Raw genomic sequence first — 144179 nt, 5'->3', positions numbered from 1 at the left:
CGACTTCGGCGGAAGTCGTGACAGTATGGATGGTATAAATACAAAATTGTCCTCATCAATCTACACAGAATACCCCAAAATAACAAAGTGAAAACAGTTTTTTATTTAATCTATTTTAGAATAAGGCTGTAAAGTAACAAAATACGGAAAAAGTCAAGGGGTCTGAGTACTTTCCAAATACACTGTAAATCAGATGATGCTGGGCTTGTTCATATGTTGGTCAAGTGTCCTAAATTGGAATCAAATTGGAAAATAATATTCTCTCTACTTCAAGGAGCATACAAATGCAGCCTCTATCTTGCTGAGAATGAACTTCCCAGAAAATACACCAAACGCTTCCATGCTCATGTCACTAACTCTCATTGCTAAAAGGGTCATTTCAAGGCATTGGAAAGAAGAGCATTTTCCCTCATTTGAAGAATGGCTCAAACTGTCAATGACCACTGTCAAATTTGAAGAAATGACTGCAAATGTAAATGGGAATCTAAAGGAATATGAAAAGAATTGTCCAAGTTTGAAGTTGTCTTGGAGTAAACTGAACCAGGGGAAAATGTTATCTATAATATCTAATTAATACTAATCACATTGATACAAAATTATTTATACAAAATCAATATAACAATCAGTAATATGTACATTTACTGTAATACAAATAATGTACCTAATGAGAAATTGCTGGCAATTTTATCATGACTCTAACTCTACCATTTCATGATATTAATTAACTATTTATTTCTTGTTCTTTAAAGTTTTTTGCAGCCCTCCCGTATATGCAACATTTGTATTTACATTTTTTTGTCAACTTGGGAGAGAGATCAATGTTTTCATGTGTTTACATGTGGTCTTTTGTTTATTGTTGTTTGGTTACTGTGATATGTTGTATGTGCTGTAAAGATATTATGAATAAAAAAAAACACTAAAATGTGCAGTATGCCAAAGATGTCTCAAGTTTTCAGAGAGTGTGCAGTTGGCATGCTGACAGCTGGAATGTCACCAGAGCTGTTGCCAGAGAATTGAATGTTCATTTATCTACCATAAACCGACTTCAACGTCGTTTTAGAGAATGTGGCAGTACGTCCAACCGGCCTCACAACCGCAGACTATGTGTAACCACGCCAGGACCTCCACATCCGGCTTCTTCACCTGCTGGATCATCTGAGACCAGCCACCTGGACAGCAGATGAAACTGTGGGTTTGCACGACAGAAGAATTGTCAGAAAACTGTCAGAAACCATCTCAGGGAAGCTCATCTGCGTGCTCGACGTCCTCACCAGGGTCTTCACCTGACTGCAGGTCGGCGTCGCAACCTACTTCAGTGGGCAAATGCTCAACTTTGATTGATGAATACTGGTTTCATATGTACCGTGGAGATGGCTGACAGCGTGTATGGCGTTGTGTGGGTGAGCGGTTTGCTGATGTCAATGTTGTGAACAGAGTGTCCAATGGTGGCTGTGGAATTATGGTATGGGCAGGCATAAGCTATGAACAATGAAAACAATAGCATTTTATCGATGACAAATTGAATGCACAGAGATACCGTGACGAGATCCTGAGACCCATTGTCGTGCCATTCATCCGCCGCCATCACCTCATGTTTAAGCATGATAATGCACGGGCCCCATGTCGCAAGGATCTGTACACAATTCCTTGAAGCTGAAAATTGCCCAGCCTGCATACTCACCAGATATCTCACCCATTGAGCATGTTTGGGATGCTCTGGATCGACATGTACGACAGCATGTTTCAGTTCCCACCAATATCTAGCTACTTCGCAAAGCCATTAAAGAGGAGTGGGACAACATTCCACAGGCCACAATCACCAGCCTGATCAACTCTATGCAAAGGGGATGTGTCACGCTGCATGAGGCAAATGGTGGTCACACCAGATACTGACTGGTTTTCTGATCCACGTTCCTACCTTTTTATTAAGGTATCTGTGACCAACAGATGCATATCTGTTTTCCCAGTCATGTGAAATCCATAGATTAGGGCCAATTGAACGAAGTAGTAGCCTCCCGGGTGGCGCAGTGGTCTAGGGCACTGCATCGCAGTGCTAGCTGCGCCACCAGAGTCTCTGGGTTCGCTCCCAGGCTGGGCTGGGTTCGCGCCCAGGCTCTGTCGCAGCCGGCCGCAACCGGGAGGTCCGTGGGGCGACGCACAATTGGCATAGCGTCGTCCGGGTTAGGGAGGGTTTGGCCGGTAGGGATATCCTTGTCTCAGTATGTAAAAAAAAAAAAAATGTAATAAAATGTATGCACTCTACTGTAAGTCGCTCTGGATAAGAGTGTCTGCTAAATGACTAAAATGTAAATGTAAGTACAGCGCTTTAAACCCACTGGGCACACACTGGCTGAATCAGTGTTGTTTCCACGTCATTTAAATGAATTTACGTTGAACCAACGTGGAATAGACGTTGAATTGATGTCTGTGCCCAAGTGAAACAGTCCTTCCTGTTATTCTCTGTGTCCTCCCGGCTCCCTACCCAGAATGCTCTTATCTCTGCTCGTCGACAGTAGAGTACGTGTGTCAGTGTCTGCCTCCACAGAGAGAAAACCACAGCGTTATCTCATGTGGCTATTTACCTTTTCGCCAGGGACGTCTGTTTAGAAGTCGGTGTTGAATGACTCCCTTGGCGTAAGATGGCGGAACAAGAGGTGCTCAGTGCTGCCTGAAACCCAAGCCTCTCACTGATGCCCTATTAGAACTCTGGGAACATCGTGCGCCGCGTTAAGTCAACTTGGCTGCGTCCGAGCGCAAATATTTACGGAGCGCTGCATGGAATCGGTACTGCTGGCAGGGGCTCACACAAGCCTCCAAACCTCCAAAGAGACATTTGGGAACGCTGGGGGATGAATTTGGAGAATGTGCAGGACGTGGGTGTTTCTATGTCTCTGAGTCTTTCCACAGCCTAGACCTCTTTATTAAGATGGACTTGACTGATCAGGGAATGTGAAGGGGAATTTTGAGAGTAAAGTGTACATATTCGCTCTGTTGATTTACAGTAAACCGACGGCTGTATTTGACAGCTGTACGGGGTGTTGTGATAATTATCAGTTACAGCCTTCCTGGATTCTTTCTGAGTCATATTAAATCTGTCAGTCATTGTTGTACTGTAGTGCGGTAACCATAGCAACTCTATACTCATGTGAATAGGGAATCGCCTTTCTTTGTTTCTTTTGTGTGACAGTCTTGTAATATGTTCCTCACACCCATAAAGCTGCACATTCCCCTTCACATTCCCTGATCAGTCAAGTCCAGTGTTGCCTTACAACCTGGAATTAAAATATATTTTAATTCCAATGATGCTTAAAGGGAAACTTCACCGCTTGACACTATTTGGGGTGTTTTTCCAGTCTCCCTACATAATTATGAGCGATGAGAGATGTTTAAGGCATAATTGTGCACCATAGCGGTATTTTATATTTTTCTCACCGGAAAATTCCAGCCAATGACGTCATTGGTTGATTGAGCCTGCTGTCTGATCTAACAATGTATGGAGTCATGTTTTGGTACAAATTATTGTGGCCTTTGTGTTTTGCCGATTGCACGATCACAGTAGCAGTGAGTAGATATGGTTGTCCTTGTTCACTAAAGCCATTGGACCATTGTCTCAACGATGTTCCTATCTGCCACGACATTACAGGATATCTAGGTTGACTCATTTTCCCTGGCTCTAACCAGAATAGAAAGAGGAGTGGGAGGCCCCGGTGCACAACTGAGAAGGAGGACAAGTACATAAGAGTGTCTAGTTTGAGAAACAGACATCTCACAAGTCCTCAACTGGCATTAAATAGTACCCGCAAAACACCAGTCCCAATGTCAACAGTAAAGAGCCGAGTCCTGGATGCTGGCCTTCTAGGCAGAGTTGCAAAGAAAAAGCCATATCTCAGACTGGCCAATAAAAATAAAATATTAAGATGGGTTAAAGAACACAGACACTGGACAGAGGAACTCTAACTAGAAGGCCAGCATCCCAGAGTCTCCTCTTCACTGTTGACGTTGAGACTGGTGTTTTGCGGGTACTATTTAATGAAGCTGCCAGTTGAGGACTTGTGCGCCATCTGTTTCTCAAACTAGACACTCTAATGTACTTGTCCTCTTGCTCAGTTGTGCACTGGGGCCTCCCACTCCTCTTTCTATTCTGGTTACAGCCAGTTTGCACTGTTCTGTGAAGGGAGTAGTACACAGCGTTGTACGAGATCTTCAGCTTCTTGGCAATTTCTCTCATGGAATAGCTTTCATTTCTCATAACAAGAATAGACTGACGAGTTTCAGAAGAAAGTTCTTTGTTTCTGGCCATTTTGAGCCTGTAATCGAACCCACAAATGCTGATGCTCCAGAAACTCAACTAGTCTAAAGAAGGCCAGTTTTATTGCTTCTTTAATCAGAACAACAGTTTTCAGCTGTGCTAACATAATTGAAAAAGGGTTTTCTAATGATCAATTAGTCTAAAATGATAAACTTGGACTAGCTAACACAACATGCCATTGGAACACAGAAATTATGGTTGCTGATAAAGGGCCTCTGTATGCCCATGTAGATATTCCATAGAAAAATCTGCCGTTTCCAATTACAAGTCATTTACAACATTAACAATGTCTACACTGTATTTCTGATCAATTTGATGTTATTTTAATGGACAAAAAATGTGCTTTTCTTTCAAAAACAAGGACATTTCTAAGTGACACCAAACTTTTGAACGGTATTGTATATATACACTACATTACCAAAAGTATGTGGACACTTGCTGGTCGTACATCTGAAAATCATGGGCATTAACATGGAGTTGGTTCCCCCTTTGCTGCTATAACAGCCTCCACTCTTCTGAGAAGGCTTTCCACTAGATGTTGGAACATTGCTGCGGGGACTTGCTTCAAGTCAGCCACAAGAGCATTAGTGACGTCGGGCACTGATGTTGGGCGATTAGGCCTGGCTCGCAGTCGGGGTTCCAATTTATTCCAAAGGTGTTCGATGAGGTTGAGGTCAGGGATCTGTGGAGGCCAGTTAAGTTCTTCCACCCCGATCTTGACAAACCATTTCTGTATGGACCTTGCTTTGTGCATGGGGCATTGTCATGCTGAAACAGAAACAGGCCTTCCCCAAACTGTTGCCACAAAGTTGGAAGCACAGAATCGTCTAGAATGTAATTGTATGGTGTAGCATTAAGGTTTCCCTTCACTGGAACTAAGGAGCCTGAACCATGAAAAACAGTCCCAGACCATTATTCCTCCTCCACCAAAATGTACAGTTGGCGCTATTCATTCAGGCAGGTAGCGTTCTCCTGGCATCCGCCAATCACAGATTCGTCCGTCGAACTGACAGATAGTGAAGCGTAATTCATCACTCCAGAGAATGCGTTTCCACTACTCTAGAGTCTTATGGTGGCAAGCTTTACACCACTCCAGCCAATGCTTCACTTCGCGCATGGTGATCTTAGGCTTGTGTGCGGCTGCTCTGCCATGGAAAGCCATTTCATGAAGCTCCCGACAAACACTTCCTGTGCTGACGTTGCTTCCAGAGGCAGTTTGGAACTCGGTGATGAGTGTTGCAACCGAGGACAGACAATTGTTACTCGCTACACGCTTCAGCACTTGCGGTCCCGTTCTGTGAGCCATTCTGCTGTCAATGTTTGTCTATGGATATGCAAGGCTGTGTGCCTGATTTTGTACACCTGTTAGCAACGGGTGTGGCTGAAATAGCCAAATCCACTAATTTGAAGGGGTTTCCACATAGTTTTGTATATATAGTGTGTATGAAGTGGGTTAAACAGTATGTAAGCAGTATTAAAGTGACCAGTGTCCCATGTCTATGTACATAGGGCAGCAGCCTCTAAGGTGCAGGGTTGACAAACCGGGTGGTAGCTGGCTAGTGACAGTGATTAAAGTTCAGGGCAGGGTATTGAGCTTTCATCCAATAGGTCTACAGGATCTGTACTACTAAAGCTGGTGTCAAGGTCATCAGCGTCATCATCATTATCATCATCATCATCATCATCATCATCATCATCATCATCATCATCATCATCATCATCAGCAGCAGCAGCAGCAGCAGTAGCAGGATTAGTCTGTAGGACATACACAAGTCAGTGATTAGCCAACACTTTACCACTTTTTGTCCCCATCAATACACACTAAAACACGGTACTATACCCACCCATCCACCTCTTGTCAATAGATCATGCATTCCAACCTTCAGACACCAGTCAGTCATCATCACCATCCCCTCCTTAATAATAGCTCTGCTTTTCTCCTATTTAGACTTCAAGCCTTGCATGAACAATCAACTAAGCCTCCATAATACAGAGAAAACTACAGTAGAATTTGTAGCCTACTTATAAACACACCAACTACGACAACAAAACACGGACCGTGTTTATTCTTAGCACAGTACATTTATTTGCTCATCATGGAGTCATGGAAAGACTTAGCAAAGGTGACTTACACTAGGTCCTGGTGCTGAGCTCGATGTTGTTGCCACTGCAGATGTTGATGGGATCGGACTCTGTAAATAGAACACGTAGGCCAGTCACGTTACCCTCTGCGGTAGTTAATTAGCTAGCTAACGGTTAGATATGGTCCAGTAGACTGTAGCTAACGTGACCTAATGTAAGCTTGCAAAGTTAGAACATCACATCGTCAGATAGCAGCTGGCTAATTACACAAATTTGCTTTGGAATTTCTAACCAGCGTATTTTGACCCTTACAAAAAAAAGGATTGCCGTTTTGGAACTGCAGTAAAAGTGCACTAACTGCAGTCGACTGTGGTATTTTGTAATTGCAGAATAATTGCAGTGTACTACATTTGAACTGCAGTTATACCGGCACTCTAACTGCAGTTATATTGCAAAATTACTGCCGTAAATAAAAGGTGTCATTTTGGACGCAGTATTTGCAGCATAATGCAGTTATACTGCACTCTAACCCCAGTTATACTGCACTGTAACTGCAGTTATACTATTCCCTGCGCCGATGACGTGGATGTCGATTAAGGCAGCCCCCCGCACCTCACTGATTCAGAGAACAAATTTAGATCGCTAGCTAGTTAGCTAGCTAGATAAGTTAGCCCCGTTACCTCTGCTCAACTTCTAAGTAAGGTAACCGATGAAATGTTACCCCAGCAGCCTGTGTTTTTTTTTTTTTGCACATCCAAGTGAACTCTAAAAAAGCCTAAAAGTTCACTCCTCTTTGTATTCACATTGCCCTTGCCTTTGAATGAGGACTCAACTCTTTTGCCAGTTCACTTCACCTCTTTTGTGGCCCGAGTCTTCTTTGCATTCACATTGCTATGTTTAGAAAGGAACCAAGATATTTTTCCAACGTTCACTCGATGCACTCTGGGTTTGTGCAGGACAAGCTAGTCCATCAGAACGTGTTATCAGACAGCTGGATATACCTACTTACATTTTGGAAGCTAATCGATTGCATTTAGTTAAAAGATGAGACATAATAATAAATAATAAACAGCAGAAGAAAGAAAGAAAGAAATAGCAGAAGAATAACTGCAAATTAAATAATACGGTAATTGAAAATTGTACACCCAATGCCCCTTTAAACGCTAGTATTGATTCACCAAATATGTCGTCTTCTCACACTATTTAAACTCCACAATCGAATAAACAGGGTGAACCTGTTAGCCTATATTGCAAGCAAATAATCTGCACATCGTGTCAGTACAAAACTCCTTACATATTTTGTCATGTCTGTGCATCCTTAACAATTGCTTATCTATATCCAAAAACAGCACAAGTTTTTTCCCCCGCGAACCTGCACATCATCATCTTCTCTCTTTTGCGGAACCACTATGAAGGGTTATGACAGGAGAAACGGTGTTGCAGTAGTCTAGTGTGTTCACATTGCCCTAAAAAAAAGGGAACCGGGCCGCGGAATTCAAGCGAGTACGAATGGTTTGAGCTGCAAACTATGAAAAGCCATCTATGAAAAGCTCACGTTTTCCTCTATGACGCTCACAAGCTACACAAGAGCCGTTCGAATGTAAGGGGTTCGTCTACATAGAAGATCATAGGAAATCCAAGGAGATAGTGTCTGTAACACTATAATAAGCTTACATTGTTGCTGTCACAAACTCCACACAGTTGTCACTGATTAGTTGGATATTCATTTCCCACTCAGCAAACCATTTCTGTACTTACAGCAGTCATATAAATCCTTTTTGTCAGCTTTTTGCTTCGGCTGACCTTTCTTACTGACATTTGACATTTGAATGCAACTGTTTATGTCAAATTGTTCTGTGTTCTACTTGTAGCCCTGGTCTTCCAGAGGCTAAATATGAGTGTTGGACATGCACATAAATGAAAGTCAGATAAATGATAAATGGGTTCTCGGGACTGATCGGGTTAATGGACACACAGTGAAAGAGCAGCAGTGAAATGTCCCTTTAAGACCGCATCTTCTCTCCTCCATGCTCCACCCACACACACACACACACACACACACACACACACACACACACACACACACACACACACACACACACACACACACACACACACACACACACACACACACACACACACACAACGGCTTTAGAAACATCAAACACACAAAACCTTTTTATATGCAGATGTTTTCAGGATCAATTTCACGTTCTAACGTGATACACGTTCTAACATGATAGCCTCCCCGGGTGCTATCTCTATGCACAATATGTAAATGGGGACCCATTTTAAGACACCATGTAGCCTAAGCGCTTATAGTATTGTGTTTCTTTGAGGGTTTGTTGGCTTAGGTAGCACAGTGACTGACTTTCATCCCTCAGATCCTTTGGTGGGTAGTCTAATACGATGTACTGTGGGGCCATCTGGTGGTAGATAGGAAAAATGAATTTCCACATTGGGGGCAGACTGAAAGTGTGGTAAAACTGTTATGATTATAGATCAGTGTCAGAACAGATTTTATGCTGTTTAAATGGAGTATTTGTATATGTTTTTGACTGACTGTTCATGGACTGCAGTTAGCAGCCAAATGAATGTGAAGCTGAATTACACTGTACATTATACTGTCATCTAGCTTCTATGAAGCGTGTTTATCTGAGGAGTCAGCCAAGGTCAGTTTAAGTATTAATTGAAGTGCAACACATCTTTCCATTGAGTTTTGAGTTCCATGGGGACTTTCCTGTCTCCAGTTAAATATTCCTAATGCAGGATATGACATGCCTTCTCGTGGGCATCAAGTGTGACACAGACACTCTCTCTCTCTCACACACACGCACGCACACACACACACGCACACGCACACGCACACGCACACGCACGCACATGCACGCACACACACCCGTGCTCTGACATGTGAGTAACTTGTGGAACTGTGTCACAGTATCTGGCTTGTCTCCAGTTTTCTACTAGGGTAAAGAGCAGGGCCCTGTGGACTCCCGCTACTCAGTGGACAGAACATTGAAGGCAGGCACAGTGACAACCCTCTACCCTCCCCACTACCCTAGAGGACAAAGGACCAGGCGGACACAACCCATTCCGTTCTGCACTACCTCAGCACCAGTAGACCCCCTCTGTTCTGTCCTAAGACCATAAGGAGGAACAGGGACAGCCCTTGCCTTCCCTTTCTACCCATGACCCAAAGGAAACTGCATCAACTACAGAAGACTGTAGGCAGGCAGAAAGAAAATAGACCCTCCCAACCCCGATGGACAGAACCGTCCTTTCTCACTATAGTACTACACCAAAGGACAGAAGGACCATAGGCAGGCCAGGCAGACTCAGCCCTCTCCCCACCTTTCCCCTCCCTATTTCTACCTTATAGGACCATGAGCAGACTGACAATGCCCTCTCCCAGAGGACCATATGCAGCCACAGACCGACCCATTCGCCTCCCTACTACCCCAGGCCCACCGGACAGAGGCAGAGGACCATATGCAGCCACAGACCGAGCCATTCGCCTCCCTACTACCCCAGGCCCACCGGACAGAGGCAGAGGACCATATGCAGCCACAGACCGAGCCATTCGCCTCCCTACTACCCCAGGCCCACCGGACAGAGGCAGAGGACCATATGCAGCCACAGACCGACCCATTCGCCTCCCTACTACCCCAGGCCCACCGGACAGAGGCAGAGGACCATATGCAGCCACAGACCGAGCCATTCGCCTCCCTACTACCCCAGGCCCACCGGACAGAGGCAGAGGACCATATACAGCCACAGACCGAGCCATTCACCTCCCTACTACCCCAGGCCCACCGGACAGAGGCAGAGGACCATATGCAGCCACAGACCGACCCATTCGCCTCCCTACTACCCCAGGCCCACCGGACAGAGGCAGAGGACCATATACAGCCACAGATATCCCCCAGCCCTGTGTCCCCTCCCTCCTCTCTCAGAAAGCCGGGGTGATGAGTGACGGGTCCTCCTCCAGACAGCATGTCTGGACCCACACTCCCTTGTCACAGCTCTTAGGGGCCCATGCGCCGTAAACACAGCTCACACACGAACACAGAGCCCAGTCACCATTTTATTGCTCTTTAACAGTTTTTCAAGTTTTGGCCCCTTTCAAAGAGACCAAGAGTTGACAAATTCATGAAGCCTAGTGATTTTAGTAACTAGGCCAAAGTTTGTCTATGAGTAAATTGAACATTACTGTATTGTTTTAGCCAAGTGACATGTGTTCAGTGAAAGACCATAGTAAATTACAGTAGAGGGGGGCCAAAGTGAATTGATCTTTGTTGGCGTTTAGTTAGGGATGTAGTTAAACTGTGCCTCCAACAGGTGGCAGTCACTAGCCAGGCAGTGCAACTATAGAGGCCCTCAGTGGTGAAATTAAATAAGTTCTATGTTTTCTTTTTACCTGAATCACTTTCAAACAACACTGACTAGATTTTTTTCTACCGAAAAATAGAATTAGCAATCCTATCTCTGATGAATCAATCTATTTACATGATGAATCATACACAAGTTATATACTGAGTGTACAAAACATTTCCACGACATAGACTAATCAGGTGAATCCATGTGAAAGCTATGATCCCTTATTGATGTCACCTGTTAAATCCACTTCAATCAGTGTAGATGAAGTGGAGGACAGGTTAAATAAGGAGTTTTAACCTTGAGACGAGTGAGACGTGTGTGTGTGTGTGTGTGTGTGTGTGTGTGTGTGTGTGTGTGTGTGTGTGTGTGTGTGTGTGTGTGTGTGTGTGTGTGTGTGTGTGTGTGTGTGTGTGTGTGTGTGTGTGTGTGTGTGTGTGTGCTATTCAGAGGGTGAATGGGCAAGACAAAAGATTTAAGGGCCTTTGAACAGGGTATGGTAGTAGGTGCCAGGCGGTTTGAGTGTGTCAATAACTGCAAGTCTGCTGGGTTTTTCCACACTCAACAGTTTCCTCTGTGTATCAAGACTGGTCCACCACCAAAAGGACATCCAGCCATTGGTAGAAAATGGGTCATTGCAGGCTGGTGGTGGTGATGGTGTGGGGTGTGTTTTCATGACACACATTTGGCCCCTTGATAAAAGCAGAGCAACGTTTGAATGCCACAGGATATTTGAACATCATTGCCAATCAGGTGCATCCCTTCATGGCAGCAGTGTATCCATCTGCAATTTGTTTCTGGAGGATAATGACCCATGCCACAAGGGTAGGATTATCCAGGAATGGTTCTACGAACATTACAGTGAATTCAGCTTACTGCAGTGGCTTGCCCAGTCACCAGATCTCAATCCAATTGAGCATCTGTGTGATGAGATGGAGCGAACTATTCGGAGTAGAGATCCACTACCAGCCAACTTGACACAACTCTACGAAGCATTGGAGTCAACATGGGCCAGCATCCCTTTGGAACGCTTTCGACACCTTGTTGAGTCCATGCCCTGACGAATTGAGGATGTTCTGAGAGCAAAGGGGGGTGCAACTCAATATTAGGAAGGTGTTCCCAATGTTTTGTACACTCAGTCTGCGTTCATTACTGTATAGCTTCAAACCCCATGTTCATAACGATGAGGGTACTCTGAGTGGAGGTGAAATATCTCAAACTATCTGTTGGGTTGACTGAGATGAATTCTTGCCTTGTGTTGGGCTCCCACCCGTTGGAATATATTCCACAGCTTCGATAAATCAATATTTCAGAGCCTTGTCTCGGGATGTTACATTTTATCCCAGCCTTATTCCCAGTGCAACAATCCATTACACTCCAATCCTAGATTTCCTACAGTATTCCCGGCGTTCCACAGCCATTCCCAGAATGATCACGGAGGATGGAGAGAGCACATGGCATAAGGATGATTTATAGGAATTCAACTTTTACAGTTTCTTATTCTGTAGGTGGGCCAGGGTGAGGAAGAGGGGTTGTAACCCAAGTCCTGTGAAACACAATTGGAATTAGCAGGTCTTTGTGAAATTGGCAAAGTTTTCTCTACTCACATTATTGTTTTTGTGGCTTCTTCTTTGTTTTGGATTAATCATCAAATAAAATTTCTTCAGCTGATTCAACAACATCAGTTTAACACTATCTACTGCCAGACATCATATGAAGACTTACGAATATGGAGTTAATTCTAGCAAATACTCATCTATCAACAATTATAGCACAGACGACAAGACAAATTAGAAGTCCTCACCTTATGAGAATTCCGTCATCTTCTTGCAGATGTTTGACTATTGTTCTCTGCTAGCTTTGATCAACTTCACCGGCACTTCAGTGCAGATAGCACACAGCCTTGACCGATAACCCACTACCCCACCCTATAGGTGCAGTGGCTATCGCCCCTCTTTAAAAGCCAATCTTCCCCCAGAGATGGTGGACAATAGCTGGACTACACACACTCCTTTGATTTTCCCCACAAAGCACTCCAGCGTAGTTAATTTTAGATTAGATACCCCCCCCCCACCCTCCAGCCCTCTACCTCTGACCCCATTCCAGTCGCGTGCCTGTGCGTGCCCTTAAAACAGCAGGTTTGAATTACCAGCCTGATGATGAGCAGTGCTGCAGTGCTTGTAACCTTTCCTCAGTCCGGACACTGTAGCCGAGATAAAGAGAGGTCGCCTGAACCATTGCATCAGGAGCTGAAATGGAAGACACACACACTCACACATACCACCTTCCTGAATAATCTGTAATCTCATGAGAAACCAGTGTTTAAACAAAAAGAGATACACTTAGTCAGTACTCAGACACTCCCCATCAGGATTTGACCCAATTTGTACTGTTGAGGGACTGATGTCCCCAAGTCCACAGGAAAGGTTTTGAGTCTTATTTATGGCAAGCCTAAATAAATTCAGGAGTAAAAATGTGCTTAACAAATCGCATAATAAGTTGCCTGGACTCATTCCGTGTTCAATAATAGTGGTTAACATAATTTTTTAATAACTACCCCACATACAATTATCTGTAAGGTCCCTCAATCAAGTAGTGAATTTCAAGCACAGGTTAAACCATAAAGACCAGGGAGGTTTTTCAATGCCTCGCAAAGAAGGGCACCAATTGGTAGATGTGTAAATATCCCTTTAGGCATGGTAAAGTTATTAATTAGGCCTTGGATGGTGTATTAATGCACCCAGTCACTATGAAGATACAGGCGTCCTTCCTAACCCAGTTGCTGGAGAGGAAGGAAACTTGTCAAGGATTTCACCATGAGGCGAATATTGTCTTTAAAACAGTTACAGAGTTGAACGGACATGATATGAGAAAACTAAGGATGGATCAACAACATTGTTGTTACTCTACAATACGAACCTAAATGACAGAGTGAAAAGAAGGAAGTTTGTACAGAATAAAAATATTCCAAAACATGCATCCTGTTTGCAAAAAGGCACTTAAGTAATACTGCAAAAAAGGTGGCAAAGAAATTAACTTTAAGTCCTGAATAGTCCAGTCCAGCTTCAAAAAGCTTAAAATACAATATTGTTTGTTATTGTACCATCTAACAGCGATTTAGATGGTACAATGATTCTCTACATTACAATGATTCTCTACATAAACTGATATTAGGTGAACTATTCCGCATAGTGCACCTTTAAGGCATCATGTCAACATTTACCCATCTGTACAACATGCTCGAAATTACTACGACTTTGAACGGGCCCAAATTGGTTGACACTGACAACACGTCAGTGTGCAAAATCTAGACATGAGAGATTGCTGCAAAAGAAACAAAGTGTTGTAGACAAGACACACACGTTAACACAGGAGATAGAAAGTAAGTTTTACATGCAATTTGTTTAACTTTTTTGTATACATTAATTGTGCTGGACAATTTAACACAGGTAGTTAACTAGCTAGTTAGCATTTGCCAGCTAGCTAACCTTGTGTTGGCTAGCTAATTAACTGTAGCTAGCTAGCTAACGTTTGTTTTTCTGGCGTTTTTGTTAGGCCTACCAACTAACTTTAGCTAGCTAGGATTAGCAAGCTAGTTTTCTAACCTTGACTAGCTACTTAACTACTTAGAGATGGCAAATAGTTGTGTTAGTAGTGTTAGCAAGCACTATTATTGCTAGCGGGAAAACACAACAACTAGCTAAGTAGCAGGTCTAATATATAGAAATCATTATGATGATAACTAGTATAGGGTCGTGCAAATTGTCATAGCTACATTCTTCTTTATTAATACCACAAGGTTTCAGACTACAGGATGGGGAAATGCTTACAACAAAGAAACAGATGAATACAGAGACAGAGTTGATCATTTCCATTGTTACTTGTCGTGTTAAAAAGGGAAGAAAAAGACAATCCAGAGTGCGCTCAGCTCTGGCCGTTCCTAAATTCAGAGCTTTGTCAGATTGTCCGTTGCTAAATTCAAAGTGTTTCGCTCTCGGGGGCGTTCTGAGCGCACACTGGACGCTTTGGCAGTATGAATGCTCTGAAATTGGAGTCGATTTTTAGGAATTTAGGAACGCACCCCTAGACTACTACTCAACCCCAACTATAATATTTATGTTTATGTTATTGAGTAGGTCTATATCTTTGTGCAATCTTGTAATTTTCAAAGAAATGTAAGGTCTTGTAACATGTTGCAATAAAGTTGACTAATGGAGAAGCTCACCTTTTGTTTGTAGGTATTTTGACTTGGTAATGAGTACCCGGTAATTATATAGAAATTGCTCATAAGTAACTTTAAAGTTACACTTAACTCTACACAGGTAAATCCTGTGTTACAACTAGCGACAATGCATTTGTACGTATGCAGATATTATATGTACTCTTGTCATGTACTAGTGTGTTTATTTTCTCACTTTTATGGTGCTTCCAGAAAGTTTGCAATTAGGGCCAGGTTGTCAGGATGGGTAATGTACTATGTAAGTACACATCAATCACAAGTAAGTATTGACTAGCGTAATCCCATTTAACACCTAGTAATTACATTGTACTTACACAGTTTTTACATGTACTCTGTGGTGTACTTGTGTGTTTATCCTCCCACTTGAGGATAACACCCACTTTCTTACATTGTTAGCCCAGAAAATCTCAAGTGTTATTATATACAGCTGGGAACAACTATTGGATATAAAAAGCGACGTCAATTTACCAACATTATGACCAGGAATATGACTTTCCTGAAGCAGAACCTTTGTTCGGACCTGCACCCTGGACATGGGATCTTATCCCAGAGGCCGACCCAAAACAACGTGGTCGCCGCAGGAGAGGCAGACGGAGCGGCCTACTGGTCAGACTCAGAAGGCGAGCACACCATCCACCACTTCCGAGCATATTACTCGCCAATGTCTAATCTCTAGACAACAAGGTGGACGAAATTAGGGCACGAGTTGCCAACAAGAGATTCATCAGAGATTGTAACATTCTCTGTTTCACAGAAACATGGCTCACTCGGGGTACAGCCACCTGGTTTCTTCACGCATCGCGCAAACAGAAACAAACATCTCTCTGGTAAGAAGAAGGACGGGGGTGTATGCCTTATTAGGTACTGCAGTGCATCTCCTCATGGACTGCACCAGATTTGCCAGTTCTTGCTTTGAGATGTTACCCCACTCTTCCACCAAGGCACGTTCAAGTTCCCGGACATTTCTGGGGGAATGGCCCTAGCCCTCACCCTCCGATCCAACAAGTCCCAGACATGCTCAATGGGATTGAGATCCGGACTCGTTGCTGGCCATGGCAGAACACTGACATTCCTGTCTTGCAGGAAATCACGCACAGAATGAGCAGTATGGCTGGTGGCATTGTCATGCTGGAGGGTCATGTCAGGATGAGCCTGCAGGAAGGGTATCACATGAGGGAGGAGGATGTCTCCCCTGTAAGGCACAGCGTTGAGATTGCGTGCAATGACAACAAGCTCAGTCCGATGATGCTGTGACACACCGCCCCAGACCATGACGGACTCTCCACCTCCAAATCGATCCCGCTCCAGAGTACAGGCCTTGGTGTAACGCTCATTCCTTCGACAATAAACGCGAATCCGACCATCACCCTTGGTGAGACAAAACCGCAACTCGTCAGTGAAGAGCACTTTTTGCCAGTACTGTCTGGTCCAGCGACGGTGGGTTTGTGCCCATAGGCGACGTTGTTGACGGTGATGTCTGATGAGGTACTGCCTTACAACAGGCCTACAAGCCCTCAGTCCAGCCTCTGTCCGCAATAGGCTGAGAGTCTGAGCACTGATGGAGGGATTGTGCGTTCCTGGTGTAACTCGGGCAGTTGTTGTTGCCGTCCTGTACCTGTCCTGCAGGTGTGATGTTTGGATGTTCTGATCCTGTGCAGGTGTTGTTACACGTGGTCTGCCACTGTGAGGACGATCGTCTGTCCGCCCTCTCTTCCTGTAGCGCTGTCTTAGGCGTCTCACAGTACGGGTTTGCAATTTATTGGTGTTTTTCAGAGTCAGTAGAAAGGCCTCTTTAGTGTCCTAAGTTTTCATAACTGTGACCTTATTGCCTACCGTCTGTAAGCTGTTAGTGTCTTAATGACCGTTACACAGGTGCATGTTCATGAATTATTTATGGTTCATTGAACAAGCATGGGAAATAGTGTTTAAACCCTTTACAATGAAGATCTGTGAAGTTATTTGGATTCTGAAGGGTCCTGAAAAAGGGATATTTCTTTTTTTGCTGAGTTTACCTGCCCTCCAGGACACCTACTGCACCCGATGTCACAGGAAGGTCAAAAAGATCATCAAGGACAACAACCACTCGAGTCACGGCCTGTTCACCCCGTTATGATCCAGATGGTGAGGTCAGTACAGGTGCATCAAAGCTGGGACCGAGAGACTGAAAAACAGCTTCTATCTCAAGGCCAAAAGACTGTTAAACAGCCATCACTAAACACAGAGTTGCTGCTGCCAACATACAGACTCAAATCTCTGGCCAATGTAATAAATGGATTTAATAAAGTTATCACTCGTCACTTTAAATAACACCACTTTAATAATGTCTACATATCCTACATTACTCATCTCATATGTATATACTGTATTCTATACCATCTACTGCATCTTGCCTATGCCGCACGGCCATCGCTCTTCCATATATTTATATGTACCTATTCTTGTTCATCCCTTTACATTTGTGTGTATGAGGTAGTCATCGTGAAGTTGTTAGATTACTTGTTAGATATCACTGCACTGTCGGAACTAGAAGCACAAGCATTTCGCTACACTCGCATTAACATCTGCTAACCACGTGTATGTGACCAATAACATGTGATTTGATTTGATTTGACTTGACTTCATTTGACTTGAGGATGACACCCGTATGGTAGACCCCAGACACTGAGGTTGACCTACATCTTATCTGTTTCTCTAAATTCAACCAAGTTTACCCAGATGGTACATTTTTTGGGGGGCAAGTGCTGGTAACAACATTGAGAGGAAATTTTGAAGTGTGCCTTCACAGGAAGATAATTAGAGCCCATGTAATCTCGGAACACCCAGCATATCTGTCCACAACAGATTACAACCTTGTGATAGTTATTCCTGAACCAGATGCAGCTGAGTAAGAAATAAAACACTATATTGGTGAATTTAGTGGAAACTTGCCCATCTGTAAAAAGCATGGTGACAAGCACTTGTTGTTACACCTCTGTAATTACAGACTGCAATTACCACCAGCTACATGTTATTACAGTGTAACTATGAGTTGTTACAATGAACTACAATGCTTGTTACAGTGTTATTATACATGTAACTACACTGTGATAAGGACCCCTTAAAATGAAGTGTTAGATAAAAATGTATATATGCCTTCATTTAAAACAAATTTAGTCTCTTAGCTTTTATTTGACACCCAATTTGAAATGCTCCAATGAACTTCACATGTTGGTGCTCATGGGTCCTTTGACATGGAAATGACCCAAACTCAAAATATCTAACATGCAAAATATGATTATTCAAAGCCCTCAGCCTCAAACCTGAATCCCTTGACGTAGATTTTTAGAACTACCCTCATCCCTAGTTGAGCCTCAAGCTTGAGTATCAAGCTCTGTACAATCTAAAATACGACCATCCCATTTGTTTTTCTACAAATCAAATCAACAACAACCCCTCAATTTTCGAGGATACACCTAACAGCACAGCACATTACAATGAGGAGACGAGGAAAGATAGACGCTTAATAAATAGAGAGGAATGTATTCTGGGTGTATGTTGTCAGAGCAGAGACCAGAGAGGCATTCCTTCACATAGGGGTTAACAACAGACCAAACAAAGTCTTCTACAGTCAACCATCCTTTATCAGGCGCTCTCCGCGGCATTCTTTACATGTGTTGCCACATAAATGGAACCCTGCAGGCTTCAAGTTGTGGCAGAGCCCCTGCGTGATGAACCGGTGAACCCCTCTATCTGCCTGCATATTCCTGTCAATTGGCTGAGTGGGAGCTAAGTCCTTAGTTTAGCATGGCCATAAAGGGCTGGTGTGGATAGTATAGGTCTCCCCTCGGCTAGCTGCGCTAGTGAAAGGCATAATTAGAGAGGATGGTGATAACTGCAGCTATGGGGCAATGGGAGAATGGGAGAGAGTCATGAGGCTGTACAGCTGAGCTAACGGTGTTACTTTATGGATAAAGTGCTACTGATGGCTGTGTGTACATTCACACATACAAACCTACTTATGTGGATTAGTCATATACACACAATACTCACTTCTACACATAAACACACATACAGCTAGTGCATATTTCTACCCTCAAGGCACAGCTGCCCTGAAAGCAAGGTTGAGCAAGGACAAGTCCAGTCTTCATATTGTACATGCAGGCCCACTGGGTCCATCCACTCACACATGTTTTTAAACACAAATAGCTACACTGCACACCGCACACATACTAAACACAGGAATAAATTACCAAGGAGATAGTGGACCTTAATTTTCCCTAAAAATTCTCTCTGGATTTGAGCTCAAAGGGGGACCATACATAACCCAACGATAGTGTTTGGTAATATGCTCAAAAGGCTCTTGTGCATTGTTGAGAGGGCTCAATGTGAGTACGGAGGTGAACATGGATGAGATGGTTGCTGCCTCAGTTCAACTGCCAATGCTGAGAGAAAGGTTGTTGACGTTTATTTCCAGCTGAAAGCTGAATTCAGAGTGTAAATTAAGACAATGATTGATGTGGCTTCATTCAGGCATATTCATTCACTCACCTCTCAAAGGCTGTTTATAAATCACTTAAAGGGAAAGGAAACCTTTCATTTCCTTACCAAATGATCATCAATTTCCATCCAAGTCTAACCAAAACACGGTGGTGTCATTAGGAACTCTTTTCAACACTGCCAGGCTGAGCGAAAAAAAAAAAATGTAACTACCAAACGTCCATAAATAACAAATAACACCTAACGTTTCTTGTTCTTCAAGTCTGGAACCCATTTTTTTGCGTTTTCAGATAACAACTTGAGTAGCACTTTAATGTAGTAACACAATGACTCCATTCATTAACTGGGCCTGAAATACCATTTCCCAGCAGATATCATCTTTCCACCTGCATGCAGGACGTCGAGTCGAGTCACAGCAATAATACGCATTTCATTTTTTGGGCAGCTTTCATCCATAATTTTTTATTTATTTTTTATTTTATTTCACCTTTATTTAACCAGGTAGGCTAGTTGAAAACAAGTTCTCATTTGCAACTGCGACCTGGCCAAGATAAAGCATAGCAGTGTGAACAGACAACAACACAGAAATGGCTCAGGTATGTATATTTAAGGTGGGACAAAAAATACAATAGTCAAATGAAGCAGCAGTTGGTCTGAATCACGAAATTGAGGTCAGATTTATTAAGTCGCTCGAGGGACCTTCCGTCGGTTTTCAGATGAATCGAGTTCTTCATACCTGATTATTTATATATATATATATATATAGACACACTCCGTGCAAACCATCGCAATTAGTGAGAAAATATTTCGTAAAATGTCGATAATTGATCGTTTTCATGACTCCTCCTCATATTAGAGACGTCAAAAAGACAGTTGTGTGCAGAGCGAAGCCAACCCAAACACGCCATTACCCAGGCGGACCCATGGCACTGTCTGATGGCCTCGGCTCAGAGCGTGTCCAAAGAATTGACCCTAATACACTGCAGCTGCGAAGGCCAATGCATAATTACAGATAAACGAAGACATCATATATCCTGGATTTCCTGGACAGTGATACCCGAGGTCTGTTAGCATAAAGTCCCACCTTAATTGGTATAAATTGCTAATTGAGATGTGTTTGGAAAAGGGATGACGCCCACAGTTGCCCAGTACAGTATTGCCTGTGAGTTTTGCAATAACCAAGGAGCAATGTGAACAATCCCATGGGCGTCATTCAAACTGATGAGGAACTGGAGGAGGAATGGCACGTCTGGGTGATAAAAGGCATTAAATCCGGACTGTATCAATATTTAGAATTCTTTCACACGCGAGTCGGGATTACATTGGTTGGGCCTTGCATCCGGTTGTTCCAACTTCCAACCTTTTTGGAAAAGGTTTCATGTGCTGGTTTACTGTACATGTATGCAGCTGTCAAGGGGTTAAAAATAGAGGGTGAAAGAGAAAGGGCCGGTGCCAAAATGAAAAAGGACCTCACCCAGGCCTCTCATCCAACACCTTTCAGCAGATATGAGACACTCACAATTAATCGAGCAGTTCGTCCATAAAGGAATTAACCTTTGACAGGAAAGGCCAGCTAGGTCACCCGTCCATCCATATCTGAGGACGTTGGGAGATGACGTGTAAACCGGCCACTAGGAACAGCAGTGAGCACTGTTACCTTTAAGTATGTTTCGGGTTTTGCTAGGGCATTGTGGACTGGAATGGCAGATGGGTGTAAGCATCTGCCTCTGATTCCCAAGGTTGCAAGTTGGAATCCAAAGATAGAAAGTTGTTTTAGATATTTTAGTTTTAAGCCTATCCCAAACCTTAACCCTTACCGTAACCTTTCGGAGTGCATGTCTAACCTTAAGATTTTGGAGTTAATGGCTGAACTTAACCCTTACAAATTCAGAGTTAATGCCTAAACCTAACCTTAAACACTTTTAAATTTGACATTTGGAACAACTTTGAAATTTGACGTTTGAGAAACATGGAAGAACGTCTAATTCTGACGTGAGACTGTGAGAGCTAGTTGAGTAAGGCGGTGTGTGTCTAATCTCGACACACCTCTGTGACACCAGGCTTCAAAGTGGGACTCTTCAACAGTATGGGTGAGCACTCTCTGGTCTATCCCTTCGTCATTCGATGTATCTTATCCAACACACACACTCGCGCACAAGCATCAAAACACACACTCTCACACACATGCATACGTGCACAAAGGCACACACACACACACACACACACACACACACACACACACACACACACACACACACACACACACACACACACACACACACACACACACACACACACACACACACACACACACACACACACGCACACATGCACACATGCACATTGCCAATCTACAGTACAGGCATGCACACACACAATCTAGTGGCTCCTAAATGAGCTATCTTTTAGCTTACACAGCACAGCACATTCTAACAAAAAAAAGGTGCTATATAGAACCTAAAAGTGTTCTTCGGCTGTCCCCATAGGATAACAATTTGAAGAAACCCTTTTTGCTTCCAGGTAGAACCCTTTTGGGTTCCATGTAGAGCCCTTTCTACATAGGGTTCTACATGGAACCCAAAAGGGTTCTGCCTGGAACCAGAAAGTGTTCTCCTATGGGGACAGCTGAAGAACCCTTTTGGAACCTTTTTCTCTAAATGTACATTGCACTGCAGATGCTGTACTTTGACATAAACATTTTCTCTATAAACATGAATCCACCTAAAAGATGACCTCACGCAGTGATCAAACTGGATGATACTGTACAACAGCCAGAAGAGCTGTATATAGAGCCACTAACATTGTGTATCCTTACCAAACCAAAGCGCCAAATAGTTGGCTGGGGCATCACTGGGTCACAGTTCAGTGTTTCCAGGAAGAAGTTGGATTTCAGTGGGGTGTTTATCTAGTTGTAGAGGGTGAAAGGAAAGCTGTGGTGATATCACAAGTGGGTGTTAGCCACAATGCTAATGCAGGCTAATACACACACAGGCCTAAAGCAGCCTTAGAAAGCCTTCCATGTGATCCTCTGGCAAAAATATTGCCATCGACACAACACAGTGGTACCTATAACAATAAATCCATTACTATAGAATTTCAACATGTCATTTAGATTATATATTAAATGTACAGGTAACTGCCAAAATAAAATGATCACCAAAACAAAGTGTTTTACTAGGGCAGAGTGCCACCTCAAGCCGCCAGAACAGCTTCAATGCACCTTGGCATAGAGTCTGAAATGCTATTGGAGGGTCGCAACACCATTATTCTGTGAGAAATTCCCTCATTTAGTGTTTTGCTGATGGTGGTGGAAAACGCTGTCTCAGGCGTCGCTCCAGAATCTCCCATAAGTGTTTAATTGGGTTGAGATCTTGTGACTAAGACACAGACACACCATTTAAACCCCCTATGCTCCTTCGAGACCCATCTTTCAAAGTCAATGAAATTTCTTCTACTAGCCATGGTAGCAAAAATAATGGGCAACTGGGCATTTTTATACATGGCCTGAAGCATGATGGGATCTTTTATTTGCTTAATTAAATCAGGAACCACACCTGTGTGGAAGCACGTGCTTTCAAAATACTTCATATCCCTCATTTACTCAAGTGTTTCCTTCATTTTGTCAGTTACCTGTTTGTCAACGTAAATAACTAATGTCTTCGGCGTCATCAACTCCTCTATCTAAAAAGTGAAGAGAGAGAGAGAGATGTTAGTGTTTGTGAAGCAGCTGGGGCTTCAGTACTCATCCTAATGTCTTTGAGTCAACAACTGCTATCCTACGTTGCCAAATGGGGAGAGAGCAGAGTGGCCAACAAGAAAAATAAGGCTCATTTATTAAGGCTCCTTTGGCCCCTCCTCAACATGTACACATACACATAAATGCACGAATGTGCGGACACACGCACACATACAAATTACAGCCCCCACGCTCTGCTACTGAGAATAAACGTTGGTGCCCAACTCTCCTATGAGCTCAGCCTCTCTGTCTCCTTAATCTGCTGGGGCTTACAGAAACAATCACAATACTGGTTTATAGGAACATCTTGTTGACATTCTCTCAACCAGATACATAAACTGACATGCTCTGCCAATGTAACTGACTCCCGAGCAGCGATGCTGTTTGTTTGTTAGCGACGGTGGTGGTGCTGTTTTGACGTGAGAAGAAAAGGAGCTGCAGTACCCATGACCATTTATAGTAGAGAAATGATACAGTACACACACAGTATGATTTTTGTAATGAACATTTGAACGTAATTCGATCAAAATGAGGAGTGGGGTAATATTTCTGTCAATAGAATAGTTTTGTGTTTTATTTCTCCTGATCACCATTTCGTGGAGAACCACCTGGTGAACACGCTTCCTTTCGTTTCTTTCGTTTCTTGCATGATGGAGGCCTCAGGGGCAGAGTTACTGTCTTGACGGGTCTTTTTCTCATTCTCCTGTACATTATCACTACTGCCCACCTCTCCCCTACGGCTCTGCTCCTCCATCTTGCCATTCCTCCTATTCTCCTCTCTCACTTTTTCCTCTACCTTCCCCCCACTCCGTCCCTCTCCCTCTCCTCTGGCATGCTATCCTCTTCATCCTCACTCCGTTTATATCGCTTCTCAGTTCTGCCCTCACTCGAATCCCGCTTTCTTTCTCCTTCCTCATCTCCTCCCTCTCTCTCCGTACTGCCTGAGTGAGCTTCGCTTCTGTAGTCAGGCTCAGCTCCATCAGCACCTTCTCCTCCATCTTCCTTTTCTCTATCCCCATATTTTTCTTCTCCAGACTGTCGTGCATTTCTTTCTCCATCATCTTCTGGAACACCTCAACCTGTCTCTTTATTTCTCTCTGCATCTCCTCCTCCTCTTCCTCAATGGATTTCTCTCTATCCTCCCGACACTTCCTGTATTAGTGCAGCTCTTTTGCTACTTCTGCCACCTCCCTCTTTTCTGCTTCCAATGTTCCTCCTTTGCTCACGTTGCTCACTTTGCTTTCTCTCTCCTCCATCCTTGTCTGATTTCCTGCCGACTCCTTTCTCAACTCCTCTCTCATCTGTCGCTTCCATACCTCCTCCTCTCGCATTCTCTCTGCTCCATTACTCCACATCTTCTCCTTGTCTTTCATCTCATCTGTCCGTTCTCCCTAATTGGACTCCATCCTTCTCTTCTCCTGCTGTGTCCAATCCAGTTGGAAGTCTTTGATTTTGATCTCAATCTCTTTTCTGTTGGACTCGTTTAACCAGTTCCTCTCTTCCATCTGAAATATCCTCATCCTTTCATCCACATACATCCTCCACTCCTCCATCTTATCCAAATCCAACATCTCCACTCTGGCCTACAAGATCGAGATTGGTAATTTTCCATTACTTAGTGACAGTATCAAATCCATATAGGTCCCTAATCCGGTAAAAATTGCCACTATACTTACTATCCAGCCACCCTAGTCATAGACTGTTCTCTCTGCTACCGCACGGCAAGTGGTACCGGAGCGCCAAGTCTAGGTCCAAGAGGCTTCTAAAAGCTTCTACCCCCAAGCCATAAGACTCCTGAACCGCTATTCAAATGGCTACCCAGACTATTTGCATTGTACGCTGCTGCTACTCTCTGTTTATTATCTATGCATAGTCACTTGAATAATTCTACCTACATGTACATATTACCTCAATCACCTCGACACCGGTGCCCCCGCGCATTGCTTCTGTACCAGTACCCCCTGTATATAGCCCCGATATTGTTATTTACTGCTGCTCTTTAATTATTTGTTATTCTTATCTCTTACTTTTCTAGGGATTTTCTTAAAACTGCATTGTTGGTTAAGGGCTTGTAAGTAAGCATTTCACTGTACGGTCTACAACTGTTTATTCGGCGCATGTGTCACGCCCTGACCTTTTGAGAGCCTTTTTATATGTCTCTATTTGGTTTGGTCAGGATGGGATTTGGGGTGGGAATTCTATGTTCTTTATTTCTATGATTTGGGATTCTATGTTTTGGCCGGGTATGGTTCTCAATCAGGGACAGCTGTCTATCGTTGTCTCTGATTGGGAATCATACTTAGGCAGCCTGTTTTGCCACTTGTTGTGGGATGTTGTTTTTGTTAGCTCTGGTGAGTCTTGAAGACGTTACGTTCGTTGTTCTTTTTTTGTTTTGTTTGGTGTTCGGTTCTTTTAATAAAGAAGCATGAACACGTACCACGCTGCACCTTGGTCTTCTTCCGACGAGCGTGACAGCATGTGACAAAGAAAATTTGATATGAAATTAGATTTTTTTTATCAGTCACTCTTATCTACTTGGCTTCATTTGCTTCTGGGGAATCAGCCAAGTATCCGGTTTCTGGTAAGACCCAAATGCAGACTGTGTTGAATTACCAACGTTTATTACAGCAGCATTGGCAGGCAAACGACAGGTCAAGCCAGGCAGGGGTTGATAATCCAGAGTAGGGGCAAAGGTACAGGACGGCAGGCGGGCTCTGGAAACAGGAGACAAAGGGCTGTGAGACATGGGTTTACATCTAGATACAGAGGACGAACAGCAGAGGGGGGTGTAGCAGGAACAGGGGGGAAAGGTCTCGGCTTCCGGGGGTGTAGCCGCGGGGCTATAGCGGCGTGCCAGCGCATCCGGCTTAACATCCTTAGGTACCGGTCGGTTGCGGAAGCGAAGTGGCACGGGCCTTACTGAACACCTCCTTGAGGTCCTGGTACTCTGCGGGAATGGCGCAGAGGTTTGGTGCAATTTCCAAGCCCACAGGAAGACGTCCCGGGGCAGGCAGAGCTGATTTCAGGCAATGAGCATGGCAGAACGGGCTCCAGCCCACGATGGCACCAGTAGACCAGTCAATCGAGGGATTGTGCCGCTGGAGCCAAGAGAATCCCAATACCACAGGAACCTGCAGAGACTCAATTAGCAGGAATTGGATTGTCTCGCTTTGGTTCCCAGACACTCGTAGGTTGATGGGGGTGGTATGGTGGGTGACCCGGCCTATAGAGCGCCTGTCAAGCACTCTAACATTCATGGGAATGGAAAGGGGTTGAGCAGGGATGCCCAACTCGGACGCCAGGGAAAACGTCCATAAGACTCATATTGGCTCGGAGTCGATGAGTATCAGGAGAGACTTGGACTGGTCGCCCCACAGCAGGGTGGCATGGAGAGGGGGGCAAGTAGGGGGAAAAGCAACATTATACTCACCAGAGTACTCATTCCTACAAATGAGCTAGGTCTCTTGAAGGGACAGGTAGACACATAATTACTGGCAGTACCGCAATACAGACAACTCTTGGTGTTAAGTCTACGTATGCGTTCTGCTGGAGACAGCCGAGCCATACCGAGCTGCATCGGCTCGTGAAGAGGTAAATCGGCAAACTTCGGAGGCTCTTGGAGGAACTCGGGTAAACTCGTATCCTCTCGGGGGCGTAGACACCGGGGACTTCCGGAGTTCATCAGATGCAAGGTGGGATCCTTGAAAGAGCGATTGGGACCTCTTCTCCCTCCTAACGTTCCCGTAGCCCATCGATCTGGATGGTCAAAGCGTTGAGGGAGTCGAGATCCGTTGGTTGTTCCCGGGCTGCAAGCGTGTCCTTTACTTCCTCCGATAATCCGTGCAGAATGTGTCGAACAGCGCTTCCGGGTTCCCGGCACCCTCCGCTGCTAGCATGCGGAAATCCACCGCATAGTCTGCCACACTGAGGGAGTCCTGCCCAAGCTGGAGTAACTTCCGGTCAGCCTCTCTCCCGGACACCGGAGCCTCAGACTTTTCTCACCTCCGCCACGAATACCTCCAGACAGAGGCAGACGGTGGATAGTTGCTCCCACACCGCTGTGGCCCAAGCGAGTGCCCTACCGGACATCAGAGTAATAATATACGCTGTCTTTGAGCGGTCCGAGGGTAATGAAGAAGGCTGCAGCTTGACAACGAGGGAGCACTGGGAGAGAAAGCCCCGGCAGGTTCTGGAATCTCCATCATAGCGCTCCGGGGGAGGTAAGCGGGGTTCCCGGGAATCCCGGGGTGATGATGCCGCTACCAGCCGGGTTACTGAGGGGCTGGGAGGTTACCATTGTGGTAGGCTGCCTACGGAATTGCTCCCGCAATGCGTCCAATGCTAGGTTGTGATGTTTGGCCACGTCCTGAAACCATTCCATCAGACCGCGAAGCCTGCTGGGTCAGTTATGGCCAGTTCTTACTATCAGGTTTCATGTAAGATCCAAATGCAGACTGTGTTGAAGTAACAATGTTTATTACAGCAACAGTGGCAGGCAAACGACAGGTCAAGGCAGGCAGGGGTTGATAATCCAGAGTAAGGGCAAAGGTACAGGACGGCAGGCAGGCTCAGGGTCAGGTGCAGGCAGAGTAGTCAGGACAGGCAAGGGTCAAAGCCAGGAGGGCGAGAGAAAGAGAGACTAGGGAAAAGCAAGAGCTGAAACAAAGCCCTGGTTGACTTGACAAACAAGACAAACTGGCAACAGACAAACAGAGAACACAGGTATAAGTACCCAGGGGATAATGGGGACGATGGGCGACACCTGCAGGGGGGTGTAGACAAGCACAAGGACAGGTGAAACAGATCAGGGCATTGTCACGGATCCCCCGGGACTGATGCTCATTCTGTTCACCAGTTTCGGAGGTCTACGTCACCGGCTTTCTAGGCTTCACTGAACGGGATTCATTATCATCAACCCCGGACTGTCTTGTCTGATTACACACACCTGGTTCCCATTTCCCCTGATTAGTATGTTATATATGTGCCCTCTGTTCCCTCTGTCCTTGTCAGTTAATGTCCCCATGTCCGTTGTTTACGACTTCTGCCACCTCCCTCTTTTCTGCAGCCCAGTGTTTTTGTATACGTGTTTGTTTGGGGTGTATTAAAAACCCCGATTGTGTATTCCTGCGCCTCTCTCCAAAATCCTTCCTACCAGTGTGACAGGCGTGACACCAAGTGTAGCAAGCAAATGCATTCTACCTCTGTGAAAGAACTCTAAAGGATTTGAATTACAACCATATATTTAGCATGTAGTATTAGATTTAGCATTCTATTTCCGTTCAAATATAAATACAGTATTTCCATTGCTCAGCCTGACTTACTATTCTTGGCTTACTTGGCGTACGTTCCGTACTTCACTAAATAACCACACACACACACACACCTGGCTGTGCTGTTCCATTTCTCTCTCACACCCTCACAGCTGGTAATCTTGTTGTCAGGGTTATTATTAGGGCTGTGGCCCTTGGCTAGCCTTTTTATATATTGGTGCTGCTTTCACCAGCCCCATCCTCCCTATTGCTCTTTATCTGTTTGCCCTTAACCTTTTCCCCCATGGCTCCGTTGGCCAATGTCACGCTACTGGAGTATAAAGAACGTTAATAAAAGTTTGAATCTAAGGCCTCATAGATCTAGGTCACCAATGTGCTAATCGCGGCATGATATTGCACTATGACTGTTATTTTACAGATCTATTACATGTACCTGAAAGGTTTATTTTATCTCTTTAGATATTCATGTTGGAGTACAGACAGTCCTACATCAATGATTCTTCTGCATGTGGCAATCACTAGTTATTTGTGGCATGAAGAGGAAAATGCCAGTGTGCAAGAAAATGCCAGTGTGCACAGCATGGAAGATATGTGATACTACATCCATAAGGTTAAACTGGGTTATTGGTTGGACCTGGTGCCTAAACACAACCAACTACATGAAATACATGAATGATACAGTAACCAAATAACCAGTGGAGGGAGTTTAAAATACATGTTCAATGAAAGCTGAAACACAACCTCCACAAGTCTTAGATTTTCACCTCTCTCTGTCAACCGTATTCTTAACCTTCCACTTGTATTCTTAAGTCCTTTATACAGATAGATTTCAACTTGCGCAATACTAACCAAGCATGCCAATTTCCCACTAATGAATATGGATTCATAATGCAAGACCTGGAATCTGAGATGTGGAAGGCTTTCCTTTTGTTTGCCACATATTTCAGTTTGGGCTCTTTCCAATCACTTATTATGAGGATAGTCCGTCATTGTAAAAACACATTTGTTCTTAATTGATTTGCCTATAGTTAAATAAATGTTGAATAAAAAAAATGAACTAAAAAAAAATGACCATGTTCTCAATTCAATGGTCAAATGCCATTTTGGGGATCAGCCAACAAAGTAGAAGCCTAAATTTTTGACAGCCTCGATAAAGATAAGTAATAATGACTGTATAAAATATATAATTCAAATACTGAGCTATATTGTATGCTCAAATAAATGGGGAAATTATATTATTAAATACTAATAAAATAGCTCAGAGAAAGAATTTTGTTTTAACAAGTAATATTTACAAGTCAAAAATAATTTCGAACCCCACTGTATGTCTCCACGTCAGGCCCCTCCTGGGCGAGCTAGATGACGAATTCCTCCGAAGGTACACGTAGGGTTTGAGTCGGCCATTTAGACCCTTTTAGATAGCGCTGACAGTTTGTTCTGACCTGGATTTATGTCTATTTAGTGTTGTAATCCCCTCAAGAGCACTTTAATACTGTAATCAAGAACATATCACTGTGGCGGGAAGGATGGGGGTAAAAATACGGTTGATTTATCATCTCCTGTGATGTCCCTTATGTGGCATTGCCAAAGAAAGTGTCAGCTTATTCTCAGAGTCTGTCGACCCACCTACCTGTCACGCCGCCTGCGGAGTTCAGTACATGTCATATGGGGACCTCGGTGGAGCCACTCTGTCATACAGTCAGGTGTGGCTCTTGCCTTCACCCATTGTCCTCCTCTTCAGTGCTAACGGGGAAAGTGGCAGTGACAGACGAACCCGGACTCTGGTCCAGAGGAGCTCATCGTTCTGGGCCGTTCTCCATGTGTTGAGAGCTAACTTGGCAACGGGCTCACAGCATATGAAGGTGCTTAGCGCAAGACCTCTCCCACTCTCCCTCACCATGGCAGGACAGGAAGAAAAAAAGAGCTAGCATGTTAAGAGCATCAGGAGTTGGATGAAGTGTTGAAAGGCTGGCGAGTGTCCAACGGAGTATGAAATGCTCAATATGGTGTGATGTTATAGACAAGCTATAGATGATATACAAGTTTTCGTTTGGCGCACATCCGCTGTTCATTATATTCAAATTGGGCAATAGTATCTCTTTGGCATGAAAAAGTATATCTGACAAGAAATAGTATCTCTGGCACGATCGCATCTTCTGAAAGACTTGTCTTGTGCTGCGTGGTTGGATAATTAATTATTTAAATTAAGATATGGACCTAGATCAGTAAACCACACGCTTCTGCACAATGTTTCATAAAATATAATATTTTCAACAGCTTGTGATGGATTCACAAAATGTTCTTGGTTCATATTGTTTGCAACAGTGTTTTATTTGTACACAAACTTGGCACAGAGTGAGCTTCAACATTACCTTCAACCTTCTCAATACTGGCCCCTTGCTTCACGAACCATGGACCTTCAGTAGCATTTTTGACATTCCAGGAGAATTGGAGTGTTGCCTTCACATCAAATATAACTATGTGTTTTTAAACCCAACTCAAGCTTGGAAGTGATAAACAGAAAAAACTTTGTAGTAACGACCTTTCAACCCTTTTATGAACATTGTATTTTGGGAGACATTCCGTGTGGCTCCAAAGGCCATAACTCAGTTTCAGCAAAACAACTTCCATTGCTACTCAAAAACAAACAAGGAAGTTGGAGGTTTGAGATTACCCCTTGTTGCAGTTATTGTATCAACTGTTTTCAGAACATTGACACCCCCAGACGGTTGTGTGGTTAGCAAAAACAAAATGGCTGCCATGTTCCATTATGGTAAGTCATGTTCCATGGCAACAATGTCTTTGAGTAAAAGTTTCAATACACCGTTTACATTTCCTTCAAAGACACCACAACACCACCTTTACACCCAGGAGAAGACCATTGCCGACATGGAGACATATGTTTGTGATGGTAACACACACGACCAGATTCTGGTTTTGGCTGACTATGAAATCCTTGCTGTTCACTTTATTTATCATAATACTGCTAATGCTGTATTTTTTTTGCCTGCCCACAACCTGAGGTTTGGCATGCCAAAGCCTTCCACAAGAAAAAAAAAAAACGAAAACATTGTCCACAAAATCACACTCAGTCTCTGGCTGCAATTCTAAAATTTTCCTCTCAATCATCTTATTTCCATCGGAAACCGATTGATATGTTTTACATCAAGTTTGCTGGCTTCTAATCATATCTTTGATAAGGAAGTCTGACAAAGTCACGAGAAAGTATACAGTGAATTGAAATGATCTGTTTGGAATTTGTTTAATAACTTTCTTATTACTACAACTCACCTCCATCGTCAGTATTCACAAATCCACATAACCATATGCTGGCTACTGCTTTACTACTTCACCTAAAAAGGATCTTGAATTTGACTTCACATGGGAATAGAATGCCTGTTGTAACATGCTACTGAATATATTATTGATGCATAGCTGTCTTAATTTATACGGTCATTATAACAGACTGATTACAACAACCCAGGGTAATTACTCATAAAGGGCGTATTAGAGTTGGAATCCACACTTCTGGCTTTGTCAAATGTTTTCCATGTTAAGTACACACGGGCTTCACTCAGTACAGAGCGTCGGGTGGCTGTCACTCAGACACGGTTGAACGAGCAGAGAATGTGCGCTAGCCGTGCCCGCCGTCTGCCCATCTGTGAAAACGGGGAAACGACACTGCATGACCGGTCCCCAGTTCTGTAAACTGTTAAAATACTAGGATCAACAAACAGAACCACCACAGTCAGCAAGCTGGTCAAACCCTGGGTCAGAAAGGTTGCACACCATGTGCTGGTCCTTTCGGCTCTCCTTTATGGAGTTTAGTTCTCGTTTTTTTCCCTACGAGCTAATAGTGACTTCAGTGCATGACAAGTACATAGACATACACTCAAAGAACCAGTGAAGCCCTTACACTTCTATCCTGAGGCACAGAGAGAGAGGGAGCTCCATTGATTGTGTTTATCGTTGGCCTCCTGACCCATACAACAAAGTGACGTGATGTAAACCATTGGACCAATTCTGGTTTTATTTGATGTGACAGTCTCACAGTAAACATATACTTAGCGGGACCAAGCTTATTCTTGTCCTCCACTTTCCACCCTAAAGACTTGACATGAAATTGATTAGTGCAAATTAGCAACCATGTAAACGGAAATTACATAGATTGAAGTCAATAATAAATGTGCTTTTGATGGTGAAATTAGTGGATTCATTTTTAGTCAGCATGTGAAGAATCTAACACTCCGAAATTGCCTTTTTCCATGTACTAAAGTTGCTTCACATCGTCAAGCAAAGTGTGGCGGAGGATAGTGGGTCTGGTTTGTACCACGGTCAGTGTTCCTGACAGGTGATCCCCCTCCTATCAAAAGGAGGATAACTTGCTGTTGGCTGAAGACACGTCGAGCTGACTGTTTTATTATTATGGAGCTTATGGCCCTACATCAGAAAAGTGTTTAAGGTCCTCGCTAAACTCTGTCACCTCATTGTGTTGCAGATCAGTGAGGCACGCGTCGCCAACCATGACACAATGATCCTTTACAGACCCTTTCCACATTCGGGGACTAAGAGAAAGCAGCTCTGACTTCCCTATGTGGAAATACTGGACTTGTGGTACACTTGGGCGCAATGTCGGCCATCTTCTTCTCATCATTTTTAGTTGGGGTCCATAAATGTCTCCCATAATCAGAAAGTCTTGTCAACCTCAGGGAGTGCTGCTGTCAGCAGTGTGTTACAGCATTTATTTATATTGCTTTGACATTACACAACCCGCACACAATCTTAAAGAAGCCTAAACTTAACCTCGCAACAAGAGATAAAAATAATGACTTTGGCTTCTTGGCAAAGAGCTTTAGGAGTACATGTAGATATGTGGTCATACCGTATCTAGGCTTTTTTTTTTCTTCATGATGGTCTTATCATAGAATAAGCTCATGCCATATCTCTCCTAAATGCATTTGAAAACATCACAGTTTGGCATAGTCCCATGCTTGGCAGAGGTTCTCAGACTATCAGTGTTGTACTATCAGAGCTTCAATAGGTGGTCACCACTTCACATGCGTACAGGAAGATAATTCGGTGCAAGAGAGCTTAATTTGGGTTTTGCTGAGCACAATTTATCTCAGCAATTGAATGTTGCTTTAATGTTGCTAATCTTGGGTTGCTTTTACACTTTCTGTGTGCTTTTCTGAGAAGTACATGTCCTTTTTGAGGCAGATCAGCTTTTGCTTTTACATATCCAGTTCAAGTGTGCTTCGAGCAGCTTGAGGTTCAGAGCAAGGTTTGTCTCCATTATTACACTGTGGCTTCAGATTTGTGGCTTATTTGGCAAAAACACTAGAGCTAAAAACAATTTATTTTCTGGAAACCTGGTCAGGTCTATTACTGGGCGGGTCATCGATCTGGTGAAGAGAAAGTGAAAACGAAAGCAATACAATCAAATGACTCCGAGTTAACTGCAAGAATGCACAATCGAATTGAAGAGATGTGGATGAGATGTCAAAACAGCTCTAGGAAGTGTCAATGATGGCATTGACATTGACCGGTGCACATTTGTAGGGTTACCTTTGTAGATCGGTTCAATGTTCCATCAACTGACAAAAAGCACAGTCAATGCAATGAAACTTTCAGAGATCAATGAACCTCAGATGTAACAGTACAGATGTAGAATCTCAATTTGAGCCAGTTTGCTACAGCAGGAAAATAATCCTGCAGCAACAGGAAATGTGAAATATTATGTGGATTATAATTAATGGACATTTTTGGTAGGGATTGATACATTTTAGTTAAGGCAAGTCAAATCAAATCTAGTCTCACACACACACACACACACACACACACACACACACACACACACACACACACACACACACACACACACACACACACACACACACACACACACACACACACACACACACACACACACAGGTGTAGGTGGAGTCTCCTGACAAAACAGTGTGATACTAATAATTTTCTGCAGTAGGCATCAAATATAGGCATGCCATTGAAACAATCCAACGTGCCAGCCAGTCAGCCTTTTATGGCCTACTCCACCTGTCCCCCTGTACATGGCTATCTAACTGGGTACTATTTTTATACCAGTAGCTATCTCTAATATCACACAGGAATTCGCAGGTCTGGTGCCAGTGGATGGAAAATGTCCGGGCAGGGGAAATAGGAGAGTGGAGGGCCGTAGTCTCTGCAGGTGCTTCTATGGATCTAGATCTAGATACAGGAAGCGAAATGCCAAAATAGACTATTGTGGTGAGGACATCTTGGTAGTTAATAAATGTACATGTTATGAAATAATTTTTTGAATTATGAATAAGTCATTTGTGCATCTCATAGCCAAAAGTATACCAATAGAGCCAATGGTTTCTTTATTTTGGCATGTGAGAGTGAGCGGATGTGAGCACAAGCCCAATACGTTTTCCACCTTTATTGTGTAAGCAACTAAATATTATATTATAACAACGAGTTCCACTTTACCTATATATTAAATTGCATTGTATTACCTGATATGTGCCTGTATTTTTCTCTAATTTACCACAAAAACGCTTAAAGAATCCTTCCATTAGACTATTGCTTCACTATTTCAATGTTTCTACAGTGAGCCATTCAAAAGCAGGTGGGGGTGACTCAATACTACTGAGGCTTTGTAAAGTAAGTCAACTGTAAATGGATACAGGATTCATCATACCACTGTTTGTGTCTGAAAACATGAAAGAGGCTGGCTTTAATTTTATGGGCCACATGGGACTTGGTTGCCATACATGTCAGTTGCCATTTTTTCCAGAGAGCAAATATTTACATTTCCAGTCCATAAAACATGATATAAAACAGTAGGTTGTGGTGAGCATTTATCTAGCTGGATTACAAGTTACTCCACAGGTGTGTTGGCCTTTGTTTCATACACAGGTGATTTTTTTTGTTCACCAGTGAAAATGGATTGATTTACTGCATTTTTTGTGTTTATGTAAAATTGTCTAAACGTCCCCATTTTTCTTTTTGCATGTCATTTTGTTAAACAAGACATAAGACATGTGCACAGATGTGAACTATATTATCATAAATGACGGGCTTTGTAAATTAATGTTTCGGGAAGGCTTAACTCGTGGCATTTCAAATAAAGGTTTATTGATGAACAGCAACATAAAAACTCCAGAAGATGAATATCATAGAAACATTTAATCACATGAGAAAACAAGGCTGGAACATCTTACATACAGTGTTAATAGAATGAATTATGAACGAACGTCTTCTTTGGCTTTGCTACGAGAAGTACATTATCTATCAAAGTAGAAGATGTGTTTTCATCAGAGCCAAACAGTTCTACAGCAACGTGACCTGGATAGTTGTTACATCAAGCACAAGATTCATCTGTTGTACTTGAGTCCTCATATTGTACGTTTCCTGACAATAAAATAAACTCAGCAAAAAAAAGAAATGTCCTCTCACTGTCAACTGCGTTTATTTTCAGTCAACTTAACATGTGTAAATATTTGTATGAACATAACAAGACTCAACAACCGAGACATAAACTGAACAAGTTCCACAGACATGTGACTAACAGAAATGGAATAATGTGTCCCTGAACAAAGGGGGGGTCAAAATCAAAAGTAACAGTCAGTATCTGGTGTGGCCACCAGCTGCATTAAGTACTGCAGTATATCTCCTCCTCGTGGACTGCACCAGATTTGTGAGTTCTGGCTGTGAGATGTTACCCCACTCTTCCCCCAAGGCACCTGCAAGTTCCCAGACATTTCTGGGGGTGAATGGCCCTAGCACTCACCCTCCGATCCAACAGGTCCCAGACGTGCTCAATGGGATTGAGATCCGGGCTCTTCGCTGGCCATGGCAGAATACTGACATTCCTGTCTTGCAGAAAATCACGCACAGAATGAGCAGTGTGACTGGTGGCATTGTCATGCTGGAGGGTCATGTCAGGATTAACCTGCTGGAAGGGTACCACATGAGGGAGGAGGATGTCTTCCCTGTAACGCACAGCGTTGAGATTGCCTGCAATGACAACAAGCTCAGTCCGATGATGCTGTGACACACCGCAACCAGACCATGACGGACCCTCCACCTCCAAATCGATTCCGCTCCAGAGTACAGGCCTTGGTGTAACGCTCATTCCTTCGATGATAAGCGCGAATCGGACCATCAGCTGTCCGTCCTGTCTCCCTCTCATGCCTCCTTGCAGCATGCCTAAGGCACGTTCACACAGATGGGCAGGGACCCTGGGCATCTTTCTTTTGGTGTTTTTCAGAGTCAGTAGAAAGGCCTCTTTAGTGTCCTAAGTTTTCATAACTGTGACCTTAATTGCCTACCGTCTGTAAGCTGTTAGTGTCTTAAGGACCGTTCCACAGGTGCATGTTCATTAATTGTTTATGGTTCATTGAACAAACATGGGAAACAGTGTTTAAACCCTTTACAATGAAGATCTGTGAAGTTATTTGGATTTTTACAAATTATCTTTGAAAGACAGGGTCCTGAAAAAGGGACGTTTCTTTTCTACATTGTGAACATTATTGGACTCCCATTCCCTCCATTAAAATACTACCATGGTGACAGAATCAACAAAACCCTGCTCTGTCTGGTGTTGGCTGCATCATACCTCATGATATCTGCAAACAGCCCCCCAATAGGTGATGGCTGGAGCGGATAGGCGGACAGAGAAACAGACTCTGCCCTGTTTAGGCCTTAACTGATTCTCTACTTCCCATCCTTCATGCGTTGGGAGCCAGAGAAGGGAAGTGTACTGTAAGTAAACCTGAAATGTACCCATCCCTACCCCCGTTCATCTCATGGGGTTGATGTATCATCCTGTGTGTTATGAAAACACAGGCCAGCACTGTCATGAAAACCAAGGCAAGGGTTAACTAGAAGAGGATGAACACACACATGAACTCTATCTGTGGCTAATTGCGTGTGACTTCCATGTTTCAGCACCACTTTGGTGCTTTTATATCCCAGTAAGTGAACCTGATAGGGAACTACATTTGAGTCAGGAACGGTTGAATAATGATTGAATAGACGAAAGACAAAGTACCATAGGTGAACACATTTATTACTCTCACGTGGGTGATCTCATCCACACTCACTCACTCACTCACTCTCACACACACACACACACACACACACACACACACACACACACACACACACACACACACACACACACACACACACACACACACACACACACACACACACACACACACACACCACACACACACTTTTTGACTTGATATGTGTTGTTGATTCCACAGGCAACGTGAGTCCAGAAAATAACCGTGCGATGATGTCATACTCTTTTCCCATGTTAGAACGACCAGTCCCATTACCGCAGATGAAAATACAACGTGACAAATGGCAGCATGCTGGCTGCATTCGAGATTAAGAGTGCAAACATGGCTTGCCAATGGGGAAATTAGAAGAGTAAGTAGAACGATAGCTGGGCTTGCTACGTCTGTCTGATGTACATCATCGGCCAATGCTGACGATGACAAAAAGCTTCCTGTCAGTGACTTTGGGGCACATACATCATGACTCGTGTCAAACAGTGGTCCAAGTAGCCAGCTAGATGAGTTGGGGCTAATTACTGCTGCATGGCTATCTTTTCCCCATAGTGGATCGGGTTGCAGGTTTGACAGTGTTGTGGAAGCCTGACAAACACCAGGGACAAAGTATAGTAGGCTACATAGACACTCACACAGACGAAACTCGTTGTATTGATGAAGTGGATGAGGTATTTATTCAAAGAAAATAATTGATGTTGAAGGGGCACTGAATGAAATACTACAATTAGGCGGCTACGATTAGCATTTCTTTGTTAGATTAAAAAAAAAAAGGTACAGGCAAAGTCTGTTGACATCAACTGGTTTCAGCTTTCAACAGATGTCAGTTGCACTTCGTGCATGCAGTCCACTACTACAGTAGAATCTTGGGGATGTCTTACCCAAAATGTCACCCCCATTTAATGACAGAGAGCAATAGATCTTAAATGGGACGTTAACTCAATGCAGAGGTATTGGGTGGGGTCCTCTTTACGCAGACCTAGACTGTTGGAGTGTAATTTTTTCTTCTAATCCGTCTTTATGGCCAGTGTATTTGATAGGTCTGCATTAGTTTAGGCCACTGAGCACAGACGTCAGTTCAACGTCTAGTCTCGATTTACATTTGGATAAGTTGTCAATGTGAAATCAACCAAAAATGTTGCCCTGTCATTGGATTTAGATTTAAAAGTTGGGTCAAAAAAAAACATGACATTCCCTTACGTTGATGACTTTTTGCAAATCCAATCAGTTTTCCACGTTACTTCAATGTCATCACATAGAATCTTTGGGTTAAATGACACGGAAACAATGATGATTCAACCGGTTTTTGCCCAGTGTGTGGAAATGGAAGTAAACTTTAGGGGGACATTATTTGCCTTGTTAGGGAGAATGGAGGAGTGTGATTATAATCTTCCGTAAACACTTCAGAAGGGTCTCTCCTCCCTCTGCTTGCCGAGATAACAGCATCGCAGCGTTGACCACTTGTTTAAGTACACGCCAGATGAATTAGATTACAGAAGCTAATGGCCTATAGGGGATCTAAACACGTTTGCTCTGGAAAGCCAATCAGCCTGGAAAGGCAGTGATTGTCCACACTTCAGTGAAGCACCTTGAACCTTCTCCGACCAAGCAGACGTGCAGGCACACATTGTGGAGTGTCAACTCTGTTTTTCAGATTACGGAGCTAAGGAAAGGGTAGCTAGCTGTATGACGTGACAGATATCTCTAAGTAGCGCCAAATTCCGCTTGCCTGGCAACAAGCAGCGAAGATCATGTTCTTTGTTTACGCGTTCGTTGGTGCGCAGGGTCAGGCAACCTGTTGATTGCAAATGAAAAAGCCAGGCTCGTGTTGCGTAAGGTAATTCTGTGACAAACCTGATCAAATTGATTTGTAAAGAGTCCTATGAACGCTGCAAAAGTTGAAGTATTCAGAGATATGCTTTAGTGTGCTACAGTCGGTACTTGCTCTGTATTGTGAGGGTACAGAGCACATTGCAGAATGTTGAAGGTGTTGTGTGTACAGGTGCTGTAACAAGCAAGACGTATAGTTGAATTGGCATGTTAGCATTAGCATGCAAAATGCTGTAGGCTTTCGTAACGTGTTGGTCCTGAAGATGAATGACTACTCAAACTTTTTGCTTGCTTTAGCTACAATGCTAAACTGATTAGCTGTAGGGGCAAGTACCCATGAGGTGAGAACTTTTATTTTTACTTCACTACATTCCTAAAGAAAATGATGTACTTTTTACTCCATACATTTTCCCTGACACCCAAAAGTACACGTTACAACAGGAAAATGGTCTAATTGACATACTTATCAAGAGAACATCTCTGGTCATCCATCCCTACTGCCTCTGATCTGGCAGACTCACTAAACACATGCTTAATAAGTAAATAATGTTTGAGTGTTGGAGAATGGCCCTTGCAATCTGTAATTTTTTTTTTTAAACAAGAAAATTATGCTGTCTAATTTGCTTCATATAAGGAATTTGAAATTATTTATAATTTTCCTTTTAATTTTAATTAAAATTTTAGCAATGACATTTTCTTTTGATACTGAAGTATATTTAAAACCAAATACTTTTAGACTTTTACTCCATTCTATTGTCACTTCTAGATTAGACTACTGCAATGCTCTACTTTCCAGCTACCCGGATAAAACACTAAATAAACGTCAGTTAGTGCTAAACACGGCTGCTAGAATCTTGACTACAACCAAAACATTTGATCATATTACTCCAGTGCTAGCCTCTCTACACTGGCTTCCTGTTAAGGCTAGGGCTTATTTCAAGATTTTACTGTTAACCTACAAATTCTACCTATCTTTCCAATTTGGTCCTGCCGCACATACCTACACGTACGCTATGGTCACAAGACGCAGGCCCCCTTATTGTCCCTAGAATTTCTAAGCAAACAACTGGAGGCAGGGCTTTCTCCTATAGAGCTCCATTTTTATGGAATGGTCTGCCTATCCACGTGAAAGACGCAGACTCTGTCTCGGCCTAAGTCTTTATTGAAGACTCATCTCTTTAGTAGGTCCTATGATTGAGTGTAGTCTGGCCCAGGGTTGTGAAGGTGAACGGAAAGGCTCTGGAGTAACTAACCGCCCTTGCTGTCTCTGCCTGGCCGGTTCCCCTCTCTCCACTGGGATTTTCTGCCTCTAACCCTATTACGGGGGCTGAGTCATTGGCTTACTGGTGCTCTTCCATGTCGTCCCTAGGAGGGTTGCGTCACTTGAGTGGGTTGAGTCACTGGCGTGATCTTCCTGTCCGGGTTGGCGCCCCCCTCGGGTTCGTGCCCTGGGGAGATCTTTGTGGGCTATACTCGGCCTTGTCTCAGGGTAGTAAGTTAGTGGTTTGAAGATATCCCTCTAGTGGTGTGGGGGCTGTGCTTTGGCAAAGTGGGTGGGGTTATATCCTGCCTGGCCCTGTCGTCGGACAGGGCCACAGTGTCTCCCAACCCCTCCTGTCTCAGCCTCAAGTATTTATGCTGCAATAGTTTATGTGTCGGAGGGCTAGGATCAGTCTGTTATATCTGGAGTATTTCTCCTGTCTTATCCAGTGTCCTGTGTAAATTTAAGTATGCTCTCTCTAATTCTCTCTTTCTCTCTTTTCTCTCTTCTCTCGGAGGACCTTAGCCCTAGGACCATGCCTCAGGACTACCTGGCCTAAGGACTCCTTGCTGTCCCCAGTCCACCTGGCCGTGCTGCTGCTCCAGTTTCAACTGTTCTGCCTGCGACTATGGAACCCTGACGTGCTACCTTGTCCCGGACCTCCTGTTTTGGACTCTCTCTCTCTACCGCACCTGCTGTCTCTAACTCTGAATGATTGGCTATGAAAAGCCAACTGACATTTACTCTTGAGGTGCTGACCTGTTTCACCCTCTACAACCACTGTGATTATTATTATTTGACCCTGCTGGTCATCTATGAACGTTTGAACATCTTGGCCATGTTCTGTTATAATCTCCACCCGGCACAGCCAGAAGAGGACTGACCACCCCTCAGAGCCTGGGTCCTCTCTAGGTTTCTTCCTAGGCTCCTGCCTTTCTAGGGAGTTTTTCCTTAGCGACCGTGCTTCTACACCTGCATTGCTTGCTGTTTGTGGTTTTAGGCTGGGTTTCTGTACAGCACTTTGAGATATCGGCTGATGTAAAAAGGTCTTCATGAATACATTTGATTGATACTGGGTGACTTTCACTTGAGCAATTTTCTATTAAGGTATCTTTACTTTTACTCAAGTCCAAAAAAAAATCCCAACACTGCTCATACCTTACATTCCTCCTGTGACATTGCCACATCTAGCCACCGCCAATGACGACGAGAGGGACTCATTCCTCAATTAAAAATTACAATAAAAGACTGCTTTGCGAAAATTGACAGGCAGGGACTTTCTTACCTTTCTTTAAACTTGACCTGAACTTTGCCATCTGGGGAGGATAGAAGGGGAGAACCGGCTGCTTTGACAGCGGACAGCGCCCAGTGCCGGTGTTGAGTTCGGTCTCAAGAGTGGAGGGGATAACTAGGAATGGCAGCCCGCTCGAGTTAATGGCTTGGGGGTGTCACTCTTCGAGCCGTCTCACCCTGATGACATCATCCCTCCAGACATGTGCCATGTTAGGCTGTTTAAAGAATCAGTCAATTCATCTGCTGCAGCAGGAATTAGTCCAAGGGGCTAGGAGGCAGACTAAACATGTTGGTCGGTCTGTCTGTCTGTCACTATCTCTCGTCCGGGGACATGTTATCCATGGTGCAGGCCCAACCTGTGACAAGACGCCCACTTTGTCTTGTTTCTGGTGTGTTGAGTGTGTATGTTTCTATTCTTATGTCGTTTTTAAATGCACTTCCTTGCAAGGAAATCCGTGAGAGATTGAGCCGCTTCATTTTTTGCCCCGAGGATCTTGGTAAGTGAGCTTACATTGTGAGCTCATTGTAATGTAGGCCTTGTTGAAGTACCCCTATGGATTTAGTTGCAGGTGAACAGCTCTCCTCTCTCAGCATACCACCTTGCATCTCACTGCTGGCTTGCCTCTGAAGCTAAGCAGAATCGGTCCTGGTAGGTCCCTGGATGGGAGACCAAATGCTGCTGGAAGTGTTGTTGGAGGGCCAGTAGGGGACACGCTTCCCTCTGGTCTTAAGATTGAATCCCAATGCCCCAGGGCAGTAAAGGAGACATTGCCCTGCTCAGGGTGCTGTCTTTTGGATGGGATGTTAAACGGGTGTCCTGACTCTCTGTGGTCAAAAACAATCCCATGGCACCTATTACCAGAATAGCGGTGTTAACCCCAGTTGGGTGACACACATTGATGAGGTGAGTTTCCCCCTTTTAAATTGTTTTTATTTCACCTTTATTTAACCAGGTAGGCCAGTTGAGAACAAGTTCTCATTTATAACTGCGACCTGGCCAAGATAAAGCAAAGCAGTGCGACACAAACAACAACACAGTGTTACACATGGAATAAACAAACGTACAGTCAATAACACAATAGAAATAATCTATATACAGTGTGTGCAAATGAGGTAAGATTAGGGAGGTAAGGCAATAAATAGGCCGTAGTGGCGAAGTAATTACAATTGAGCAATTAAACACTGGAGTGAAAGATGTGCAGAAGATGAATGTGCAAGTAATTCATTTACTTTACTATGTAAAGCACTCAGAGTACCTCAGTCGGTAGAAAGGCACTATATAAATCCAATCCATTATTATTATTATTATTATATACTCAAACACATAGCTACTCCCATTCACACCAAGACACACACGCATACATACACACACACACAGCTTCATCCCTAATTCTCACCTCTCAACCGTCAAGTTTGAAAAGTAAAGTCATCACGCTGAGGCGTGTTAACACAGCCATTGTGTGTATGCTTTACGGTCCCCTTAGACCACGCTGGGACTCAACTGTGGGTCTTTCAGTAGGAACTCAGAATATGACAGGTCTGCCCTGGACTCCAAACTCCAAACAGGAGAATAATACACTGCTATGACCCACGTTAGCACTTGCAATGAATGGGTATGGTCGCTGGCGCAGGTTCAGCATTGCCATGACAAACCTGGGGATTAGGGGCTAAAGCCTCTTCTATGTCCTCATAGTGTCAGCAACACAGTGGAGCTCTGAAAGGATTGCACAACCGTGTAATTAATTCAAATTTCCCTTGTTGTATACGAAGGGTGTTAAGCTATTGAAGAGGGTCTGAATACGTTGCTTAAGTCTCTATTGGGCTATAACTCTGGGTTAAATTAAACTCACTTTGTGCATTTTGTAACAGTTATCTTTCTTTCAAGAGGCTAATATGATTTACTGTTGTCATCTGGTTATATGGAGACAACGTAATCATTTTATGACAATTGAGACTTGTCTTCTACGTATAGCCATACTTTTTTTACGCAATTTGTACATTTTTCAATCTTGATATTTATAGACAATTCAGTAGTCTCAATGTAATAATTGTCTTGCATGTATAGTGTATGTTTATGTGTATTGTGTATGTGCACACGCATGGAAGAAATCAACTGACAACCAATAAACGGTGCTAATTTATTTTTCAAAAGCACAACACGAGCCCGATTCCGATTTAGAAAAGCTGTATAGCAGCAGCGGACATAATCCATGCTGTGCTTGATTGTCACAAGTTGGCCGATTATCACATTTTGTCAAAGAAAGTGTTATGTCGAAAGACCCACTTGGGACCGCATCAGTTTAAAAAAAATGGCTGTAGTCCTGTAGCTATGAAACTGCGTTTGTTTTCTCAATGTTCAATGTTTACATTTCTATGAGAATTCAGATGTGAGATTACACAACTCAATTAAGATGCTGTAAGTACGAACAGCTTGTGTGTTTCCTCCTGTAGACTTACAATTGCTGCTTGTTGTGAAAAGACACCGACTATGCCAATATGAGCTAAAAGGAGGTTGTGTCTGATATGACAATGTATTTCTGCTTCGTAATTTGATAGTACAAATGTATTGGCGTGTAGGCTCACGACTACGTGGCCGCGCACGACTCCAACATCATCAGATTTGCCGACGACACGATGTTGGTTGGCTTGATCACCGACGACTGGACCGCCTATAAGGAGAAGGTCAGTGACCTGGCAATGTGGTGCAGGAAACAGAGGGCGGGGCACACCCCCATCCACATCGAAGGGGTTGCAGTGGAGCGGGTCGAGAGCTTCAAGTTTCTCGGTGTCCACATCACTAAGGAATTATCACGGTTCACACACAGCAACACACAGTTGTGGAGAGGGCACGACAACGCCTCTTCCCCCTTAGGAGGCTGAAGAGATTCGGCGTAGGCCCTCAGATCCTCAACAAGTTCTACACCGCTTGGTATGGCAACTGTTTGGCATCCGACCACAAGACGCTAGAGAAGGTAGTGCATACGGCCCAGTACATCACTGGGGTAGAGATCCCTGCCATCCAGGACCTCTACACCAGGCGGACTCCAGCCACCCAAGTCATAAACTGTTCTCTCTGCTACCACATGACAAGCAGTACCGATACACCACGTCTGGAACAGACAGGACCCTGAACAGACCCCAAGCCATCAGACTGCTAAATAGTTAGTTAAATAGTTAAAAAATATCTACCCGGATTATCTGTATCGACCCTTTTTGCACTAACTCTTTCCTGTATGTACAGTATATAGATATTTTTTTAATATATTTTCCCTAACCCTACTACCCCTCCCCTAATTGGAGTAAACTAATAGACGACAACACTTAGGTTTCTACTTTCATACATGCTATATACATTTTACGGACACAGTATATTTTACAATAGTTATCTTTTGTTTCTTTTAAGTCCCATCCTTCAGTTACCCTCAATCCCTCCCATCTATCTCAGAACACCATCCAGTTTTGATTTCTATTTGCCATATACTTTTCAACTGTGCTGTGATGTTTCACAGAGGTTCTGAACCTTTCTATTCTCGTAGTTTCTACAGATTGTACATTTAAGATAAACCTTTTTGCTAAGAGTATTATTGTCACGTTCCTGACCTGTTTTCTGTTGTTTGGTATGTGTTTATTGGTCAGGGCGTGAGTTTTGGGTGGGCAGTCTACGTTTTCTGTTTCTATGTTGGTTTTGGGTACCTGATATGGTTCTCAATTAGAGGCAGGTGGTTTTCATCTCCTCTGATTGAGAATCATATTAAGGTAGGTGTTTTCACACTGTTTGTTTGTGGGTGGTTGTCTTCCGTGTCTGTGTCTATGCACCACACGGGACTGTTTCGGTTTGTTCGTTCGTTTGTTGTAGTCTGTACCTGTTCGTGCGTTCTTCGTGTTACATGTAAGTTCTCATAGTTCAGGTCTGTCTACGTTTTCGTTTTGTTATTTTGGTATCATTTCAAGTGTTCTTCATGTTTCGTCTTCGTCTGTAATTAAATCATTATGTATTCACACCCCGCTGCATTTTGGTCCAATCCTTGCTACTCCTCTTCGGATGAGGAGAAGGAGGAAGCCCGTTACAGAATCACCCACCAAACCCAGATCAAGCAGCGGGTTAACGGACAGCAACGACAGCAGCAGTGGGTCAAGGAGGATTGGACATGGGAAGAGATTCTGGACGGAGAAGGACCCTGGGCAGAGCCAGAGGAGTGTCGCCGTCCCAAGGCGGAGCTGGAGGCATCTAAAGCGGAGAGGCGACGATATGAGGAGGCAGCACGGAAGCCCGAAAAGCCCGCAAGTACAACCCAAAAATTTATTGGGGGGGGGCTAAGAGGTAGTGGGTCTAGGGCAGGTAGGAGACCTGCGCCCACTTCCCAGGCTAACCGTGGAGAGCGGGAGTACGGGCAGACACCGTGTTACGCAGTAGAGCGCACGGTGTCTCCTGTACGTGTGCATAGCCCGGTGCGGGTTATTCCACCTCCCCGCACTGGTAGGGCTAGATTGAGCATTGAGCCAAGTGCCATGAAGCCGGCTCTACATATCTGACCACCAGTACGTCTCCTTGGGCCGGCTTACATGGCACCAGCCTTACGCATGGTGTCCCCGGTTCGCCTACATAGCCCGGTGCGGGTTATTCCACCTCCCCGCACTGGTCAGGCGACGGGGAGCATACAACCAGGTAAGGTTGGGCAGGTTCAGTGCTCAAGGGAGCCAGTACGCCTACACGGTCCGGTATATCCGGCGCCACCTTCCCGCCCCAGCTCAGTACCACCAGTGCCTGCACCACGCACCAAGCCTCATGTGCGTCCTCAGAGCCCTGTACGCACTGTTCCTCCTCCACGCACTCTCCCTGTGGTGCGTGTCTCCAGCCCAGTGCCTCCAGTTTCGGCACCACGCATCAAGCCTCCTGTGCGTCTCCAGAGCCCTGTACGCACTGTTCCTTCTCCCCGCACTCGCCCTGAGGTGCGTGCCGTCAGCCCGGTACCTCCAGTTCCGGTACCACGCACCAGGCCTATAGTGCGTATCGAGAGTCCAGTGTGCCCTGTTCCTGCTCCCCGCACTAGCCTTGAGGTGCGTGTCTCCAGTCCGGTACCACCAGTTCCGGCACCACGCACCAGGCCTACTGTGCGCCTCCGCGGGTCAGAGTCGGCCGTCTGCCCAACGCCTTCTGCACTGCCTGTCTGCCCAGCTCCGTCTGAGCCATCCGTCTGCACAGTGCCATCTGAGCCATCTGTCTGCCCAGCGCCGTCTGAGCCATCTGTCTGCCCAGCGCCGTCTGAGCCATCCGTCTGCCCAGCGCCGTCTGAGCCATCCGTCTGCCCAGCGCCGTCTGAGCCATCCGTCTGCCCAGCGCCTTCTGAGCCATCCGTCTGCCCAGCGCCTTCTGAGCCATCCGTCTGCCCAGCGCCTTCTGAGCCATCCGTCTGCCCAGCGCCTTCTGAGCCATCCGTCTGCCCAGCGCCTTCTGAGCCATCCGTCTGCCCAGCGCCTTCTGAGCCATCCGTCTGCCCAGCGCCTTCTGAGCCCTCCGTCTGCCACGAGCCATTAGAGCCGCCCGTCTGTCCCGAGCCATTAGAGCCGTCCGTCAGTCAGGAGCCGCTAGAGCCGTCCGTCAGTCAGGAGCCGCCAGAGCCGCCAGCCAGTCAGGAGCCGCCAGCCAGTCAGGAGCCGCCAGAGCCGCCAGCCAGTCAGGAGCCGCCAGAGCCGCCAGCCAGTCAGGAGCCGCCAGAGCCGCCAGCCAGTCAGGAGCTGCCAGAGCCGCCAGCCAGTCAGGAGCTGCCAGAGCCGCCAGCCAGTCAGGAGCTGCCAGAGCCGCCAGCCAGTCAGGAGCTGCCAGATCCGCCAGCCAGTCAGGAGCTGCCAGAACCGCCAGCCAGTCAGGAGCTGCCAGAGCTGCCCTACAGTCATGAGCTGCCCTACAGTCATGAGCTGCCCTACAGTCATGAGCTGCCCTACAGTCATGAGCTGCCCTTCAGTCATGAGCTGCCCTTCAGTCATGAGCTGCCCTACAGTCATGAGCTGCCCTCCAGTCATGAGCTGCCCTCCAGTCATGAGCTGCCCTCCAGTCATGAGCTGCCCTCCAGTCATGAGCTGCCCTCCAGTCATGAGCTGCCACCCAGTCCGGAGCTGCCACTCAGTCCGGAGCTGCCATTAGTACAGAGTTGTCCCTCTGTCCTAAGCTACCTCTCTGTCCGGAGCTACCTCTCTGTCCGGAGCTACCTCTCTGTCCTGAGCTACCTCTCTGTCCTGAGCTACCTCTTTGTCCTGAGCTACCTCTTTGTCCTGAGTTGTCTCCTCTATTTTAGAGGAGCGTTGGTGAAGGTTCCTGGACCATGGTCGGGGGCGAGGGTCGCCATTCAAAGGACGCTAAGGAGGGGGACAAAGACAGTGGTGGAGTGGTGTCCTCGTCCACCGCCGGAGCCGCCACCGCGGACAGATGCCCACCCAGACCCTCCCCTTGAGTTGTAGGGGTGCGCCCGGAGTTCGCACCTTGAGGGGGGGGTTCTGTCACGTTCCTGACCTGTTTTCTGTTGTTTGGTATGTGTTTATTGGTCAGGGCGTGAGTTTTGGGTGGGCAGTCTATGTTTTCTGTTTCTATGTTGGTTTTGGGTACCTGATATGGTTCTCAATTAGAGGCAGGTGGTTTTCATCTCCTCTGATTGAGAATCATATTAAGGTAGGTGTTTTCACACTGTTTGTTTGTGGGTGGTTGTCTTCCGTGTCTGTGTCTATGCACCACACGGGACTGTTTCGGTTTGTTCGTTCGTTTGTTGTAGTCTGTACCTGTTCGTGCGTTCTTCGTGTTACATGTAAGTTCTCATAGTTCAGGTCTGTCTACGTTTTCGTTTTGTTATTTTGGTATCATTTCAAGTGTTCTTCATGTTTCGTCTTCGTCTGTAATTAAATCATTATGTATTCACAACCCGCTGCATTTTGGTCCTCCGATCCTTCTCTCCTCTCCTCGTCCGAGGAGGAGGAAGAACTAGACACCCGTTACAATTATTGTATTATTGATCAATTGACTCTGACTTTTTAAATCACCCAGCAGTGCTATTTGCAGAGTTAGCTCCAGGTAAATGTTGCAATTCTTCAGCCGTTCCTGGACCTGCGACCCAAAAACAAGCTACATATGGACAGTACCAAAACAAATGATCTAATGATTCTGTCTCTTTGCAACTTGATTCTGTTTCTGCAGAGCTGGGATGGTTGTATACCCCATATATATAACATTCTGTTGGTTGCAAGAATGTTGTATCATCATTTAAATTGAAAAACTCTTGGTTTTGTTTCTGGTGTCATTTTGTGCATCAGTTCATAAACCATGTGCCATGGAATCGGTACATTGAAAAACTCTTCCCAACTATTTTGCAATCTATATGGTACAGCTGTTCTTAAATGAAACAGGTATACTTTTTTTATTTGTCACAATTTTTTTAACCACTTTTAGTCTTTAATGCAGGGACGACAGACAAGTTCCTTACTGTTTCCCCCTTCCAATTTCCTCTTCCATTTTTGAGTGGAGCAGACATTTCCATATATTTTTTTATTTTGATCAATTATTATATTTGAGTTTAACCATAATATTGTTGTAATATTTGTTCAGTCTTTTCTGTTGGATTCAACTGAAATTGCAACCAACTTTCTATGGCTTGTTTTTAAAAATTAGCCATATTTTTGAGATTATTTCATTTTCAAATAACAGAAAGTAAGAGGTCGTAATCTGAATAAAGGAAATAAGGCCAAGTTATGGTACTCATTGTGTATTTATTCCTTGTGTTAATATTTGTTTTATTATTTATATTTTTCTCTCTCTGCGTTGTTGGGAAGGACACATAAGTAAATATTTCACTATTAGTCTACACCTGTTGTTTACGAAGCATGTGAGTAGATTTGATTAGATTAGATTTTAGATGTATGCCTACGTATGTATCAGGGTTGGGCTCAATTTAAATTGACGTCAGTCAATTCAAGAACTTAAAATTCCCCCCAAAAATGTTTTTGCTCACATAAATAGCTTATTGAGAAGTCATTGAAAATAGATGCCCTTTTTTCAATCGTTGAATTGGAATTTCAGTTTACTTCCTGAACTGACTGCCTTCAACCCTGGTATGTATACAGCAGACTGTATGATAGTATATCTTATTTGACAGCATGGCATTTAAGCTAATGTTCATGGCAGTGCAAGTAGTTTTGATTTAATACATTCAATGACTCTGCTTCGTTTGGACTTTGTAACAGACGCCAGCAAAGTACGTCAACAGTACCCAGATTTCCCAGAAATGTTTGCACATGCTTTGTGTCTTGGGTAGCCTTGGTTATTCTGGGGATTTGTTATCTTGGGTCTCCTCAATGCATTAATTCACACACCCTTCCTTTCCCACACTGTGTCCCCACTATGACAGAATACGTACACATCACACACACATCGGGGTGCTTTGGACCACAGTGAAGTGATGAGGACCTGGTCATTTGTATCTGTTGATAGCCTGCCCTGAATCCTAGGGATGTCAGGGCACTGTCCATAATAGGGACTTGACTTTTGACCCTGGCCCTTTCACCACAGTATTCCCTTGGCCTCCCTCGCTGGCTGCCGATGAAGACATTCCTCCTCTATCTACTCACTCTTGGATTTCGGTTTTCCTGAAAACACGGAGCGCTCTCCCAGATTGGAATTTTGACAGCTTTCGCAGAGTTTTGCACCATGTTGTGGCTATTTTTGGTGGGAGGAGAAAAGAACATTAGATATGATATATCACTTCATTCAATATGATAAAGTATGTAAACATCGAATTCTATTACCACCTAAATGGGATAAAACTACATTTACTAAAAAACAGGGAAATACAACCTTCGACATGTGTGATCAGCATTGTGAACGCCTGTGTTATATAGTGGATGGACAGTGAGAATCCTGTGCTGTCTGTTGTTTACCGTCGTGCAGGGGAGATGGGAACAGACTTAGTGTTTACAGGGGCAGGGCTACCACACAAACCTCAGGTCACAGAGCTTGTAAACCGATCCTCGTAGTCTGAGCACATCCTCTGTACTGGGGTCCCTTTCTGCCTTACACACACACACACACACACAGAGAGAGAGAGAGAGACTCGTCCATACACACACATTCCTCTGCAGTCTCTGTGAGGGGCAGGCTCAGAGTGTGCTGGAAGCCCGGTGCTGTTCTTTAGTGAGCCTCGCTCCAGTCGTTGAGTCACAGAGGGAAACCAGAGCAGAGACGGAGGAGGAAGAGCAGAGCAGAGACACAAGAGGAGGTCTGACGACACTATCTGTATGCACTGACACTCATATTCAATACATGTAGACATACATGCACATGCTGCGTTGACGTAGTGTAAACAAGGATCATATATATAAACATACAAGCTGTCGCGGTGCAACACGTGTATGTGGTGAGCCCTGGACGACTGACTTCTGGCTGACTTGTGACCGGACTTACAGCACTCCAGAAACCCATATCACACGCGTGTGTGTGTAAGCACACCGGCGATGCCCTCCAGACCTTCTCACAGTAGGAGGTCCAGCACAGGGATGGGCGACACATATTCTACATCGACTGGGATCCTTATAGCGCTCTGATTCTACTCCAGCCAAAGGGAATACTGGCCCAAGACTGACCGCTAAACGGAAGAAAATCCAGAATCCAACGATACAAGGACTTTACTTTTCAACCTTTCCCCCAGGCTGATATGATGTTGTGGAACACGTTTTCAGGCCACTGGCTTTCCTTGGCAGCCCTGCTGGTGGCAGTAAGCTGTGGTGGGGGGGAGCAGAGAAAAGGGGCAGATGGCAGTGCCAGCAGCACAGGACAGGGCAGCACAGGTGGCATCACGGGGAGCAGCAGTAGTAGTACTAGTAGTGAAAGTAGTAGTGGTAGTAGTAGCAGCAGTAATCGGAGGTACCACAGAGTCCAGCATGGACAGTGCACCTACACCTTTATCCTACCTGAGGGCGATGGCAGCGGAGGGAATTCATGCCGACAAGGGAAAGCCGCGACCCAGTTTAACAGCGCCAATGCGCTGCAGAGAGACGCTCCACCACTGGAACAGGACTTCGCTTCCCAGAAGATCCAACACCTGGAGCACGTCATGGAGAACTACACTCAGTGGCTGCAGAAGGTAAGTGAGAAGTGGTCACACTGTCACAACTTTAGACGAACACAGGTGTTCTTTTATGTTGACTTTCTGATTTTTTCCCTGGTGTTTCGTGACACCTTTAAAGTGACGTGTGTTTGAGAATGATGTTCTCCGGCTTTCAATTAGAGGTTTCTTGTGGTTGTCTTAATTCATGTCCTTACTGCATTGTCAGGGATACGTCCGTGTTCATATTGGCTGGAACTGTGTTCTACGAGACTTTTATTAATGGTTTAAGATCTTGGAGCGGATCTTGTATTGGTGATTGCTCATTATGACAAATGTAAAACTTGGTGAGCAAATCTCATACAGAAGCCTACGATACTGAATGAGGGTCCTATTAATCTGGTTAAAAGCCTTTGTGCGACTGTCACATACCGACAAATAACCAACATCCATATATAATTTAAATCCACAAAGCTGTTTCATTACCTAACTGTCTGTATTAACCACTGATCTATTTGTGTAAGATCAGTACTCAGTACTTCTCCGAAAATCTCCGTGCTCCCTGAGCAAATTCCAAAGACGTCCAGTTACGTTCCGCGCTGCGTCCGTCACAAAGTGGTGGTAGTATTATGTTAGTCACCCAGAGTTCTCCAGTGTGCTGTCTCTTTAATGACAGGAAACCAATAAAGACCCCTGTGAGAGTGTGAGGGAAGAATGCTCCCTCTATGTACTGCTACCCAGGACTTCTCATTAGTCCAGACTGTAGCATTAGAATACAAAGAAAACAACTTAATGGGATAATCAGGTATTTTCAAAGTACATTATATTGATTGATGGACAGGATTTACTAACAGGAAAGTCATTAAACAATATTTTTTTTATTTTATAAAAGGGGATATTTACTTGTTATTGAGAATGCATCTTCCATTTTCCCTTTTATATATTTTGCCGTGCAAAATTGTGTATCCATTTTTACTTCAACGCTCTGTATGCTTTTGAAGGGTAACCTTCAAATTGGATTCTCAACAGGCAAGGGTAGTTTTAAGATTTAAATAGAGGTTAAAGCAAATATGATGTTACAACTGGGTAAGGTAGAGTATTGCGGGAAACATAAATAATGATTTTGCAACGCAGTGCTCAGTGAACACAACTGGGAAAGCAATCAACAAATAAATATCCTTCTCATTGGGCTTGCCAAGAATTGTAGGCAAGGAAAATAAGCTGCGTACATTTCAAATTGAGTGTTGCTAATTTACCATCTATTAGGGGGTTAAGAGACAGATGCCTGTGGTGCATATGACTATGTCCAATCTGGTCTCAGAGCATTTTGTATTATTCTGAACGTAAATCGGTGAATTTAATTTAGTATGATATGTTATGTTTGGTATAGTTAACTAAGACAGATGGTTACTTAAGGCAAAAATGAAAGGAGGGTGGTTGGTAGGGGGGGATGGGTTGGTGTATAATACAAATGTCCAGCAACCCAAAGGTTGCGAGTTCGAATCTCATTACAGACAACTTTAGTATTTGAGATCATTCGCAATTTTTCAACTACTTACTATTTTTTTTAGCTACTTTGCAAGTTCTTAGCATGTTAGCTAACCCTTCACCTAAACTTAACCCTAACCTTAACCGTAACCCTAACCCTACCCTAGCTAACGCTACCTAGAATGTGTAACATATCATACGATTAGCAAATTCCAACATATTGTACGTTGTGCAAATTCGCAAGATATTGTACATTTATCAAATAAGTAGCATACAGTATCAGTCAATAGTTTGGACACACCTACTCATTCAAGGGTTTTTCTTTATTTTTACAATCTACATTGCAGAATAATAGTGAAGACATCAAAACTGTGAAATAACACATATGGAATCATGTAGTAAACAAAAATGTGTTAAACAAATCAAAAAATATTTTATATTTGAGATTCTTCAAAGTAGCCACGCTTTGCCTTGATGACAACTTTGCACACTCTTGGCATTCTCTCAACCAGCTTCATGAGGTAGTCACCTGGAATGCATTTAAATTAACAGGTGTGCCTTGTTATAAGTTATTTTGTGGAATTACTTTCCTACTTAATGCATTTGAGCCAGTCATTTGTGTTATGACAAGGTAGGGGTGATATACAGAAGATAGCCCTATCTGGTAAAAGACCAAGCCTATATTATGGCAAGAACAGCTCAAATACGCAAAGACAAACGACAGTCCATCATTACTTTAAGACATGAAGATCAGTCAATACGGAAAATTTCAAGGACTTCAAAGTTTCTTGAAGTACAGTCGCAAAAACCATCAAGCGCTATGATGAAACTGGCTCTCATGAGGACTGCCACATGAAAGGAAGACCCAGAGTTAACTCTACTGCAGAGGATAAGTTCATTAGAGTTACCAGCCTCAGAAATTGCAGCCCAAATAAATGCTTCACAGAGTTCAAGTAACAGACACAACTAAATATCAACTGTTCACAGAAGACTGTGTGAAGGAAACACGAGCAATGGCCATTAGACCGGTGGAAATCTGTCCATTGAGATGGTTTGGGATGAGTTGGACCGCAGAGTGAAGTAAAAGCAGCCAACAAGTGCTCAGCATATGTGGGAACTCCTTCAATAATTCCAGGTGAAGCTGGTTGAGAGAATGCCAAGAGTCTGCAAAGCTGTCATCAAGTCAAAGGGTGGCTACTTTGAAGAATCTCAAATATATTTTGATTTGTTGAACACTTTTTTGGTTACTACATGATTCCATATGTGTTATTTCATTCTACAATGTAGAAAATAGTCAACATAAAGAAAAACCCTTGAATGAGTAGGTATGTCCAAACTTTTGATTGAAAATCGTAACATATCATACAAAATGGTGGATGGACATCCACAAATGAATACATACCATACGAAACTTACCAACTTGGATTTACATACAGAATAATACGAAATGCTCTGAGACCAGGTTGCGCCATCACGTCCTTTTCCTCCAACAAATGAAGACCTGTTATGTATTAGATATTGCAAATAATGAATGAGTCTTTTCATGGTGAGGTGTCATGTTCTTTTGCCTATGTCTGAGTAATGATTTGGTTGTAAAGCCAGTTAGGTGTTTAAGATCACAAATACGGTTTCACTGTGACGTTAATGAATTGTGAGGTCATCACTGATACCACTTGGCAACTGAATTGCTTTTCTTAGCTTTGAGACGTGAACCCTGTCTCTGAAAAGACAGATTGTCTCTCTGAAATGAATACATGAATCAAATAAACAAACTCTAAATTTGGAAAAGCAGCTCTGCTGTACTTTTCACAATATTGTGACTTTCCAATGAGATTTGTAAGGCCAATCTATGATGAATTGCTTAAACACATAATCGTTTATTTTTGTCTGTAAAATGTTGGCACAAAGTGAACAAATCATTTCACATAATGCACAGTGGATTGGAGATTACTCTGGAGTTGTGTGATTCATTTAACAGAACGTCGTCAATACCCGTTAGCATGCTGTGCCCTCTGCTTATTAGTAATAGGTGTAGCCTTTTAAAAGCTATTTGGGAAAGCTTCTCGACAGTTTTACCGCTTTTCATCTAGCTCTGAAACGTTATCTTTTCACTCCTCAGGTTGTGAGAAATAGTGGTTCTTTATAAATGACTCAATCTTACATTCCAATGAACTGTTGATTGAGTTTGTAGTTAGGAAAGTAGCAAATATGTTATTCCTTCTTACTGTATGCTGTATTTTTTATTTGTATTATTTCACCTTTATTTAACTAGGCAAGTCAGTTAAGAACAAATTGTTATTTACAATTTCACTCTAGTAAAGCACAAAGATACGGGTAAGTACATATCAATTCCCAAATAAATGTTTGGCTTTTGCTCAGAAACAGCACATATCACTATGCATCAGTGGGTTTAAAACTGCTTTTAAACTTGAAACAAGCTGTGGGTTGTAAATGATTGGTGACCTACACTATATAAATGATGAAAAACTACTGGCATGCAAAATATTGTTCAGTGGAGAAAAATCACGTCACATATTTAGTACCACGTCTATACATTGTAAGAAAAGTATGTTGATTCAAAATACAATTGTAAGGCAACCAGCTGTAATAGGATTGTGAGTTTGCTCAACATTTGGGCATATAACTGAACGAACATACAGTGCCGTTGGAAAGTATTCAGACCCCTTGACCTTTTCCACATTTTGTTACATTACAGCCTTATTGTAAAATGGATTACAGAGTTTTTTCCCCTCATCAATCTACACACAATACTCTATAATGACAAAGCAAAAACAGGTTTTCAGAAATGTTTGCTAATTTACAAAAAAAAATATATATATGATTATATTTATATAAATATTCAGATCCTTTACTCAGTACTTTGTTGAAGCACCTTTGGGTATGATGCTACAAGGTGGCACACCTGTATTTGGGGAGTTTCTCCCATTCTTCTCCGCAGATCCTCTCAAGCTCTGTCAGGTTGGATGGGGAGCGTTGCCGCACAGCTATTTTCAAGTCTCTCCAGAGATGTTCGATTCAAGTCCGGGCTCCCGCTGGGCCACTCAAGGACATTTAGAGACGTATCCCGAAGCCACGCCAGCGTTGTCTTGGCTGTGTGCTTAGGGTCGTTGTCCTGTTGAAAGGTGAACCTTTGCCCCAGTCTGAGGTCCTGAGCACGCTAGAGCAGGTTTTCATCAAGGATCTCTCTGTACTTTGCTCCGTTCATCTTTCCCTCGATCCTGACTAGTCTCCCAGTCCCTGCCGCTGAAAAACATCCCCACAGCATGATGCTGCCAGAGACATGCTTCACCGTAGGGATGGTGCCAGGTTTCCTCCAAACGTGACGCTTGGCATTCAGGCCAAAGAGTTCAATCTTGGATTCATCAGACCAGAATATCTTGTTTCTCATGGTCTGAGAGTCCTTTAGGTGCCTTTTGGCAAACTCCAAATGGGCTGTCATGTGCCTTTTACTGAGGAGTGGCTTACATCTGGCCACTCTACGATAAAGGCCTGATTGGTGGAGTGCTGCAGAGATGGTTGTCCTTCTGGTAGGTTCTCCTATCTCCACAGAGGAATTGTAGAGCTCTGTCGGAGTGACCATCGGGTTCTTGGTCACCTTCCTGACCAAAGCCCTTCTCCCCCGACTTTTCAGTTTGGCCGGGCGGCCAGTTCTAGGAAGAGTCTTGGTGGTTCCAAATTTCTTCCATTTAAGAATGATGGAGGCCAATGTGTTCTTGTGGACCTTCAATGCTGCAGAAAATGTTTGGTACCCTTCCCCAGATATGTGCCTTGACAGAATCCTGTCTCGGCGCTCTACGGATAATTCCTTTGACCTCATGGCTTGGCTTTTGCTCTGACATACACTGTCAAATGTGGGACCTTATATAGACAGGTGTGTGCCTTTCCAAATCATATCCAATCAATTGAATTTACCACAGGTGGACTCCAATCAAGTTGTAGAAACATCTCAAGGATGATCAACGGAAACAGGGCGCACCTGAGTTCAATTTCGAGTCTCAAAGCAAATGGTCTGAACACTTACTGTATGTAAATAAGGTATTTCTGCTTTTTATTGTTAATACTTTTTCAAAAATGTCTAAAAACCTGTTTTCACTTTGTCATTATTTGATATTGTGTGTAGATTGCTGAAGCTTTTTATTGATTTAATCAATTTTAGAAGAAGACTGTAACGTAACAAAATGTGGAAAAGGTCAAGGGGTCTGAATACTTTCCAATTGCACTGTATATTCTCATGTTGAATTGAATGTTCACTCAATTTGAGCTGAGTTTGTTGAGTAAACACACTTTAATAGATTAGCTCAAATTCTTGTCCTTTTGAAGTCTGCTCAACTCACAGAATAATGCTGATTAAGCAATTGGTTAAATTGGCTTTTTCTTTCTTTTTTTACATTGTAGGCCTACTGTCAGGCCATCCTGTGTAGAAAAGAGTCTGAGTTCAAATCCCACTGAAATTGAATCTCACTGGTCTTTTTCTTTGTTCAGTGGACTTCAACACACTATACAGCATACTATAGAAACAGTACTGAATTCTCGACTAATGAGACCGCTGGCATAACTTTTCCACAAATGTATAAATGTGAGTGTGCGAAAGCATCTGCCATCACCACTAATACCATCATGTTTCTTCCCTGACACATTTGCGTTCTCTGCAGACCTCTGACATTTTTCATCTGAAGCGGGAAAACGAAAGGGGGGAAAAAAGAAGGACAAAAAAAACATGCATCCATCTTTAATATTCGGAAAGAACAACATTCAATAATCTTGTCAACAATAAAGTTGATTGATAAGAGAAGTTACAGTAACCAGTTGACACCAACATTGGGAAGAATTAGAAGAAACGTTTTACGAGGCAACCATAAAACACACAGTGATAATTCCGCCTAATTATGGACGTGCAGGAACATCGGGATGCAGTTAACATTTTTCATTGGACAGAAGATTAAGTGTCCCAGCCACTCTATCTATCTTAATCACGTAAGCCTTGACTGCTTGTCGAGAGGAGAGCTGGCCCTAATGCTACACCAGCCACCCTGGTGAAAGAATCAACAAAGGATACCACACACACTCCCATGCATGGGCGCTTAACTGTTGGGGGTAGATGAAGCAAGCAGCTGTTTGGGAAGCGTTAGGCTGTCCCGATCATTCCGTCTGAAATTCTGCTTGGCCCAGGGAAGAGCAGGCACTGATAACATTCCTGCCCAGTCAAAGGTGGCTTCTGCTTGTCTAAATATTACTTCTCCAGCAGACCTGTAAAGAAGGGGGAATTGGATCAGATTGTCTGTGATCTTTGGGTATTTGTTGCTGGAAACTAGCCATTTAATGCATCCCCACTCCAGGCTATTGCTGCAGGGCTTGGGGAAGTGTGCCTGGTCAGTTGTAGAGGAAAGATCATTAAGGTTGCCTTTTAAAAAAACAACAACATTAAATCCTAGTTAAAATGACTTGGGGTGAGATGTGTTGTATCACTCACCTGATCACTTCCAGATGCGTTCAACGTTTGAAAGATATAAATCACCGACAGGAGAGATACACTCAAGATTCCCTTTCTACTTCCTCAATATTTAAAGGACAACTCAAGTCATTGGAACTTGGACGAAGGTCCATTTTGAGGAGCCAAAAAAAACCTTCTGCCTCTAGGGAGTGAAAGTGATAGATCTTCACACTTTGACTTTGGTGCAGACAGTAGAAAGGGTTTCAAACCAATGTTTCTTCAGAGGGAGGCATTGCCAGAATAAGCTGTTGAAGTTAAAATGAGAGACAAAATCCGTGTCCCACAGTGCTATCCCTGTGAAATTCCCATTGCTGTGCCTTTAAACTGAACACGGCCATGCTGGTTAGTGTAAATACAGGGGTTAATGGATGTACAACATGGTTAATACAGCGGAAGGCTGAATATTTCTATTCGTTATGCTATTAGAAGGCCACACAGCATGCCTAAAGAGCCAAGGAAAGACCAAGCTATTTTAGGGGTGACTTCCTCTGTATCAAAGTACATTTTTGCTGATAATGCGGGCCAAAACTAACAATCGGATGATGCATAGATTTAGTGGACATGCAACAGACTTAGAAGCGCTTCCTTCCTGTCCAGCACAAAACTTGTAAGACCACAAAAATAGCAGAATGCGTTGTTCTATTCTGCTACTGCTTCCATAAATTAATCTTTGCCTCCTTTGCACTAGCAGAGAAGGTGAAAAGAGAACAGAGCTTTCTTCTCAACATGTCAAGGGAATAAGGAAGTCCATTACGACAATGCCACAGTATTTCCACATGGATGTGAACACTGAGGACAACATGGTTAATGTTCTTGATTTTCAGGAAAGGGGCATTTAGTATGTTTGTCACAGTCAATATGGCAGCTCACTTAGTTTCAAACTCTTTTTCCAGGAATCATATTTCGTTGTGGTCATCAGCCTCGAACCTGTTAGAACTTTTGATATTGGGCAGAAAAGTCCTTAACTTTATACTACAGTTATGCAACCCGAAATTAATGGTGGAGTTAATTTCTCTGTAATGTTACCCGCGGTCTGGAGAGGCTCTCTGAGAGGCATCATGGGTACATGTGGTTAAACTTCTTGCATTCATTTTAATGAATCACTCTCTGGTGGGCGCTTTGTGCAGGATTTATCTAGCTTTAATTGCTATATTATTTTTGTATTTGGTAAGGTGTGTCAGGCTTTTGTTATATAACCCTCAAAGACATGTCACTTAGTGCTCTGCACTCATTAGTTTATGTGTTGAATGAATTGAGAATATACTGCATTATGTTTGGGTTTCCTTCTGTCCCTGATTTTTTCTTTTTTCTTCCTGGGTTTACCACAGGTATTATAAATTAAGGGCTAGGCGTCCCGTCACCTGTCGACAACTTCCGGAGAAATTGGACGGTGCGCAGTTCAAATAAATAATCATAAAAATTATGGATATTAACCATCTAGGTATATATAAGTCTCTTATATCAGTTAAAAGCTTAAATTATTGTTAATCTAACTACATTGTCTGATTTACAATAGGCTTTACAGCGAAAGCATGCCATGCGATTGTTTGAGGACGGCGCCTCACATCAAAATAATATTCAACCAGCACAGGCTTCGTAAAATCACAAATAGCGATAAAATATTCACTTACTTTTTGAAAATCTTCCTCTGATTTGCAATCCAAAGGGGCCCAGCTACAACATGCATGGTCGTTTTGTTAGATAAAATCCTTCTTTATATCCCAAAAAGTCAGTTTAGTTGGCTCCATCGATTTGAGTAATCCTGCAGAGAAAGGAATCCAAAAAGCTACTGCTAAACTTTGTTAAAACAAGTCAAAATATGTTTCTATTAAACATTTAATCCTAATTAAACTATTAGACTTCATACGGAAAGAAGTATGTTCAATAGAAAAGCAAAATAAGCAAGTGCGCGTCCTCTTCGTCGCACGTGCACAGACTGATTTCCAACTCTGACTCCCAGTACCAAAACTCAGAATTCTTCCTAGTTTGGGAAGAAACAAGCCTGAAACCTTGAACGAAGACTGTTGACATCTAATGGAAGCCATAGGAATTGCAATCTGGGAGCTGGAATTGCATATGACCCATAGCTTTCCATTGGAAGAGCATGGTCCCTCTCAAAATTCTGTTTGGTTTTTCTTTGGATTTTCTCCTACCATATCAATTGTGTTATAGTCTCATACATTATTGTAACATTTCTGCAAACTTCAATGTGTTTTCTATCCAATGGTACCAATTATATGCACATCCTGGCTTCTGGGCCTGAGTAACAGGCAGTTTACTTTGGGCACGTCAGTCAGACAGGAAGTGGAGAAAAATAAACCCTGGCTTGAAGAAGTTTTAAAGTGAGTGTGCTGCAGCATGTGACTCAGGTGATATGGATAATTTTACCATATAGGCCTAAACTGTATATCAGGAAACTAATATTTTGAAACAGTTAGTGGCATTTGACCTTGTTTTGAATAAGGGTTAAGTATGACATGCCTGTGAGAGGAATTAACATAAATAATGTTGTTTTGGGAAAGCACGTGGAAGTTGTTGTGCTTGTGATTAGAAGTAATACTGTAGCTTGCGAGCATTGCCGAATGTAGTCCATAGTTCAATGCCCTGGCAAATGCCTTTCTATGGCACGGGTGAGTGATTTTGACCCAAATAAAAGATAGTTGCCATTTTTATATTGTGGAATTGGAATACCATACAATACTATAAATGTGATTGTTCGGTCAGTGGTCAAATAAATTCTGCTATCACAGTTTACTACAACATATCATTACTGAATTTGGAATCCAGCTGTGATAAGAATGGCGTATCCCTGGTTTCTATTATTTATATATGACATAGGCTATAACTCATGTCATAGTTTTTCTGCCCTGTTAAGTTTCTGTCATCTTTCTCAGAACTTATCCATCGGGTAGCCCGTTCTGGTTCATTTCAGTCCTGTAGAATTCCACCAGGCCCTACAAGAGTCTGCCTTTATATAATTGTATACAGCTTTTTTTCTTTTTTTCATGCAGGCCTATGCTTTCTATTTCTGTTTTCTGGCATGCGGCAGAAAAGCAAGAGACCGTTGAGCCGCTGTCTCTTTGTATCTCTTTTCGGGTTCAGCCAATCTTTAAGTTCACTGTAGAGTTTCATCGTCTACAAAATCCATTGGAATTCTCTCCCATCTGACAATTATTCATCTGAGAGATAAGGCTGACTCCGAGGAGTCGGGGTAAATTCCTGAAGCATCCCCATACACTGCCATTGAGCTCTAATCCCCTTAGAGGTTGTGTCCTACAGATGTTCCATTGTGAGTGGCTGCCTTTGTCTGTCAGCACTGGGGGCCGCTTGCCAAAGTTCCAAAGGACACCATTTCACCTTATCTGAGAGTTCAGCTTCTTAAACCTCTCCATGATTACAAATCAAAACATCACAATTGGGGATGAAAGAGAGCAATGGAATAGTTTCAGTTGAAGCGGAGAGGCTTTGAATAAATGAACAGAAACAGCAGATAACTATCAAGTCATCAAAGCAGACGCCCTGTGGGAAACCGAGTGAAGAGAAGCAAGTGAAGGTGGGGAGAGAGGGAAAGAGTGTGGGAGATATTGGGCAACAGATAAACATTTTCACTCCCTCACAACCAGAGTTGGATCTGTACATGATGAACAGCCCAGTTTTCCTTCTCTCACTCTGTTCTTGTGCCGTTGTTGTCATATATTACGTCGGACTTCCATGAGAACTATTTGCAATGACCTCACTCATTTATTTATCCCATGTCTTTGGTGTGGGTGAGGCTTAGGGAAAAGTTGCTTGATGAAGAACTTGTTTGCGGTCCATATCTTATGATATATTAACATGCGGTTTGAAATGGCACAATACGGTAGGCCACTCGCAACTCCGTCCAGTGCGGTGGGTGGTTTCGTCTTACGAGTGGGACGTGTTTGGGTCCTGCTTTAACAGTTTAGAGCTGTGATTGGCGTGACACCTCATCCACACCCCTCACACACACACACACGTTATATTAACAGCTCTGGAGAACAACTTAACCTTGTAGAGCACTGTGTTTGCCTTGTCTGGGACCCAAGCCAGGCTTCTCACATTCCACACAATACCAGGGCTGTGGCTGGCAGAGTCAACTGAAGATAGTGTGCTTGCCCCATTCCCCTTTTTCTCCCCTTATCACATAATATCAGACCTCTGCTTAAAATAGGAGTCAGAGGTCAATCCGCAGTACACCCCAACTTTTTAAAGAGAAGAACTGTACTCAATGTAGTCTCAATCACCCTTATGATAGAGCCCTAGCAGGCTTTGTTGGGTCAGGATAAGACTGACCTCTTGTACTATCAAACTGTAAGTGTTTCAGGGATAAACGGATCGTTTCAGCAAGAGGTGTAACAGTAGTCGAGTGTAGGGATTCAGAAACTACCAGACTGATGCAGACCACCACCAGAGAGTCACTCAACGAGACAGCCCCAGAACACACGTCTGCAGCTGGAAAAAGAATGGAGCTCTAAGCCTGTTAAGTCATAAATGGGTGCAGATGTTTGTATGAGTGGACTTATCTGCCGGGGGGAGCTGCAGGCTGGGGTTGCGGGGGGTTAATCCTCAGCAGGTCTGGAGGGGCGGTGCTTGGATAGACTGGAGGAGCATGGGATGAGATTCAGTCTGACTAATGGTGGTCTATACTGTAGAAGGTCAGGTGGGATCTGCCTCTGTTACCACTCAGAACTCATTCACCGAGCTTGAAACATTATGCACTAAGTTCTCAAACGTCTTAACGTATCGTAGTGCATGTCATCGTGTCAATCTGCCTGATAATTTAGTTTTGTTTTACTTTATTTGACCATTTCTTTTCTTTTTTACTATTCAGGACATTTCAATAGTGTTATGTTGCAGGTGACTACTGCAAGTCACGTGTTCTCAATTTAAGAGGAATCAAAAGCATTCAAAAATAGGACTCTCAACTATTACATAATGATGTTGGAGTATTATATTCTATTTTGCTGTAACCATAGTCTAGCGCAGGGGTCTCCAATCTTTTCTAGCATGAGAGCTACTTATGTAAAATGAAAAGTAGTAAGCTACTCATTTTTTTCTAGCTTTCAAATAGCCACATTATTTTCTTCTTCTCTCCCCTGCAACTCCTCCCCAGGTCCTTACTGTACAAGAGAAAGTAGTGCACTATGTTTTCTGTCAATATACCTGGTAAAATAATGGTTAATAAACAACTCTAGCCATTAGCATCCATTTTCCCTTCGTTACACTGGTATGAGCTGAGGTCAGGGGCCCTATAAAATCTGAGATTTTTCCCCCCCAAATTATGTTTGATATTTTCCCAAATGATACTTTCTCAGTTTTATTTTCCACACTCAAAATTACAATTGTTCATACAGAAACAACGAAATTGGATGTTCTGAGTCCATGCCAATGCTTAAATCACATCAGACGACCCGTTTTTTATATAGGTCTGGAAGAAAACTAACACATTTAGATTTTTGAGTGTAATCCCCCTTTAATTGCACATCTGGCCCTTTAATTGTGCATTTAGTGAGTGAGGAATGTGCCTTCTAATGTGCAGGTCTAACGACGGTTCTGTACTGCTGCTGCTCATTTCAAGGTTTGCAAATAACAAATTAAATACTTCTGTCAGGTAAGCCTACTTCGCCGGTAACATTTCATGGATACGGTTTTGGGGAAAGTATTTCTGTCAACCAACCCACAAGACAGTTGTGACTATATGGATTGATAGACAAACCCATGCACCACAGACAGACAGGGGCAATTTTGCTGTAAATTAATTAGCAAATATTGTGTTAGCTTTGGCTTTTTAAACCAATAGTGGCTAATCAGGGGTGGGATAATGTCAAAGTTGCGTTAATTAGATAGAAGCTAGGTGCTTGCGGTGTATAATACTTGCGGGATTTGTTTATGACAGTTTGCAGAGGAACACATGAAAATGGCATGTACTTTCAGAATTGCTTGGCGAGCAAGGCTACTCAGAGTTGGGCTGAAAGATACTGGTAGCTCGCAATTGACCTGTTGGAGACCTCTGGTCTAGCGGAAAGGATCCCTACGCATCCCTTATCCTTCAGCTCAGCCTGGGGATAATGCACCTACCCTACTTGTCTTTGGGGTGCGCTGGTTTCGATCATCTAATCTCTCCCCTGCTTGTCACCATGTGTATACACACTTCTTCTGCACTTCAGTCTCAGAAAGCAAAAATAAACAGAGATCCAGCCAGATGAAAGCCCGGGGATATGGCGACATTGTGCTGCGTATCCTCTGGGTGCCTGCTGCTCTGCTCTGGGCCCTCAGAGGAGGCAGAGCTGTAAGAGACTGGAGAGGACCACGCTGGGTTATGATGATGTTACAGGGTTCAAACAGAGCTCTACTGTGCAGGTCTGGTCTGGTCTGCCTGGGGATCTTCCATATGATATGACTATGAGCTTCCACAGCTCCAAGGGTGGGGTTTTGCTCGAAGGGAACTGCATTCTCTCCACGTTGACATGTAGATTGCAGGTTAGCCAAAGGAAAGTGGGATGAATTAGTCAGTGTTATTACTTTACAAGACTTGACCTCTGAGTTGTTGGTTAGGATGTGAAACTAGCTATAACAGTGCAGAAACATTGGGATATCTTCTTAAGGTTTGTGACTTTTTTATTATTACAGACATTTTCATCTGTGAAAGAGACACACGGCCTCAGCAGTCATTAGCATCCATTTTCCCTTCGTTACACTGCTACGAGCTGAGGTCAGACCAAAGCAGTTCCATCTGGTGAGGGCTACTGTACCTCTTCCTGCTGCTTTGTTTTCATTCCACTGTTGTTCAGCATGCACCGTAACTGAGGGAAAAGGGGCTGTTCCGAGCCACTGCCTCTGCGGCCTCCATGCCATTGACCCCCTGTGCCGCCCCCCTTCCGCCCCATACTACCCCGGGGCACGATGACGACCGCTGTCAGCACAGACGCATGACATCAAAGCCCCCTGTCCAGAATCCAGACCCACACAGCTACAGATGATGCATGGTCCAGTCTCACCCACACTGTGAGATGAAGCAAAGAAGTGCCTCATAATTTAGACCTGATGTAACAGTGTGGCTCGTTGTGTGATGTATACATAGAAACGAAAGGGGGGCTCGGGTTTGACTTGGGATGTTGGGTAACCCTGGATGACTAGAGAATTTATAAACTTTCGCCTCTTTAGCGGGATGTTAGTGGGGAAGATAAACAGGACGTGACGCTGAATGTAACAATCGCTGTCATTAAATGGCCATTTATTTGATTAGACGAGGCAGCAGTTCTGATAGATGTTTAGCTGCCTCTGGTAGTGAGGGAATATAGTAGTTATTATTATGTTATGAGAAACCCCTACCATATTCACAAACGTTGAGATTGCACACATACCAAATGTATTATGGCTTTCTGGCTATCTTGAGGCAAACCAATTCCACCTATGTCTGAAATGTGCTGGAAGAGAGAGAGATGCTCCGAATGTTTGGATTTAATCACCCACCTCCCGTGGGTTGGTATTCCTTTGTGTTCTAGGGCTAGGAAGATTGAAAGGGCAGTGCCAAAGTGATTACTCAGCCATTATCGGCCACATTCCTACTTGGATTGAAACCCAGTGGAAACTTTCCCATGTTTGAGAGAATCACTAGCTCAATTCCTCGGAAAACTGCCCTGGTACTGTGGGCCCAACTCCTCCGAGCAGAGTTAAATTTGTTTGGTTGTTTGGTTCTCTTTCCGCATTCCCATGTCTTGGATGAATGCGTGTTTCCTCTCCCAAACGTCCAGATACACATAATTAATTGGGGTAATTTGAGGGCCTGCTTTGACATAAGAGAGCTCCTTGTAACTCAAGGATTTGTGAAAATATACATCCCGACACAATCACGGCTGCAAAATATTTATTTTCACTCTCGATGAATTCACATGAATGATGCTAAGTAACCTGAGCTCAACAGAAGGAAGCAAAACAGTAAAATATGGTTATTACAATGATAGCCTATAATTCAATTCTATGTTGATTAATATACATAGTGAAAATGTTAGGATGTATTAATAGACTATTACTGTTCTTAATCTAGTTTTCGGACTGGGTAAAAACACCAATTTATTCCCATTTTTGAGATTCATCAGTGTGTTGCCACTGGAATATGGTCATATAAGATAGCCAAATAATCCTTGTCTAGACCAACTCTACAAATTCATTTTCAGAGTCTTGATTGTAATAACAAACAAACCTTCCACATCACAGTACCCAAATCAAAAAGAGAAAAGTCAACATTTCAGTTGGACAAGATCCCTCCGGCTGTTCGGAGAGGGGAGCTGAAATTCAAAGCAAACACGTTCTCCGTCCCTCTTCTCATGTTTTGAGTAAGTTCATGTTTATAAGGCAGGATATCAAAAATTAATTGCTTCTTGGTTATGTTAACTTCTTCTTCTTGTGAATTTGGCTCCTATTTTTGACGTTTTACCCATCTGTCATTGCCTGGGAAGTGATAGTAGCTTGTTACCTTGGTTGCCGAGGATGTGTTTCGTTTAGTACATGATGCTGACTGTTGAAGACCTTGAATTGATGTCTGAGATTTCTATAAATAGATTGGGATAAATTATTCCAATCACATAAGAATGAATGTAAGACCATATTTCCCTAAGGGAACAGAACAAATTTGGCCGTCACACGTTCAGATTTAGTTTGACTTTTCTCAGGCTTTTTTCCCATTTATAAATGTTTCACCTTTGTCTCGGCTTTATAAACTTTAGAACCTTTAATCTGATTCAAGTTGCGCTAAATGTTACTGTCCATGTACGTGATCTATAGTTTGTGTTACTAAAACTTACTAAAACATAAATAAATAGCTTTGACTTTTTTGTATAAAGTTTGTATAAAGTATTTCACAATCTGCCCTAGAATCTGCCCTAAAATCCTTCAGTCCAATGAGAAAAATAGTCTCGTCTGATATTTTGATTTTAATAAACAGTGCTATAGTGTCTGTACTTTTCTCATGATCGTTTTGTTTAGATAATTGTACTAACGGATTTTATGTAGGATCTCTCCAGGTATTCCAAGATGCACTGGCTCCTCTGTGCTTGTCCTTCACAGAAATCATGTACAATGGTTCAGGTTCGAGTTGTTACAGAACAGTAATACGTGCCAACCTACAAGCACGCCCCATTCAACCACGGCAGGCCACCTTTCCATTCCCAGGTTCAAGCTCCACAGCTTTGGCAACAGGGCCTTCTCCAGGGTTGCTCCTAGGCTCTGGGAACTCCCTCCAGCCATCCGTTACTCTGAGACCATCACCATCTTTCAGTCCCTCCTAAAGCCCCAGCTCTCCCCAATTGTAAAGCGATTCTTATGTAGCAACAATTTGAAATTGTGTTTTTTACATTGTATAAAAGTAGAGGCTCGGAGCTAGAACAGTATATATCATACATTACAGTTGAGGAACAATGGCAAAGTAATTCTACTTTGACAGTTGTTAAACTTGTAGCCCCACTTTTGAGAAAATGGGCCTTGAATGTTTTGGTACATTTACTGGAGAGGTCTTCTTTGTCACCCATTTCAGCATCCTTCACATGCTCTTAAGCCTTAGCCCCACCCATCTCTTTAAGGATTCACATGCATGACATCAGCAGCCTGGTGGTCCAAAATAGCATAACTGGTGTATTTTAACACCAATAAACCCATCCGTTTAAAAATACATTTTGTATATGTCAATCTAGCAAACCAGGCGACTAAATAATGTTTTGGTTTGTTTCTAGCTTGTTAGCTAGCCAGTTCAAATAATGACCACATCATATAGCTGAAAACATCTTACTTTCGCTAATTTGTATTCATTATTACAGGAAAATAAACTCACAACAAGATCGTTCTTTACAAGTTAACGGCAAGCTAATTACAAAAAATAGCTAACGAAATAAAACCAGGGCATTCTACCAGAGAATTTTAGAATTTGAACACTGTCTCGTTGGCCTAACTTTAGATTCTAATTTGACTTGGTGTTGGTCATGTTGTTCTTCACATTACCGTCTCTGGTAAACACACACTACCAAATAAAAGTTTATTTGTCACATGCACAGGATACAGAAGGTGTAAACGGTACAGTGAAATTGTATCTTGCATAGTGGAATCTTTTGTTTAGAAATGTAGCAAGCTAGCTAAACAATGATCCATAATCCCAACTCATAATGTTACGACCCTGCATGAATCTGCAGATAGTTAAAAAACTAGATTCAATGTTAGCTAGCTAGCTAACATTAGGCTATAACTAGCAATGCAAATGGCTCTGAGAAACTACACAGATCATACATGTAACGTTAGCTATCGAGCCATCTAACATTAGCTAGCTAGCTAACAGAATGCTTTAACTGGCAATGAAAACGACTTTGACAAAATCAGAAACTTATAATATCTGAAAATGTAGCTAGCTAGACTCTCTTACATGGATGAATGCTTCTCCCTTTCTGTCACGGTTGCCATAGTTGCACGGCCTTAGTTTGAAGATGTAACACGGAGACAGGTGTTTTATACAACAGCCTTCTGTGTGTTCTTTTTTCGACTTCCTCCGCATATTTGCAATCAAACACCAGCATTTTTTCCATCTCATTAGCTATCATACTCTGCTTCCACTGGGCATTCCACTGATTTCAAAACTCTGTCCTCCAGAAAGTGGAGAGCAACACAGTTATTCGCGATGTCTTTCAAAAAAGCTGCGTTAGAAAGGATTACCTACACATACTGTAGCCCTTTGTTATAGACAGAAGCGTGCTACATGGCAGACCAATCCGCTCATCTCTCGGCATGTCCAGCCCATCCATTATCTCAGCCAATCACTTGAAGGTTCCGATCTTTTTCTGTGGCTAAACCAACTAGGCTTGTAATTTGAACAATTTTATTTGTATTAACATATGGCATACAAGTTTGTTGTTAAGGCACATAAAAGTTAACATGTTCCAAATGGCATTTTAATAAAACAAATAAATGTTTACGTTCAAATGCCTCTCCTGTGAAGTAGTGACGTGTGACATACTCCTAGTTTCTTGAAACAAGTTGTCAGAGCTACTAGGAGTACTGGGTGGATGGAGTCAAGCGCAGAGAGCAGGTTTAAAGAACGTGGATTTATTTTCCAATACACAGGGAAAACGATCATGCCCTAAAACACACGGGCGCATGAAAAGATGAGTCCAACAACACCGGACTAAACTGTTCCGAGAAAATAACACAATCCACTTCACAATCCAACACCAACATAACAGAAAACAAGCCCGCACAACAGCCAGCGGGCTACCTACCCTTAAATAGCCTACCCACCAAACTAAACTCAAAACAGGTGCACCCAATCAGCCCAAACTAACAGAAACAAAAAGAAAAGAATCGATGGCAGCTAGTAGGCCGGTGACGACGACCGCCGAGCGCCGCCCGAACAGGAAGAGGCACCATCCTCGGCGGGATTCGTGACAGTACCCCCCCTCTGACGCGCGGCTCCCGCAGCGCGCCGACCCCGGCCTCGAGGACGACCCGGAGGGCGAGGCGCAGGACAATCCGGGTGGCGACGGTGGAAATCAGCCAAGAGGGAAGGATCTAAAATGTCTCTCCCCGGTACCCAGCACCTCTCCTCCGGACCGTACCCCTCCCAGTCAACGAGGTACTGCAGGCCCCTCACCCGGCGTCTCGAGTCCAGAATAGCTCGTACAGCGTACGCCGGGGACCCCTCGATATCCAGAGGGGGCGGAGGGACCTCCGGTACCTCACCTTCCTGAAGGGGACCAGCTACCACCGGCCTGAGGAGAGACACATGAAACGAGGGGTTAATACGATAGTAAGAAGGGAGTTGTAATCTATAACACACCTCGTTTATCCTCCTCAGGACTTTAAATGGCCCCACACACTGCGGCCCCAGCTTCCAGCAGGGCAGGCGGAGGGGCAGGTTTCGGGTCGAGAGCCAGACCCTGTCCCCTGGTGCGAACACAGGGGCCTCACTGCGGTGGCGGTCAGCGCTCCTCTTCTGCCGCTCACTGGCCTGCCTGAGAGAGGCCTGGACTGCCCGCCAGGTCTCTCTAGAGCGCTGTACCCACTCCTCCACCGCAGGAGCTTCGGTCTGGCTCTGATGCCACGGAGCCAGGACCGGCTGGTACCCCAATACGCATTCAAATGGCGACATGTTAGTTGAGGAGTGGCGGAGTGAGTTCTGGGCCAACTCTGCCCACGGGACGTACCTTGCCCATTCTCCAGGCCGGTCCTGGCAATACGACCTCAGAAACCTACCCACTTCCTGGTTCACTCTTTCCACCTGCCCATTACTTTCGGGGTGATACCCAGAGGTAAGGCTGACCGAGACCCCCAGACGCTCCATAAACGCCCTCCATACCCGGGACGTGAACTGGGGACCTCGATCAGATACGATGTCCTCCGGCACCCCGTAGTGCCGGAAGACGTGGGTAAATAGAGCCTCCGCAGTCTGTAGGGCCGTAGGGAGACCAGGCAATGGAAGGAGACGACAGGACTTAGAAAACCGATCCACAACGACCAAAACGGTAGTGTTCCCCTGAGACGGGGGAAGATCAGTCAGGAAATCTACCGATAAATGAGACCATGGCCGTTGTGGAACCGGGAGGGGTTGTAACTTCCCTCTCGGCAGGTGCCTAGGAGCCTTACTCTGTGCGCATACCGAGCAGGAAGAGACATAGAGTCTCACGTCCTTAGCCAAGGTGGGCCACCAGTATTTCCCCCTAAGACCCCGCACTGTCCTCTCAATCCCCGGATGACCCGAAGAAGGTAGTGTATGAGCCCACCGAATCAAACGATCACGAACACCAAGCGGTACGTACCTAAGGCCAGTCGGACACTGGGATGGCACAGGTTCTACCCTTAACGCCCGCTCGATGTCCGCGTCCACCTCCCATACCACCGGGGCCACCAGACACGAGGCTGGAAGGATGGGAGTCGGATCGATGGGCCGGTCATCCGTGTCATAGAGACGAGACAGCGCGTCGGCCTTAGTGTTGAGGGAACCTGGTCGGTAAGAGATCGTAAATCTAAAACGAGTAAAGAACATGGCCCACCTAGCTTGACGCGGATTCAGTCTCTTCGCCTCTCGGATATACTCCAGATTGCGGTGGTCAGTCCAGATGAGAAAAGGGTATTTTGCCCCCTCAAGCCAGTGTCTCCACACCTTCAGGGCTTTTACCATAGCTAGTAACTCCCGGTCCCCCACATCATAGTTCCGCTCCGCCGGCTCCAGCTTCTTAGAAAAGAAAGCACAGGGACGGAACTTCGGTGGCGTGCCCGAGCGCTGTGATAGCACGGCTCCAACACCAGCCTCGGACGCATCCACCTCCACTATGAACGCTAACGAAGGGTCCGGATGCGCCAACACGGGAGCCTCAGTAAACCTTGCCTTCAACTGGTTGAAGGCTCCATCTGCCTCGGCCGACCACCGTAGACGCACCGGCCCCCCCTTCAGCAGTGAGGTAATGGGTGCCGCCACTTGGCCAAAACCCCGGATAAACCTCCGGTAGTAATTGGCAAACCCTAAAAACCGCTGCACCTCCTTTACCGTGGTTGGAGTCGGCCAATTACGCACGGCGTTAACGCGGTCACACTCCATCATCACCCCCGAGGTGGAAATGCGATAACCCAGGAAGGAAACGGCTGGTTTGGAGAACACACATTTCTCAGCCTTGACGTACAGGTCATGCTCCAGCAGTCGCCTAAGCACCCTGCGCACCAGGGAGACATGCGCGGCGCGTGTGGCAGAATAGATCAAGATGTCATCAATATATACTACCACACCCTGCCCCTGCAAGTCCCTGAGAATCTCATCTACAAAGGATTGGAAGACGGCTGGAGCATTCTTCAACCCATACGGCATGACGAGGTACTCATAGTGGCCTGATGTGGTACTAAACGCTGTTTTCCACTCGTCTCCTCCCCGAATACGCACCAGATTATACGCGCTCCTGAGGTCCAGTTTTGTGAAAAAACGCGCTCCGTGGAATGATTCCATCGCCGTAGCGATGAGAGGTAGTGGATAACTAAATCCCACTGTGATTGAATTTAGACCTCGATAATCAATGCACGGACGCAGTCCTCCCTCCTTTTTTCTCACAAAAAAGAAACTCGAGGAGGCGGGTGACATGGAGGGCCGAATGAACCCTTGTCCCAGAGCTTCCGTGACATATGTCTCCATAGCCAACGTCTCCTCCTGTGACAATGGGTACACGTGACTCCTGGGAAGTGCAGCGTTCTCCTGGAGGTTTATCACGCAATCCCACCGTCGATGAGGTGGTAATTTAGTCGCTTCTTTCTTACTAAAAGCGATAGCCAAATCGGCATATTCTGGGGGAATGCGCACAGTGGAAACCTGGTCTGGACTCTCCACCGATGTGGCACCGATGGAAACTCCCACACACCTCCCTGAACACTCATCTGACCACCCCTGAAGAGCTCCCTGTCGCCAGGAAATGAGGGGATTGTGAATGGCTAGCCAGGGAACCCCCAACACCACTGGAAACCCAGGTGAATCAATAAGGTAAAAATTGATCTGCTCCCTATGATCCCCCTGGGTTACCATGTCCAGCGGAATCGTGGCCTCCCTGACCAGCCCTGACCCTAACGGTCGGCTATCTAGGGAGTGCACGGGAAAAGGTGGGTCTATCTGCACCAGCGGAATACCCAACCTACGGGCGAGTCCGCGATCCATAAAACTCCCAGCTGCGCCTGAGTCGACTAGCGCCTTATGCTGGAGAGAGGGGAAAAACGCAGGGAAAAAAATAACCAAAAACATGTGACCAACAGGGAGCTCTGGGTGAGTCTTGTGCCTACTCACCTGGGGTGGCCGAGGAGTATTCCGCCTGCCATCCCGACTCCCAGATGGACTCCTCCAGCACCGGTCCGAAGTGTGTCCTCTCCGGCCACAGTAGGTGCAAGAAGAGCCACCTCCTCCGGTCCCCCTAGATGTAGCTCCTCCCAACTCCATCGGAGTTGGAGCGGGAGGGCTGGGAGGTGGAATGGACAGGACCCCCTCTGAACGCCCGCGGGCAGCTAGCAAGTTATCTAGTCGGATCGACATGTCGATCAGTTCATCGAGAGAGAGTGTGGTGTCCCGACAAGCTAGCTCCCGACGGACGTCCTCCCGGAGGCTACAACGGTAATGGTCTATTAAGGCCCTGTCATTCCACCCCGCACCAGCAGCCAAGGTCCGGAACTCTAAAGCGAACTCCTGGGCGCTCCTCGTCTCCTGTCTAAGGTGGAACAGACGCTCACCCGCCGCTCGGCCCTCTGGTGGGTGGTCGAACACAGCCCGAAACCGGCGGGTGAACTCCGCGTAATGGTCCCGAGCCGAGTCTGGGCTGTTCCAGACTGCGTTGGCCCAGTCCAGGGCCCTCCCCGACAAACAGGAGACAAGGAGGCTTACACTCTCCTCCCCCGAGGGAGTCGGACGCACGGTAGCCAGGTAAAGCTCAAGCTGCAGCAGAAATCCCTGGCAACCAGCCGCTGCTCCATCGTACACCCTCGGGGGGGTGAGACGCAATGTGCTGGTCCCAGCCGATGACCCTGTGGGAGTGGGTTGTGTCGTCTGCAGGGGAGCTGTAGGGGGCGTCGGGAGACCACTCCTCTCCCATCGTTCCATCCTCTCCATCATCTGGTCCATCGCTGACCCGATACGATGAAGTACAGCTGTATGATGATGGACACGCTCCTCCATAGTTGGGAGAGGGGTGGTCGCTGCTCCTGCTGACTCCATAAGGTGGTGCGGGCTTCTGTCAGAGCTACTAGGAGTACTGGGTGGATGGAGTCAAGCGCAGAGAGCAGGTTTAAAGAACGTGGATTTATTTTCCAATACACAGGGAAAACGATCATGCCCTAAAACACACGGGCGCATGAAAAGATGAGTCCAACAACACCGGACTAAACTGTTCTGAGAAAATAACACAATCCACTTCACAATCCAACACCAACATAACAGAAAACAAGCCCGCACAACAGCCAGCGGGCTACCTACCCTTAAATAGCCTACCCACCAAACTAAACTCAAAACAGGTGCACCCAATCAGCCCAAACTAACAGAAACAAAAAGAAAAGAATCGATGGCAGCTAGTAGGCCGGTGACGACGACCGCCGAGCGCCGCCCGAACAGGAAGAGGCACCATCCTCGGCGGGATTCGTGACACAAGTCATATATAAGTCCCATGTATTATTATTATTATTATTAAATATAGTGACAATTTAATAATGTGAAAGAAACTTTATTTCGATTTTTTGTTTATGCATTACATTTTTTAATGTCTGGTAAATGGACCTTGCAAATGGAAGAGAGATGTAGTGTGTTAAATCAAATTAAGAAAATTCTGAAAGTGAATTTTCCAAATTAGTTCCTGAAAATGTCAGATATTTACCTCTTTCCTTACATGATTTGGGAAGGAAATAATCTTATTAGATTAGTAAATTAAATTGGATAATCTGAATTTTCCAAAACGCATAAAAAAAATAGCAACCAATCGGATTTGGAAATCCTTATTTTCCTTACTGCACAAGAACGTAAATCAGATAGATTTTAGGGAGTTTTGAAAACAAAAGAAAACGGCAAATCTCTAGAAGTCTTCACCAGTGGGCACGATTTTCACTGTTGTGAAAAGGTTGAGCCTAGGAGCCTTTGATGGACGGAAAGAGGTGCATGGGCTCTACAGTACTTGCCAAATTACTTTGGGCACTGGTTTTATATGCAATGATTTGGTTTGGGGATGGTTGGTTTGGTTTTAGATTGTGTACACAAGACTAATTATGTCCTTGGAATAGGATAACGAAATCAACACAACAGCATCCCGACAGAAAGAGAGAGAAACACAGAGGGGAGTTGTGGGTCCTGGCAGTAGACTGGTTGGATAGAGTGTGACTCCCATGGGGCTCTGGTCAAAAGTAGTGCACTATATGGGGGGGAGACAGAGCGAGAGGCATTGCGTCGCGATTTGATAAATGCCTGGTAGCTAGCCGTGAGGGTAAAGGTTGTAGAGGTTAACTGTGAGTTCAGCCTGAGTTTCTCTCCTAATTCGTATCGTCTCAGTGTCTCACTCGCTGTCTCATAGGGACTTACAGTGTCTTCAGAAAGTATTCACACCCCTTTGACTTTTTCCACATTTTGTTGTGTTACAGTCTTTTTTTTGTCACTGGCCACCATTGTTCGGGGGACATCCAATACATCACATTACTGAGTACCATTCTCCATATGTTCTAGCGTAGAGTGGTGGCTTCATCATGTTATGGGTATGCTTTTAATCGTTTAGGACAGGGGATTTTTCAGGATAAAAAGAAACGGAATTGAGCTATGCACAGGAAAAATCCTAGTGGAAAACATGGTTCAGTCTGCTTTCCAGCAGATACTGGGAGATTAATTCACCTTTCAGCAGGACAATAACCTAAAACACAAGGCTAAATCTACACTAGAGTTGGTTAACAAGAAGATAGTGAATGTTCCTGAGTGGCCGAGTTACAGTTTTGACTTAAATCTACTTGAACATCTATGGCAAGACCTGAAAATGGTTGTCTAGCAATGATCAACAACGAATTTGACAGAGCTTGAAGAATTGTGAAAAGAATAATGGGCAAATGTTGCATAATCTAGACTTACCCAGAAAGACTCACAGCTGTAATCGCTGCCAACGGGGATTCTAACATGTATTGACTCAGGGGGTTTAACAATTATCTAATCAAGATATACAGTATAAGTGTTTTATTTTTATTAATCTTTTTTTTTTTTTTTTTTTACAAATGTTCGAATTTCTCTTCCACTTGGACATTACAGAGCAGTTTGTGTAGATCGCTGACAAAAAAATGTCAGTTAAATCTATTTTAATTCTACTTTGTAACACAACAAAATGTGGAAAACGTCTAGGAGTATGAATACTTTCTCAAGGCACTGTACTGTACGAACAACCCACTACATTTAGGCCGAAGCTGGGGCAATGAGACAGAGTTAAATATGTATGCTGTCTATTCAAAATGATATGCAACCTCAATTTACACAACCCATAAAAGTCCTGGGCATTGAGTGAATTAATACCACAGGTTTCAGAGAGCATATTAATATGGATCTATCTGCACTGGCTCCATCTTGCACTGACCCTACACACACTCACTAGACTATATATACACACCATGTTCACATTAACTCACACACACTACATTGACACTCCCACACGAAACCCACACACATTCAAATACACTACATACGCACACACACACACACACACACACACACACACACACACACACAACACGCACACGCATCCTGACAACACAAATGCAAATACATACACATTACACACGCACACTCACACACTTTTACACTCATCATCTGCTGCTGCTACTCTGTTCTTTATTTTACTCTTAGTATTAGCTGTCCTGATGCCTAGTCACTATATCCTGCCTTCATGTAATATCTACCTCATACCTTATTATTATCTATCCTGATGTCTAGTCACTTTATCCTGCCTTCATGTAATATCTACCTCATACCTTATTATTATCTATCCTGATGTCTAGTCACTTTACCCTGCCTTCATGTACATATCCACCTCAAATACCTTATTATTATCTATCCTGATGCCTAGTCACTTTACCCTGCCTTCATGTAATATCTACCTCATACCTTATTATTATCTATCCTGATGCCTAGTCACTTTACCCTGCCTTCATGTACATATCTACCTCAAATACCTTATTATTATCTATCCTGATGCCTAGTCACTTTACCCTGCCTTCATGTACATATCTACCTCAAATACCTTATTATTATCTATCCTGATGCCTAGTCACTTTACCCTGCCTTCATGTACATATCTACCTCAAATACCTTATTATTATCTATCCTGATGTCTAGTCACTTTACCCTGCCTTCATGTACATATCTACCTCAAATACCTTATTATTATCTATCCTGATGCCTAGTCTGTCACGATCGTCGTAGTGATGAGACCAAGGCGCAGCGTGATTATAATACATTCTTCCGTTTAATAATGAAGAACACGTAACAAACAATACAAAATAACAAAACGAACGTGACCGCTATAACACTGAGTGCAAACATGCAACATCAACATAGACATAGATAATCACCCACAAAATACTCAAGGAATATGGCTACCTAAATATGGTTCCCAATCAGAGACAACGATAAACAGCTGCCTCTAATTGAGAACCAATCTAGGCAACCATAGACATACAAACCCCTAAACTGGTGACAACCCCATAAACATACAAAACCCCTAGACAGGTCAAAAACATATAATCACCCATGTCACACACTGACCTAACCAAAATAATAAAGAAAACAAAGAATACTAAGGTCAGGGCGTGACATAGTCCCTTTACCCTGCCTTCATGTACATGTCTACCTCAAATACCTTATTATTATCTAACCTGATGCCTAGACACTTTACCCTGCCTTCATGTACATATCTACCTCAAATACTGTACTTAGCACATTGATCTGGTACTCCCTAGTTCCATTCTTGTGCATTTTATTTTATTCCTCTTGTGTTACTATTTTACCAGTTGTACACGGCGCATGTGACAAATAATATTTGATTCGACTTTCGCTGTCGTTTTGGCGATAAGAAGGCGTTAGCACATTTGCTGGCATCGTTCTCAAGGTGCCCTGTGTTATAGAGTGAGGTGCTAATTGACAGCAATAGCTCCTTTACCGTATCCATTAAAGGCTTTTCAGATGGTTGGGTCCCGTCAGTGGGAGAGACTACCCCAGACCACCACAGAGCCAGAGATAAGCAAGGCTACAACAGAGCACTACCAGTAAGTATTAAAACAGTCCAGGCCTACTGTCTGTCTTGTAGCGCCGCCTGCACCAGGGCTGTTTAGAAAACAAGCTCTCAAGTCTAACCGTGTCCATCCCTCCTCTTGGCTAGAAAGCCTGCAAATGTCAACTGTCGGGAAAATGGTAAACATTATAGCAATCCGTCACAATGATGTAAGGGAGTATCGGGTTATTTTGCTTCTAGGAACAGCTAGGAAGCCTCTACTACAATATCAAGAACTTTATTCTTGGTCACGTATAGCCATGGATTTTCTCTTCTTCGTATAGTCATGTATTGTCTTATGAAATAATAGTGTTCTACTTCACAACATAACCAGGACGGTGGACCGTTTCCTAAATGTTTGCCCTTTTTCAATGATAAACTGTCCCTCTGGTCTGAGCCTCATGTTCCTTGCTTTCGCGCCGTCTTTCTTTTTGTTCCACACAGCTGAAAACAGATTGTTTTATCATTAACTGGGAGCCGTAACTCATTTCTCACAGCTCATAAAGCTGCTAAATGACTAAGGCAGGCCTGTACACGCAGCTACAGTGGCTTTTGCGACCCACTTAATGCCGCAAAGGAACCTTGGATGCCGTGGCGAGGGGGTCAGCGTGTCAGGCAGTGTTGTTAGTGAAGCTACGGGCGGTCTAGACGTACCCAAGGCCCTCCAGACCAGAACTCCTTAAACCTTTATGCGTTTTTGTTAAGTAGCAGTTTGGGGAACATAAAGTTCTGTTTATGTGGCTCTCACTTAGCTAACGGCGTTTATGTAAAAGGACGGCAAGATTTAGTGGTTCTCAGAGCAAGGCTATTGTTATTGCACCTTCTGGAATGTCACAAAGAATACATCTTACTTTGTCACCTCGAAAAGCGACGGGTAAAAGAGAGTTTAATATGTGATGTGTCGTTACTTTCATGGGAAGTGGTGTTAGGCTTGAATTTCTTTCCGGTTTCAAACGGTCAAATGTTTGCGCTTCACCTTGATTATGAAGTGACAGTGTTCTTGACAAGGACACAATTTTTTTTTTACTTCTTGTAGAATAAACATAGTTGAAGACAGCAAAACATCATGTATGAACATGACAAAGATTCAGATTGTCTAGATTCGGACACGACGATGAATGGATTTTTGATAAGCCTACTGAGGCAAGAACTTGTGATGATATATTGCTCAAACTGGTCTGCAGGGGAACTAAACATTGCACATAGCAAAATAAAGAAAACAGGCTTGTAAATCTGCTCTGTTTTTCCTTATTATAGACGTACTAACATTTATAACATGTTACCGTAATATAGCATGTGTAAGCAATAAGCAATGCGTAAATCAGTCACACAACCCCTATCACCTTTATGCTCAGTGGCTCTGATAATGATACACAGTCTAGGTCAGAGGTTAAACCTGACACCATAGTTATGGCTGACCTCAACTTACTTGGACTGACCCCCAGCTGGTGGGCTGTGTGTGGAGTTTAACCAAGTGCTCCGGCTGCTGCTAAGCCAAGTTGTACTGGTCCCAAACATGGTTCCCCTGACTCGGATAATAGCCCAGATTCCTCTCTATCAAATGTGAATTTCTATTAAAGAATCAAAATGATTAATTGGCCAACAGCTATTTGTACGTTGCATTTAGATGGAGCACGGTGGGTTTCTTTGAGTAGTTTCTATTTGAATTACATTGCTGAATTTGAGTGCATTTTTAGGCTAACTTGTGTTTCTTGTCTGGTCAGATGTCAAGGAGAAATCAGACTTTGGCATTTGGCCAGCTCCGCATACATATTGTGCACTTTGACTTATTTCATCATCGCTTTCCCAATTCCCGACAAGTGTGTGGCTCTCTACTCACTTTCTACCACTGGCAATGAAAGATACTATTTGCTTTATCCTGCTTTCTAATCCTGTGCTGTTCACTGTCTGGAAAAGTTTGGTCCGTTTGCGTTGGGCGAAGAACAGCCAAATAACTTGACACCCACATTGGACTATTTTACTGCTTCCTAAGTGGTGTTTTTACATGATGGGGCGTGTTTGTGTAATCTTGTTTCTCCTTGGTACTTTCCGTTTATGACCCTCGCCAGATGGATTCGTGAGTCAAGCACATTCCCTGGGAGACTGGCCGTGAGCGACGAGCTCTGAGTTTTAAGTTTCTGAAGGGCCGCCGGTGTCACTTCCAACGTGGTCCTTCCAAGGTGACTTACGCTGGGTGCAAGCAAAGCATATCAGGCAACATTTACACAGGCTGGAATTAACGGATTGGCAAACTGATATAGAGAGTACAAGCTGCATTGAAGCATTGGGAGTACCACAGTATATCACCATTAAAGGCACAGGTCTCCAAAGATAAATACTTGATCTCTAAGTTGTGAGGTTGTCGATTCAGACTGTTTATAAACCAGTTCAATCCAGTCTAATATTGGTGTTTCTAACCGCGTGGGTTCCAGACTCTTCATGTTCCTTCCAAACTCCTTGAACGGAGGTCGGAGGTTTTGTGAGAGGTGACACTTATATCAGTACTTCACCACCAAAGGAGCTCTATTGTATCTGAAAGCGGGCCTGAAACAATGCCACGACGGGGATATTACAGCGAAACACTGATTCCAAGTGACAGAGATTTGCCGATGGCTGCCGGGTAGAACGCTGTCACAGTTGTAGAATTGAAAGGAACTGTCGATGCTCTGTCTGTGTTATTGTCTGTTCACTCTCGGGTTGATCGGAATGTTGAAATCCATCCTTTATATAGGCAAGCAATGACAGTTGAGTATTCCCCGTTTTTTGTACGTTTTTGTCAATCTTTTGAATATGTTATGCACATTAAAGTGACTTCACTCTCCCAGCTCTAATGACCTCGGGCCTTCTAACTCTACTGACGCAGGTTCAGCCAAATATGTGTATGTTCTTTAGCTTTAGGAAGAGTGTTATTGGGTCTAAACCAAATACATCTTCTCCGTTTTGTCTCTATTTTGTCCCTGCAAACCGTTTGTTTTCGACAACCGTGGGATTAGAAATATGTCGGTTTTGTGCACATTACCCTAAATACAACTGTAATGGAACACACACATAATCAACTTTTAAAGTGGCAATCTGCAGTTGAAACAATAACAAAGCGTTTTCCCCAGCCCTGTTTCATTTAAAAGCTGAGGGATAGGGCTGGACAAATGTAACCACTCGCAAATTCATATACAGAGCTATGGATGCAAGGACTGGCCATTCATGATATCAAAATTATAGTTTTAACCATGTTATGAGGCTATATAGTGTTTGTCTACATTTACTTTGTTGACAAACATTGGCGTAAAACAAGCTTTCCGGTTCTGATGGGGCATTTTATAAGTTATAATTGTCACGTCCTGACCATAGAGAGTCCTTATTTTCTATGTTAGAGTAGGTCAGGGCATGACTGGGGGGTTAGTCTAGTTTATTATTTCTATGTGGGGTTCTAGGTTTGTTTCTCAATGTTGGTGATTGTGTATGATTCCCAATTAGAGGCAGCTGGTAATCGTTGTCTCTAATTGGGGATCATATTTAAGTAGCTGTTTTTCCCACCTGTGTTTATGGGATATTGTTTTGAGTTAGTGCACGTAGCATCTCTGTGGTCACGGTTCGTTGTTAGTTTATTGTTTATTTGTTTTTTGTCTTTGCTTAGTTTCACTTTCTAATAAATGATGTGGAACTCAACATCCGCTGCGCCTTGGTCCGACATTTATTCCAACGAACGTGACAATAATCTTCAAGAATTAATGGGTACATATCATTAAAGAGTTAAAAAAATGTATATACCGTAGCAACTGCTGATTACCCCTTTAAGACTTTACAGTCTTTAAAGTTCAAACTTCCAGAGTCTTTAAAGTTTAAACTAACACTCATACACTAGCTATAATGGGCATGATGAACAACAACCCCATCATTCTTCCACTGAAATCTAACATACAGTCCTGGCATGAGCATGAAAGACTTGCCTGTCCCAGTGCCTGTGCTATCTATGATCGGACTGTGAGTCACTCAGTCATAGTGCAAGGCAGGTCCCTGGGGGCCCCACATGTAAGGCTCCTTCAACCATGTTGTCATAGGGTATCACCGGATATCATTGCTAATGTGACAATTACGAGCGATCTGTACCTTCAGAGGGATGGAAAAATGGAGTGACGTCACAAATGGTTTCTAGAAAAAATATTTTCCTTCACACTCCACTGAGTAGTGGAGCTTGACTGGTGACGTCTCCGTGTGTGCTGTTCTATTCGTTCAACAGGGTGCCTGTGCGCCAGGAACAGTTGCTGACTAAGGGCATTCAACACGAATGTTTGGTACTGGTTGACGCGTTCCTGAAAATACCCTAGTCGAGAGTGAGCTCAGAAGGGCTACTGTCAGATTGATGTTTGAATAGATTATTCATGTGACGGGCCGAACTTCACGGCGTGTGTATGAACTGATGCTGATGGTGAATTCGCGTGAACAATCTATTCAGACACTGCCTCGGCCTTGTCATCCGTTCACTTTTTCAAGATAAGGGATAAAAGAGTGCTTTCAAGATAAGCACCAGTGAGTATCGGGGCCATCTCTGTCTCTTCCTTCCTTAGCTAATGACCTACATCTGGATCCACCTATATTCTGAAGCTCGTTCTTCACTGGTGTTTTCTTTTGTTCACATTATGCGGTGGAAAGACGCAATCAACTCAGTTGATCTACTGTATGACATAGAGATGCTGATAAGAAAGCCTTTGAAATGTCCGTCTGAGGGAATATTACAACGATAACAGAACGTATGACACTTTTATCTTGATCGACGTCGAGGGTATACATTTGTCATGCACGTTCTTTCTTTTGACTATGAAGTAATTGAAGGCCGATGTGTCATTTCTTACGAGCGTCACCTGTTTTCACGCCTTGAATGTGTCCGTGTCGAACAACTCCCTTGTTCAAGTGTCGTACCGTTGTTTGTTATGAGCCGTCTCTCAACTGTCACTGTTTTCAACCGTATCTCTAATTTGTGGCGTCTGAATGATTTGTAGCGTCTCTGTTAATCCTCTGCTGCTTGTGTTGTTTCAACACACCCCAGTTACTGGCCATCTGTTATAGTCTGTTGCAACCTCTGCGTCTCATCCATCCTCTCGTAAATGATCTCTATACGTTGGGTGTTTCAGATTGAGAACTACATCAAGGAGAGCATGAAGACAGAGATGGCCCAGCTGCAGCAGAGTGCCGTTCACAACCACACGGCCGCCATGTTGGAGATGGGCACCAACCTCCTATCCAAGACGGCCGAGCAGACGCGCAAGCTAACGGATGTGGAGACGCAGGTAATATATCCCCCCCCCCCAACCTTATCGCACTCCCGTTGGGATCCATCTCACGCACCATTGACTCAGCTATTCCACCCCAAAAGGCAACGGGGGAGCTGGCCAAAGAAAATATGGATGACATAAATAGCTACGCTCTCTTTATGTGATACAGTAAGCATACTGTATGTATGTTTAAGTTTTCAACGTCTCTTGGTATCTGGGGTAGCTTTAGAAGGAAGAGAACAAGAGTAGCACTTGTGGGGGTTGATTTTTGCTGATGTGCGACAGACAGAGAGCAAGGTACACTACGGGGAATCACTGCCATTCATATATGCAACTGAGTATTACCATGTGTCCGAAGAACAACCTCTCTTTATGCAAAACCTATACTTTATTACCTCTTCCTAAAGAGGACATGATGATTTATAGCTTACCTATATTTTGTTACGCTGGAACACCTCTATAAGGCAGGATACCGCTAACCTATTTCTGTCTTGGGACAGGTTCTGAACCAAACCTCCAGACTAGAGATTCAGCTGCTGGAGAACTCCCTGTCCACCAACAAGCTGGAGAAGCAGCTCATGGTGCAGACCAATGAGATCAGCAAGCTCCACGACAAGAACGGGTAAACTCACACGGCCTCCAACACAATGTGACACATTTAAAGACATCATGCCCTTTTGTCCGGAGACTCGGTCACACACAGATCGGCTAAATGTGCAATAAGACACCCCATCCCCTGATGTATAACAGTATGAAGTGCATGAGGCTATATGTTCCTACATAATCTTTTCTTTGAAAGTTGTACTTTAATGACGTTGCAATGGGAGCAATCGAATGTGGCTTTTGGATGACTTTTCAGAGTCCTGTTTGTTGATTGGTCCAGTGGGACTGTCTCTCATTGTCCGTTTAAAAGCTCCCTCCCGTCCCCAGTGCTCACTGTAAATACAGTAACACAGCTGTACTGAATTCTTCCATTAAAATGCCTTCTGAAAAAAACCAGCCTCTACTGATCCCTATGTTTGAGAGCTGCACTCAAAGTTCATAGACAGGGATTCCTTTACTGAGAGAAATTTGCAAAGCTTGTGCAATTATGAAATCACCGCCCATTTTTTTCCCTTTAGTTCTAAATTTGTTAATCAATTCCACGTAAGACTATATTATAATAATTATAATTATAAAATGGAAGACCATTGGATACAGTTAAGGTTTACTTTCATCTACAAAGTGTATGATGAAATGTATGTATGTTTATTGTCCGTGTGCAACTCATGGTAACTGAATCTACTGACATAAACATTTGTATATATATTACAGTCTGGGCGTAATATATATACAATGCATTCGGGAAGTATTCAGACCCCTTCACTTTTTCCACATTTTGTTACGTTACAGCCTTATTCGAAAATGGATTAAATTGTTTTTCCCCCTCATCAATCTACACACAATACCCCATAATGACAAAGCAAAAACAGGTTTTAGAAATGTTTGCAACTGTATAAAATTTAAAAAAAAACTGAAATATCACATTTACATAAGTAATCAGACTCTTTACTCAGTACTTTGTTGACGCACCTTTGGGAGCGATTACAGCCTCTAGTCTTTTTGGGTATGACGCTACAAGCTTGGCACACCTGTATTTGAGGAGTTTCTCCCATTCTTCTCTGCAGAACCTCTCAAGCTCTGTCAGGTTTGATGTGGAGTGTCGCTGCACAGCTATTTTCAGGTCTCTCCAGAGATATTAGATCGGGTTCAAGTCCGGTCTCTGGCTGTCCCAAAGCCACTCCTGTGTTGTCTTGGCTGTGTGCTTAGGGCCATTTTCCTGTTGGAAGGTAAACATTCACCACAGTCTATCCTGAGCGCTCTGGAGCAGGTTTTCATCAAGGATCTCTCAGTACTTTGCTCCGTTCATCTTTCCCTTGATCCTGACAATCTGCCTGTCCCTGCCGCTGAAAAACATCCCCACAGCATGATGCTGCCACCATGCTTCACCGTAGGGATGGTAAAGGGCCAGGTGATGAGCGATGTCTGGTTTCCTCCAGACGTGAAACTTGGCATTTAGTCCAAAGAGTTCAGTCTTGGTTTCATCAGACCAGAGAATCTTGTTTCTCATGGTCTGAGAGTCCTTTAGGTGCCTTTTTGCAAACTCCATGCGGGCTGTCATGTGCCTTTTACTGAGGAGGGGCTTTCATCAGGCCACTCTACCATAAAGGCCTGATTGTTGGAGTGCTGCAGAGATGGTTGTCCTTCTGGTAGGTTCTTCCATCTCAACAGAGGAACTCTGGAGCTCTGTCAGAGTGACCATCGGGTTCTTGGTCACCTCCCTGACCAAAGCCCTTCTCCCCCGATTGCTCAGTTTGGCCGAGCGGCCCAGTTCTGTGCCTCGACACAATCCTGTCTCGGAGCTCTACGGACAATTATTTCGACCTTATGGCTTGGTTTTTGCTCTGAAACGCACTGTCAAATGTGGGACCTTACGTAGACAGGTGTGTGCCTTTCCAAATCATGTCCAATCAAATGAATTTTCCACGGGTGGACTCCAATCAAGTTGTAGAAACATCTCAAGGATGATCAATGGAAACAGGATGCACCTGAGCTCAATTATGAGTCTCCTAGTAAAGGGTCTGAATACTTATGTAAAGTTGGGTTCCCATTCCACATGTTACCACAGTTACAGTTCAGAACATGTTTTGGGGTAGAGAGAAGGGGATATGCTGCAGCAGATTTAGAATGACAATTCACTTGCTTGATCTGTTAAAAGGAGGCATGTGGAAAATAACATAGAAAGTGATGGAATTTCACTGTTTTTGACAATCACAAAGAAATACCTTTACATTTAAGTCATTTAGCAGACGCTCTTATCCAGAGCGACTTACAAGTACATACATTCATACTCTTTTGTACTGGCCCCCCGTGGGAATCGAACCCACAACCCTGGCGTTGCAAGCGCCATGCTCTACCAACTGAGCCACACGGGACCGATACCAGTATTTATTTGGGAACGACTATGTAAATTCCATACAACAATGTAAGCACCAGATTACGAATAGAGGACAAATCCGATAAAGAAAAGTTAGTTATAGCTTTAGATTACAGTTCTCTATAAACTATAGGTATATGCATAACTAACCTTCCTATGCTGGGTCCTCTGACTCCCAAGGTTCCTGGAGCAGAAGATGCAGGAGATGGAGTCTCGTCACCAGGAGGAGTTGGAGATGCTGCGGGAGGAGAAGGGCAGCCTGCAGGCCCTGGTGGCCAAGCAGAGTGGAGTGATTCGTGAGCTGGAGACCCAGCTGACCAGGGCGACGGGCAACAGCACCGCCATGCAGAGGCTGCAGCAGGAGATGATGGACACCGTGCACAACCTCGTCAGCCTCTGCAACAAAGACGGAGGTAAGTAGCTAAGGGTCTCGTGTTGCCAGACATCATACTGTATTCTCTTTCAAGAAGATGCCTAGTTGGGGGCTCGGCCCTGAAGACAACAGTGAAACGCATGCATATGTGGTGTAGATAGATTTATTTGACAACTTAAAACACAATGCAACACCACATGTGGATAACACAAAAAAAAATGACACGAAGTACTAAGTATACTTTGGTTACACATATAACATGGCGCCGGAGAAGATGGCAGACGTTTTACGTGCCCCCAGCACTGCACTGTTGGTTAGGGGCTCGTAAGTAAGCATTTCACTCTAAGGTCTATATACCTGTTGTATTCGGCGCATGTGACTAATACAATTTCATTTGATTTGATAACACGTAACAAAATAAAGCACAGGACGACATTGCCCTCAAACTCAACTCTGGACCTCAAAGCCAGTTCCACTGCGTTTTTTCATTGTTCCCTTCTAATCAGGGACTGATTTAGACCTGGGACACCAGGTGGGTGCAATTAATTAGCAGGTATAATAGAAAACCAGCAGGCTCCGGACCTCGTAGGGTAAGAGTACCTCTGGCCTAGAGCATTACATACAGATATGAAGAAGAAAATGTTTTATATCGCTCGATCATTAGCCAGCTTTTGACATTCTATTAAGTTCAACTCTCACCGGTTTGTTTTGGCTGGTCTGTAGCGTATTCATGTTTAGGAATGCTGTTGAACCATGATGTGCACGCATAATCAACACTGAACTAGTGCACCTGCCAGAGTCTTTAGGGTGTCACTATCAAGGTATTTTTTGGTTTATCTTTGTTAAAACCTTTAGGGCCATAGTCTCACCAGTCAGGTGACTATCCAATTCACAACCAAGGTAGCTGACAGAGTTTCATAGTGTAACCACTGAGTTGTCCACTGTGACACTAAAACCAGGGGACCTTGCCAGCTTTACTCTGGAACCAAATCAGATGGATTCTGTTTTCGCAAGATGCAGAGAAAGTTTGTTATCTGAAAGCCATTTACTGATATTGAATAACTCTGCACTAAAGATCTCTTCTACTGAGAATTTGTTCTTATGGGACCAGCAGAGCAGAGTCATCTGCATACAAAAACAAATTACGAGAGCATGTTCATTTTAGATCATAATTTCATAGGAAGATAAGTGGGCAATGGATGCTCCCCTGCAGGACCCCACAGCTAATCACCTTCGGCCTAGAATGTTTTTCATTAACGTCCACCACATCCACCATTTTAACTTCTAGAGCATGGTCATATGATCAGCTGTGTCAAATGCCTCCTGCAGATCCAGCATAACCATTCCACAGAAATGTCCCTTGTCAATGTCTTTCGTGATAAAGTCAGTTAAAAAGCAATACACGTGTCAGTGGAATGGGACTTTCTAAAACCAGACTGTAGTTCGTATATATATTTTTTTATTGCTAGTATATTCTTCTGTTCATAAGACAGCACAGTCAAAATAGATACAGGTCTGTAGATGCCCTTGTCTGTTTTGCTGCCCTTCTTGTGGATAGGGATCACTCAAGCATGTTTCTGTCACGCCCTGACCGCAGAGCGCATTTTTATTTCTCGATTTTGTTAGGTCAGGGTGTGATTTGGGTGGGCCTTCTATGTTCTATATTTCTTTGTTTTTGGCCGAGTGTGGTTCCCAATCAGAGGCAGCTGTCTATCGTTGTCTCTGATTGGGATTCATACTTAGGCAGCCTGTTTTGCCACCTTAGTTGTGGGATGTTGTCTTTGTTGAATGCAGGTATAGCCTTACGGAGCTTCACGTTCGTTTTTGTTGTTTCTTGTTTTGTTGGCGACATTGAAAAAAAATTAAGAAAAATGTACGCTCACCACGCTGCACCTTGGTCCGGTCATTTTCAAGACGACGTTTGTGACAGTTTCAAATCCATGGGATCTCTACCCTGCTCAGAGATGTTGATTAAAGAGGGCGACAGAGGGGTCAATAAGCTCAGCACCATCTCTTTAAATTCTGTCAGGGATATTGCCGAGGCCTGTAGCTTTGGAGCAGTTTAGTCCAGACAGTCTCTTGACAACTTCAGCCTGAGACACTGCTGTAAAGGATAAGGCATCAGCTTGTACATCCATCTTGCAGTAATATCCTAGGACCTGACCCTCCCCATACACTCCAGTACAACCAGGTAGCTTCTATACCAAATGTGAGGCAATTGTTGTGAGAAATGTATTGCGATTGTCAGCTACCACTCCCTTTTCTACAGTTCCTTTATTTGTTATTACATGTGCAAGATAAGAATATAAAAATACAAATATGAAATGGAAAAGGTGTTTGGAAACTGTTTGGCCTCCCAAAGGGGAAATTTGATTGCGATAGAACAATACATGTTTTGTCCAGACAGTACAGTCCTATCATGATGCCAATACCATAAACATGGTTCCATGCAGGGGGATACCTAGTCCCTTAAACTCTGCTTGAGGGAGAAGCCACAGTGGTTTTTCTTTTTCAGGAAGCACACGTCACTCTTGTTACTCAGCGTGGTGCTCTCTTTACTGTAATGGCTTATCATACTTCACCATAACAGCCGCGGCTGTGGTTGCCGCTTGAGTGAAACGTCAACCAGCCACCGTTTTGAGTAATCAACTATCTTCTTCCTTTGTGTCTCCCCACGGCGATAATTAGGAGGAGCAGGGATTTCCCTCCGGCCCACCGTTTGACCCCGTCAGCAACACGATCCTCAGGTTTAGTCAATGTAGTGAACTCATTACCCCCCCTCCGTCTCAACACAATAGCAGAACCCACTTGAATCCAAGTCTGCCTTCTATCACATTGGAGATTTCACAGGAGATTTCAAGTAAAAGTGTGTTCTGGGATTGGTGGAGTTGTGTAGAGAGAAACCTTGCACCCTGCTACTTCCTGCTGTGACAGCCTAGACCCCACACTGTTTCCTGTGGCTGTTCACCCATCCAACAGGAAATGAGCAGGCATGAATGGATATCTGAGCCATGGTGGGTGGATGTGTGCATGACATGGTTAAGACGTGCTTTGTATTAATCAGGATGTTCTACTTCATAGCTTTAATGTTCCATGCAAAATGGATCACCAGCGGCCTCTTTTCATAGCTCTGACAGTAGGAACACTTTATGGCAGGAGGTCCTTTGAGTGTCATTAAAGCTCTCGACTGATTGGCTCATATTACCCAATCACTGTGACGTGCCATGTTTTGACCCAAATATGTCATTAGGGTTTACTAAGTAGCTACAACAAGTCGCTAACTGAAAAACATGTCACTAACTGAAAAATAAATCACTAACTGACCTGGCAAGTAGTCTGCCATGTTCCACTTTGTCACGTAGTCAGCCATGTTATCTCCCTGTCAGCTCAGGGTGTTTCTGGGGTCACAGGGGCAATCCAGCCTTCCGCCGGGATTGGTGGCTGCTTTAGAGAGAGGAGAATGAAATGGAACATTGACGTTCTGGCTCTGTGGTTGGTCCGTTCTTCCTCCACGGTGGCGATGAGGGCCAACCAGGCGCTGGGGTCACCCGATTCCCCCCTGACGAATAAGTCAACCTATAATGGTTCCAAGGGGAGGTCCTGTCCAGTGGAGGTAAAGGTGTAGATCTCAACTGATTGCCTGTTGCAACACCCCCATTCCCCAACAGTGTCTAAATCTAGATGCGATGAAGCTCAGTTAGAAGGGCGGATTTTCGGGGGAGGATTTGTTTGTTTACCAAACGGATTTGTGTTTTTGTTCGGGGAGGGTCAGCTTTTTGTGCCATTGGATGGCGTCTACTCGAATTAGGCTCTGTTTTGAAAACTGAGCCCTAGAATGTCCTTTAATGCTCAGATTCAAATCATCGTTGACACTTACTATGTGGAACAGTTTAAAAAGGGAGTTCAGATTCGAAAATGCCATAAACATTGTTACTGAAGTTTATCCAGAAACGTACTTCTCGTTTATATATACTTATTTACATTTTCAATGCCTTTTCAACTTTTGTACTAGTTCAATCATCTTTGATGAGGCCAGATGCCACTGAGCTCAGGTTTGGGTCGTGATTATTACCGAAACCTTATTATAGCGCAATGAGCCAAGGACCGTTATTAATGGTAATTGACCTCAGTGTTGGAACGCTCTTAAAAATCTCTGGCCGATAAATATGATTTTCTTTCACAGTATTCTATTATCCCACCTAATGAAAGGCATCAATCATTTTTAAAGCCGGGATAGCCATGTCTGGAGGGAGTATGATCTTATTTTAATTCCCTGCATTTAGCTCAGAGTTCTATGCAATGCTTCAAAATGGCATTTACGGTGAGAGTAAATCATCAGATGGCTTCTATTAAAGCCTTTTACGATTGAACTTTACTCGTGTTTTAAGCATACTCAGTTGTCTTGATGTGACACCTGACGCTGCAAAGATACTCTGGAGGAGATAGAGAGAATATCCATGAATATCCATGAGGTGTGTAATTGCACCATCTATCATGGACTTATCCCAGACTTATATTGACCCTAATTGGGTTTGCTTGTCTTTCACTCAGATCTTTTTTTGTGGGTTTGAGTCAATTTCCTTTTATTTTTAACATCCTTTCAAATTCAATTGAGTCTGTCCATTTTGGTTCCCTTTCTTGTGTTTGTGTCCGTTTGACTCCATGGGGTGCCTTCAGGGTCCACAGAGAAATGCATAAGGGACCTTTTCAATCCTCAGGGGTCTTTGAGGGGCCTCTCGGGTCTGCTTGCTTCCATGTAGGTTCATGAGAGTCATTTTAGCTCTGCGTCTCGGCCTCTCTGGGTCCATTTGGGCTCATTTGGCAAGGGTACTGATTTATGAAAACACCCCAGCCCTGCTGTTCTTTTCACATGAACCCCCCACTGAATACGAGTCCCCACTGAACCACGAAATATTTGTCTGTAAATAAATATTGGGACATAAATAATATTTTCAGAGCCAGGCTGAAAGCTCTTCAATGGTGCCGCTCCTATAGCAGGGAGTCCCCAGTCTCTGGTAGACTTCGACCACACCGTCGATTGTGAAATTTGTGACGGACTGTGAGTCAGAAGGTTCCCCTTTGACACCGACCTCTCCCACCTCTCTAATGCATCCTGCCATCTCCCAGTGTGAGGTAAATTGAGGCACGACAGGGCCGGCCGTTTGTTGTGTTAGACTACGCAGCGCAAGGTCCCACTCCATCAACCTGTCACAGCAGGATATTCTTGTCGCTGACACTCAATACTTTGTCAAAATGGCCGAAATAATACGCCTAACGGGCAGCCTGTGTCTCCACTGACTGTTCAGCTGAGGGGGGAGGATCAAAGTGGAGTCTAAGGATCTGACACATTTCGCTTTCCAGTGACATCCCCTTGCGTAAACAATCCCAATAGTAAAAACAATGGTGTAAAAACTGATATGCTCCCCCTCATTTTTGGAGGGGGGAAAAAATGGAATTTCCATCGATATAACAAGGGCTTGGAGGGTAAATATAAGCCACTTGTTATAACAGGAACTTGAAATGTATAGCTTGTAGTATTTTGTCCTCAGCCCCTTGCTTGGTTTCAAAATATTGCCGCCATAATTATCTACAGATGGAAATAGACACAGCTGCCTCTTTGAACAGGCCTGTCGAAGGCAGACACCATCTCTCTCAGGGCGGGAGACCATCCACTTGACAAACTGCTTTTGTCTCGCTAATAAGCCATCCAGTCCCCCTCTGATTTTATCATGAGCTATGTGGATATCCACACAGAGACCTCGTAGTTCGGCTTCTGTGTCACTTTTCTAAAATATTCCTTTTCTGGAATGTAAAGATGGTAATCATGAGAAATGGACACTGTCAGTTTTGATATTACAACCCCCCCCCCCCCCCCCCCCCCCCCATGCTTGATGACTCATATGTGACATGAAACTAAAGGTAGTTCATTATTTCTTTAAATACTGTGATCATCAATGACATGCCGGTATGAAACGTCAAAGGGTCAGTCACTGGGCATGTATTTATATTACTCTGTCAACTCAGCATCAAGGTCGTTCACATTTTCACAGATGCAGATATACAGTACCTGAAATTCATTTGAAAACAGTGTCACTGTAGGCTACATTTTGATTTCAGCATTGCACAGCATGCTGTCTTGATTGAGACAAGAACAGTCGATTATTTACGTCGTTATACTCTCATCAGCACCCCCCCCCCCCATTTGACTTATTCATCTCTTTTTATCGCCTAAAGCATACCTATGTTGGATAACCTTTCAACATGGAGCTCTTTTCAATACATTCTAACTCACACCTTATGTAGGTTACCTGAGAAATGGATGGGTGGGCGTGCAGAAAACAATGTCAAGCGACAGCTCAGCTGTCATACAGTATATTTTGGTCATGGATAGAAAGCAGCGGCCAAGTGCTGAGCACAGGGCTTTTAAAGACCTCATTGACACCTGTCAGTTAAATATGTCATTTGAAAATGATGGCACAAGGAAGTTGCTTGTTGACACTTTGAAAGTAAAACTCAATTTAACTGTGCCAGTTTAAAAAGGCTAAGTCTGAGACGGCTGACGTTTGTTTTGCTTAGAAGTACAATAGACGACACTGTCTATTTTCTGAAGTCTTTCTGGCACCCGTCTGAATTGCCACAGCCTGAAGTTGTGATGCCAAATATGTGTCCCATGTTTCCTCAGTAGTCCCAAACAGCACGAAGAGGGTTGACGAAGAGAAGAAGTTTCGGGACTGTGCCGATCTGTACCAAGCTGGCTTCCACAAGAACGGGGTCTACACCATAAATATCAATGCCCAGGAGACCAAAAAGGTGGGCAGCCAGACAGAATTTAATATAGCGACTGCCACGTGAAAAAAGCTACCATTTCATTCAATAGCTACCAACACTCTTTGATGGGTGTTTAAAGGAGTTTAGTGTGTTTTGTTTACTAGAGCAAGCTTCAACTCTGTCCAAGAAAGCCAAATATATTGACCCACTAGAGAGCAGCCAATGGAGGGGTGCTATGATAGTTATTGGCTGCTTCAGTGCTTCAGGAATAATCAAAGGCTCAAAATATACACTCGGTAGCCTGATGAGAGCAAGGGTACACAAGAGGTTGGCGGGGGATAAGGAGGGGGATGAAACAGGTGTTCACCACCTCAACAGGGTGCTGCCAGACCTCAGACAGATGGCAGGGAGGTTCGAGGGGGAAGGTTGGTGGAGGAGTGAGCGATGAGGCGGAGATTAAGGAGAAAGCATCGTGTCTGGTTTCTGAGAATAATTCTGTCGGGGGGGGGGGGGTACATCTCTTAATTATACCCAGACTGGGCGCTGTGTGTTCAGCTGGGGTCTTGGCCGAGGTGAGAGACCTCCTCCAGACCTTCTCCACTCCTCAAACAAAGAGCACCACAGCGGATAGATACCCCTGTTATCAGCTTACACAGGACAGAGGCCAGGGTTAAGGGCTGTGTTCCACCCAGGTGTCCGCTGGCATGTGTCCAACTCCACTCCACTGGCCCCCTCCACTTTAATCTGAACCAGGCCTGGGATTGGGATCACCTCCCGGGAGTTGTTGGAGGATCAGGAGACATTTATTAAGCTTGAGGAGGACTCAAAATACTTCAAATTCCCCCTGATGATTCATGAGAAGGAATCACTAGTTAGTATTTCAGAATGATGGTTCACAACAGCAAGTTTAACCTACCATGTCTATAGTTGTGCTCTAAAACGTAAGATAGGAGCACGTAGAATGTGTTTGTAGGCGGTCTGAGAACTTAATGATTGTCCGTGTGTGTTTACAGGTGCATTGTAACATGGAGACCGCTGGCGGCGGATGGACGATCATCCAGCGAAGAGAGGACGGCAGCGTGGACTTCCAGAAAACGTGGAAGGAGTACAAGACGGTAAGACAAGAAGAATAACACACAACCCAAATCTACAGCACCACACCCACAAGCAAAAGCCATGCGTTGATGTGGAGTCTGTTTCCAACACACATCCTCCGTTACAGTAAATGAGGACAAAATGGGTGTACTCTCGCCTCTCCGTCTTGATTTAAGACGTTGAAATTGAGGTCGGATTCTCTTGTATTCTCAAGAGTGGCCAGGCCCGTGTGGAACACTCCATCCAGATGTGACCTAACCGGCAACACCGGCTGTACCTCTGGAATATCTGCACACTGAGAGGGATTCCCCAACCCCTCAGATTAGAGACTTACGTGTCGGAGGCTGGCGTGAAGCCCAACCCAACCCTGGGCCTGACCCACTGTTGCTCTTCTTTTTACACAGGGAAGCATTAGTCCGAAAACAATGCATTTGTTTCGTCTTATGTAACCGCGCCAGGTGTTGTGATCATCATCATCATCTATTGAATAGGGAACGGACAGCGACTGGCGGGCTAATAGAGGCTCTGTTTGGCTTGAGGCACGATGAGTGACCCCGTTGCCGTTCCTATTAGCTGTAATGTATGCTACCACAACGTAGTTAGAATAGCAGCTGGACACCAGATTCAATATGGAGGGCGTTTTAATGACCGATCTGGGCAGATGGTAATAGATGATCTGCGGAGGGTAAACATAGATTTGGCAAGGGCGAAAAGGGCTGGGCTCGTTTGGAGGGTAAAGAGGTACGGACAGAGAGTCCAGCTGGTTAGAAGCAGTGAGGGAGCCATGGCACCCCTCCAGCCAAGAATGGAGAGCGTGGAATACATGTGGCAATGGAACCAGCACGGACCCTGGTACTGCCACCGAATACCCGGCACACCATCGGTGTGGTCCTTTGCCTCCCTCAGAGTTCCTCCTTGAAGAGCCTGAAGGTGATTGATAGTGTTTTATTGTGTGATTCAATGAACTGCTGTTGGTCTCTGCGGGCTCGTGCGAATACATTCAATACACTTGAAGGATTCATAAATATTACAGTCAAACTTCGATGGGCTAATCCCATTCTGTGGGAGGATGGAAAGCACTCTGGTAGCTTTCCCTACTTTTAGTATGTGATCTTATGACCGTAATGTTTATAAGTACATGAGCAGTGCTAGATAGAGTATGTGTAGCGGGAGAATAAATGGTGCATGCATTCTCTAACCGGTATGAGACACAAATCAATGTTGCCAATTTGCAGTACCTTATTAAATAAGTGGTTGTCTGTATAAGCGTTTGTCAGTATGTTTGTTTGTATGGCACACTTTATGAAATCAAACTTTCAATCAGTCTTTATCATTTTACAAAAAAATGTACTTCTCTACCCAACACTAGTTCAAACCTCCTCTCTGAAAAGCGGTCGGTGCATTCAGCCAGGTCTGCAGAGATGAAACGGAGTCACAAGGGGTGGCATTGGACAGCGCTAAAAAGCAGATCTTTCAGAGGAGGGAGTCAGATTGAGTTAAGGTCGTGGCCCAGCCACTTTCTAATTCCACCCACACAGCAGGACGTGTCTCAGGCTGGAGGAATGCCCCATATTTACTTTCCCCCTTCCACTCTCTTAATCACCGCGTGCTCTCGGCACAAACACAGACATCTCCGCCTTCAATCCACCCCCAACCCTTCCCGCCAATCATTAATGGAACAGTCCAGAGCTCCAGACCAGTCTCTAATACTCCCCATTGCAGGTTAGTTACTGCTGCTGCTGTCAAAAGCATTTTGTCTACGATGGGAGTCATTGTGATCACATATAAACGTGGTAATTGTTGAAATGATATGAGAAGGCTTGGCATGGCATTGCGTGCGTCTGTTGTCATTCTTCTGGACTGTGAAATAAAGAGGGTTTATTACGCGTTTGGTTTGGGTGGGGAGAGGAAGGGTGGAAAGGGTGCTTTGTGTGCCTTTTATCAGCTGGACCCAGTTTACGCTGTCCTAAACAGGTAGGGCTATTCATGCGCGGTTTCATACTCTGTGTTCCACTGTATGAAATAATCCATGTTATATGTTGTAATATGTACCTGGTTTTCCGTTATTGCGCTCGGTTGAGTGAGTCTCTCTCATGGCAGTCACTATTAGTGAGACCAAGCCAATGTGCATGAACAGAAACGTGTGTATAAGCATTTATATGGTATAAAGGGACATTATCAATGGTAGACACGATAGCCCAGTCTGAAGACAAAATGTAATTCGCTTTGGCGTCAACCCTGAAGCAGTCATTGATGATGACATCAAAAAAAGGTCTGAAATAATAACTGACAAAAATTTTAATAACAAATGGTGGAGAGATTGCATCTTTTCCAGGAAGACCTTGGAAGGGATCGGGAATTACTTATATCCTGTATCCCGGATTTGACAGTAAGATTCCTTATGGGCCTGAGTGATGACTCTGGCCTCCTCTTCCTCTTCTTCCTCTGTTGCAGGGCTTCGGGACGGTTTCTGCAGAGCACTGGCTGGGGAATGAGTTTGTATACCTGCTGACCAGCCAGAGGCAGTATGCCCTCCGTGTGGAGTTGACCGACTGGGACGGACACCAGGCCTTCTCCCTATACGACCGCTTTCACATCGACAGTGAGAAACGCAACTACAGGTACTATTAACGAGCTGTATCTACAGTGCCTTCAGAAAGTATTCATACCCCTTGACTTATTCCACATTCTGTTGTGTTACAGCCTGAATTCCAAATGGATTAAATAGATTTTTTCTCTCACCCATCGATACATAATGACAACGTGAAAACATGTTTTAGTCATTTATGCAAATATAGGAACATGAAATACAGAAATATCTAATTTACACCCCTGAGTAAAAACTTTGAAGAAGCACATTTGGCAGCAATTACAGCTGTGAGTCTTTATGGGTAAGTCTGTAAGAGCTTTCCACACCTGGATTGTGCAACATTTGCCAATTATTCTGAACCAGGTTTTCCTCTAGGATTTTGCCTGTGCTTAGCTCCAATTCCATTTATTTTTTATCCTGAAAAACTCCCCAGTCCTTAACGATTACAAGCATACCTATAACATGATGCAGCCACCACTATGCTTGAAAATATGGAGAGTGGTACTCAGTAAAGTGTTGTTTTGGATTTGCCCCAAACATAACACTTTGAATTCAGGACAAAAAGTTAATTGCTTTGCCACATTTTTTGCAATATCACTTTAGTGCCTTGTTGCAAACAGGATACATGTTTTGGAATATTTTATTTCTATACGGGCCTCCTTATTTTCACTCTGTCAATTAGGTAAGTATTGTGGAGTAACTACAATGTTGTTGATCCATCCTCAGTTTTCTCCTATCACAGCCATTATTTTTGTATTCTGTAACTGTTTTAAAGTCACCGTTGGCCTCATGGCGAAATCCCTGAACGGTTTCATTCCTCTCCAGTAACTGAATTAGGAAGGACGCCTGTATCTTTGTAGTGACTGGGTGTATTGATACACCATCCAAAGTGTAATTAATAACTTCTCCATGCTCAAAGGGATATTCTGTGTCTGCTTTTTTTTTTACCCATTTACCAATAGGTGCCCTTATTTGAGAGGCACTGGAAAATCTCCCTGGTCTTTGTGGTTGAATCTGTGTTTGAAATGCACTGCTCGAGTGAGGGACCTTACAGATAATTGCATGTGTGGGGTACCGAGATGAGGTAGATATTCAAAAATCATGTAAATCACTATTATTGCACACAGAGTGAATCCATGCAACGTATTATGTGACTTGTTAAGCAAATATTTACCCCTTAACTTATTTAGGCTTGCCATAACAAAATGATTGAATACCTATTGACTCAAGACATTCCAGCTTTGCATTTTTATTAATTTGTACAAATTTCTAAAAACATAATTCCACTTTGACATTATGGGGTATTGTGTGTAGGCCAGTGACACACAACATCTCTATTTAATACATTTTAAATTCAGACTGTAACACAACAAAATGTGAAAATAAGTCAATGGGTGTGAATACTTTCTGAAGGCACTGTATGTATATTGATAAGCCTCGAATTCATGCCGCCATTCCTGACTGATATTTCAAATGGAGACATTGCTGACATTCTCTAGTCCAAATTCCTTCTCATTTAACGGTATCATATGTCATAACAGATATTTCTATAAAGTAAAGTGTTCCCCCAACTGATACTTGGCTCTTGAATAAAGGGTGCAACTTTTTGCTTCTTTAGAGATTGTTAAATATGCTTCAAACTGTGGCAGATGCTTGGATTCGTTAGATGTGGAAAACTACTGGAATATTACAGAAGGTTCCGAGCAATCAAATGTCTCTGAGAGGAGATTCTGATAAGAAGCTACTTCAGTTTCTAAATGTCCTCTTTTCAACTTTAGGTGGACTTCTGTTTGTTTTCCAAAGATATTATAGCCATTTATGTTGCCGGGAAGGGAGACACTTACAGCGTGGCTGAAAACCTATACTTCAATGGTGTTTTGCAACGTCGGGTAGAGAGTGAGGCGATTGTCATATCTAATTTGTGGAAATGTCTTGGATTATATGGCGACAGGATTTACTTTAAGAAGTCTGCCTCATGGTAATCCAAGATGGCGTAGCAGTCAGATGTCCTTTGTCCTCGTCCTGTCCCGTGTATATATATTTTATATATTTTTCTTCGCATTTCTTTTTATATATATATTTTTTCTTCTTAAAAACTCAACTTCAAAACACTCTCCGGCAACCCACCTCACCAAATGTGGTGCGGATCTGTTTTTTTCCTCAAAGGTATTATTCACCTCGTATCCGAAATCTACAACAGAAGCTAGCCAGAAGTTAGCCAGCTCACAAGCTAACGTGAGTAGTTCAGCTAACCACAGCTAGCGCTCATCAGCTATCCTTTAGCTCGGAAAACTATTGCCAGTTTCGTACAACGCGACTCAGACCAGAGCATACCAGACCTATTTTCTCTCCATATCCCCGGATTTTTACCGCAAGCTCTGGACATTTACACCGGGATCTTGCAGCTAACTAGCTGCTATCCCGAGTGACTATTGGCTAACATCAATTCCGGAGCAAACACCAATTATCCCGGAGCTAGCCAGCTGAAGAGTTCCATCAGCCACTCCCGGGCTACAATCACCTATCCGGACCCGTTTTACTGCCGATGCGGAGCCCCACCGGGCCTTCACGACTGGGATACCGACGTTATCTGCCCGAGGGAGTTATTCAACTGGCCCCTCCATCGCGACGTAACCTGAACGCCCATATGCTAACTGCGGCCCGCTAATCGTTAGCTGTCCTGAGCATATCGGCTGTTATCTGAACAGGTCTATCGAACAATCTTCTTAGGCCACTATAACTATTTTGACAATTGGATTGGTCCCCTCTACCACACGGAACCCCACTAATCTACCGACGGAAATGCACGGCGTGGCTAAAAACAGACCTCCATCTTCTGCTAGCTTGCTACCCATGACTAGCTGTCTGAATCACGAAGCTAGCACCAGTTAGCAAACACTATTCTACAATTCACAACCTCTCTTTCGCCATCCGGCTTGGATTCTCTGTCGACACGACCACGTCTGGTCTGCAGACGATTACCCCATCCGCTGTGCCCTCAACCGGCCTCCGTCTGAGCAGACCCCCTCCGTCTGAGCAGACCACCCCCCGGGCTACTAACTTTAAACGCCGCGGGCTAGCTTAGTGGAGGCCTCACTGCTCCATCTACGGCTGCCCCCTGGACACTATGATCACTTGGCTACATAGCTGATGCCTGCTTGACTGTCCATTAATTCATGGTACTCCATTCCGTTTATTTGTGTTTTATCTGTCGGCTCTGTGCTTTAACTCAGGATCTGTGTGTAGTTAATCCGACCCTCTCTGCCTAGCCGTCGCCATTTTTACCTGCTGTTGCTGTGTTAGCAGACTAGCTGCTGTTATCTCACCTGTTGTTTTAGCTAGCTCTCCCAATCAAGACCTGCAATCACTTTATGCCTTATTGTATGTCTCCCTCAAATATCAATATGCCTTGCATACTGTTGTTCAGGCTAGTTATCATTGTTTTGGTTTACAATGGACCCCGTAGTTCCACTCTCCGTACCTCTGATACCTCCTTTGTCCCACCCCCCACACATGCGGTGACCTCACCCATTGAGACCAGCATGTCCAGAGATACAACCTCTCTTATCATCACCCAGTGCCTGGGCTTGCCTCCACTGTACCCGTGCCCCACCATACCCTGGTCTGCACATTATGCCCAGAATCTATTCTACCACGCCCATAAATCTGCTCCTTTTATTCCTTGTCCCCAACGCTCTAGGCGACCAGTTTTGATAGCCTTTAGCCGCACCCTCATCCTACTACTCCTCTGTTCCTCGGGTGATGTGGAGGTAAACCCAGGCCCTGCATGTCCCCAGTCACCCTCATTTGTTGACTTCTGTGATCGAAAAAGCCTTGGCCTCATGCATGTCAACATCAGAAGCCTCCTCCCTAAGTTTGCCTTACTCACCGCTTTAGCACACTCTGCCAACCCTGATGTCCTTGCCGTGTCCGAATCCTGGCTTAGGAAGGCCACCAAAAATTCTGAGATTTCCATACCCAACTATAACACTTTCCGTCAAGATAGAACTGCCAAAGGGGGAGGAGTTGCAATCTACTGCAGAGATAGCCTGCAAAGTTCTGTCATACTTTCCAGGTCTATGCCCAAACAGTTCGAACTTCTAATTTTAAAAATTAATCTCTCCAGAAATAAGTCTCTCACTGTTGCCGCCTGCTACCGACCCCCCTCAGCTCCCAGCTGTGCCCTGGACACCATCTGTGAATTGATCGCTCCCCATCTAGCTTCAGAGTTTGTTCTGTTAGGTGACCTAAACTGGGATATGCTTAACACCCCGGCAGTCCTACAATCTAAGCTTGATGCCCTCAATCTCACACAAATCATCAAGGAACCCACCAGGTACAACCCTAAATCCGTAAACATGGGCACCCTAATTGACATTATCCTAACCAACTTGCCCTCCAAATACACCTCTGCTGTCTTCAATCAAGATCTCAGCGATCACTGCCTCATTGCCTGTATCCGCCACGGGTCCGCGGCCAAACGACCACCCCTCATCACTGTCAAACGCTCCCTAAAACACTTCTGCGAGCAGGCCTTTCTAATCGACCTGGCCCGGGTACCCTGGAAGGATATTGACCTCATCCCGTCAGTTGAGGATGCCTGGTCATTCTTTAAAAGTTACTTCCTCACCATATTAGACAAGCACGCTCCGTTCAAAAAATGCAGAACCAAGAACAGATATAGCCCTTGGTTCACTCCAGACCTGACTGCCCTCGACCAGCACAAAAACATCCTGTGGCGAACTGCAATAGCATCGAAGAGCCCCCGCGATATGCAACTGTTCAGGGAAGTCAGGAACCAATACACGCAGTCAGTCAGGAAAGCAAAGGCCAGCTTTTTCAAGCAGAAATTTGCATCCTGTAGCTCTAACTCCAAAAAGTTCTGGGATACTGTAAAGTCCATGGAAAACAAGAGCACCTCCTCCCAGCTGCCCACTTCACTGAGGCTAGGTAACACGGTCACCACTGATAAGTCCATGATAATCGAAAACTTCAACAAACATTTCTCAATGGCTGGCCATGCCTTCCTCCTGGCGACTCCAACCTTGGCCAACAGCCCCGCCCCCCCCCGCTGCTACTCGCCCAAGCCTCCCCAGCTTCTCCTTTACCCATATCCAGATAGCAGATGTTCTGAAAGAGCTGGAAAACCTGGACCCATACAAATCAGCTGGGCTTGACAATCTGGACCCCCTATTTCTGAACTGTCCGCCGCCATTGTCGCACCCCCTATTACCAGCCTGTTCAACCTCTCCTTCGTATCATCTGAGATCCCCAAGGATTGGAAAGCTGCCGCGGTCATCCCCCTCTTCAAAGGGGGAGACACCCTGGACCCAAACTGTTACAGACCTATATCCATCCTGCCCTGCCTATCTAAGGTCTTCGAAAGCCAAGTCAACAAACAGATCACTGACCATCTCGAATCCCACCGTACCTTCTCCGCTGTGCAATCCGGTTTCCGAGCCGGTCACGGGTGCACCTCAGCCACGCTCAAGGTACTAAACGATGTCATAACCGCCATCGATAAAAGACATTACTGTGCAGCCGTCTTCATCGACCTGGCCAAGGCTTTCGACTCTGTCAATCACCATATTCTTATCGGCAGACTCAGTAGTCTCGGTTTTTCTAATGACTGCCTTGCCTGGTTCACCAACTACTTTGCAGACAGAGTTCAGTGTGTCAAATCGGAGGGCATGTTGTCCGGTCCTCTGGCAGTCTATGGGGGTACCACAGGGTTCAATTCTCGGGCCGACTCTTTTCTCTGTATATATCAATGATGTTGCTCTTGCTGCGGGCGATTCCCTGATCCACCTCTATGCAGACGACACCATTCTGTATACTTCCGGCCCTTCCTTGGACACTGTGCTATCTAACCTCCAAACGAGCTTCAATGCCATACAACACTCCCTCCGTGGCCTCCAACTGCTCTTAAACGCTAGTAAAACCAAATGCATGCTTTTCAACCGTTCGCTGCCTGCACCCGCACGCCCGACTAGCATCACCACCCTGGACGGTTCCGACCTAGAATATGTGGACATCTATAAGTACCTAGGTGTCTGGCTAGACTGCAAACTCTCCTTCCAGACTCATATCAAACATCTCCAATCCAAAATCAAATCTAGAGTCGGCTTTCTATTCCGCAACAAAGCCTCCTTCACTCACGCCGCCAAACTTACCCTAGTAAAACTGACTATCCTACCGATCCTCGACTTCGGCGATGTCATCTACAAAATAGCTTCCAATACTCTACTCAGCAAACTGGATGCAGTTTATCACAGTGCCATCCGTTTTGTTACTAAAGCACCTTATACGACCCACCACTGCGACCTGTATGCCCTAGTCGGCTGGCCCTCGCTACATGTTCGTCGTCAGACCCACTGGCTCCAGGTCATCTACAAGGCTATGCTAGGTAAAGTGCCGCCTTATCTCAGTTCACTGGTCACGATGGCTACACCCACCCGTAGCACGCGCTCCAGCAGGTGTATCTCACTGATCATCCCTAAAGCCAAAACCTCATTTGGACGCCTTTCCTTCCAGTTCTCTGCTGCCTGCGACTGGAACGAATTGCAAAAATCTCTGAAGTTGGAGACTTTTATCTCCCTCAACAACTTTAAAAATCTGCTATCCGAGCAGCTAACCGATCGCTGCAGCTGTACATAGTCCATCTGTAAACTACCCACCCAATTTACCTACCTCACCCCCCATACTGCTTTTATTTATTTACTTTTCTGCTCTTTTGCACACCAGTATCTCTGCTAAATTGTAATTACTCGATTTATTGCCTACCTCATGCCTTTTGCACACATTGTATATAGAGTGTATATAGATTCTCTTTTTTTCTACCATGTTTTGACTTGTTTATTGTTTACTCCATGTGTAACTCTGTGTTGTTGTCTGTTCACACTGCTATGCTTTATCTTGGCCAGGTCGCAGTTGCAAATGAGAACTTGTTCTCAACTAGCCTACCTGGTTAAATAAAGGTGAAATAAAAAAATAAATTAAAAAAAGGGTTAGGACCTGGTGTGCACACTCTCTAGGTTTTCTCTGTGGGCTACAGAAATGTTTTTTTTTTTAATGAATAACGCTATTGGGAAAGGTCAACCAATTTGTTTTGATTTGCTCTGAGACTAAATTCGGGTTTATTTGTCCCATTGTGAGGATTGGATAACTCCCTTTTTACCTCTCAGCATTTGATACTGACCGCACAGGCACTGACTTCCTTCTCCCTATGGCATGGTGTTTGGCAAAGGGAGATTTGTTAAGTGCAGAGGAGGACATTGTAGGATACGGTTCAAGGGGTGATAATTCAGGTATGTTTATCTATGTAAAAGGACACTTGAACAGGGATAGTGATTTATTTGCACTCACAGTACATTATTTTGGACGATGTGGTCTCCCTTCCTCCCGCTCTCTCTCTCTCTCTCTCTCTCTCTCTCTCTATTTCTCCCTCCCTCTCTCTCACTCTGTTTCTCCCTCCCTCTCTCTATCTCTCTCTCTTTCTCTCTCTATTTCTCTCTCCCTCCCTCTCTCTCTGTGTTTCTCCCTCTCTCTCTCTCTCTGTCCCTCACACACAAAAAATAAGCAAAGAGCCGCACACATACCGTAACCTCTTTCTATTTTGATGGTTGTTTGTGTCCTCAGGGCAGCAAGAGGCGTCTTTGGGCTTACACTTTAGTTTTAGGGAAGGAAGGCTCGTCTGAGCTCGGACTGTTCAGGACTGAGTGGAGCAATCTAATCGGCCGGCTGATCACTATAAATAGATTTGTTCTCGCAACTAGTTGTGGTATGATAATCACTCATTGCTTCTCAGGAACATTGGCCAAAACAAACCAGAGGTCCAGGTCTCAAACAAACTGGTTGCAGAGGGCTGCCATCTATGTTCGGTTCTCCTCGGCTCTGGCACCTCCCCTTCGGAATCCCAAACCATCAGCGACAAGTTCTTCAATTAGCATTTGTTGTACTGAGAAGTACGAGATTGTAGCGAGAGATACCATGACATTTTGTTTTGTTTTTGGATTCTTTTGGGCATCGATGGTGGGGGCTTTACTGGAATAGTACAATCTACACCGACGCAGACAGACACATTTGTTAAGACACATAAACAAAAATAGTACGGTCATGCACACTCGCACACACATACAAACACATACCGGCCCACAAACCCACACGCAGCCGTTGGAAACCGTAGATGGTCGTTTAAATATGTAGTCCACCGATGCACAAGTGTTGCCCATTTATCATAAACAATGTGACGCTTTGCCAGGAAATGTTTGCTTTACTGCCAGCTCCTCGGTTGTGTCTAAATGTCAAGCAAGACAAATTAATCTTGGTTAGAAAGAAGTGAAATTATTGCCCAGAGAAATATAGGATTCTAATCCTTAATCGAAATAATATACAGCAAGAACTGTCAAATGTCTTACTGTTCTCCCTATTTGAATGATTTCCAAAGCACAGAGGCTGAGTGAGACTCTGCAAAACTGTTTTATTCAGTATCCAGCCAGCATAATAAATAAAATAGAATAAAGATATTAAATCCATACATCGTAATGTAGATCTTGGTTATTCAAAGCATATTTGTGAGTAGGTAGTTGGAGAAGTAAGTCATTTGGCCTGGTTCTCTTCTCAGGGTGTGACATAGTCATTTCCAGATGACACAGTAGCAGTGCATTATGGGATTGATGCAGACGTCTTGGAGAGTCGATGCAACTCTTCCCTGTGTTGAAGCTTTGCTTATGGATGTTTGTGCTGGCAATAGCTTGCATCCAAATAAACATGAAATCATCTGACGAAACAGTAGCAGTAGCTCATCAATATTATCAAATATCAAATATTATCACTTGTTCTGACTTTTAAATACGAATCAGTGTGTGCAGCTACTTTTCGTCTTCGCCATTGCTTTTCTTCCCCATATTTTCCCATTACGTAATGTCTTATTTTACCCCGAAAGGACAATGCCTACCATGCCCATATTACAATATACTGTCAACTGGCGTCAACAACACTGCTTAACGTAACTGTACAAATACTGTTGACATTGTTGAAAGAGTATAACGTAACTGTACAAATACTGTTGACATTGTTGAAAGAGTATTTACGGGCTGACCTTGTAGCTCAGAACTACACAGCTCCCACTGAACCATGACCACACAGGCTTGAGAAATTTGCTTTTCGGTTTTCGCTCCATTGTGAATCAGGTTACCATAATTGCTGAATGTTATGTCTCTCTGTAAACCATACAAGGGAGCAGTCTATATAATGGACTGAAATTGTTAGCTTGGTGAAATAGTGGGTTGCAATTGAAATAGTGTGTTGTACAGTCATTTAGTCATGACCCGCAAATAGCATTGTAATTAATTAATTTGATAACACTCATTTATCAATATTTACAGAATGGGCCAGAGAGAGAGAGAGAGAGAGAGAGAGAGAGAGAGAGAGAGAGAGAGAGAGAGAGAGAGAGAGAGAGAGAGAGAGAGAGAGAGAGAGAGAGAGAGAGAGAGAGAGAGAGAGAGAGAGAGAGAGAGAGAGAGAGAGAGAGAGAGAGAGAGAGAGAGAGAGAGAGAGAGAGAGAGAGAGAGAGAGAGAGAGAGAGAGAGAGAGAGAGAGAGAGAGAGAGAGAGAGAGAGAGAGAGAGAGAGAGAGAGAGAGAGAGAGAGAGAGATCTCCATAACACAGCCAAAATTTGTGGGACCATCATTCAAATTACAGAATACATTAATTTAGTTACTCATCTGTTTACACGTTATCGATGTTTATGTCTACAATTCCTAAGAATGTAACAATCAGCTCAATGGATTTGGGTTCAAATTGTAATTTACCTAAGAGGATCAATACTGTCCAACGACCACATTACTTACTGTTGTTGGACTCATCAACCATTCACACTGCCAATCTGTGGACAGATCTTATTTCTAATCATTTGTGTCTAATCTTGTTTTACTAAGTTTTGTATAATAATATTCTAAGAAAATGATGGTTGTAAATTGTTTAGAAGGTGTGCTGTGAACTAAAATATCAGTGTTGTTGCAAAGTGACTAACAAATGGATGGGGCCTCACATGAAGGTTTTTAGTTTCCAGGATATTTTGTGTGTGTTTGCATGTGTGTGTGGACTGGGAGGTCAGGGAGAGTATTTCCGGGGGTCGGCCAGGCATGAGATAGCTCCACATACATGTTATTCCTCATGGGACGGGGTCAAGTAGACAGCCATCAGTCAGGGGTCAGAGTTGATAACATGACACACGCTACAGAAGGGCTCTGACCCATGTCTAACATCCTTTTCAACATAAGTCTGAGTAGTGGCCCTGTACCACAGTGGTCCAAGGGAAACATTTGACATATTAACAATGCATATTGAAGTACTGAATTATGGAACTGTTTAGGCTACTCGTTAATCCTTTATAAGCTATTTAGAGTTTCAATAAATATAAAATACTAACTACAGTAGGAGTACTTTAGGATGATACATTTTTCTACATTATAAACAGAATATTTCTTGCATTTTTTATTTTTTCCCCCCCTTTTTCATGATATCCAATTGCGATCTTGTCTCAACACTGCAACTTCCCAACGGGCTCGGGAGAGTCATGCGTCCTCCAAAACATGACCGGCCAAGCAGTGCTCCTTAACACCCACTTGCTTAACCAGGAAGCCAGCTGCACCAATGTTTAGGAGGAAACACCGTTCAGCTGACGACCGGAGTCAGCTTGCAGGCGCCTGGCCCGCCACAAGGAGTCGCTAGAGTGCGATAATCCAAGTAAAGCCCTCCCCGGCCAAACCTGGACGATGCTGGGCCAATTGACTGGGACTCCCAATCACGGCTAGTTGTTACACAGCTGGGATCGAACCCCAGGCTGTAGTGATGCCGCAACACTGCGATGCAATGCCGTAGACCGCTGCGCCACTCAGGAGGCCTATAAACAGAATCCTTGCAAGGATTCACATGTTATTTTGTGCTTGTATGCATGTACCATACCGTATTTGGGTCAGGGAATGTGTGTCTGAGTATATTTTACTACATTTATGCTTTAATGTTGCATGTGAAGATTTAATGCAGCACCCTAGGCAATGAATAAAACAATCAACTCTGGAACATTTTTAAATAAAACTATGTTAAAAAAGCTGTATGGGAGTTGCTAAACGTGTGCACGGACACAAGTGAGGTTTACAGCTAAACACTCTCCTTCTTCGCATGTACGCCGAAATCCTCTCCGTTGGAGAAAAGCACTATATGTTTACTCTTCGACTGACTATTACATCTTTATTCAATATCCTTCCTCTCCAACCAGCCAAGTTCCCTAAATCCCGGGATTTCTCCATATGATAATGGTAAGATCCCGGGTGGAATCAGACAATCCCCTCAGATGTATTTGATGTAGGGATTTGGAGGAGGACTTGGCAAAGGGGGGATTCTCTAGCTCGGCTGTGACCCCTCTGTCCTAGCCTCGCACTGAGATGGGATCCCTGATACCCTTAACTCCCAGAGCTCAGTTTACTCATCCAACACTCATCCGCACTGCAGTCTGCCTGAGGCAGCAACGCTGAATACTGTCTGTCTGTAAATCAAATGCTAAGGTAGCTGTGTTAAACGTTATGTTGTAAATATAAAATTCAAAGATGATTTAGGTGAGAGGCTGTAGTACTATTCTGATATTTTATTGCCCTTCCGCTGGGCTGCGGTTTAAGGTTCTACTTGAAAGGCATTAACAGGGCATGCATACAGTATTATCTACCTCAGTGATTACAGTCGGTGTCAACTTGGCAAGTAAAAAATGGTGAGTGTGTGTGCACATATGTGTGTGTCCGTATGTCTGTCTGTCTCCGTGGTGTTATTTGACACCCAGCGGCAGGCGAGCGAATGGGCTACAGCCAGACACCTCTGGGTAGAAAGTGATCCACTGAGCATGGTGATTAACCTCTGCTATGAGCCAATCAGGCTGCGGTTTAGCAGGCTAATGACTGCCAGGTGTGCAACAACACGCACTGCCTGGACCTCAGCAGGTTTGGTCGTCTCCAACCTCCTTCTCAGACAGATAAAAGGAAGGAAGCCAGCAGGCTAGGTGGAACTGTGTCAGTCAAGAGATGAAAGACGTACATTTGAAAGACTGCCACAATTAGTGTTATGTTACACACATAAAAGGAGAGAGAAAAATACACTTAAACCAGTATGTAGTGTAGGATAACGGCTTTAGAGTCATCAAAATGTATCAGTTGTTGTCAGCCAGAACATGTTCTGTTTTCCCTCCAAATATTTAAGATATTTTCCCAAGTTGACACCATCTTTTGTACAGGCATACATACTGTATATAACAAAAGTGCACGAGGTCTCCCGAGTGGCGCCCGAGTGGCGCTCGAGTGGCGCAGTGGTCTAATGCACTGCATTGCAGTGCTAGAGGCGTCACTACAGACCCGGGTTCGATCCCAGGCTCTGTCGCAGCCGGCCGCGACCGGAAGAACCATGAGGTGGTGCACAATTGACCCAGCGATGTCAAACCCATTGGCTCCAGGTCATCTATAAGTCTTTGCTAGGTAAAGCCCCGCCTTATCTCAGCTGACTGGTCACCATAGCAACACCCACCCGTAGCACGCGCTCCAGCAGGTATATTGTACTGGTCATCCCCAAAGGCAACACTTCCTTTGGCCGCCTTTCCTTCCAGTTCTCTGCTGCCAATGACTGGAACGAATTGCAAAAATCTCTGAAGCTGTAGTCTTATATCTCCTTCTCCATTTTTTAAGCATCAGCTGTCAGAGCAGCTTACCGATCACTGTACCTGTACACAGCCAATCTGAAAATAGCACATCCAACTACCTCATCCCCATATTATTACTTACCCACCTGCTCTTTTGCACCCCAGTATCTCTACTTGCACATCATCATCTGCACATCTATCACTCCAGTATTAGGGCTACTTCCGGGGAAACTGGAGGGCGCGCAATTCAAATAAATAATCATAAATATTATGGATATTAAACATTTAGGTACATACAAGTGTCTAATATCGGTTGAAAGCTAAAATTTTTGTTAATCTAACTGCACTGTCCAATTTAGAGTAGCTATTACAGTGAAAGCATGCCATGAAATTGTTTGAGGACGGCATCCCACATCAAAATATTTTTCCACCGGCACAGGTTTCATAAATTCACAAATAGCGATTAAACATTCACTTACTTTTTGAAAATCTTCCTCTGATTTGTCATCCAAAGGGTCCCAGCTATAACATGTAGTGTGGTTTTGTTAGATAAAATCCTTCTTTATATCACAAAGTCAGTTTAGTTGGCGCCATTTATTTGAGTAAACCACTCGTTCAAAGTGCAGAGAAATTAATCCGAAAATCTACCCCTAAACTTTGTTTCAACAAGTCAAAATACATTTCTATTTACTCCTCAGATAGCCTACAATGTAATCAAACTAGAATATTTCCTACGGAAAGAAGTATGTTCAATAGGAAACCGATTTTAGCAGGTGCGTCTTGTCTTCATGGCGCGCCCAAACATGAATTTGTGTTTGACTGTGTCCCTGTACTAAAACTGATGAAAAACGGTGGAAAAAATGATGGTGAAACCAAGTCTGGGGTGAACCAAGGGCTATATCTGTTCTTAGTTCTACATTTTTTGAATGGGGCATGCTTATTTAAGATGTTGAGGAAAGCATTTTTAAAGAGCAACCAGGCATCCTCTACTGACGGGATGACGTCAATATCCTTCCAGGATACCCGGGCCAGGTCGAATAGAAAGGCCTGCTCGCTTAAGTGTTTTAGGAAGCGTTTGATGGGTCCGTTTGACCGCGGACCCATTACAGACGCAGGCAATGAGGCAGTGATCGCTGAGATCCTGGTTGAAGACAGCAGAGGTGTATTTAGAGGGCAAGTTTGTCAGTATGATATCTAAGAGGGTGCCCATGGTTACGGATTTAGGGTCGTACCTGGTAGGTTCCTTGATCATTTGTGTGAGATTGAGGGCTTCTAGCTTAGATTGTAGGACGGCCGGGGTGTTAAGCATATCCCAGTTTAGGTCACCTAACAGTACGTGCTCTGAAGATAGATGGGGGGCAATCAATTCACATATGGTGTCCAGGGCACAGTTGGGGGCTGGGGGGGGGGTCTATAACAAGTGGCAAAGGTGAGAGACATGTTTCTGGAAAGGTGGATTTTTAAAAGTAGAAGCTTGAATTGTTTGGGCACAGACCTGGATAGTATGACAGAACTCTGCATTCTATCTCTGCAGTAGATTGCAACTCCGCTCCCTTTGGCAGTTCTATCTTGTCGGAAAATGTTGTAGTTGGGGATGGAAATGTCAGGATTTTTGGTGTCCTTCCTAAGCCAGGATTCAGACATGGCTAGGACATCAGGGTTCGCGAAGTGTGCTAAAGCATTGAATAAAACAAACTTAGGGAGAAGGCTTCTGATGCATGAAACTAAGGCTTTTGCGATTACAGAAGTCAACAAATGAGAGCGCCTGAATAATGGGAGTGGTGCTGGGGGCTGCAGGGTTAACCTCTACATCACCAGAGGAACAGAGGAGGAGAAGGGTAAGGGTACGGCTAAAGGCTATAAGAACTGGTCGTCTAGTGCGTTCGGAACAGAGAGTATAAGGAGCAGATTTCTGGGCGTGGAAGAATAGATTCAAGGCATAATGTACAGACAAGGGTATGGTAGGATGTGAGTACAGTGGAGGTAAACCTAGGCATTGAGTGATGATGAGAGAAGTTTTGTCTCTAGAGCCAGCAGTTAAGCCAGGTGAGGCCACCGCATGTGTGGGTAGTGGAACAAAAGGACTATCTAAGGCATATTGAGCAGGGCTGGCGGCTCTACAGTAAAATTAGACAATAATCACTAACCAAAACAGCAATAGACAAGGCATATTGACATTAGGGAGAGGCATGTGTAGCCGAGTGATCATAGGGTCCAATGAGTAGCAGTAGGTGAGTCAGGGAGCCGATTCAGTAGTCGCTACTACGCTAGGCGAGCAGGAGACACGGCGATTCAGACAGCTAGCGGGCCGGGGCTAGCAGATGGGCCTTCGGCGACGTTGCAACGGAAGAGCCTGTTGAAACCACTTTGGACGATTACGTCGGCAGACCAATCGTGATGGATCGGCGGGGCTCCGAGTCGGCAGTAAAGGGTCCAGGCCAATTGGCAAAAGTGGTATTGTAGCCCAAGAATTAGCTGGTGGACCTCTTTGGCTAGCCGGCAGAAGGGCCTAGCTCGAGGCTAGCTCAAAGCTAACTTGTGCTTGTTTTGGGACAGAGACATTAGACAGAAGTAGCCACTCGGATTGCAGCTAGCTAGCTGCGATGGTCCAGTGTAAAGGTTCAGAGCATGCGGTAGGAATCCGGAGATGTGGTAGAGAAAAAGAAGTCCGATATGCTCTGGGTTGATATCGCGCTGTGCAGACTAGCAGGTATTGATCGAGCTGAAGCTGGCTGGTGTCCGAGTTAATGGTGAAGACCGCTAGCAGTGGCTAACTGACTACTAGCTAGTAGCTAGTTAACTGACTAGCTTCTGATGGGGGTTCCGGTTCTAAAGTATAAAAATAGCAGACCGTACCACATTGGGTGAGGCGGGTTGCAGGAGAGTATATTCAGTCCGTAGATGGGAAGTAAGAATTAAAATATATACAAAATATATCAGGAAAAAAACGAAGAAAATGATATTTACACGGGACAAGACAGAACACACATCCGACTGCTACGCCATCTTGGAACAAATCTGTGAAGTCTTGGAAATGGGCTGTGGCCCTGGCCTATCCACAGGTTGTTTAGCCGCAGTCTGACATGTCTCGCCCGTGTGGAGGGGAAAGACATATCTATGATGTTCTTTATTTTGCAGTGGTTGGGGAGGAATGCCGCCTCCACTGAGCACCCCTGATGTATGGACCTCTATGGCACGCGTGACTTATAGCACTTTGGGACTGTGTTTCTTCCCCCAGCTAGAGTGGAAGTCTCTGTTAAATGTAACTGTCGCTGGTTGAGCCTTGGTGGTTTGATAGAGCCTTACAGATACAGGAACTCAATTACTGCTAGCTTCATTGCGGGCAGAAGGGTGAATTCAATCCAAACTGCTCTGTGAAATATGCTGCATAAATGCAGGTTTTAGGTAAGCCTAATGCAAGTGGTTGAAACAGAAGAGAAGTGAGATCGATTGCAGCAATTCTATCTTGATGCAGCATGATGTAATTCAGCCTAGAATGAGCAAACTCGACATACTTTGTAGCACCAATATGGCCTAGCTGTAAAGCGTTGTTCTGTGCTTCTAAACATGGTGTTGTAGTTTTGACTTTACACTAATGATAGAGTCTTGCCCTAATGCATTTCATCATGCATCTTGGAGTGGGCTTTAAAAGCATTGTTAAAGACTGCAGGCAGGTTGGTTCAGTGGACTAGTCGATGCATACCGTGTCATTTGGCGCAATGGAATACTCTATATGGTTCGGCAAGGATGTGTTGACTATATTTTGGGAAAGCTTGGTTATTGTTGTCCCTTCAAGTTTCAAATGATCACTTAGTTTCATAAAACAACAATCCTCAACTGACCCCAATTTTGGTCACAAGGTAAAAATCTGTCATTCTGCCCCTGAGCACGGCAGTTAACCCACTGTTCCCCGGGCGCCGAAGACGTGGACCCCCCGCCGCTCTCTGATTCAGAGGGGTTGGGTTAAATGCGGGACACATTTCAGTTTCATTTCAGTTTCAGTTGAATACATTCAGTTGGACAACTGACTAGGTATCCCCCTTTCCCCTTTGCAATACTCCAGAGTCCTTCCCTTATTGCGATTGAAATCAAATCTGCAACAAAGAGGTAATAATGATGTGTAGTATTAATTCTATTACCATTTGTATTCATTTTGAATATATCCTAATACCCAACATCCGGCGATGAAAGAGCACTAACAAACCAGCATCCCCTTTAGACATTAGCAGAATGAGATGGCAGGACACCAACACTTCCTCCCTCGGGACACCAACACTTCCTCCCTCGGGGTGTCATTGAGAAAGCCCAAATCAATCTCCCACAATCCAACATTGTGTTTATTAATGAGCCTTGGCCAATCTAATTTGCTCAAGAGCCAATCAAATTGGCTCGGTTGGCCCTCAGAGGCTTTAAGGTCCCGCATCGGTTGCGCAGATGTTTGACACTAGAGATGAAATACAGCCTGTGACATGACACGCTAAACGTTTCTGCCGAGAAACAGAGACGGCAGAACAACTGTACTCACACAGGAAAACCGTCTCTTCCTCTTGAGCGACTCTGTTACTGCTGCCTCGGATCGCCCTACTTATCAGTTGAGCACATAATAGACACGACATGACAGGACGCAGATGTCAATTGAGTTGGATTAGCTGGTAAACTGTCTGGTACATACACAACACACCCATTCAATACAGATCAAAACGATTTAAAGGTCAGACGAGTGTCATGCGGAGAATCCCTCTTCACGGCGTGTCTTGGCGATGTTTCTGTGTGCGGTCGAAAGGCTGTGTAAATGTCTTCTAAATACACAGACTGTGTCTGTTCTTTATCAGAGCAGTAGCAGGCTACATCCTGGATTGGGTGGGTTAGGAATTAGCAGAAGTTACACTGCCAGGAAATCGAGCAGCGTTTTGTGATATGAGTAGTATAGGCCCTACGGAACAGTATCTGCGAGGACTTCTGTAGCCTTGAAGGGTCTGAGTCGTGCTTCAGCACGTGTCACAGATGAAGACTCACTACTCCCACCACACACACACACACACACACACACACACACACACACACACACACACACACACACACACACACACACACACACACTCAACTCCGACTCCCATAAATGCACACTATTTCATCACCCCACTACCATGTCTAATTTCAACATGTTCAATTCATCCAACCTTCCTTTGATTCAGATATAACCACTGATTAGAGCCATGACTCTCCACTACATAGTACAGTATTGGTTTAGTGGCTTAGTTGAATTCCCAACAATGACATAGTCACTTCTTTCACCTTTCTCTGTACAAATCATCCATCTACACAGCTGTCTGAAGACTTGCTCCAAGAATACACACCACTGACCGTTGTCTCCACTTCATGAATCTAACCTGAAACCACATAGCTACGAGCAGAAGTGTCAGTCAACCACATTTTGAGGGGCAACGGAATTGATCTTTGCATTCATTCGTTGCACATAGATTTTATAAGATATATTTTACCGCCCTTCCTTTTCATTGGGCATGATGTCTCTGGCTACACACTTTTCTTATCCACAACACTGCCACCAGTTCGAGGTGCATATTGCAGGTGAATACCCCCCCCCCAAAAAAAAACAGCCTATCCAACCTTTCTTATAGGAAAAAACATAACTTGACTAAGACTTGTTACCCGCCTACTCCCCTGTCCATTCCGATTGACGGCAATGGATCTCAGGAAAAAAAATTGCTCAACAGAACATGTTTCAGAGTGCAGAGCAGACACATTAGCAAGGTCCTCTAACAGTGTTTCTTGGCTCTGAGAGTCCATCTTTGGGGATAGAAAGCTCTCAGGCATGTGATAATGTGGGTTAGAGAAGGGCAGGCCACAGAATGAGCTCCTAATGATGCAGGTCACAGCAGGATAGAGAAGACCCACAATACAGCATTTCTGCTCTCATACCAAGAGTGATTTAACAATTCGCAACGACAAACCCTCAAGTGTGTTCAGACACATATAGTCCCTATTCGTTCCCAGTTGAGGAGAATTGTTAGGGGCTGGGTGGCGAGAAAGATCGAGTGATGATCGGCTCTGAGAAAGGTAGTCACAGAGTGGGTGGATCGATGAGGAAAACTCTGAGGTGTATGGATTGGAGTCTTTGACTCTATTGGATAATTGAATCATGAGTCAGCAAGCTTCCAACGTTAATCGATGTCAAGTATCCTAATGACATCGTAGCACAAATCTCAATTTGAGATGCAAGAGTACGCTTGTCAATCACCTCCTCAAATCGACACTGTCTTGTGGCCTTGCAATGCCAGTCACTCGACCTAAAAATAGAACACCACAAAACGCATTGTTCTGGGGACATGGCAGATGTCCGTGGAGCAGAATAAGACAACAGCCCAGCCACGGTGCCCCCAGACTGGGGCTCCATCATGCTGGTCCCCCCTCCCCATCCTGTATGTTGCCCACTGGTTCACTGCGTCTCTCACCAGTACAGCTGGAGCCCTGGTTGATTTACAGGTTCCACATGTGCAGGTTAGACTGAGCCGCCCTGCAGACAGCAGGCCTGCCATACTGTAACATGCAGTGTCTTAGGGTTAATATGCTTTCTCTCCACAAAAATAACCTCCTATACGGTAATAGTAATGGGCCTGTCATAGTAAGCGCAGGAGGCCTCTGTGATCATTCTGACAGAGAATACTGTGTCATACTGTACTGTGTGAACACAGGAGGGAAGACAGTGGGCGTAGTGCAAACACACAAGGAGGGACATTGTGCATCTGAGACATACAGGGCTAGGACCAGTAGAAGGAGAGTAACAGTATGTAGCCTACTTGATGGTACCTCAGTGAGCTGTACCTGGGTCAGCCCTTAATGACTTGGTCTTTGGTCTCTGCTCCTGTTATACTGTAAATGGCTGCTCTGAGCTCTGCAGGTGAAAAACGTACGTTCCAGACAACTCTGTCTACCCTTCTCCCTCTTTTCTCTCTCTTTAATGCATTGATGTTGACTCAGGTGGAGAGACTGTTTGCAGAGCACATGCACACAGTCAATCACTGCTGAAAATATAACTCTCTCAGGAGGTCTCTTACAGTGTGTTATGTCTTCTCTCCCTCTAAACCCCCTCTTCTATTCCGTCCTCCACTTCCTGTATTCTTTCCCACTCTCCCTCCAATCCCCTTATTCTGTCCTCCTCCTCCTCTCAGACTGTTCCTGAAGAGTCACAGTGGGACAGCGGGCAGGCAGAGCAGTATGGTGATCCACGGGGCAGACTTCAGCACCAAGGATATGGACAATGACAACTGCATGTGCAAGTGTGCCCTCATGCTCACAGGGGGTAAGTACCAGTGTCCCCATAACGCACCACACTGCAGTGTTGAAAATGTAGTGTACCAAGCTACCAGTTACGTCACAATGGAAGAAGTTAAGCTACACTAAAGCCACCCTTAAAGTTACTTTGAAAAAGTAGTTTACTACATCCAAACTACTTAGGGATAAATAATCACATCTAAATCTGAAATGTTATAGACTACAAATTGAATGAACAGGTCACCTTGGGGTCATATGTAAAATAATGTGTAATTTAGCCTATTAAACACAAAAAAACGATGTTTCAAGTGAGAATTAGGCAGGTCTGATGCCGAAAAAGAAAGACAATTCTTGCCTACTTCACCTATAATGCATTATTTAGCAGTAGAGGCTGCTGAGAGGAGGACGGTTCATTATAATGGCTGGAACGGTGCGAATGGAATGGCATCAAACACCATGTGGCATCAAACACCATTCCACCGATTCCGCTCCAGCCATTACCAGGAGCCCGTTCTCCCCAATTAAGGTGCCACCAACCTCCTGTGCTATTTAGTGATCTGTCAGTGGAGACCCCATAATGCACCACACTGAGAGATGGCACAAGAAGAGTCCCCACAAACCACCACCTCATGGCAGAAAGGAAGATTCATCTTATACTGAACAACATCATAAATGCAACATGCAACAATTTCAACGATTTTACTGAGTTACAGTTCATATAAGGAGATCAGTCAATTGAAATTAATTCATTAGTTCCTAATCTATGGATTTCACATGACTGGGCAGTGAGTGAGTGAGTTTTCCCCACAAAAGGGCTTTATTGCAGACAGAAAGACTCAGTTTCATCAGCTGTACAGGTGGATGGTATTAGACGATCCTGCATGTGAAGAAGCCGGATGTGGAGGTCCTGGGCTTGGGTGGTTACCCGCGATCTGCGGTTGTGAGGCCGGTTGGACGCACTGCCAAATTCTCTAATATGACGTTGGAAGCAGCTTATAGTAGAGAAATTAACATTAAATTCTCTGGCAACAGCTCTGATGGACATTCCTGCAATCAGCATGCCAATTGCATGCTCCGTCAAAACTTGAGACATCTGTGGCATTGTGTTGTGTGACAAAACTGCACATTTTAGAGTGGCTTTTTATTATACTCAGCACAAGGTGCACCTGTGTAAAGATCATGCTGTTTAATCAGCTTCTTGATATACCACACCTGTCCGGTGGATGGATTATCTTGGCAAGTAGAAATGCTCCCTAACAGGAATGTAAACACATTTCCGGGATCTTTTATTTCAGCTCATGAAACATGGGACCAACACTTTACATGTTGCGTTTATATTTTTGTTCGTATGGTAATGCATCCTGGTCAATTGTCTAGAGAAATTGGTTCGACTACAAGACCAGCCTGACTCCGCCTAGCTCAAACCCTGACACTAAAATATGTATAAAAAAACGTAAATATTACATTTACATAACTATTCACCTCCCTGACCAAGGCCCTTCTCTCCCGATTGCTCAATTTGGCCAGGCGGCCAGCTCTAGGAAGAGTCTTGGTGGTTCCAAAATCCTGTCTCGGAGCTCTAAGGACAATTCCTTCGACCTCATGGCTTGGGTTTTGCTCTAACAAGCACTGTCAACTATGAGATCTTATATAGACATGTGTGTGCCTTTCCAAATCATGTCCAATCAATATAATTTACATACCATGGACTCCAATCAAGTTGTAGAAACATCTCAAGGATGATCAATGGAAAAAGGATGCACCTGAGCTCAATTATGAGTCTCATAGCAAAGGGTCTGAATACTTATGTAAATAAGGTATTTCAGTTTTTCATTTGAAATACATTTGCAAAAATTTCGAAAAACCTGTTTTCCATTTGTCGTTATGGGGATATTGTGTGTAGATTGATGAGGATTTTTTTGTACTGTATGTACATACATACAGTACAATCTCAGTCATACTGAACAGACCTAACCCAGACCTACTGTATGTTCACTAGTGTACTGAGGTGACAATGACGAAAGACTATCTGGTTCTGGAAACAGATCACAAACTGTTTCTAGCGGGGGCAGCTGTTTTTACAAGATAGTAAAACCTCGGCCCTGGAAACACAAGTCACAGGGAGCCAATGGGAAACCTTCATCAACGTGACACCCATGCTAAAGACAAGGACAGCGGTACTAACTGTGGGACTCACTGGTAGGTCTTCTGTGAAATGTCACAGCCCAAACTGGCACTGGTATTTAGGCCTGAGGGGAAAGGCTATGCCCCAAACCTCCGATTGACACGTCACACCAGCCACACTATGCCTCCCTGAAATGGAAAGATTTGTGTTGCTCATTTTCATGTGCTCTTTGGTGCTAGCAATGTATTTTGCTGAAATTAGTAAGAGGATAAAAAGTACATGCAAAGGTTAAGCGAGAAGAAGGAAGGGATGCTACAGCATCATATGCAGGGAATGCAATTCTTACAAATGCCATTCACAACAGAGCCTATTTGAGTCCATCCACCTTTACTTTCTCTAAATACCACTGGGTGTAAACAGATCCCAAAAGTGGTTAACAACAGGTATCGGCAGTCCCCTGTGTACCTACACCACAGTGACCAGATACCTTTGTGATTATGTCTGAACCACTGCTATAGCTAGTGTTGGAGTTCACGTTGGCACACTGTCAAGGTTCAACATTGCAGAACCAGAAAAACAGAAATTCAATGTGACGTTTACGGTCTTTCTTTTAGCATTTCACACACACTAATGTCTGTTTTTGTCATAGGGGTTTAAAAAAAATCTCAGTCTTTCACCCTGCACCCCCCCCCCCCCCTTCTTGCTCTGCCCAGGGTGGTGGTTCGACGCCTGTGGCCCGTCCAACCTCAACGGAATGTACTTCACCAAAGGGCAACACGTCGGGAAGCTAAATGGCATCAAGTGGCACTACTTTAAGGGTCCCAGCTACTCGCTACGAGCAACAACCATGATGATTCGACCACTGGACTTCTCATAGACATCAAGTGCATCTGGAATGGCACCCTATTCCCTATATAGTGCAATACTTGGTTCAAATTAGTGCACTATATAGGGAATAGGGTGCCATTTCAGATGCAGTGTTAGACCTTCTGCCCACGCTCTCTGTTAGACCAATGGGACAACTAGATTGGGAGGAACTCTTCCTGCTTTACCCTGTTACTATCGTCTCACCATAACGATTTTGGAGTTTGTGCAAAGGTGAACTCTACACCACCTGGCTGTTGCTTGGTAACTATACTCCAGGAGTCAGCCTGGAAGTGTGGTTGGAGAGAAGAGGGCTTGTGGAACGAGAGGGGTCCCGTCTTATCACATAGCTGAACTGTGAGTGGTGAACTTGCTGCAGTTGGAGGACGTACTGCTTTGCTCACATTTTTATATTTGAGGCATAAACTCAAGTAGAGTTCAGCTCTCACCCCAGGCCTGTGGACTACTGGACTTCTCTCCTTCTTGGGAACTAACTGCAACATGGCGGCTTTGCATGTATATGTAGACTACCCATAGACTACATGAGAGACTGCATAGACTCTTTCAGACGACATGACTCCCTATGAACTCTGTGCATCTGGAATGTCCTCACAACCATATGGGAGATATATACATTTTTATAGAGGTGTTGCACAAAGACATTGGGACAATGAACAATGTTTTGTATTTCAATGCTTTTTATTCCTTTATAGCCTAATACATTTGGAATGACGTGATGTTTTTTTTTTTACATAAGTCTCTCTGGATCGTTTCTGGAGAGGGAAAACCACAAGCTTACAGCTTACAAGGTCACCTTCCATATAAAATGTTGGTCTAATATGTACTGCGGAAGCCAAAGGCAGTTCTGAGAAAAAGTATGGCTCAGTATACGTTTTTGCTGCCACATATAGTTGTTGTCCTGACAGAGTGCAATGATTATCCTCCAAGTTCAAGATGCCATGTTATTATTGGATTTGGCCACGGATGGGGATTTATCTGCATTTGCTATTGGCTGACAAACAACCAATGGTTGCCAAGGCTCAATATTTGTTGATCTTCATTCCTCATTTAAATACGAAAAAGAACATACTGTAGTGAATACAGGTTGCATGTAATATTAAGGCATTGCCATACAGCAACTGGTAGAACTGTGTATGAGAAGGACAACATTATTTGTTATACCAAACCAATTGAAGGTAGTGTATATTATATCATACTTATCTTTATCTTATGTATATTTGTATGATAATGGTCCGTTTTCCATCTCAAGTATTGTTATACATCTAGCCCCCTAAAACGTGTAGACATGGATGGTGTAATTCTAACTTTCCTGAGAGATTTGGATTTTACATTTGAAAACACGATAGTATTGGGCAATAGCAAAGTGTAGATGATTTGGACCATTCCGACCACATATAAAACCCTACCTAGAAATGGTGTGTGCTTGGATCGGCGCCATTAGAGTAAAATATAATAATCTACTCAACAAATGTGTTATCAGTTTAAATGTTATGCTGTCTACAATGACTCAATCCACAGTCTCATAAATGTTCCCTTCAAATGGTACTCGTCAGTTTGCTTAGCTTTTGCAATCCTATGGCTTTAAAAAGGGGAAGAGGTTATGTCATGAGTAATCGCCTTTTTATGACTTCGGAGGTGCTATAGGGCCTTGACAGAAATGTGGTCTGTCCATATTTTGAGCTCTAACCACTGACCAAAAGATAAGTCCCGTTTTTTATTGGAAACACCCCACAATGTCCCTCAAATGTTTCTTTGCTGAGACAGACAACCGCACTGAACCCCAGATCCAGACAGATCTGTCTCTTTCATCAATGCAGCTTAGAAACTGTCGTTTTAATAACGCTTAGCTGAGGCATGAAATGGATGATTCATTTAAGTGTAGTGTGTGTACTTGTATTGCATTACTACCAGCATGAAACAACAAGAAAGAATGTACGGTTTAATATACAGTATTACTAAGGGTAGGCTACATATACATGTTGAAGAAGGACACATGGTATCTGGAACTCATTACTATGAAATTACATGTTTATTAACATACTCAAATGGTATAATTTAATGAGTGCATATGTAAAATTACTTTCCTGAGGAAAGCTACTCCTTTTCGTTTTTGTTCCTCCAGAGTCACTGTGGTGTTTGAAGTTGTGCATCAAATGTAGAAGCAATAATAATAACATTTGAGAAACGTGCCTTAAATGACTCTGCTTTTACCTCATTAAACTGTAGATTTGCTATTTTATTTAAACTACATTTTTTTGTAACAAGTTGTCAAAATGCCATGTTTTTGGACGAAATAAAAAAAGCATGTGATGCACTAATGTTTTCAATTTGGTTATGCATTGGATGTTTTTTTATGTACAATGTGTTGATTTTGAAACTGACCGCTTTAGGAGTCGCAAGTCTCTCTCACCGCAAGTTCCTTTGACACATACACTCTCAGTTCCCACTGGGCTCACACTGGCTGAATCACTGTTGTTTCAAAGTCATTTTTCAATGTATTGTGAAATGGAATCAACGTGGGAAAATACATTGGATTTGAAAAAAGTTATCAATCAGCACTGTTTTCATCTATTTTCAACCAGCATTGTAAAAATTGAGATTAGGGTAAAACATCAATTTAAATACATTGACTTAACCTGACTAACAGGTTGTTACATCAATCTAATTTCAACATAATCATAAGAACTGTGTATACGTATCACGACTCAGGATAAGACCCAGATACAGTCAGTTCGAATCACAGATGTTTATTGACCAAACAGGGGGTATCCACACCAGGTGGTAGGCGTTCCATAGGTCCAGCTTGGAGAACACGGTGGCCCCCTGGAGCGGATCGAAGGTCAAGGAGATGAGTGGTAGCGGATAGCGGTTCTTCACCGTGATGTCGTTGAGGCCCCGGTAGTCGATGCACAGGCGCAGGGCTTTGTCTTTCTTCTCCACAAAGAAGAACCCTGCGCCGGAGGGGGAGTCCTTAATGTACAGTAGGTCTCCATAGCCTTGGTCTCCGGACCCAGTACAGTCGTCCCCGGGGTGGAGTGGTGCCTGGGAGAAGGTCAATCCCGCAGTCATAGGGTCGGTGCGGTGGAAGCAAAGTGGCCCGGGCCTTAATGAACACCTCCCGGAGGTCCTGGTACTCCGCGGGGATGGCGGAGAGGTCCGTAGCAACTTCCGAGCCCCCAGGAAGACGTTCCGGGGCAGGCTGCTCTGACTTCAGGCAATGACCGTGGCAGAACGGGCTCCAGCCCATGATGGCACCAGCAGACAAGTCAATGGGGACATTGTGTCACTGGAGCCAAGAGAATCCCAATACCACGGGAACCTGAGGATACTTAATGAGCAGGAATTGGATCGTCTCGCTGTGGTTCGCTGACACACGTAGGTTGATGGGGGTGGAATTGTGGGTGACCCGGCCTATAGAGCACCCGTCCAGCGCTCTAATGTCCATGGGAATGGAGAGGGACTGAGTGGGGTTGCCCAGCTCGGACGCCAGGGTAGCATCCATAAAACTCTCAGAGTCGATGAGTACCCAGAGAGATTTCGACTGGTTCCCCAACAACAAAATGGCATGAAAAGGGGTGTGAGTAAGAGGAGAGGAAAAATTATCCGTATGGCTCACCAGAGTACTCGCTCCTACCGGTGAGCCTGGTCTTTTAGTGGACAGGTGGAGATGAAATGACCAGTAGTCCCGCAATACAGGCAGCTTAGTGTGAAGCCTGTATAGTTGGATTGGCTCGGGAAGAGGTGAAACGGCAGACTTTGGAGACTCTCGGGGGAACTCGGGAAGCCTCGGGTTCTCTTGGCAACGGAGCCTTCGGAGACTTCCGGGATGCCTTGGAGGCAAGGTGGACTCCTTGGGCGGGCGATTGAAATCGAATCTCCTCTCCTTCCTTCGTTCCCGAATGGTCAAAGCGATGAACGACTTCCGGGCAATGGAGCAAAGTAGCCACCCTTTGCCTTGATGACAGCTTTGCACACTCTTGGCATTCTCTCAACCAGCTTCATGAGGTAGTCACCTGGAATGTATTTCAAATAATAGGTGTGCCTTGTTAAAAGTTAATTTGTGAAATTTCTTTCCTTGTTAATGCGTTTGAGCCAATCAGTCGTGTTGTGTCAAGGTAGGGGTGGTATACAGAAGATAGCCTTATTTAGTGAAAGACCAAGTCCATATTATGGCAAGAACAACTCAAATAAGCAAAGAGAAACAACAGTCCATTGTTACTTTAAGACATGAAGGTCAGTCAATGCGGAACATTTCAAGAACTTTGAACGTTTCTTCAAGTGCAGTCGCAAAAATCATCAAGTGCTATGATGAAACTGGCTCTCATGAGGACCGCCACAGGAAAAGAAAGCCCAGAGTTCCCCCCTCTGTTGCAGAGGATGTTCATTAGAGTTACCAGCCCAAATAAATGCTTCACAGAGTTCAAGTAACAGACACATCTCAACATCAACTGTTCAGAGGAGATTGCATGAATCAGGCCTTCATGGTCGAATTCCTGCAAAGAAACCACTTCTAAAGGACACCAATAAGAAGAAGAGACTTGTTTGGGCAAAGAAACACGACCGGTGGAAATATGTCCTTTGGTCTGATTAGTCCAAATTTGAGATTTGTGGTTCCAACCGCCGTGTCTTTGTGAGACGCGGAGTAGGGGAACGGATGATCTCCGCATGTGTGGTTCCCATCGTGAAGCATGGAGGAGGAGGTGTGATGGGGTGAGGGTGCTTGGCTGGTGACACTGCCAGTGATTTTTTTAATTCGAGGCTCACTTAACCAGCATAGCTACCACAACATTCTGCAGTGATATGCCATCCCATCTGGGTTGCGCTTAGTGGGACTATCATTTGTTTTTCAACAGGACAATGACCCAACACACCTCCAGGCTGTGTAAGGGCAAATTGACCAAGAAGGAGAGTGATGGGGTGCTGCATCAGATGAGCTGGCCTCCACAATCACTGACCTCGCCCCAATTGAGATGGTTTGGGATGAGTTGGACCGCAGAGTGAAGGAAAAGCAGCCAACAAGTGCTCAGCATATGTGGGAACTCCTTCAAGACTGTTGGAAAAACATTCCAGGTGAAGCTGGTTGAGAGAATGCCAAGAGTGTGCAAAGCTGTCATCAAGGTAAAGGGTGGCTACTTTGAAGAATCTAAAATGTAAAATATATTTTGATTTGTTTAACACTTTTTTTAGTTACTACATGATTCCATATGTGTTATTTCGTAGTTTTGATGTCTTCACTATTATTCTACAATGTAGAAAATAGTAAAACTAAAGAAAAACCCTTGAATGAGTAGGTGTCCAAACTTTTGACTAGTATTGTATGTAAAAGTGATATTTTTTTTTTTTTTATACATTTGCAAAGCATTTGTGTTTAGTCAGTCCGCCAGATCAGAGGCAGTAGAGATGTCCAGGGATGTTCTCTTGATAAGTGTGTGAATTGGACCACTTTCCTGCCCTGCAAAAGGGACACTTGTAGCATTTCCCTCGTGGTCCATATGGCACATAGACGGTCCCTTACTAGATGTCCAAGGGTGTTATTAAAATAGGCCAATGGCCTCAGGTCGTCCCCCAGGGCCTGGTCTTCCGGAAAGTCAACAAATAAAGTTTCCAGGACACACCGTTTCCGCAATATAGTATTTTAAATTTTGGGACTTTTTCCTGCTGTTCTGGAAAATTTCACCTGATGGCGACTGGCTGTATATGGCAAATGGACATTTCATCACCAAATGGACATGGCTGTTTCCAGGAAACGGAGCAGATTTCAAAGACGAAACTCGGTGAGCACAGGGGTGGCCAAATGTACTTTTAGCCCAGAAACAAGATGGTGTCGAGGACACAACACTCTAACAGTTAATGCACATTTTGTGGGATTAAAGGTTGAAAACGATTATACAGCGCTAATTTGACCACTTCACGTTGAAGTACATAAGCCTAGGGTGTAAGGAAAAATAGAACCAGACATGTATCTATCGTACTTTACGAAAAATCATACAACGTCCATTTCATGATGGTTTAAAAAATGAGTTTTTTTTCCCCAAAAAAGTTATAGGTCCAGTTGAGTTGTGTTAAGTCGAATCTGTTAAGGCGGGTTTCGGAGCTCTACTTGATTTCTGTGATTTTCTGTACTCACACACACACACACACACAGTCAATATGGAGTGACATAGTGTGGGGCTTACAGACACACAGAGCCTGCAATAGTTACCTGCAATAGTTATATGTGATAGTTGGCTTCTAAATAAGTTGGACAAAGTCTGGTTTGGTGTCAGTATGTATCAGTTTGGTGTCAGTATGATATCTTATTGACTGATGGATGGGTGACCTGATCGCTGACTTATTATCAATTTCCAATAAGTTTAAACAGTGATGAACCAACACCAAATGGACAGGCTGAAATAAACACTGAAAGTGTTGGCAAATGGCATAACCGTAGTCTCTAGGCCATGCCGAGTTCAAGGAGATGCCCCACTTGACGGTAGCTCGCTCGGTCCGACCGCAGCGACCGTGCAAATAGTAGGAACGGAATGAAGCCTGACTAGTAGTGATTTCAACATGCTTTGGACATATTGCCGCCTCTGGGTCACAAAGAGACACGCCGTTTTCGATGGGCTCATCAGCGGGAGGTTGGAGTTGATAAGCCACAGCGTTATTCTAGCTGCTCACGCCGGTTCATGTAGTCTGACACATCCGAGTTTCTCCCTAAGGATAACATGGGTTTACATGTTATGCTCTAACTCTGCTTCTGTGAAGGCAATTTTCAAAATTCCTTTTGCCACATGTTCAGGGTCACTTGTACCTCTACAGATATCAACATATAAATATTGAATGGTTCCCTTCATATCCTAAAGGGGAAGTATGAACTTTACCATCAAATAGGGCTGAAATCCCAAAATGTGCAGGCTTAAATCATCACAGAAAAGGAAATAAATGGCATCACCATAGTCTCTAGGCCTTGCCGAGTTCAAGGAGATGCCCCACTTGACCGTAGCTTACTCGGTCTGACCGCAGCAACCGTGCAAATAGTAGGCCAGGAATGAAGTCTGACCATTGTATATTTCCAATGTATTTAATGAGGGATTTACCATCACCAAATGGACAGGATGACATCAACACCAATGAGTGATGGAGAGGAACCACTATCACTGCTCGGCCATCCCGAGTTCAACAAGCCAGTCAATTGGGAATTTCGCAGTATTAGAGCATGTCCAATTCCTGTTGGTAAATGCCCATTGTAATACATTGCAAATGGACAGTGTACATTTCCAATGTATTTAATGAGGGATTTACCATCACCAAATAGACAGGGTGAAATCAACACCAACGAGCCATGTAGAGGAACCACTATCACTGCTCGGCCATCCTGAGTTCAACAAGCCAGTCAATTGGGCATTTCGCAGTACTAGAGCATGTCCAATTCCTGTTGGTAAATACCCATTGTAATACATTGCAAATGGACAGTGTACATTTCCAATGTATTTAATGAGGGATTTACCATCACCAAATAGACAGGGTGAAATCAACACCAACGAGCCATGTAGAGGAACCACTATCACTGCTCGGCCATCCCGAGTTCAACAAGCCAGTCAATTGGGCATTTCGCAGTATTAGAGCATGTCCAATTCCTGTTGGTAAATGCCCATTGTAATATATTGATTGCAAATGGACAGTGTACATTTCCAATGTATTTAATGAGGGATTTACCATCAATTCAAATCAAACCAACATTTATTTGTCACGTGCGCCGAATACAACAGGTGTTGTATTACAGTGAAATGCTTACTTACAGGCTCTAACCAACAGTGGGAAAAAAAGTATTAGGTGAACAATAGGTAAGTAAAGAAATAAAAACAACAGTAAAAAGACAGTGAAAAATAGCAGTAGCGAGGCTATATACAGTAGCAAGGCTATAACAGTACCGAGGCTATATACAGGCACCGGTTAGTCGGGCTGATTGAGGTAGTATGTACATGTAGATATGGTTAACTTCTTATGGCTGCAAGGGGCAGTATTGAGTAGCCAGTTAAATCGTGCCCATTTCAAACGGCCTCGTACTCAATTCTTGCTCGTACAATATGCATATTATTATTACTATTGGATAGAAAACACTCTCTAGTTTCTAAAACCGTTTGAATTATTTCTCTGAGTGAAACAGAACTCATTCTGCAGCACATTTCCTGACCAGGAAGTGGAATGTCAGAAATCGATGCTCTGTTCAACTTCCTGCCTATACATGGGCATGATACGTAAGAGTCTACGTACACTTCATACACCTTCCCCTGGTTGTCAAGAGGCGGTGAGAGAAGAAATTTCGTGTTTATCTTGGTCTGAGGTGGAATTAAAGCTCTTTGTATGACGTGACCGTCCATTTCCTGTTTCTGGAGCGCGCGAAAGGGGACATGGATTTGCCTTCTGTTTAGCTGTCGTTATGGACGACTAACATCTCCGGTTTAGATTTTATTTGATACATGTGACCATATCATCGTAAAGTATGTTTTTTCAATATAGTTTAATCAGATTATTGAAAATTTTTCGGGAGTTTTGCCGTGTTCCGTTCTCTGACTTTGTTGACGTTGGAGAGATCCGTGCCACTTGGCAAGTGCCCATGCTAAATCAAGAGGGAAATTTGCCGTTCCAGATCCAAACAACGACTGTTCTGGACAAAGGACACCTTGTCCAACATTCTGACGGAAGATCACCAAAAGTAAGAAACATTTTATGATGCTATTTCTAATATCTGTCGTGCATGTGAACTGGTCGTCGGCGCCCAAGTGTTTCTGGCTATTGTGGCTACGCTAATATAACGCTATATTGTGTTTTCGCTGTAAAACACTTGATAAATCGGAAATATTGTCTGGAATCACAAGATGCCTGTCTTTCAATTGCTGTACACTATGTATTTTTCAGAAATGTTTTATGATGAGTATTTAGTTATTTGGCGTTGGTGTCTGTAATTTTTCTGTCTGCTTTCGGTGCAATTTCTGACTGTAGCTGCAATGTAAACTATGATTTATACCTGAAATATGCAAATTTTTCTAACAAAACATATGCTATACAATAAATATGTTATCAGACTGTCATCTGATGAAGTTGTTTCTTGGTTAGTGGCTATTTATATCTTTATTTGGTCGAATTTGTGATAGCTACTGATGGAGTAAAAAACTGATGGAGTAAGAAAAGTGGTGTCTTTTGCTAACGTGGTTAGCTAATAGATTTACATATTGTGTCTTCCCTGTAAAACATTTTAAAAATCGGACATGTTGGCTTGATTCACAAGATGTGTACCTTTCATATGCTGTATTGGACTTGTTAATGTGTGAAAGTTAAATATTTAAAAAAAATATCTTTTGAATTTCGCGCCCTGCACTTTGAGCTGGCTGTTGTCATAAGTGTACCGACGTCGGGCTTGCACGCCAAACAGGTTAATGTGACTATGCATATATGATAAACAGAGAGTAGCAGTAGCATAAAAGAGGGGTTGGCGGGTGGTGGGTGGCGGGTGGCGGGACACAATGCAGATAGCCCGGTTAGCCAATGTGCGGGGGCACTGGTTGGTTGGGCCAATTGAGGTAGTATGTACATGAATGTATAGTTAAAGTGACTATGCATATATGATAAACAGAGAGTAGCAGAAGCGTAAAAGGGGGGTTGGGGGGGCACACAATGCAAATGGTTCGGGTAGCCATTTGATTACCTGTTCAGGAGTCTTATAGCTTGGGGGTAAAAACTGTTGGGAAGCCTTTTTGTCCTAGACTTGGCACTCTGGTACCGCTTGCCATGCAGTAGTAGAGAGAACAGTCTATGACTGGAGTGGCTGGGGTCTTTCACAATTTTTAGGGCCTTCCTCTGACACCGCCTGGTGTAGACGTCCTGGATGGCAGGCAGCTTAGCCTCAGTGATGTACTGGGCCGTACGCTCTATCCTCTGTAGTGCATTGCGGTCGGAGGCCGAGCAATTACCATACCAGGCAGTGATGCAACCAGTCAGGATGCTCTCGATGTTGCAGCTGTAGAACATTCTTTTTAGTTTCCTGAGGGGGAATAGGCTTTGTCGTGCCCTTTTCATGACTGTCTTGATGTGTTTGGACCATTCTAGTTTATTGGTGATGTGGACACCAAGGAACTTGAAGCTCTCAACTTGCTCCACTACAGCCCCGTCGATAAGAATGGGGGCGTGCTCGGTCCTCCTTTTCCTGTAGTCCACAATCATCACCAAATGGACAGGCTGAAATCAACACCAACAAGCGATTTGACAGCGTCCATTACACATATGCTATATTGTCCGACTTCCTATGATCAAATATGGCAAATGGACATAACATCCTGATTTGGTACTTTCAATACTTGTATATGCCATTTGGACATTTCTTGTGCCATTTGGACATGGTTCACTAACTTTTGGGTTCAGAAGCCGACTTCCTGTGATCATATATGGCAAATGGACATAACATCCTGATTTGGTACTTTCAATACTTAGAGTGGCAAGAAAAAAAACATGTGATCCCTTTGCAATGACCAGGATTTCTACATAAAGTGGTCATCAATTTTGATCTGATCTTCATCTAAGTCACAACAATAGACAAACATAGTGTGCTTCAATTAATAACACACAAATTATTGTATTTTTCTTGTCTATGTTGAATACATAATTTAAACATTCACTGTGTAGGTTGGTAAAAGTCTGTGAACCCCTAGGCTAATGACTTCTCCAAAAGTTAATTGGAGTCAGGAGTCAGCTAACCTGGAGTCCAATCAATGAGATGAGATTGGAGATGTTGGTTAACCTCTTAGCGCTAGGGTTGAGATTTTTTATTTTTTTTTAAATAACGTGCCCAACGTAAACGGACATTTTCTCTGGCCCAGATCGTAGAATATGAATATAATTAGAAAACACTCCAAAGTTTCCAAAACTGTCAAAATATTGTCTGTGAGTATAACAATACTTATTCTGCAAGTGAAAGCCTGAGAAAATGTAACCCGGAAGTGATAAAAAAAAAATTGCTGTATTTCCTGGCCCGTCTAACCTCCATTTAAAGGGGTATCAACCAGATTCCTTTTCCAATGGCTTCCTCAGGCTGTGACCAGGCTTTAGACATAGTTTCAGGCTTTTATTTTGAAAAATGAACGAGTTTTTTCAAAACTAGTCAAGTGACCTCCGAATAGCTCCTGCGCGCGCGAGAGGAGCTCCCCATTTTCTGTTTGTCTCTTATTGAATAAGTAATGGTCCGGTTGAAATATTATCGATTATGTTTGTTAAAAACAACCTGAGGATTGATTATAAAAAACATTTGACATGTTTCTACGACCATTACGGATACTTTTGGAATTTGTCGAACAGAACACGGCTTTGATTTTCTGAGCATAATGCGCAGAACCCAAATGGCGTTTTTTTGTGATAAAAGTAATATTTATCGAACAAAAGTAACATTTGTTGTGTAACTGGAAGTCTCGTGAGTGGAAACATCCGAAGATTATCAAAGGTAAGCGATTAATTTCATTGCTTTTCTGACTTTCGTGACCAAGCAAACCAAGCTAACCTAGCTTGATGTAGCATTGAAAGCTACACTCACAAAAGCTTGGATTTCTTTCGCTGTAAAGTATATTTTCAAAATCTGACACGATATGTGGATTAACAACATGATAAGCTGTGTTTTGGTATATTTCACTTGTGATTGCATGATTATAAATATTTTTAGTAATATTTTTGCATTTGGCGCCCTGCAATTCTAGCGGTTGTGTGGGAAAGTGATCCCGTAAAAGGGATCCGTAGCTGAGAGAAGTTAAAGCTGCCCTGCCCCATAAAAAAATACTCACAAAATTTGAGTTTGCTATTCACAATAAGCATTTCCTGATGTGAACCATGCCTCGAACAAAAAACATCTCAGAAGACCTAAGAATAAGAATTGTTGACTTGCATAAAAGTGGAAAGGGTTACAAAAGTATCTCTAAAAGCATGGATGTTAATCAGTCCACGGTAAGACAAATTGTCTATAAATGGAGAAAGTTCAGCACTGTTGCTATTCTCCCTAGGACTGGCCGTCCAGCAAAGATGACTGCAAGAGTACAGTGCAAAATGCTCAATGAGGTTAAGAAGAATCTTAGAGTGTCAGCTAAAGACTTACAGAAATCTCTGGAACATGCTAACATCTGTTGACGAGTCTACGATACGTAAAACACAAAACAAGAATGGTGTTCATTGGAGGACACCACGGAAGAAGCCACTGCTGTCCAAAAAAAATCATTGCTGCACATCTGAAGTTTGCAAAAGTACACCTGGATGTTCCCCAGCGCTACTGGCAAAATATTCTGTGGACAGATTAATCTACATTTGAGTTATTTAGAAGGAACACACAACACTATGTGTAGAGAAAAAAGGCACAGCCCACCAACATCAAAACCTCATCCCAACTGTAAACTATGGTGGAGGGAGCATCACGGTTTGGGGCTGCTTTGCTGCCTCTGGACCTGGACAGCTTGCTATCATTGCCGGAAAAATGAATTCCCAAGTTTATCTCGACATTTTGCAGGAGAATGTAAGGCTATCTGTCCACCAATTGAAGCTCAACAGAAGTTGGGTGATGCAACAGGACAATGACCCAAAACACAAAAGTAAATCAACAACTGAATGGATTCAACAGAAGAAAATACGCCTTCTGGAGTGGACCAGTCAGAGTCCTGACCTCAACCCGATTGAGATGCTGCGGCATGACCTCGAGAGCGGTTCACACCAGACATCCCAAGAATATTGCTGAACTGAAACAGTTTTGTAAAGAGGAATTCTCCAAAATTCCTCCTGACCGTTGTGCGGGTCTGATCCGCAACTACAGAAAACGTTTGGTTGAAGTTATTGCTGCCAAAGGAGGGTCAACCAGTTATTAAGGGTTCACATACTTTTCCCACCCTTCACTGTGAACGTTTACACGATGTGTTCAATAAAGACATGAAAATGTATAATTTTTTGTGTGTTATTAGTTTAAGCAGACAGTGTTTGTCTATTGTTGTGACCTAGATGAAGGTCAGATCAAATTTTATGACCAATTTATGCAGAAATCCAGGTATTTCCAAAGGGTTCACATACTTTTTCTTGCCACTGTATATACGACATTTGGACATTTCTTATGCCATTTGGACATGGTTCACTGACTTTTGGGTTCGGAAGCTGACTTCCTATGATCATATATGGCAAATGGACATAACCTCCTGATTTGGTACTTTCAATACCTATATATGCCATTTGGACATTGCTTATGCCATTTGGACATGGTTCACTGACTTTTGGGCTCTGGCCGACTTCCTATGATCATATATGGCAAATGGACAAAACATAGGCCTTATGGAAAAACTCAATAAATTAAGACAAATGTATGTCCATACGGTTACTACATATGTATAATTGACAACAACAAAAAAGCAGTCCAAAAAGCACTTTTTATGAGGTTTTAACATTTTGAAAAAAATTGAGATTTTGAACATTTCACCCTTGAGACCTGACTTTGTGACCATTTCCCATATGAAATCCTACGGTGGAGCACGCTCGCCCCCTACGGGATTTTTGATTTATGACACTTGGCATTTGAAATGTTCCGGATGCAATATGTTTTGAACTGCCGACCATTTGAGTGGTATTTGCGATCGTGTATATGGTTCACCCAATGCCAATAAGATGCCATTCATTTTTGTCCATTTCATGGGGGTCTTCCCTTACCTGCTAAGCATTCAAAATGTAAAGAGTTCTTTTGGGTGTCAGGGAACATCTTGTCGTGACGCAACTATCATTAATCTGATGACTGTTATATATTTGATCAACTGACTATGCTTAATTGTTATCATGTAACAATTAACTCATTAGGAATTTGGGGCACCACGGGAAAAGTTGTTTAACGAGTTACTATCTCCCAACTTAAACTCTAAAGATATATAGATGTCTCTTACATCAATAAGAGTCACTTATTAATCATTATTACCTCATATCAGTCTCATTCTGAACGTTGCATAATCCTTGGATCCGCAAGAACCCTAGCTCTTCTGAGTATTCAGTACTACACAAATTAATTTTATCATTTATTTACTAACTAACTAAATAATAACACAGAATACACATACAGTGGTTCTTCCTGTAAAAGTTGCGTCGTACTGCAGCACACCTTGCAGGCTGCCACAGAATTCTATGGCACGTTATTTAAGTGTCAGCCATTGTTGCCATTATTGCTTGTTAGTGCTAGTTTGAGAAGCATTTTACTTTTTTATATTGGCTGTACTAAAGAATTTAAAAGCTTTTTTTGTAAGAACATAGTATATGGAATTGATTTTAAGAATGTAGCTTAATTCATTTGATTAATATTATGATGTTTCTATTCTAAGAAAAACTAAAAACTAAACCCTCAGGGCTTCCATTAGGAAAATATGATGCTGTACAATGTGACCTTGATTTAACTAGTCAAGTCAGTTAAGAACAAATTCTTATTTACAATGACAGTCTACACCGTCCAAACCTGGACGACCCTGGGCCAATTGTGCACCGTCCTTTGAGACTCCCAATCACGGCCGGTTGTGATACAGCCAATCTAACAAAGAAATACATTTGACGATACAACGATACAACGACATTTGACGATTCTCCGCCTACCCTCCTTCTTGGCAAGAGCCTATTGTCCTGCTAATAGCCCATAATGGCTCTGTACAACATGACAGTTTGGGAGTAGGCTACAGTACTACAGTAAGAGCAAAATAATCCTAACATTTCTACACCCTAATTTTAGTCTAACCAATACCCAAATGGAGATTCAGTGAAAATAGAAATCTCGTTGATTTATCAAGACCAGTCCCCATGCTTGTCTCAGAGCAGTGCGAAACAGTGCTGAAATAGTTGACCACATGCGGGTAGGCTATTGCTTCAAATCCTTTTGCTTCTATCTTCTATCTTGCTTTAACAGCCACAATGTCACAAATAACTGAACACACACAATTCTTAAAACTCTGAGAAGGGTAATAGGAGGTGATCTCTCTCGCTCTCGCTCTCTCTCTCTCTCTCTCTCTCTCTCTCTCTCTCTCTCTCTCTCTCTCTCTCTCTCTCTCTCTCTCTCTCTCTCTCTCTCTCTCTCTCTCTCTCTCTCTCTCTCTCTCTCTCTCTCTCTCTCTCTCTCTCTCTCTCTCTCTCTCTCTCTCTCTCTCTCTCTCTCTCTCTCTCTCTCTCTCTCTCTCTCTCTCTCTCTCTCTCTCTCTCTCTCTCTCTCTCTCTCTCTCTCTCTCTCTCTCTCTCTCTCTCTCTCTCTCTCTCTCTCTCTCTCTCTCTCTCTCTCTCTCTCTAGTGCTATTCACAATCATCAGATGCCTGTGTTACGCCGACCGCGAAAGCCCGGGGAAATGAACAGGTACAGTAGGCCTAATAACGCTTAACAACAGATGTCGGTGCATATAAGTGTCTTATATCGGCTGAAAGATTAAATTATTGTTAATATAACTGCACTGTTCAATTTACAGTAGCTATTACTGTGGAAAAATGCCACGCTATTGTTTGAGGAGAGCTCCTAAAAACACTTTTTTCACCGCGATAGGTTTGATAAATTCACCTCTGAAGATCAAATGTGGACTTACATTCTGAAATCTTGCTCTGGTTTATCATCCAAAGGGTCCCAGAGATAACATGAAGTGTCGTTTTGTTAGATAAAATCATTTTTCATATCCTAAAAAGGTCCATATAGCATGCACGATCGATTTTGTATTTCCACTCGTTCAATTTGTGAAGAAAGGAATCTGTGAAAATCTAACCCTAAACGTTGTTTCAACCAGTCAAATCACGTTCGTATGTATTCCACAGAGATCCGAGAACGTTACCAGACTTCACTATATCATTAGGGGTGTAGTATATCCTATAGGACACCAAATTTGGGCAGAGAGCGACGCCTTCATGGCTCGCCGATGACGCAGCCTGTCTTCATTTGATCGACTGTATCTTTGTCAAATAATCACCAATCGGGGTCAAACAAAGCTAGCTAGATAGGCAATGAGCTCGGCTTTATGGGAGTATATCCCTGTATCTGTTGTAAAATGTAGGTGCTAACCTTTTACGACAGCATGCCTTTTCCTTTTGGACAAAAATTATAAGAATATTCAGAGTTATGAAGTTATGAAGACTGGTTGTTTTGCAAATGTTGAACTTATAATATGGCTACTAATACTGGAAAAGCTCAAGGTCCAAGTATACAGATTTTACGATATTCTTGCAGAAAAAGGTAATATGAATGCAAATGTCTCCTTCAAATGTACCTGGGTGACTTCACACTAAATGTCATGTAGTTCGCTCATACTTCAAGTTATCCGTCTGAAACTTTGCACATGCACTGCTGCCATCTTGTGGACACCATCGGAATTACCACCAGAGTGATGGCTAGAACTGGGACCTTTCTCTTGCAATTCAAAGATGGTGGTAGGGAAAAAAAAGTTTTTATTTTCTTCTACCAGATGTATTGTGTTATATTCTCCTACATTCAATTCACATTTACACACACTTGAAAGTGTTTCCTTTCAAATGGTACCAAGAATATGCATATCCTTGCTTCAGGGCCTGAGCTACAGGCAGTTAGATTTGGTATGTCATTTTAGGTGAAAATTGAAAGAAAGGGGACTATCCCTAAGAAGTTTTAATATTTAATAATTTCTGCCCTCCGAATTCATAGTTACAACTAAGGGGCATTTTTCGTTGGGGCAAATCTGCTCTGTGAGAATATCTAATAATAATAGTAATAATCGCTTTGTAAATAAGGATGCATTATGAAAGGAAAATGACATGCATAAGAGACAGTGGTAATATTTTTCATTTTAGAGACTATAATACATGTTATCTAGGTCAGGATAACCAAAACATTTCTTTTTTAAAGACTATCAGAAAGAATGTTGGTACTTCTTTTTTTGATCCAAAGCCATGAATGAGTGAGTCACTCAGCTTTATGTAGGTGCCGAGGCTATATGACTGCGCCATCAACTTGATTATTTAGCAGACTTGCTTATATTCTTGCTTATATTCAGTCAACACATATACAGTATCTTAAGAATATCATGGAATATAATTGAACATTTTTGTTTCTCTTAGAATAAAAACCTTAGTGTAACAACAGTTTTAGTAAGTAATAGTTACAGCTTCTTCTGACCCAGTAGAAACCAAAAAATAAATGTATTTTTTCGGGTGTGACTGCAGGACAGAGGAATAGCAATTCTTACATTATTATTCTAAATTCAATCACATTATTTGTCCTCATCATTCAGTTCATTGAAATGTTGAAGTCGTGCACAACTATCAGTTTCTATTTGGTTTATATCGCCCATGCATTGTCAGGTAGAGACACATTAGGCCTTAGGACCCAAAATCAGTTCTCTAACTCCCCCATGGAGTGGTCTGGAGCAATGAAGCAGTGACGCAGGGTAACGTACTAAACCACAAAAGTCCTGTAGGATGCGTACACTTTCAGAGTTACAGTTACTTGGTTATACCATCCTTAATGACATCACAAAATAGTAAACCATATGACAGGATTATTCTTTAGATCCCCACAGACCATTCTTAATATTCCTATCTTATGAATATTGTGCCAACGTTCATTCTTTGGCCGTTAGAGTTTTTGGCGGCAAAGGTCTTCTGTAGACAAAGGGATTTCTTTCCCAATACTGCAGGGCAAGAAAGAGAAAGTTGTGTCTAAACTTATGACCCAGTGTTAATTAAGGTGTCAAGACCGGCACAGCCCCCCTTCCCCTCTTCTGTGGGAGAGAGGAGGTCTGGCTATCTTCAAACATTGGCCTAGCTGATGGGTCTTTTGATCAACTGTCAGGGGTCATGACAATGTATAGAGTAAAAAGTACATTATTTTCTTTAGGAATGTAGTGAAGTAAAAGTAAAAGTTCCCAAAAATAGAAATAGTAAAGTAAAGTACAGATACCCGAAAACATTTCCACTGCTCCATGGCGGCGAGCCAGTGTATTTTTACTTAAGTACTTTAAACCACTGCCAGAGCGTTGATGATTCATCATGCAGAGGCCATAGAGAAGCCAGATTTAGACATTGCATATAATTTAACAGTTCCATTTTTCTTTTTTTTTTCTTTTTTTTTATCCCTTTTCTCCCCAATTTCGTGGTATCCAATTGGTAGTTACAGTCTTGTCCCATCGCTGCAACTCCCGTATGGACTCGGAAGAGGCGAAGGTCGAGAGCTGTGCGTCCTCAACCCAGCCAAGCCGCACTTCTTCTTGACACAATGCCCGCGTAACCCAGAAGCCAACCACACCAATGTGTCGGAGAAACACTGTGCACCTGGCGACCGTGTCAGCGTGCATTACACCCGGGCCGCCACAAGAGTCGCTAGTGGGCGATGAGACAAGAACATGCCTGCCGGCCAAACCCTCTCCTAACCCGGACGACGCTGGGCCAATTGTGCACCACCCCATGGGTCTCCCGGTCGTGGCCAGCTGCGACAGAGCCTGGAGTCAAACCAGGGTCTCTAGTGGCACAGCTAGCACTGAGATGCAGTGCCTTAGACCACTGCGCCACTCAGGAGGCCCAACAGTTCCATTTCACACCATGCTGTTCATACAAATCATTTATTATAAATAACTGGTTTCTGGCAGTTATTTATCCAGAGAAAGTGGAGTGGTTTTGGGCTGTAAATCCTGGTAAATCTGGGTAACCGGGTTCCCACCATTCAACTCCACTCTACACCTGATAAAGCGCCCTAGACCCCTGTCTTCTACTTTATTAAGACTACGACCAGAAACACACCCCTGATATTGCCCTACGCTGGGAACCTGATGGAAAGAGGAAGCTAGGATGCTAGAAAGCGACATAGAGGAGATGGAGTGTGGCCTGACCTGGGGAACATTCACCAAGAAGGCTGCAGACCAGATAGAGGCACTTTCTTGTGGAAGCCTTATGTGCCTCAAGGCACGAAGGGGATTAACTTCCTATGGCTGGGGGCAGTATTGAGTAGCTTGGATGAATAAGGTGCCTAGAGTAAACTGCCTGCTACTCATGCCCAGTTGCTAATATATGCATATTATTAGTATATTTGGATAGAAAACACTCTGACGTTTCTAAAACTGTTTGAGTATAACAGAACTCATATGGCAGGCAAAAACCTGAAAAAAAATCCAACCAGGAAGTGGGAAATCTGAGGTTTGTAGGTTTTCAACTCTTTGCCTATCGAAGATACAGTGGGATATTGGTCATATTGCACTTCCTAAGGCTTCCACTAGATGTCAAAAGTCTTTAGAACCTTGTTTGATGCTTCTACTGTGAAGGAGGGAAGAATGAGGGCTCTTTGAGTCAGTGGTCTGGCAGAGTGCCATTAGCTGACCATGCGCGTTCACGTGAAAGAGTAAGCTTGCGTTCCATTGCATTTCTGAAGACAAAGGAATTCTCCGGTTGGAACATTATTGAAGATTTATGTTAAAAACATCCTAAAGATTGATTCTATACTTCGTTTGACATGTTTCTACAAACTGTAATATGACTTTTCATCTGAACTTTTGCCTGGACCTGCCCGCTCGTCGTGAGTTTGGATTGTGTACTGAACGCGCGAACAAAAACGAGGTATTTGAACATAAATTATGGACTTTATGGAACAAATCAAACATTTATTGTGGAACTGGGATTCCTGGGAGTGCATTCTGATGGAGATCATCAAAGGTAAGTAAATATTTATAATGCTATTCTGACATCTGTTGACTCCACAACATGGCGGATATCTTTATGGTTGTTTTGGGCTCTGAGCGCTGTACTCAGATTATAGCATGGTGTGCTTTTTCCGTAAAGTTTTTTTGAAATCTGACACAGCGGTTGCATTAAGGAGAGGTTTATCTAACGTTCCATGTATAATACTTGGATCTTTTATCAATGTTTATTATGAGTATTTCTGTCACGCCCTGACCGTAGATTGCTTTGTATGTTTCTATTTTTAGTTTGGTCAGGGTGTGATGTGGGTGGGTATTCTATGTCTGGTGTTCTATGTTGTCCTTGTGTTGTATTTCTATGTGTTTGGCCTAGTATGGTTCTCAATCAGAGGCAGGTGTCGATCGTTGTCTCTGATTGAGAATCATACTTAGGTAGCCTGTTTTCCAACTGTGTTTGTGAGTGGTTGTTTCCTGTTTTGTGTTTTCACCTTTCAGGACTGTTTCGTTTTTTCGTTTGTTACATTCTCTTTGTTATTTTGTATTTTCTTAGTGTTCAGTTATAATAAATTAATATGGACACTTACCACGCTGTGTATTGGTCCGATCCTTGCTACTCCTCGTCTGAAGAGGAGGAAAGCCGTTACAATTTCTGTAAATTGATGTGGCTCTCTGCAAAATCACCGGATGTTTTTGAGGCAAAATATTACTGAACATAACGCGCCAATGTAAACTGAGATTTTTGGATATAAATATGAACTTTATCGAACAAAACATACATGTATTGTGTAACATGAAGTCGTATGAGTGTCATCTGATGAAGATCATCAAAGGTTAGAGATTCATTTTATCTCTATTTATGCTTTTTGTGACTCCTCTCTTTGGCTGGAAAAATGGCTGTGTTTTTCTGTGAATAGGTGCTGACCTAACATAATGATATGTTGTGCTTTCGTCGTAAAGCCTTTTTGAAATCGGACACTGTGGTGGGATTAACAACAAGTGTATCTTTAAAATGGTGTAAAATACTTGTATGTCTGAGGAATTGTAATTATGAGATTTCTGTTGTTTTGAATTTGGCGCCCTGCACTTTCACTGGCTGTTGTCATATCGATCCCGTTAACGGGATCCCAGCCATAAGAAATTAAGTAAGTAAGCTCTGCTGGGCAGGTTCTCTTCACTACGACTACACACAATACCCCATAATCACAAAGTGAAAACATGTTTTTATACATTTTAGCAAACTTATGGAAAATTAAATACAGAAATATATCATTTACAAAAGTATTCACACCTCCTTGCTATGACGCTCTAAATTGAGCTCAGGTGCATTCAATTTCCTTTGGTCATCCTTGAGATACAACTTGATTAGAGTCCAACTGTTGTCAATTACATTGTTTGAACATGATTTACACACCTGTCTATGTAAGATCCCACAGTTGACAGTGCATGTCAGAGCAGAAACTATACCAGGAAGTCCAAGGAACCGTCCGTAGATCTCCGAGATAGAATTGTGATGAGGCATATATCTGGGGAAGGATGATAAACCATTTCTAGAGTGTTGAAAGATTTAAAGAGCACAGTGTTCTCCATCATTGGGAAATGTAAAAAAAAAAAAAAAAGATTTAACTACCCAGCCTCTGCCTAGAGTTGGCCGTCCAACCAAACTGAGCAACCGGGCAAGAAGGACCTTGCTCAGGGAGGTGACCAAGAAGCCAATGACCACTCTGACAAAACTACAAAGTTCCATGGCACTTCACCAATCTGGGCTTCATGGGAGAGTGGACAGACAGAAGCCACTCCTGAGAAAAAGGCACATGAGAGCACACCTGTTTGCAAAAAGGCATGTGAAAGACTGAGAGCATAAGGCAAAATATTATGTGGTCTGACTTTTTGGCCTGAATGCAAAGCACTATGTAGGGAGAAAACCAGGCACAGGTCATCACCTGTCTATAACATCCTCCCTACCATGAAGCACGGTGGTGACAGCATCATGCAATGGAGATGCTTTTCAGCAGCAGGGTCTGGGAGACTGGTAAGGAGAGAGGGGGAAATGAATGGCGCAAAATACAGGCAAATCCTTGATGAGATCCTGCTTCAGAGTGCAAACGACCTTAGACTGGGATGAAGATTTACGTTCCAACAGGACAATGACCCCACGCATACAGCCAAAGCAACGCTGGAAGGGCTTCAGAACAAGAAAGTCGTTGAGTGGCCAAGCCAAAGCCCAGACATGAATCCCATTTCAAATCTGTGGAAAGACTGCTGTTCACCATCGCTCCCCGTCTAACTAAAGAGCTTGATCAAATCTGCAAGGAAGAATGATCAAAAAAATCCACAAATCCAGATGTGCAAAGCTGATACAGACGTTCCCAAGATGACTCAAAGCTGTAACCACCGCTAAAGGTTCTACTACACAGTATTGACTCGTGGGTGTGAATACTCATGTAAATGAGATCCTTCTGTATTTAATTTTCAATAAATGTGCAAACATTTCTATAAACATGTTTTCACTTTGTCATTGTGGGCTATTGTGTGTAGATGGTTGACAATTTGTATTTATTTAATCCATTTTGAATTCAGGCTGTAATCAAAGGTAGAAAAGGTGTATGAATACTTTCTGAAGACACCGTACATAATTAGCTTTGGAAACAAGCTGTGTTCGTTTCAGCTGAGCTATCACGTAAACACATTTAGACTTTGATCAGCTTCCACAATCATTTGTGTAGACTAACTAAATAGCACTGAATAGTTGAAAGTAACTCCTAACTTTTCTTACACAAGCTGTATGTGAAAGTCATTTCGGAATGAAGCTATGTTTATGTAGGCTACATTAACATCTGACTTGCCCAACAAATGACACCATCGTCTCAATGTGTAGCTAGGTATACTTTAATTCATCCACGGTTGATTGGGTCTTTGGAAGATTAGAAGGAGTTACAATTAGCCCTATAAATAGGATGCCAAATTCATGATGCACTAAAGTATGTGGACAACCCTTCAAAGTGTTGAAGCACTGCCTCTAGAAGCAACGTCCGCACAAGAGATGTTCATCGGGAGCGTCGTGAAATGTGTTTCCATGGCCGAGCAGCTACACACAAGCCTAAGATCACCATGTGCAATGCAAAGAGTCAGCTGGAGTGGCGTAAAGCTCCTGGCCATTGGACTCTGGAGTAGTGGAAACACGTTCTCTGGAGTGATGAATCACGCTTCACCATCTGGCAGTCCGACGGACGAATCTGGGATTTGCTGGATACCGACTGTAAAGTTTGGTGGAGGAGCAATAATGGTCTGGGGCTGTTTTTCATGTTTCGGGCTAGGCCCCTTAGTTCTAGAGAGGGGAAATCTTAATGCTACAGCATACAATGACATTCTAGACGATTCTGTGTTTCCAACTTTGTGGCAACAGTTTGGAAAAGGCCCTTTCCTGTTCTAGCATGACAACGCCCCTGTGCACAAAGCGAGGTCCATACGGAAATGTTTTGTCAAGATCGGTGTGGAAGAACTTCACTGGCCTGCACAGAGCCCTGACCTCAACCCCATCAAACACCTTTGGGATGAATTGGAATTCCAACTGCGAGCCAGGCCTGAAGTCCAACATCTGTGTCCGACCTCACTAATGCTTTTGTGGCTGAATGGA

At 43.7% G+C, this 144179-nt stretch overlaps 1 protein-coding gene across 3 annotated transcripts; it reads left to right on the top strand.

The window, feature by feature from the left end:
- Positions 1-51187: 51187 nt before the first annotated feature.
- On the top strand, positions 51188-123223 carry angpt1 (angiopoietin 1). 3 transcript variants are annotated; one of them, XM_038971793.1, is made up of 9 exons: positions 51188-52081; positions 83968-84123; positions 84609-84730; positions 87266-87498; positions 94141-94268; positions 95240-95341; positions 97776-97942; positions 117784-117914; positions 120725-123223. In XM_038971793.1, exons 1-9 carry the CDS (start codon positions 51653-51655, stop codon positions 120886-120888), a joined length of 1632 nt encoding a protein of 543 aa, XP_038827721.1. In that variant the 5' UTR covers positions 51188-51652; the 3' UTR covers positions 120889-123223. The 3 variants fall into 3 exon arrangements, with proteins under 3 accessions (XP_038827721.1, XP_038827723.1, XP_038827722.1); XM_038971795.1 differs by lacking the exon at positions 51188-52081 and adding an exon at positions 80665-81018; XM_038971794.1 differs by lacking the exon at positions 51188-52081 and adding an exon at positions 80665-81582.
- The last annotated feature ends 20956 nt before the right edge of the window (positions 123224-144179 follow it).

The sequence above is a fragment of the Salvelinus namaycush genome, chromosome 32 (assembly GCF_016432855.1).
Source record: "Salvelinus namaycush isolate Seneca chromosome 32, SaNama_1.0, whole genome shotgun sequence".
NCBI lineage: Eukaryota > Metazoa > Chordata > Actinopteri > Salmoniformes > Salmonidae > Salvelinus > Salvelinus namaycush.
This window is presented reverse-complemented; position numbering and strand designations above follow the sequence as displayed.

Coding starts and splice junctions, on each gene's coding strand:
- angpt1 (XM_038971793.1), top strand. CDS start 51,653: ATGATGTTGTGGAACACGTTTTCAGGCCACTGGCTTTCCTTGGCAGCC. Junction 87,499..94,140: donor CCTCTGCAACAAAGACGGAG/GTAAGTAGCTAA, acceptor ATGTTTCCTCAG/TAGTCCCAAACAGCACGAAG. Junction 95,342..97,775: donor CGTGGAAGGAGTACAAGACG/GTAAGACAAGAA, acceptor CCTCTGTTGCAG/GGCTTCGGGACGGTTTCTGC.